Raw genomic sequence first — 121896 nt, forward strand, 5'->3', positions numbered from 1 at the left:
AATGCAACACAAAATACTCCTGTGGCAATCAGTGTTGAAACAACCATGCAATACTTTGCAGTTCCCTTCATCCAAGACTCTGCTTCTTTTAGCAGTTCTTTGTGTTCTTTGGTGAATAATTCCCCAGGAGTTAGGCCTTCAGAGTTTTTCATCTCTATGAATGATGGTCGCATTATCTTCTTCACTTCCTGCCACATCAAAACATGAATTTTAGGCTATTGACACAAAGTGAAAGAAGCTTGAACTTTATACATAGACCATAAGGGGAAGATACCTCAAACCATAATAGTTCAACCATAATCTGAAAGCTGCTCCTGAGAACAAGTCAATTCTTGTGGTGCTAATTTCGCAGCAAAATGCAATAAAGTGGATTTATCAATACTATCCACGGAAGAAACTATGAAGTCCATGCCAGGGCCTGTTTTATGTATGAGATTGAAGATGCTAGCATGCAAAATTCAATGTGAATTATACTTTGTTTCTGCTATCCTTTTCTGTCATCAAATCAGGGCATGTTTTGTGTATGAGATTGAAGATACTTGCGTGCAAAATAGCATTGTGAATTATACTTTGTTTCTGCTATCCTTTTCTGTCATCAAATCAGGGTAGGTGCTCAAAAGCTCCACTAGAAACTCAAAATTTCTAACTTCAGCGGCGTAGAATATAGCTTGGGAAGGTTCTCTTATGAGTCCCATCATGCTTGACTCGTTTGGAAGAATTTTATTCCAGATATTCCTAACAAGCTCAATAGCCAGATTCTGCCTCACATCTGGAACAATTCAATTATGTAATGAAAAAGTAAGACGATGAAAATGTCTTCTTAAAAGACCAATTCCTTAAAGTATTGATATATTTATGGCATTTGTAATATTGCTCTGTTTTTGCTTTATAATTTAAAATTTTTGAGTTTGCTATTAGCATAACATAAGAGTATTTAACCAAGAAGTCTAGAGTTTAATCCTTCCCACCTCTTAGCATAAAAGCGTGGTGTAATTGTATTGACACTTAATCCTAAAGTGTTTTCAAATGAAGGGCTAGTTAGATACTGCAATATAGCAATAGATGAACTCACAGAAAATGCCACATTGCAGCTTGATATTTTGAGTTGAATTGGCCACTGACAATCTATTCCTAGTCTTACCCTCGGATGAATACATTTATTTACGAGTTAAGCATCTTTGCTCAGTATCTTTTTTGTATCAAAGTTATGCATCAAACTATGCTTGCCATGACGAAAATAAGAATAGGCAAGAACAGAACAGTTTTCTTCTCTCAGCACCCTCCTTTCCTTCTTTCAAGTAATCAAGAATACGAGGTATTTCTACTTCAGCCCATTAAATAACATAAATGGGAAAAATATTCTAATGACTTAGTTTTCCTGATAATGTTGATTGTAGTCACTTACTGGACTTCATGATCTCTTTTTGATGTGCGGGACTGGACTCCGGCAACCAGAACTTGAAGGCTTTCGAGCTAACACATGTAAAGCTGTGCCATTGTCTCCATCCTGATTGGCCTCTTTTGGAGCAGTACCAAGGCTAAATCTGCAAAACGTTCCAATAATGCTTGAATTGCAGATTCTAATGCATAATTGTTGGTGTCTACCTGTATATGCTTCGACTTCTTTGGTTACAATTCATACAATCCTTTAGATATGTGTGACTAAGTGAGGTGCTTGTGGTTCACGCACCACAACTAGTGCAATCATACATATGATTAAGTTGGAGTACTCTAAGCATGCACTTTTGAGACAGGTGAAAATGATGATTGAAACAGTCAATTATTTGTATTTTGATCAGTCATCAATTGCAGGATGGTAATCTATTAGTTAAGCCTTTCATTCTGTCAAGTACACCCTGCATATTGAACTTTGCCAACTGAACTAAGAAACACGAGGGTCTGTGTGAAAGCTTCATGTTTCTAGAGAAATATTCTTGCCCTCCAATGCTTGCAGCAAACATGACTTGACTGGTTCACAAGCTAAATCCCTCCAAGTCTACTGTGAAAGTTAGCTTGTCATACCATTTAGAACAAGCATGAGCAAAGACTAGCTTAAGGAGTTTATAACATAATGAGAAGAGATGTTTACTTCAAGCTTGCTTGCTATGATCTCTATTTTCCCCACGACAATAGATGTCACTCCTTGTCCACCCTGCGAGTTGGCAAGAGTACATTTTTTTTATAGCATTGTTTCAGCAATCTTGGTGTTCCCAGCTGCCGCAGCAAAGCGGAAGGCAGTGTTCCCTTTGTAGTCTTGCAACTCCAAGTCATTTTCCTTCATTAGTTTCACGAACTGTTCAACCAGGTGGACATGTTTTGCTCCTGCTGCTACATAGAGAACCGTTAACCAACCCTTGGTTATGGCCGCAGTCAGAAGGGTCAAATCTTGTTCCATGATGTGCCATACTGCTTTCCAATCACCTTTCAAAGCTGCTTTACGAAGAGGTACGCAAATATTGAAGCATTTTTCTCCGGCTTCTGATGAAACAAGTAACAGCAGATTAAAAAATATATACATGTTTTAGTGGATTCAGATTTGTTAAGAATCCTTGGATTTCTTGTGCTTGAGAGTAGGAAGTTCAGTGTTGAGTCGCATGAAGTAGCTAATCTTTAATTAGAAAGTGTTGTTTTCATCATTCTTATCGACGTAACTCATGACAGAGGGACAATTATTTCAAATGACAGATATAGGTCCGTACATAGATGTTTAAGATGAAAAGGGTTTAAATGGAAACACCTGAAATGAGACAGGGTAACCTGACAATTTTGTAGGTAATATTACTATTTCATCATCTAATATATTTTATTAGACATTAATGCAGAATGTTTAGGACATGGCGCGTGAACTGTGAATACAAGAAATCAAGGAAGTAATCATAATCCCTGAAAATATGACAGCAAGTTGTCAGTTGGTCACCAGGGGTAGTTTTTAGTCATTACAATGACTCTGCAAGCCCCTCAAAAGAACTATGAAAAGTCAGAGATGTATGAGCCAAGGATCATCTCAAATTAGAACATAGGACCCTTAACAGATTCTGATCTTGTTGTCTTTGCCGACCCACATTTTGATATTATATCAACTAACGTATTGATATGGCCGTGTTTAGTGTAAAGGGCGCCTATATAGTTGTAACTTGTAAGTTCCGGAAAGATAAGTAGAGCTTGATCCATGAAGATACTTGCATATATGGGATAGAGAGATTACCCGTATCTGATAATACATGAAGGGAAGGCGTCCTAAACTGAGCTGAAGCAGCCCTTTGAGGCTGCCGATGTGATTCTGAGCTAGTTGTTGAATGTGCATCAGATGTAGCTACGTGTTTAAGTGATTCTCCTTATAGTATTGTTATTTGTCCTTTAGGTTTTCTGATAGTGATTTAGACCATGAAGTATGTGAACAGAGAAACAATTGGAATTACTACCTCTAGTCCTTAATACAAGATATTGTTTGACTTTTTTTTGGTCTTAAATATAAGACCCCAATCCACTTTGTCTCTCATATTTATTTATTTTTTCCTAAGGTAATCCTTCTAATAGTGGTAGTTCTAACCAACACACTTGATTAGTGAGGATATTTTAGAAAAGACAATACATATTTATTACAAATAACTAATTTAACTTGTTTCCTTAATATCCTCAAATCAGTCAATTAGCTCTTACAATTAGGACTGGAGGTAGTACTTTGTAACAATGAACTGTATTGCTCTTTGATCTTCTTGACAATTTTTTTGCCAAGAGCACTGAAGAAAGCAAAATATCATGAATTAAAAAATATACACTGTACAGCTTCTTGAGCCCCCCGGGGGGGATATTTCAATGTATACTACACAGATCGTCTTCTTCCTCCTACAATGTGCCAAGAATTTTCCATATGCAATCTCCAGCAAATTTGCCTCTGTGAAATTGATTGACAAGCAGACCTAAAGAAAGAAATCCTCGGAACAATGGAAAAGGTGATGTTGACTAATTCGGGAAATTATATACATGAACACAGAAGAGAATTATGAAGAAGATTAGCAGACGCTAGAGCAATCAGATCAAATAACCTGAAAGCTCAAGAGATTTGTTGTTTTCAACTTCAAATGCTTCTCACAGAATTGAAAAGGCAGAAGAAGAATTGTGAAGGTCTGCTCTGTCATTGGTAGTCTGAGTGAAATAAGAAGAGAAAACGGAAGACTAGCTTATGGTCGAGCTCGAGTCAATAGCAACATTAATTTTTAATTAAAAGTGGAAAAAAATAAATAATTGTAATAATAAAAATAAAACAAAAAGGGTACAAGATAAGGGGTGAGTGGGGGCTACATGCTGTTGCTGTGTTATTTGTTTTGTCGTCTGGAAATCTTTGCACGTGTCCAGTGGGGCCCACCTTAATCTCTTGATATTCTACGATGCGACCCTCAGTCGCAACTCTCAGCCACTGCCAGCGGCCATGGAAGTGAACATGGATACGTGCGCGTGGTTGTGATATAGAAAACACTGCGTTAATGATGGGCAGATCAAGTCTTTCGACTTCATGGATGCTGATCAACTCATTTGCCCAGCGTAATTGTTGGTTCCCCTTTGGAGCCACCAAATGGTTTATCATGTTCTTTAAAGTATCTTACTCCTAGGGTCTTACATTTAGGACCGGAAGAGTATAACAATTTGGCCCCAAAAAAAAAAAAAGTATCATATAACAAAGGATAAGAAGATAGAAAATCATATACTACTTTTGGTATTTAATATAAAAGTTAGTTTGACTTTTAATTTAGTCCTAAATATAAGAGTCTAATCCACTTTGTCTCTTATATTTATTTATTTTTTCCAAGGTAATCTTTGTGGTAAGTGCATATGTTAAATGTTTCATCAAATGTTAAGGCTAATATAATATATTTGATTAGTAAAGATATTTTAGAAAAGACAATACTTATTTATTATAGATAAATAACTTAACAAACTTTATTAATCTACTTAAATTAGTTAATTAGCTCTTATACGAAAGACTGGAGGTAGTATTTGGTTTTTCAAACTCTCATAGCTTGTGTCATTTGTATTTAATAAATAAAAATGTGACACAACATATATATATTAGAAAGTGCATTAGAAAATAAATTTCTTATAGACTTCAATCCTTATTCATTTTCTCATGTATATAAATATTGCATGTTATTATCCATGTGTCAGCAAATGTTTGGTCACTTTTGCACAATGCACTTTAAGTTGACCATAATGACTAACATTAACTTGATGCGTCATTGTAATGTACATCATGACGTATAAAGATGCGGATCAATGGGGTAAATGTGCTTCTTCAACAAAGTTTGATAGAAGATTGAATGCGTAATTTATTTTTACTTGTTTTACCAAAAATTAAACTCATCTTTAGCTTTATCATATATATAATCTATACCAAACAAGTTTAAATTCATAAACTGAGCGGTAATTGTGAAGGCCTGTAAATTAGAAGAACTTTTTTCTTTTTCTACGGGTCAATAAAAGTAGTAAAGGGGGACGGTCATTTTCAGGCCACTTGTTGCATCCCTTTATTTCAGATTTCTCTCTCTCCCTTCTCTCCTTTTGCTTATTTGTTTTATTGGTTCGGTTGGTCCAAATGATTTTCCTACGCAAAGACAAAAAGGATTAGATAGAGATCCGCTCGGTAGGGCCGTTTATAGTAACCTGCCAAGTAGGGCCATTAATTGTCAAAACAAGAGATTATATATAAGTGAGTTGACGAGAGAAGAAGGGAATATATGATGACCTGCTAATTAAGTAAGGCCATTAATTGTCAAAATAAAAGATTATATATATAATTGAGTTGAGAAGAGAGGAAGGGAATACTTTATAATATATGATGACCTGCTAATTAAGTAAGGCCATTAATTCTCAAAATAAAAGATTATATATATAATTGAGTTGAGAAGAGAGGAAGGGAATACTTTATAATATATGATGACCTGCTAATTAAGTAAGGCCATTAATTGTCAAAACAAAAGATTATATATATAATTGAGTTGAGAAGAGAGGAAGGGAAAACTTTATAATATATGATGACCTGCTAATTAAGGCCATTAATTCTCAAAATAAAAGATAAAATATAAGTGAGTTGAAAAGAGAGGAAAGGGAATTCTGTGATGACCTGCTAAGTAGGGCCACTAATCCTCAAAACATAAAGATTATGAGGTGAAAAGAGACAAAAATGGAATACTTTATAATATGACCTGCGAAGTAGGGCCATCAATTCTCTAAACAAAAAAGATTATATATAAGTGAGTTGAAAAGAGAGGAAGGGAATACTTGTTAATGTGATGATCTGCTAAAGTAGGGCCACTCTCTCAAATGCTCACATTTCTACGGGACTTTTTTTGCATGCAAAACTAGAAATACATTTGCAGACAATAAAATCAGTGTCTGCTCTTCCCCTCTCTGTCAAATCCTCTCCGTCGTCATCAGCATGCCCTTGCCTTTTCTTTCAGATCTCTCTCGCTCTCTCTATTACACGGAGGCGCCAATAAACGACACCGAGGACTCTATTTGCTACAATCTTTTGGTCACAAGCAGTTGAACCCATGTCCAAGCAATCTCATGCTTCAACAATCTGACTTTGCCTCTCTCCCTGGGCCCAACATTTGCTCCCACTCATCGTTCCTCAATTAGCTTGTGTCTAATATCTGAGTGCCTCTTCTCTGGATAAATACCTCCACTCTACTGCAACAAGCTTCAAATCAACTCTCTGTCATCTACTTGAACAAGGTTATTTCTCTATATCTATCTCAGAGATCCTCAGATTAAAGCCAAGCTCCACTATGAATTCTAAAAGCATCACTACCCAGAAGGTTCTTACGCCGCCCGCTCAGACTTAGCTCGGCTCTAACTCTCCAAGAACTGCTAATGGCACTCAAATGCCAATCACCCAGAAAGCTTTTTCCCTGGCACATACGCCGCATCCTCACACCACCACTTCTTCAAGACCTCCCACTCCAATCCCAACCCCCGTCAAGATCTTCTCGCACACACCATGATCCCTCTCATTAAGTCCATAAACTTGCCGGGTTCGTTTTCATTGACTTGAATGTTATTTTTCGATATCAGCCTCAAGTGTGTGTGTGTGTGTGTATCTGTTACCTGGCAAAAGCTTTCGCATGTTGGCTATGTTTTTAATATATAACTAAGAAGAACTCTTTTTATTTCTCGTCCGAAACTTAAATACTTTTATACAGTCTTAAAAATATTTAAAAACTCTGAACCAATCAAATTAAAAATTTAATTAAAAAAATAAATGAAACCTTAAATCATAAAGTATTTACATCTTACAATATGGAGTTTATAATGTAGCTTGGTTTGTTGTAGGTGAAGAATAACTAATATTTAGAGCTATAGTTCTTTGGAAAGAGTATTTTTTGGGTTCATAATTCTTAAATATAATTGTTTGATAAGTGTAATTTACCTAGAGGCATCACAAAATTTGAAGCACCTAATACATACACGAAGCGATGCGCTGATCCTATAATTCGTGTTTATGAACTAAGCAACTAAATATGAGTAACAAATTACGGACGGATGCTTTCACATCATATTAACTGGGCCCTGTGTGGGTGTGTCAAAAAAAGAGTCCCACATTCTTTGGAATTGTGGGGGTCTAGGTAATGAGTGATTTTGGACTACTAAATGAGCTAAGAGAAGAAGTGAGCCCGCGTGCACAACAAGCCACCAGAAACAAATCCAGCAATTTCGCCTCATTCCTTGTACACGAGTCAAATGCAGTACTAGCCCCAACAGTATTGAGATCCGCAATCTATAAAAAGGGCATGAGACTAAAGTTCAAAAGGTACCGCCATGCTCTGAGTTTTTAAGCAACTCTCTTCCTTCCCGTGGTGTTCTGCTTTACCAAGTTCTTTGATCATTCGCTGTTCTGCTCAAATTGTTCTTACAGGAAGAATTCGTTTAATCTTGAGGAGTACCGCTTCTTGCTTTGCCGGTAGTTGTAGAATAGCTTTTAAGGGTAGTATCCATAGGACATAGCTCAGACTTATCGTTTCTCTGCAAGTATTACCGTTAATAGGATTTGCATAGCATTACGATGAGCCAGAAGATTCGCTAGACTTTTGGAGAATTTATGTGTTGCCACCAACACTTTTGTCTCTCTGTTATTTTTATTTTATATTGAGGCCATGACTACGCAATCTCACAATAATCTCAGCTAAATTATGAGCTAGCGATCCATATGCATATTTAAAACCGTGGTTGAGTTATGGTTCAACCATAATTTTTGATCAGGTATAATTTTATGATATGCGCATGAAACATACATACATATACAAATACACACACATATATAACAAACAAAAGCATGAAAAATTAATAATATATAAAACGATCTGCGTTTAATAGATAGATATATATTATATTTTAAATATAAGTGGCTTAAGCATATTAATCATAATAACAAACAGTGGGCTTCAATTTTGAGTAAGTTTTTTTTGGGTGCTATTTAAAAAAAACCAATAATAAAAGTGTTAAAATAAATTGCGCCTACCATGAAGTATGATATGGCAGTTAAAATATGCTTCGTAGCGGCTATATTTAACGCTGCGGCATAAATTATTTGTATATTACTTTAACATGCAGCTTTTGTTAGTTTTTTTTCATACTATTAGTTAGTCTAAATTTAATAAAAAATTTAGCTTATAGTACAACGGAATAATTCAATCGTTAATCAAATTTAGGATTGGGGGAAAAAGATCAATGAAATATTTATCTTAACATAGAATTGCGTTTTCCTTCAACTTGGCCATGAGAACATATATTGCAATAAAATACAATACATTTTGACTAAACTAAACATGCTCCATTCATACACAGAACTAGAATTAGATAGTCTAGTAAAGTACTACCTCCGGTTCTAATTATAAGAACTAGTTAACTAATTTGAGGAGATTAAGAAAAGAAGAAGAATTAGTTATTTGTCATAAATAGGTGTTTCTTTCCTAAAATATCCTTGCCAATCAAGTATATTGGCTAACTACTATTGTTAGAAGGATTATCTTGGAAAAAAATACATAAATATTAGAGACAAAGTGGATTGGGGTCTTATATTTAGAACCAAAATAAAAGTTAAATGAGATTCTATATGAAGGACCGGAGGTAGTATATGATTATTTGGTCGGAAAAGAGACCTACAGAAGTATTTGGCATCGAGTATATTTAAGCAAAGAGGGAATTGCAGGAACAAAAACAAAGGTCTTGGTACAAATGCAAGTACTGAAATGAGCCAGGGGACTTGCTTTAGAGCATGATAATAGGTTACAAAGAAGCCACTGCTAAAAGCTATCATCTTGCAAATAGATAGTACTATTAGCCCAGATATCAACTTCAATGGCAATGACCTGAGAAAATCTTGTTCTGCATAACGTGAGATAAGGATGGATAAGAAGATTAGGATGAAATAAATGCAGATGCAAAATATCAAAAGAAGTGTGTGTTGGTGTGTTGGTGTGTCAAAAGGAGAGTCTCACATTGCTTGGGATTGTGGGAGTTCAAGTAATAAGTGATCTTAAATGAGCCAGGAGGAAAAGTGAGCTTGCATGCACAAGAAGCCACCAGAGACAAATCCAGCAACTTCGCCTCATCTCTTGTGCACGAGTCAAGTGCAATACTGGACACTTTATTAGAAATATCTATCTAAATTTTAGTTATAATTATATCTCTTCAATATTTGCAATCAAAGATTTTATTCATCTTAAATAGTCATTAAACAAGTTAATTACTACTTGAAACTGCTCATTTAATTATAAATTAATTGCTATTAATTGTGTTTAAATGTGCCCAATGGTATTAAGATTTGCAGCCTATAAAATGGGCATGAGACTGAAGTTCAAAGGGTACTGCCATGCTCTGAGCTTTCAGGCAACTCTCTTCCCTCCTTTAGTATTCTACCTTACTAAGTTCTTTTATCTTTTGCTATTTTACTCACTGTGTTCTTATAGAAAGAATTTGTTTAATCCTAAAGAGTGTTGTTTTTTACTTGGCCGATAGTTGTGAAATAGCTTTTAAAGACAATATCTATAGGATACAACTCGGATTTATCGTTTCTCTGCAGATGTTACCGTCAACAAGATTTGCATAGCATATTACAAAGGAGCTGGAAGATTCCTTAGACTTTTGGAGAATTTAGGTGCTACCGCCAAACACTTTTGTCTCTCTCTTATTTTTGTTTTATATTCGGGCCATGACCGCAGACTCTCACAATAATCTCAGCTAAATTATGAGCGAGCCAGCCGTATGCATATTTAAAACCGTGGTTAAATTATAGTTCAACCATAATTTTTGATCAGGTATAATTTTATGATATGCGCATGAAACTTACATACATATACAAATATGCACATATATGTAACAAACAAATGAAAAATTAATAATATATAAAACGATCTGCGCTTAATATATATATATATTATATTTTATACATAAGTAGCTTAAGCATATTAATCATAATAACAGACAGTTAGATTTAATTTTGAGTAAGTTTTTTTGTGTTATTTTGGAGTATTCAAAAGGAGGAAAAACCAATAATAAAAGTGTTAAAATAAATTATTTGTATATTACTTTGACATGCAGCTTTCGTGAGTTTTTTTTTCTTATACTATTAGTTAGTCTAAATTTAATAAAAACTTTGGCTTATAGTACAACAGAATAATTCAATCGTTCATCAAATTCAAGATTGGGAAAAAAGATCAATGAAATATTTATCTTAACATAGAATTGCGTTTCCCTTCAACTTGGCCATGAGAACATATATTGCAATAAAATACGATACATTTTGACCAAACTAAACATACTCTGTTCATACACAGAATTAGCGAGTCTAGTAAAGTATATGATTATTTGGTCGGAAAAGAGACCTACAGAAGTATTTGGTATAGAGTATATTTAAGCAAAAAGGGAATTGCAGGAACAAAAACAAAGGTATAGGTACAAATGCAAGTGCTGAAATGAGCCTGGGGACTTACTTTAGAGCATGATAATATGTTACAAAGAAGCCACTGCTAAAAGCTATCATCTTGCTGAAGACCGAGATAGATAGTATTATTAGCCCAGATATCAACTTTAATGGCAATGACCTGAGAAAATCTTGTTCTGCATAACGTGACATAAGGATGGATAAGAAGATTAGGATGAAATAAATGCAGATGCAGTTGACAGAGCCGAATATCTTTTCTCCAAATAGTTAGGATCTCCTCAGTCATTGTTGTTAGCACTAGGAATGGTAAATGCAGCGGAAAATACTTCTGTAACAATCATTGTTGAAAGTTGAAATAACCATGCAGGACTTCGCAATTCCCTTCATCTAAGACTGCACTTCTTTTAGCAATGCTAGAGAAAGAGCAATATCACTTTTTAATTAAAATTTAAAACAATAAATAATTGTCATATTGAAGAAAGGGCGTGAGGGTGAGGGGCGGGCGAGGGGCTAAAAAATTGTCTCAAAAGGAGGCAGCATAGTGTTGCGTACAGTCTCCCTTGTCCTTGTTGTTTGGGCCCCACCAAGCTTAATTTCCAAATATTCTGCCACGCGACAGCCGACCCTCAGTGAGCTCATAACGACTGCCAGCCGGCATAGACTTTGAGTCTTTAACAAAAATACGCGTGTCCGTGGAATGTGGGAGGAGAAAAATTGTAATATTTAGGGAAAATTGCAAATAAAGACCCTCTAATATATCAAATAGCTATCAGGGACCCTGAATTTGGAAAATAGCTTCAAAGGACCCGGTCCCAAATTGTAAATATGAAATGATGGTAGAATGTCCAAAATGCCCTCTGCTTTTCTCTCTTTCTTCTTCTCTCCAGATCATCTTCTTCCCGACCTTGCCTCCTCATTTTCCTCTCTCTCTTCGTTCTCTCTTTCCTCTCCAAGTTTCCTTCCCTCTCCTCACTCTTTTCCCAAAGTATATGGAACTCCCAATGTCTTTCGGTAGTCCTCTCCTCATTGTCATCCCCGTCACTTTCTTCTTATCTTGCTTACCTGCTCTTTCGTCAACAATGAAGCCTCTTCCATCATTCTCTCTGTTGCTGTGGAAGGAGAGGAGAGTCGGGAGTTTGAGGGAGAGTGACAGTCATTTGTAATGCTTGTAATGTTTGCTTGCAATGTGTGTGGTGATTGCTTGGTGCTGAGACAATGCCCAATAAATCTGGATTTTTATTCTTCATTTTTATTTTGATTTTCAGCTTGTGTTCGCAATTGAAAATAACGAGTTTGATAAGTTGTTGAAAATAACAAGTTGACAAGTTCTGATACCCAGTTCACGACAAGTTCAGTAATGCGAATAACAAGTTTAGCAAGGCGAATAACAACTTCTGATAAGCAATTCATAGAAATTCGAGTTTCTCTGTTAAAATGACAGCATTTTCATATTTCTTTAGCAGATGACAAGTTCTGATACACAATTCATGACAAGTTCAGTAAGGCGAATGACAAGTTTAGTAAGGCGAATGACAACTTCTGATAAGCAATTCATAGAAATTTGAGTTTCTGTGTTAAAATGACAGGTTCCCAGTAGGTTTTCATACTTTTTCCTGTTAAAATGACTGGATTTCCACATTGATTTATCAAATGACAGGTTTATAATAGAAAATGACAAGTTTTCATAAGATCTTTATGCTTTTTTTTGCTGGAATTACAATTTGCACATTTCTGACAGCAACAACTTCTGATAAATACAAAATGACAAGTTCAGAATGAAAAATGACAAGTTAAGTATAGCAAATGACAAGTTCCCACAATGTTTTCATACATTTTCATACTTTTTCTGCTAAAATTACAATTTGCACATGTCTGACAGCACCCACTTCTGATAATTGCAAACAAGCTCTAAATTGTGAAAATCAAGTATGATGATTGTATTTCGGTGGAAAAATAGATATAGATCAAGGTGTGGCATGTGAGGAACAAACGAGCCCTAAATACAGTGCTAAACGAATAAAGTTCTCGCTTTATATGTAGAATTTGATGGTTTCTTGTTCATATGATATGGCAATTTATATTTGGGATTTCATGGTTGAGGATGCACTTTTGAGTGGATATGATCATCGTAGTGCATTTGCCACTGGTGTTGATATGAGCATGCTTCTTGAGGGGCTTATGAGAGTTCTGGTGCTATAGTTTTATACATTAGGAGGAAATGAGAGGTGAAGTTGATGATGAAAGATGTTAATCAGAAGTGGTTGCTGTCAGAAATCTGAATATTGTTATTTCAGTAGAGAAATTTACATTTGTATGAAAACGTGATGGGAACTTGTCATTTTACATACTTAATTTGTCATGCGCTATTGTGGACTTGTCATTTATTGTTTATCAAAAGTGATTGCTATCAGCAATGTGCAAATTGTAATCCCACCAGAAAAAGTATGAAAATGTATGAAAACATTATGGGAATTTGTCACTTGCTATACTTAACTTGTCATTTTCCATTATGAACTTGTCATTTCGTGTTTATCAGAAGTGGGTGCTGTCAGACATGTGCAAATTGTAATTTTAGCAGAAAAAGTATGAAAATGTATGAAAACATTGTGGGAACTTGTCATTTGCTATACTTAACTTGTCATTTTTCATTCTGAACTTGTCATTTCGTATTTATCAGAAGTTGTTGCTGTCAGAAATGTGCAAATTGTAATTCCAGCAAAAAAAAACATAAAAATCTTATGAAAACTTGTCATTTTCTATTATAAACCTGTCATTTGATAAATCAATATGGAAATCCAGTCATTTTAACAGGAAAAAGTATGAAAACCTACTGGGAACCTGTCATTTTAACACAGAAACTCAAATTTCTATGAATTGCTTATCAGAAGTTGTCATTCGCCTTACTAAACTTGTCATTCGCCTTACTGAACTTGTCATGAATTGTGTATCAGAACTTGTCATCTGCTAAAGAAATCTGAAAATGCTGTCATTTTAACAGAGAAACTCGAATTTCTATGAATTGCTTATCAGAAGTTGTTATTCGCCTTGCTAAACTTGTTATTCGCATTACTGAACTTGTCGTGAACTGGGTATCAGAACTTGTCAACTTGTTATTTTCAACAACTTATCAAACTCGTTATTTTCAATTACGAACACAAGCTGAAAATCAAAATAAAATGAAGAATAAAAATCCAGATTTATTGGGCATTGTCTCAGCACCAAGCAATCACCACACACATTGCAAGCAAACATTACAAGCATTACAAATGACTGTCACTCTCCCTCAAACTCCCGACTCTCCTCTCCTTCCACAGCAACAGAGAAATGATGGAAGAGGCTTCATTGTTGACGAAAGAGCAGGTAAGCAAGATAAGAAGAAAGTGACGGGGATGACAATGAGGAGAGGACCACCGAAAGACATTGGGAGTTCCATATACTCTGGGAAAAGAGTGAGGAGAGGGAAGGAAACTTGGAGAGGAAAGAGAGAACGAAGAGAGAGAGGAAAATGAGGAGGCAAGGTCGGGAAGAAGATGATCTGGAGAGGAAGAAAGAGAGAAAAGCAGAGGGCATTTTGGACATTCTACCATCATTTCATATTTGCAATTTGGGACCGGGTCTTTTGAAGCTATTTTCCAAATTTAGGGTCCCTGATAGCTATTTTATATATTGGAGGGTCTTTATTTGCAATTTTCCCTAATATTTACCCATTTAATATTTCATTTACTTCAACGTTCATTTATTTTCTCATATATATATATATATTGGCATGTTATATATCCATATGTTAGTGAGATTTTTGTCACTTTAAGCTGACCGTAATAACCAACATAAACTTGATGCGTTATTGTATTGTACATGACGCATGAAGATGCGGATCAAACACGATTGAATTGTTCAGCTGAAAAAGGCGTAAATTAGAAGAACAATGTCGTGAATGCTTTCCTTACTTGGATGTAGTGTATATTCTTCCGGTCCTAAATATAAAACTCTTTCTATAGTATAAATTGCATTACAAAATGGGTCTTGTATTTAGGATAAAAGAAATATAATTTTTTTTGAAGGGTTGGGGGTTTATTTTCAGGCCACTTGGATCCGATCGCTTTCTTTCAGATTTCTCTCTCTCTCTCTCTGTCTCTCTATCTCATCTCCCATTTTGCTAGGTGAATGGATCGGATTTGTTTCTTTTATTGGTTTTGATTTGATGGGTCCGGTTGATTTTCTAAGGCAATGGTCGAGGCCGAAGACCAAAAAGCTTATACACGCGTGAGTTGAAAAAAGAGGACAAGGGAATAATACTTGTAAATCCCACCTGCAAGGGCCCATCTCAAAGGTTGTCCCACAATTGGACTGCTGTTGCATCCAAAACAAGTCAGGAATACGTGGCCACCGCTGGCAGACAATAAAACACTCTGACCTTCTTTGCATTTACCTTAGTTACATGAAAAGATACATTTAAGTTCAAACTGTTAATTTCATTAAAAATATTATAAAAAATACTTGTTAATTAAAAATATTGACAATGAAATTACTAGCAGAAATTAACAATGAAATAATTTTCTGCCGACAATTTTTCATTAGTAATGAGCTGTTTGTTTATAGTGATATATAAGTGAATTTTTTGTCACTTCTGCACGAATGCACTTTAAGATGACCGTATAATAACCAGCACTAACTTGATGCGTTATTGTATCGTACATGACGCATGAAGATGCGGATCAAAGGTATAAATATGTATGAACAAAGCTTGATGGAAGATTGGACGCTTAATTCACTGGTTTTACCAAAAAAATAAATTGATCTTTAATTTTTGCATATATATATTTTAGATACGAAACACAAGTGATAAAGGTGGGGGTGATCATTTTCCTTTCTTTCGGATTTTTCTCTCTCTATCTCCTCTCTCTCCTGTTGCTGGGTGTATGGATCGGACTTGTTTATTTTATTGGTTTTAGTTGATTATGTAAGGGAATGGCTGAGGCCGAAAGACGAGAGATTATATACATGAGTGAGTTGAAAAGAGAGGAAACCCGTTATTCTCAAAACAGGAAAAAGTATAATTGAGTTAGAAGAGCGAGAAAACTCGGTGGTATCATTATTATTCTCGAAACAAAAGAAAATAGAAAAAATTGTAATAAGATCTCATCTAACAAAATTAAATACAAAATTTTTTTAAAAAAATTATCAAATTAATCTGAAGTCCTGACAAACCTCATTATAAGAGATTTTATTTGTCTAATTATCAAATTATCCTTATCTTTTTTTTCTTTTAAATATGCATTGACAATTAGTTGGGAAAACAAATAGAGCCCGTTGAGTCGGCCTGTTTAGGCTCGAAAATTATGAGGGCCATGTTTAAAGTTTTCTCCCTCAAATAGAAAACAAGTCCTACAAGGTTAGCCCTACAAGGCCGAAAGCTTAAAAAAACTGGCCCTGTAGAGTCAAGGGCTAGCCTGTTTAGACCCTTTTATTATTTTTTTTATTTTTTAATTTTTATTGTGTAATTATAATATTATTAATTTTTTACATTGTTAATGATATTTCAAATATTTAGTTATTATTATTATTTTAAAATTAAATTTTACAGAATGGTTTGATTTATTTAGTTTTAGACAATAATTTGTTCAATTAAATTTTTTAAAAAATGGGTTAATATGAACTTTAATAATAATTTGATTTATATTATATGTGTTGATATTTTTAAACTATATATATTTGATAAGGGAGTATTTTTATACTTATATAACTTGTGATTCTATAATTTGAATTAGAAATTTATGAGTTTCAATAATAGTGTTTCTCATATTAAAGTAAAATAATAGCTAGACTATAAAATTTAAAAGTGAAATTCCTATAAAGAAGAAAAACTTGATATTTTTGTTACGAAAGAAAAGCATATATATATACACACACACTTATGAAGAAGAGTAATTGATTATGGTGATGATGAAGTTTCAAAATATTAATAATAATATTTATTTATTACACATTTGCACTGTAGATGAAACTTTTGGATGCTGTTATTTTGTTAATGAATGTTTTAGATGTTAATGGATATTTATATATGATGATATTTATATTTGTGACTTAATTTTATTCATATTTCTTTCTTTTATTAATAATTTCATTGGTTTATTTTCTTTTTTTTATAAAAAATGTGAGAAATATGAAAATAGCTTTTTTTAAAAAAAATGGGCCGAAAACCCATGAGCCGGCCCTGAGCCCGTTAGTTAAAGGGCTGAGCCTAGCAAATTAGAATATTTTTCTAAATTTTGGTGTTGTAGGGCCAACATTTTTAAGCCGGCTAGCCCTACAGAGTTGACCCTGTAGGGCCGGGCTCCACCTCTATTGACAACTGAAAGTGTAATCATTAACAAGTTGAGGTGTAATAATTAACAACTATCGTGGAGGATATTGACAATTTATACATTACATTTTTGTGATGTACTGAAAAAATATGTTACTAATACCTTGGTAACTAAACAAATAAAATCTCTTGTAATAAAGTCCTTCATATTAATTTAATATTTTAAGGGATTTTTTTAATTTAATCCTCTTAAATGGCACCTTATTACAATTTTTAAAAAAAAAATGCATAAAATCAATGGATGCTCTCTCTCCTCTCCTCTCTCTGTGTATCAGCATTAAATATAAGTGAGTTGCCTTTCCTTTCAGATCTCTCTCTCTCTCTCACTCTATGCACGTCGTCATCGACAGAGTCCTAGAGAAAGAAATATTATTGCCACAATCTGACTTTGCCTCTCTCGCCGTGTCTAACCCACACCCATCCTGTCATCTCCTTGAAATTTCTATATCTCATCCAAAGGGTTTCAGAGGTGATCCTCAGATTAAAGGCAAGCTCCACTATGAAGTCTGAACGCATTAATACCCAGAGGGTTCTTACGCCCCCCACTCATCACGCTCAGGTCAGCTGTAAACCTCCGGCAACTGCTAATGGCACTCAAATGCCAACCACGCAGCAGGTTTTTTCCCCAGCAAATACGCCATATCCTCTCACCACCACTTCTCCTTCAATAAGGCCTGCCACTCCGATCCCAACCCCCCGCATGATCTTCTCCAGCACACCATGATGATCCCACTCCCACCTCTCATTGAGCCCATAAACCTGTCAGCTTCGTAGTTACTCCTCCTTTTTCTTCCAATATATAAACCATAGATACCTATATATCTTTCATTGAGTTGAATAATCTTAACGTTAAGCTCCAGTTTTGCCCCAGAAGTTTTCACCTAGGACGTGATACTGCCATCTCGGCACTCCCTCCCTTTCCCATCTCTCTCCTGATGAGCTTTAACACCATCGGGTAGGAACGTTGAGAATGTTGGGAATGCATTCACAATGCAATAGAAAAAAGATTGAATGCAACAAACCATGTATCACTACTTTCACACGAGATTCTGTCTTATTATTGTATCACCGCGCAGGATCTTTTATGGAATGCTGATAAGCTCGTGCGAACAATACGTACAGTTGCAGGAGAAGGTTCAAGAGAAGAGAGGGTGCATATGGGAAATGCAGTGTATGAATAGTGGAATTCTGAAGAAGGAAGAAGAAAGTATAGTGGAGTGAGACAAAGGCCATGGGGGAAGTGGGCAGCTGAAATCAGAGATCCTTTCAAAGCTGCCGAGTCTGGCTTGGCACTTTCGACACGGCGAAGGAGACTGCCCGGGCATACCACGAAGCTACCCTGCGTTTCGGAGGCAACAAGGCTAAGCTCAATTTCGCAGAAAATGTCAGATACGGCAACCGGGGACCACGACGGCCGTGGCTTATTTGAGAGGTTCGGGTTTTGCAAGTACCCTTTTGTCCATTCCGACGTCCACTGAGGTGGTTGTTCATGCCAAATCCCTTCACCACCATCCTTCCTTGGTTCTTAGCCGGCGACATCAAGTGATTTTCAAGGCACTCGCAGTTTTCAGAGCTTCCCATGAATTTTTGCGATCAGATGGTTATGTCATCTTCAATGGCTCGTCATTTTCAGTCATCAGCGTTGTCGTCAGCTTTATCGTCGTCGTCGTCGGCTTCATCTTCTACGATGGCATCTCTAATAATATCTCATCAGGGAGGTTTGCTGACAGGGCTGCATAGTGTAGGTGCGAGAAGAATCAAGAGGCAATCCACGGTGGTTCACCCCGGTTTTTTTTGGGGGGGGGGGGTTGAGGTGGCAGTGCCTCCTGGGATGCAAGTAAGGATGAGGGCAATATTACTAAGTTTTTTTTTTGGGGGGTGCAATATTACTCCTCAAAAAATTTCTGAATACTCCTCTATGAAAATTTTTAGGAAAAAATTACTTCTCCGGTCTTTAATATAGGACCTAATTGTTAAGTTAATTTTAGTTTTAAATATAAGACCTATTTATCATATCTATCACTTTTTGCTAAATTATCCTTATAAATACTACCTCAACCATAATCAAATAGAAGAAGAAGAGAGGATATTAAGGAAGATAATTATGGTATTTTAGGAAAAATATGTCATATTTCTTATAATTAACTAACTTATCCAATTTTTTGATATAATTAAATTAGTTAAATAGGTCTTATATTAAGAACCGGAGGAGTATAATGTTATTTTTCGATATCAGTTCCAAGTATACATGCAATGCTATCTGTTACCTTGTAGAAGCTTTCGCATACTGGCTATATCTTTAACTAACACACACACACGTATTATAACTAACAAAAGGGTACTTGCAGAACCCGAACCTCTCAAGTAATGAGCATATATAATATGTGTGCTTGTGTAGAACACTAAGAAGAACTCTTGTATTTCTCGTGGAAAACTTATAAATATAATATGCAGATTGTCGCAGGGATATTGAACTGAGATGGCTTTCGTTAGGAAATGTGTGCTTGTGTTTATAATGCAATTTAAACCATTTAAAAGTTTAGATTTAAATTTTTTTTATATACAATATTTTAATGATAAATTTATTTTTCAAAAAAAGTATTAGCTGTACGATTATATTTATCTTAAATTCTATACCTATTAAAACAGAAAATTAATTAAAATTTATATTAAAAAAATTTAACTGCCCAAAATCGATGTGAATGGTCGAAACAGGGATCATGTGTTTTGCGTCTGAGCTTGATTTCCGTTGACCTATTGTCCGTGTTTAATTTGGTTCTAGAAGCAGTTTGACCAAAGAAAAATTTGGTTCTCGAAGCAGAGACAGTTGGCTCTTGGGCCCCGTATTTTGAATGTCGCCTAGTTTTCAATATCGAAACACATTATTTAAGACTTCAAGCATGACTCGGATAAACTTTACTAACTAGCCGTAAGAATACGTATTTTAGAAAGCCTTAAAAATATTTAAAAACTTTGAATAAATCAGATTAAAGTTGTAGTTATAAAAATAAATAAAACCTTAAATAATCAGGTATTTACATTTTACAATATATGAGGAATAATTAATATTTAGAGCTAATTCTTTGGAAAAAGTATTTTTAGAATTGATAATACTTGAATATAGTTGTTTGATTAGGTGTAATTTACTTTGAGGCATCACAAAGTTCGAAGCTGTCAATATGGACACGAAACATGGTGTTGAACCCATATTTGTGTTTATTCATGAACGTAACTAAACAGATGAGGAAAATAATTAAGATGACAACTTGGACGGACGCTAATTTCACATCATATTCACTGGCCCCAAAAAAAGAACAAATTTTTTTTTTTATATGTTATACTCCTCCGATCTTATATATAAACTTTACTTTTAAAAAAAATTTAGTTCAAAATATAAACTTTATTTTTTAGTTTGTATAAACATTTATTACTTTTTTATGATTCTATCCTTAATTGACTGTATTTAATGCTTCATCTCCCTTATTAATATTATCTCTATATATTCTTTTTCATTACCTTTTCATTTATTGCCTCTCTCATTTACTCTCTTAATAAATAATGGCAAATTTAAAACAAAAGTATTTCTGACCTATTTATTATTTTTAACTAATTTTAACTGCTAGTCTATTAAACGTGATTCGGTTATTTGAAGCTTATATATAGGATCGGAGGAAATACCATGTAGGTTAAGACACATCTTTTCTATTTTATTATATATAATAATTCAAAAACTCTTCAGAGAGTGGATTCTCGGAGGGCCCTACAATATATTACCTCATCTCTTAATTATAAAAACTCATTTATAGACCACAAATAAGATGTTATATAATCAACAAGTGTTGGTCCAAGTGAAAGGGATTTGAGCACTTTAAATATCATGTCCTGGGTTCAGAAATTAGTCTCTTACCGTTCAAGTAGGAGGATACTATGAGCAACAACAAAAAAATAAGGTCTTATAATTAGAATTGGAAGTATTAGGTTTTTATAATTTGGGATTGTTTTGCATGTTAAGTACTGCTTAGCTTTTAATAAATCTTTTTAATGAAACTGTGAAATTGTTTGATCCTTGGAAAGACATATGGCGGATTTAATATTTGAAGATCTAACGGAATAGTAATTATATATAGCCCCCCCCCCCAATTATTTTTGTTACAAATTAAGCTAATTAAATAGCCACTAACCACTAGCCAGCATACACATAGATATGTAACAATTTGCTTTTGCAAACTAAAAGAACCGTATATCACAATATACTTATTGACCACACCACTTATCGTGACTAAATTACATGTTAATCACCAGGGTTATGAAAAATCATGGTTAGTTCAACGGCAATTTTGTTAACCATTGATTAAGCCACATATGGTTCGGCCAGCCACGTGCGTCTAAAATAATCTTCCCCAAATCACGGGTTAGTCCCAGTTTTATATCCATATTTAGATCATAATTAATTCAGGCCACAACTACACACACTAGCACACAATAATCGCAGTTAAATTATGAGGGAGCCACTCATACGCATATTTAAAACCATTATTTTTGATCAGGTATAATTTCATGATATGCGCATGAAATTTGCATATGCAATATAAAACGATCTACGCTTAATATTTTATATATAAGTAGCTCAAGGATATTAATCATATATAATAACAAACGGTTGGCTTTGAGTAATTTTTTTTGTGTTATTTTCCAAAGGAAAAAACTAATAATAAAAGTGTCAAAATAAATTACACCTATCATGAAGTATGATATTGCAGTCACATCATGCTTTGTAGGGGCTATATTTAACGCTGAGGCATAAATTATTTTATATTACTTTAACATGTTTTGTGGGTTTTTTCATATTATTAGTCAGTCTAAATTTAATAAAAACTATAACTTATAGTACAGCAGAATAATTCAATCGTTAGTCAAGTTCAAGATTGGGGGAAAGTATCAATGAAATATATGTGTTAACATAGAATTGCCTTTTCCTTCAACTTTTTTTTTTTGGGAGAAAGTCATAAAGCCATTACTGAAATAAAAGATTATATATAAGTGAGTTGAAAAGAGAGGAAAGGGAATTCTGTGATGACCTGCTAAGTAGGGCCACTAATCCTCACAACATAAAGATTATATACAAGTGAGGGGAAAAAGAGAGGAAAGGGAATGCTTTATAATATGATCTGCATGGTAGGGCCATTAATCCTCAAAACAAAAAGATTATATATAAGTGTGAGCTTAAAAGGGAGGAAGGGAATACTTTATGATATGACCTGCTAAGTAGGGCCATTGATTCTCAACAAAAAAGATCATATATAAATGAGTTGAAAAGAGAGGAAGGGAATGCTTTATAATATGACCTGCTAAGTAGGGCCACTAATTCTCAAGACAAAACTTATATATAAATGACTTGAAAAGAGAGGAAGGGAATGCTTTATAATATGACGACCTGCTAAGTAGGGCCATTAATTCTCAAAACTAAAGATTACATATAAGCGAGTAGAAAATTAAAGAGAAGAAAGGGAATGCTTTATAATATGACCTACTAAGTAGGGCCATTAATTCTCAAAACAAAAGAAATTATATATAAACGAGTTCAAAAGAGAGGAAGGGAAGGTTAGTTCTCTCTCCTGAGTGGGAGCATTTTCTCTCTCCACGTGAGAGTTCGTTACGGCGATTATCATCGATTTCGCTTGTGAATCCTGAATCCGTCGTGTTGTGTGATAGTGAGAGACTGATCTGAGTGAACTTCGTTGCCCACTGCGACCAAGCAAAGAAAGAGTGTTTTCTCTGTTACACATTGTAACAGCGAAAAATAGTGAGGAAAGAAGTTTCGGAGGGACGAGGAGAGGTGGAGATGGAATTTGGTGAGAAGCGTCGTGATAACTGTATGAAGAAGAATCCCGATGAATTTGTGGTGGATCTTATCTGGAGAAAGAATGAAGACCATAGATTGATTGGTGGTGCTCTGGTTGGAAAGATCATGTCGGAAAAGAATTTAAATCCAGCAACTACTATCCAGATGATTTGGAAAGGATGGAATCTTTAGAAGAATGAGGACCTTGAGATAGTTGAAGTGGATCATAAGGATTTTATCTTCGAGTTCTGTAGGAGAGATGATTACGAGAGAATTCTGAGAGGTCGATCGTGGTCGATCAACGGTTTGTTACTGAACATCCAGTGCTGGGATGATGAGACGGTGTTTAGCGAAGTAGATTTTGATTTTTGTCCATTCTGGATTCAATTTCACGATCTACCTCGTGCAGCAATGGATATTGATAATGCTGTGAAATTAGGAAGTCTGATAGCTGAAGTTACAATGGTCGAGGATCCAATGACAGAAGGCCTATTGACAAGAAGTTTTTTACGTGTGAGAGTCATTGTGGATCTAAGGAAACCTTTGGTAACTGGAATGTGGGCTCCTAGAACAAAGAAGGATCCTATTTGGATCAAGGCGCGATATGAACGTCTACAGAATTTTTGTTTTGCATGCGGCAGAATTGGACATGATTTGAGATATTGTAGTTTCTCAAAAGAAAATGATGGAAACCTCTCAGCTAAGTATGGGTCCTGGTTGAGTACTCAAGCTGCTAGGAAAAATACTGATGCCATTAGAGTTCTTAAATCTGACTGGGAGGAAGCTGATGGTTACAAACAATACACTGAGAAGCAGGGGAAGGAAAGACGAAGGCTGACCGGACAATGTAATCAGATAAATGATGAAAGAGGAAAAGAGGAGGAAGTGACTCTGGAGAATAAACAGCAATGTGATAATTGTGTTCATGAATCAAAGGAATTCGAGGGGAATGCTCTGAAAGGAAAAAATTTGCTACCATCAGACATTGAACAAGAAAATTCTGAAGAAAAGAATAAGAAGGAGTCTGATGAGGGCAATCTATGTAGATCAAAAGGTAATAGAACAATTATGATCAATAGAAATAGCAACTCAGTGGATAAGGAGAATCTCTCTCCGGTTTCTATGAAGGAAGATTTTTCTAAAGCTTTGGTTGTTTTTGGAAGTATATCACCAATGGCTGAAGTCACCCTTGGACTAATGAATTTTGGTTTGAAAAGAAGGGGCAATGACATAGAAGAAAATAATAATAAAAAGAGAAGAAAGCTATGTTTTGAAAATGTGGTAGAACCACAGAACCCCATTCATGGTCATGTCAAGAAGAAGGAAGTGAAAAGAAGTATCAGGGCTGTTAAAAAAGGCATGAGACAGAAAAGAGGAAATGGAGAGTGTTCATTGCTAAATTTTGACTTTTCTTCCCAGTTGAATGTAAGGGAAGATACTCAACATCCTGTTAACGGTTCTGGTGACTGGCCACAATCAGTCACCAGAGAGCCATGATCTTCATCACTTGGAACTGCCAGGGTCTTGGTGCTTCCCTGGCAGTAAGGAATCTAAAGGAGGTTTGCACTAAATATAGACCTTCTTTAGTGTTCCTAATAGAAACAAAAAAGCATCAGAGTTACTTAAAAAGAATTAAGAAGAAGCTTGGCTTTCATAGTGAATTCTATATGGATCCTAGAGGTAGAAGTGGTGGACTGGCGGTCTGGTGGATGGATGAATTGCAAATTGATCTTATATCTGGCAGTTCAAACATTATTCATGCTAGGATCTCTTGCACAAGTGAAGATGCACCTTATTTCCTTACGCTGGTTTATGGACCCCCAAAAGAAGCGGAGAGGTCTCGGGTTTGGGACAGATTGGCGAGCTTGGCTACTTCTATAAACGGCTCCTGGTTGTGTGCTGGAGATTTCAATGAAATTCTGAATCAGAATGAGAAAATGGGGGGAAATCTTAGAGCTGTTAGAAAGATTCTAAGATTCCATAAAATGATCAGTGACCGTGAATTTATGGATTTAGAATTTAAAGGTTCAAGATTCACCTGGGCTAATGGTAGAATAGGAGTGAACAATATCAAAGAAAGAATAGACAGAGTTTTTGGAAATGGTGAAATGAGAGAAAAATTTCCAAAAGCAATGGTCTTTCACTGTGAACCTATAGGATCAGATCATCATTTATTAGTGGTGGACCTGAATTACCAACAGGAAAAAAGTCCCAGACTTTTCAGATTTGAACCTTATTGGTGTAAGCATGAGGAATATGATGGGGTGGTTTGTAGAAGCTGGAATTCTGATAAATACCAAAATTGCAGTGCTGCAGATGAAGTGGCTGCAAAACTGGTAAATTGTAGCAAGGCTTTGAGATCATGGAGCAGAAAAGCCTTTCCTAATAATAGGAAAAGAATTGAAGTTTTGATGAGGAAGCTGGAAGAATGTAATAATCAGATGTTGACTGAGGAAATTCTGATACAGAAAGAGGCTATTTCCCGTGAAATGGAAGAGGTATGGAGACTGGAAGAAAAATATTGGCATTAGAGATCTAGAATTAAACGGTTAAAAGAAGAGGATGGGAATACAAAATTCTTTCATCTCACGACTATCCAGCACAGGGCAAGAAATAAAATCCTGAGATTGAAAAATGAAAGTGGGAGATGGTTGGAGGAGGGCTCAGCTATAGCAGAAGAATTTACCAATTACTATAGAAGTCTGTTCACAGATTTTGGTGAGTGAAACTTCTCTTAGGCAATCAGCTATGTTGATTGCAAAATTACAGAAGCTGATAATATGCGCTTGATGAGAGCTGTCGCTAAAGAAGAAGTCAAGGCAGCTTGTTTCCAGATGGGAGGGAGGAAAGCCCCTGGTCCTGATGGTTTTATTGGGCAATTCTATCACTGTTCTTGGGAAACTGTAGGTGACAAGATCTTTGAATTGGTGAAAAATTGTGTTGAAAATGGTCTTCTGATTGATCTTGTGAACACCACTGATTTGGTGATGATTCCAAAGACTGATAAACCTGAAGTTGTCACTCAATATAGACCTATAAGTCTTTGTAATTATTGTTATAAATTGCTTTCAAAGGTCTTGACAAATAGAATGAAGTCTTTGATGCCGAGGATAATTTCTAAGAACCAGTGTGCTTTTGTTGAAGGAAGAATGATTCATGATAACATTGTTTTGGCACATGAGGCATTCCACTATTTGAAAAGAAAGAGGGGAGTCAATAAATTTGAGTTTGCCTTGAAAATGGATATGAGTAAAGCCTATGACAGAATTGAATGGGATTTTCTTGAGCATCTTTTGTTGAAGTTGGGTTTCGACTCAAGATAGGTTGCATGCATCATGAGTTGTGTCAGATCAGTGAGGTATTCTATTATGCTGTCTGGGAAAAGAATTGCAGAGGTGACTCCAAAAAGGGGAATAAGACAAGGTGACCCTCTCTCACCTTATCTCTTCATCTTGATTGCAGACGTGTTATCTAGTATGATTAAGAAGAATGTGGAAAGAGGCTACCTAGAAGGCATTAAGTTGAGCCACTCCTGTCTAATTCTATCACATTGTCTTTTTGCAGATGACTCTTTGTTTTTTATGAAGGCCTTACGGAAAAACTGCAGAAGGTTAAAGAAGATTTTTGCAGTATATGGAAATGCTTCTGGTCAATTAGTTAATCTGGAAAAATCTGGAATTTATTTTTCTGCAAACACTGATGAAAATAGAAGAAACCGTGTTTGTAGGTGGCTAGAAATAAAAGAAACCAGAGATCCAGGGAAATATCTTGGCCTCCCTATTATTTGGAGCAAGTCAAAGGCTGAGTCACTTGCCTTCAATCGCGAAAAGATGATAAAGAAGATACAAGGATGGAAACAGAAATACCTTACTCAAGCTGGAAAGGAAGTATTGATTAAGGTTGTAGCTAATGCGGTTCCTGTTTATCCCATGACTTGTTTCAAAATGCCTATGAAAACTTGCAAAGAGTTTGATAGGCTTATCTCTAAATTCTGGTGGGGGAAGGGCTTGGAAGAAGATGGGATCCACTGGAAAGCATGGAACATCATGACGTTGCAGAAGAAGAAAGGTGGCTTAGGATTCAGAGACTTTGCAAATTTTAATCTAGCCATGTTAGCAAAGATTGCGTGGAGATTAATTCAGAATCCTGAGGCTTTATGGGCTAAAATGCTGAAGGGTCTCTACTTTCCTCATTTTGATTTTCTAAATGCTAGCAAGGGGGGGAGAGCCTCATGGGGTTGGTCTAGCATTTTAGAAGGAAGAGCGTTTCTGAAATAGAATTTAGCATAGAGAATTGGAAATGGTAGGAAGGTGAGGGTTTAGGAGGACAGATGGGTGGGGGAATGTGCTCTGAAGTACCTTGGAGGAAATAACTCTGTTGATATGGAAATGTTGGTAAGTGACCTCATAGAAGATGGCCAGTGGAAGAAGGAACTCCTTTGTGATATGTTTAATTTTGAACTGGTCCAGAAAATATCACAAATCCCTTTATCTTCATTGGAGAGAGGGGATACTCTAGTTTGGTCAGGCAACAAGAATGGCAACTATTTTGTGAGGTCTGGATATGCTGAGTTGAAGAATGGCAAGAGTGTTTCAAGGAGAATGAGACCTAAAACTTCCTATGTGATACCGGAGGGACTTTGGAGTGAGATTTAGAAACTTAAAGTTCCTCCAAAAATTCAACATTTTATTTGGAGAGCAATACATGGTGGCCTAGCTACAGCTAAGAATTTATTCAGGAGAAAGTGTTGTAAGGACCCAATATGCAAAATTTGCGGAAGATGTGATGAAACAGTGGAGCATTGTCTTCTTCTCTGTGACTGGGTAAAGAAGGTTTGGTATGGCTCACCCATTGGAGTTATGGTGAATGAAAGGAGAATTTCCAGATTTGATAAGTGGTTTTGGCTGATACTAGGTGAAGGCAGAAAAGGCAATTATTTCCAAAAGGCTTTGCTTGCTTCTATCTGCTAGCATGTGTGGAAGAGTAGATGTAGTGTTGTCTTCCAGGATGTTGAGATAGAACTAGGAAAAACGTTGAGGAATGCTATCTCTTTAATTAATGAATTCTGGATTGCCAGAGGATGGTTGAGGGAGAACGAGTCAAATGCTGCTATGAGAACCCTGGAAAAGTGGAATGCACCTGGTGCTGGAATTATTAAGGTAAATGTAGATGGTTCTTTCATGGCTAAATCTGGAAAAGCAGGAATAGGAATAAGTTTCAGGAGCGAAAATGGCAAGGTCTTACAGGTTTTTGCTGAACAAGTACAAGCTTCTTCTGCTTTTATTTTAGAAGCTCTTGCTGTCAGGAAAGCATTGGACCTAATACGGATGTATGGCAGTGGCAAATTCCTCATTGAGACTGATTGTGAGGTCCTATTCAAGGCGGTGAAAAATGGTACCGGTGCATACTGTGAGTGGCAGTCACAAGTTGTAGTTGAAGACATAATTGCACGTTTGAGTTCTGATACAGACACTGGTTTTGATCTTATCTCTAGATCAAGAAATAAGGCTGCAGATTGGTTGGTAGTCTCAGGTTTAACGGGGGTGAGAGTTGAAGGTTGCTTTGCCCAACCTCCACCCCCTCTTACCAAACTCTTATTGGATGAGGAGTCTTGGTTTGACACTGTTTGCACTGTAGGATCAGATCAGGTTGTTGATGAGGAAGTTGGCTGACGGAATGCTGGTGCACCTGTATGTCTTGGCAGCTTAGATAGATCTGGTATTGGTTAAGGCTTTGTATCTGGTTTTCTGCTTTCTTTCTTTGGTTTTATTTTGGCTCTTGTTATTGTCTTTTTTTGGTTTCAATTTTGTGTGTTAGGTTGTATTCCTAGGCGTTTCTTGAGTGTTTTTATTTTTCAGGCCTTAAGTGGCTATTAGCGTGTGTACCTTGTTTTTTTGAGTATTAATAAAATGGACTCTTGTTTTGGTCAAAAAAAAAAAGAGAGAGGAAGGGAACACTCGTTAATATGCCCCGCTAAAGTAGGGCCCTTAATTCTCAAATCAAAAAGAATTATACGAGTGGGTTGGAAAGAGACAAAAAATGGAATACTTTATAATATGACCTGCTAAGTACTGCCATCAATTCTCAAAACCCAAAAAGATTATATATATAAGAGTTGAAAAGAGAGGCAGGGAATACCATGTTAACGCGATGATCTGCTAAAGCAGGGTCACTCGCAAATGGTCACATCTCTGTGGGGCTACTGTTGCAGGCAAAACTAGAAATACATTTGCAGACAGTAAAATCAATGTCTGCTCCCCCCCCCCCTTCAAATCCTCTCCATCATCAGCATGCCCTTGCCTTGCCTTTCCTTCTCTCTCTCTCTCTCTCTCTCTCTCTCTCTCTCTCACCCGGAGGCACCAATAAACGACACAGAGACTCTAATTGCCAGTACAATCTTTTGGTCACAAGCAGTTGAACCCATGTCCAAGCAATCTCATGCTTCAACAATCTGACTTTGCCTCTCTCCCTGGGCCCAGCATTTGCTCCCACTCGTCAGGCTTCAAAGTCTAGTCATTCTTCAATTAGCTAGTGTCGAATATCCGAGTGCCTCTTCTCTATAAATACCTCTTCTCTACTGCAACAAGCTTCAAGGCAACTCTGTTATCTACTTGAGCAAGGTTATTTCTCTATATCTCAGAGATTCTCAGTTTAAAGCCAAGCTCCACTATGAATTCTGAAAGCATCAATAACCAGAAGGTTCTTACGCCCCCCACTCAGACTCAGCTCGGCTCTAACTCTTCAAGAACTGCTAATGGCACTCAAATGCCAACCACGCAGAAGGCTTTTTCCCTGGCACATACGCCGCATCCTCACACCACCACCTTTTCAAGAACTCCCACTCCAATCCCAACCCCCCTCAAGATCTTCTCCCACACACCATGATCCCTCTCATTAAGCCCATAAACTTGTCAGGTTTGTTTTCATTATTTTTCGATATCAGTCTGAAGTATATATACGCAATGATATCTGATACCTGGCAAAAACTTTCGCATATTGGCTATATTTTTAATATATAACTGACAAGAACTCTTTTACTTCTCGTCCGAAACTTAAATCTTTTTACCTACTCCCAATCCCAACGAAAAAGCTAAGTATGACGTACAATTTCTCTCTTCTCTTTATTAGATTGTATATGCTCATCCCCGATTTCGTTTTCATGCAGATTATGGCCCGTGGAGTGCCAGAGACATTGGAGTGAGATGGCTTCGTTAGGAAGAATGTGTGTGTGTGTGTGTGTGTGTGTCTCGCTAGCAGAGATGAAACATTATGTGTTTATGCTTTGCGTCTGAACTTGATTTCCATTGATCTATTGTCCTTGTCTAATTTGGTTCTATGAACACAGAAATAATTAGCTTGTGGGCACCGTACTTTGAATATGACTTAGTTTTCAATGTTGAAACTGGAACACATTATTTAAGACTTCAAACATGCATGACTCTGAAACATAAGTAGTCTTTAAAAAAATTTAAAAACTCTGAATCAATGACATTAAAGCTTTAATTATAAAAATAAATGAAACCTTCGGAGTTTATAATGTATCTTGGTTTGTTGTAGGTGAAGAATAACTAATATTTAGAGCTATAGTTCTTTGGAACGAGTACTTTTTGGATTCATAATACTTAAATATAATTGTTTGATTAAGTGGAATTTACATTGAGGCATCACAAAATTTGAAGCAGTCAATATAGACACCAAGCGATCCGTTGATCCTATAATTCGTGTTTATGAACAAAGCAACAAAATATGAGAAGATAACAAATTACGGACGGACGCTTTACGGGCCCTTTTGTCTCTCTCTTATTTTTGTTTTATATTCAGGCCATGTTTACACACTCTCACAATAAATGCAGATGCATCTGAGGTATCGCATATCTGAAATAGTGAATTTCTCCAAATAGTTAGGATCTCCTGTATTGTTCTTGTTAGTACCGGGAATAGTGAATGCAGCAAAAAATATTCCTGCAGCAATCAGTGTTGAAAGTTAAAACAATCATGCAGGACTTTGAGAGTGTCTAGATAAAAACAAAACTATAATTTCAAAAATATTTTTACAGTATACGAGATAAATATGTGAAAGAATTTGTAAATATTTCTAAAAGTATTTCTAGGATTAGCCAAACATTTCTTTTTGTAGTTTCCTTACTCCAAGACCCTGCTTCTTTTAGCAATTCTGGAGAAATAACAAAATTCTTTTTTAGTTAAAACTGAAAACAATAAATAACTGTAATACTATCTCCAGTCCTAATTTAAAATACTAGAAAACAAAAGGGTGTAAGGTCTGAAAAGGACGCAATATGCCGTTGCGTACGGCCACCCTTGTTCTTGTAATGGGGAGATCTTTGCATGGGGCCCACCCATCTTAATTTCTAAATATTCTACTGTGCGACCCTCAGTCACAACCAGCGCCAGCCGCCATAGACTTTTTAAGTCTTTAACAAATATATGTGTCCGTAGAACGTGGGGGGAGAAACATTGCAATATTTACCCATTTGATATTTCATTTCAAACTGTATAACATTTTCGTTTAGAAAAACTAATTTGAAAGTTCTTATAGTTTGTCTTAGTTTTGAATCAAGTCCCTTTTTTTTTCTTTTTTATTGGATCCTTTAACTTTACATAGTTAGATTTGTTAGACCCTGCTGTTAATTAAACACTAACGGTGTTAAAGCTCTCATTACCTATCTCCTTCCCTGTAACCCCAAAAAGTTTCAGAACAAAACTCTCCTCCCTAATTCATTGTTCGTTCTTCGTTCATTGCTCAATATCTTCGTTCATTCCTCCTTTGTTCTGCTATTGAAGCAATTACAGTGATTATGGCTGCATCTATCCACCGGCGGCTACTTCTCATTTGTCTCATTGAAATTCTGCACCATTTTCGGCAAGCAAAGTGAACTTAGCTCGAACTCCGATCATCCTCCATCTTTATTCGACAAGTATTCATTGGTGGCGACGAGTTTCTCCAGTCAGAGATTGCTCAAAACAGTCAGAGATTGCTTGTCAAAGATGAACGACCTTCTCAGCCACAACTTCAACACTAGCTTTGCTGAATGATTTCAAACCACCGCTTTCCTGAGCTTTCAAGAAATCTAGATTAATGGGTTGATCTTAATCGAAGGCGTAGCTGAGAGAAGTACTAAATTTGTGCAGTTTTACTCCAATTTCAGAACTCAAATGAATATGAATTTATCGAGAGAAAAAAGGGCATGTCACAATTACAAGTGGAACCCAAATTCACATAGCGTAAATCAAACTAATAAAATTCTTTTCTTTTCCAGAAAACTCAAGGAGGCTACTTAAATAAGAAAACTACAGTCACCACTACCATTCCTGTTAGCTGCAGAAAATACATAAACAAAGTCAAAGAATCAAGCAAAATTTTCACCATTTGAAATCGCAACTCATCACCAAAGCAAGATGGAAAACTTCATTGGAATTTGGGCAGAGTGAGAAATCTTTGCTTCCCCGCAAGCATAGAATAAGCATGGAATACCTTGTAAAGTAGGTGAGAGAAGAAGAAAATGGCTTTGAGCTCAAGGCTTTCAGAGGAAACTAGACGAAGGTTAGCTGGAGAGAGGAAAATAATTTGCCAGAAAGTCCATTTCTTCGACGACTATATGAAGGAAGTGAATAGCGATCAGATTGTTTTATCTAAAGGAGGCAGTACGGATGCGATATTGTAGATGACCGGGGGACATGAAATGGCAGAGATTGCTTGGGGAACAGAGCATATACTATAGCACCTTACTTGAGTTCAGAATGAATCTGAAAAATTTACCATGGGGAAATTAAAAATATATATATAATAAAATTATTTAACGGCAACAGTAACACTGTCAATGTTTATTTAACAGTTTTTAATTTGAGGGACTAATGGATCTAACGATGTAAAGTTAAAGGATTCTATAAAAAGAAAAAAAAGCTTAGAGACCTAATTTAAAAGTGAAGTAAACTAGAAGGATGTCCAAATTAGTTCTCTTTTCGTTTTATAAGCTCTCATTGTCCCATAAGTAAAAAAGTTAGGCAGATAGGATTTAGGAAACCATATATATACTTGGTTTTTTTGTGTCATTTGTATTCAGGAAAACAGATATATATATGTTAAAAAATGCATTAGAAAATAAATTTCTATATATACTTCAATGTTTATTCATTTTCTCATATACATATATATGGTATACGTTATTATCCATATGTTAGTGAGTTTTTTTGTAATTTTAAGCTGACCGACATAACCAACACAAACTTGACGCGTTATTGTATTGTACTTGACGCCTGAAGATGCGGAGCAATGGGATAAATCTGTGTGAACAAATTTTGATAGCTAAATTCACTGTTTTACTTAAAAAATAAATTGATCTTTAATTTTTGCATATATATATAAATTTTAAATACCAAACAGGTTTGAGTTGTCGAGTGGTAACTGTGAAGCGTGATCTTGGATTGAAGGCCTGTAAATTAGAAAAACAACGTTGTGAAAGCTTTCCTTACTTGGATGTAGTGCATAGAATGTTTGTTTATTGGTTTTGGTTTTGAGTTGAAGGGCTCGGTTGATTTCCCAAGGCAAGGGCCCGGGCCAGCGTATATTTAAGTGAGTTGAAAAGAGAGGAAAAGGGAATAGTACTTGTAATTATGACCAGCAAGGGCCAATCTCGAAGGTTGTCCCACTATTGGACTACTGAGTAGTAATACGTGGCCACTTGTGGCAGACAATGAAAGTGACATATGCTCTCTCTCTCTGCGTGGTACAGGGAGGTGCGAAACTGCCAATAAACGACAGACTCCTCAAGAATCTAATACTACTGCACCACCCTGACTTTGCCTCGCTCGCACTTCAGGTTTTCACGGCTTCGTGCGTATTCACACACAAACACATACACACACACACAGAACATTGTAATTTTCTGCCTATTGTGTATTTCAAAGTTGAATTCTAATAATTTTTTAATTTTCTCACTAACTATTCACATAGATTGCAAAATCAAATTGTATTTCTTATCAAGTCATTATATCATTATGTAACTAGCTAGCGAAAAATCAAATTAGGATAAAACACTCTAACCTTTATATTTATCTTAATTACACGAACTTTTTTTTGAAAAAAATACGTTTAAGTTCAAACTATTAATTCTGTCAAGAATATTCTTAAAAAAATGCTTTTTAATTACAAATATTGTCAATGAAATTTTATTAGTAATGAACTGTTTTTTTTGTAGTGATATATTGGTGAATTTTTTTGTCACCTTTAAGATGACCGTAATAAGCAACATTAACTTGATGCGTTATTGTACCGTACATGACGCATAAAGATGCGAATCCAAGGAATAAATATGGGCGAACAAAGCTTGATAGAAGATTGGATGCTTAATTCACGAAACTAATTTTAGTGTTTATCGCTTTGATAAGCATTTTAAACTCATCAAATCTAAATCATTCATATCTCATTTAGATAGTTTAGAGTTTTTTTTTTAATTTAAAATAATTATTTTAGTATGTATAGAATCTAAAATAGAGATAATATTTTAATTTTCATTCTTTCAAAGAAATATTTTTTCTGTTTAAAAATAATTAATTAAAAATTTTAAATCTAAACCGTTTAAATTAAATATAAACAATCCTGATCTAATGAGCTTATGGCGCTCATCAAAATGATAACCATTGTTTTTCCCAAAAAATAAACTGATATTTAATTTTTGCATATATATATTTTTTAAATACCAAACAGGTTTGAATGTTGAGTGGTCATTGTGAAGCGTGATCTTGGATTGAAGGCCTGAAAATTAGAAGAAAAATGTGTGTGAGCATTTCATAACATAAAATCAATGTATGCTGCGCTCTCTCTCCTCTCTCTGTCATCAGCAATAGTTATAAGTGATCGCCTTTCCCTAACCTCTCTCTCTCTCTCTCTCTCTCTCTACGTCCTAAACGACATAGCCCTAAAGAAAGAAATATTATTGCCGCAATCTGACTTTGCCTCTCGCCGTGTCTAACCCACACACTTCTTGTCATCTCCTTGAAATTTCTAATATATCTCATCCGAAGGGTTTCAGAGATAATCCTCAGATTAAAGCCAAGCTCCACTATGAATTCTGAAAGCATCAATACCCAGAGGGTTCTTACGCCAGCCACCCATAACACTCAGGTCGGCTCTAACCCTCCAACAACTGCTCGTGGCACTCAAATGCCAACCACGCAGAAGGCTTTTTCCCCAGCAAATACACCACATCCTCTCACCACCACTTCTTCTTCAATAACCCCGCCACTCCAATCCCAACTCCCCGCATGATCTTCTCCCGCAAACCATGATGATCCCACCTCTCATTGAGCCCATAAACTTGTCAGCTTTGTAGTTACTCCTCCTTTTTCTTCTAATATATATACCATATATACCTATATATCCATACCCTTTTTCATTTGAGTTGAATATTGCCCGGAAGTTTTCACCTAGGACGTGATGCTGCCATCTTGGCACTCCCTCCCTTCCCCATTTCTCTCCTAATTAATGGGCTTTAATTTAACATCATCAGGTAGGAACGTTGAGAATGTTGGGAATGCATTCACAATGCAATAGAAAAAAGATTGAATGCAACAAACCAGTTATCACTTTCACACAAGATTCTGTCTTATTATCGTATCACCACGCGGGATCTTTTATAGAATGCTGATAAACTCGTGCGAATGAATACGTATTGCAGGAGAAGGTTGAAGAGAAGAGAGAGTGCAAATGGAAAATGCAGTGTATGAATAGTGGAGTTCTGAAGAAGGAAGAAGAAAGTATAGTGGAGTGAGACAAAGGCCACGGGGGAAGTGGGCAGCTGAAATCAGAGATCCTTTCAAAGCTGCCCGAGTCTGGCTTGGCACTTTAGCCACGGCGGAGGCGGCTGCCCGGGCATACCACGAAGCTACCCTGCGTTTCGGAGGCAACAAGGCTAAGCTCAATTTCCCAGAAAATGTCAGATACGGCAACCTGCGACCACGACAGCCGTGGCTTATTTGAGAGGTTCGGGTTTTGCAAGTACCCTTTTGTCCATTCCGACGTCCACTGAGGTGATTGTTCGTGCGAAATCCCTTCACCACCATCCTTCCTGGGTTCTTAGCCGGCGACATCAAGTGATTTTCAAGGCACTCGCAGTTTTCAGAGCTTCCCATGAATTTTTGCGATCAGATGGTTATGTCATCTTCAATGGCTCGTCATTTTCAGTCATCAGCGTTGCCTTCAGCTTTATCATCGTCGTCGTCGGCTTCATCTTCTACGATGGCATCTCTAATAATATCTCAGCAAGGAGGTTTGCTGACAGGGCTGCATAGTGCGGGTGCGAGAAGAATAATCAAGAGGCAATCCACGGTGGTTCACCAGGAAGAGAGAGGGGCTGGTGAGGTGGCAGTACCACTTGGGATGCAAGTAAGGATGAGAGGAATATTACTAAACCTTTTTTAGGAGGTTCAACATTACTCCTCATCTGAATACTCCTGCGTGAAAATTTTTAGGAATAAACTATATCTTAACCCATAATGTTATTTTTCGATATCAGTTTCAAGTATCCATGCAATGATATCTATTACCCGGTAAAAGCTTTCGCATACTGGCTATATTTTTAATATGTGTGTGCGTGTGTGTTATAACTACCAAAAGGGTACTTGCAGAACCCGAACCTCTCAAGTAATGAGCCTATATAATGTGTATAACACAGAAGAACTCTTGTATTTCTCGTGCAAAACTTAAATCCATACGAAAAAGCTAAATATGAAGTACAATCTCTCTTCTCTTTATTAGGTTGTATGCTCATCCCCGATTTCGTTTCGAGGCAGATTGTCGCAGGGATATTGAAGTGAGACGGCTTTCGTTAAGAAATGTGTGCTTGTATGTATAATGCACTTTAAACCATTCAGAGATTTAGATTTTAAACTTTTTATATAAATTTGTTTAATGATAAATTTATTTTTTTGAAAAAATTATTAGCCGTAAGATTATATTTATCTTAAATTCTACACCTATTAAAACAGAAAATTAATTAAAATGTATAAAAAAAATTTAACCATCCAAAATCGATGTGAATGGTCGAAACGGGGGATCATGTGTTTTGCGTCTGAGCTTGATTTCCGTTGATCTGTTGTCCTTGTTTAATTTGGTTCTAGAAGCAGTTTGACTCTAGAAAAAAATTTGGCTCTAGAAGCAGAGACAATTGGCTCTGGGGCCCCGTATTTTGAATATCGCCTTGTTTTCAATGGCGAAACACATTATTTAAGACTTCAGACATGACTCGGATAAAATTAAATAACTAGCCTTAAGAATACGTATTTTAGAAAGTCTTAAAAATATTTTAAAACTCTGAATAAATCAAATTAAAGTTGTCGTTATAAAAATAAATGAAACCTTAAATCATAAGGTATTTACATTTTACAATATATGAGGAATAATTAATATTTAGAGCTAATTCTTTGGAAAAAGTATTTTTCGAATTTATAATACGTGATTAGGTGTAATTTACTTTGAGGCATCACAGAGTTTGAAGCTGTCAATATGGACACGAAACATCGTGTTGATCCCATACTTTGTGTTTATGCATGAACGTAACTAAAAAGATGAGGAAAATAAGATGACAAATTGGACGGACGCTAATTTCACATCATATTCACTGGGGCCCTTCCCCGGCCCCCCAAAAAAAAAAAAATTCTTATATGTTATACTCCTTCTGATCTATATGTAAACCTTACTTTTTTTATAAAAAAAATTTTGGTCCAAAATATAAACTTTATTTTTTTAGTTTGTATGAATATTTATTACTTTTTCTATGATTTTATTCTTAGTTAACTGTATTTAGTGCTCCATCCCTCTTATTAATATTATATCTATATATTCTTTTTTATTACCTTTTCATTTATTGCCTCTCTCATTTATTCTCTTAATAAATAAGGGCAAATTTGAAACAAAAGTATTTCTGACCTATTTATTATTTTTAACTAATTCTAACTGCTAGTCTGTTAAACCTGATTCGGTTGTTTGAAGCTTATATATAGGATCGAAGGAAGTACCATGTGGTTAAGACAAATCTTTTCTATTTTATTGTATATAATAATTCAAAAACTCTCAAGAGTGGATTCTCCGAAGGCCCAACAATATACTACACCTTCTTTTAATTATAAGAACTTGTTTATAGACTACAAACAAGATTTTATATAACCAACAAATGTTGATCCAAATGAAAGGGACTTGGGCACCTTAAACATCATGTTCTGGGTTCAGAGATTAGTCTCTTACCGTTCGGGTAGGAGGATACTCTGAGCAATTAAAAAAAAACAAAGTCTTACAATTAGGATTGAAGTATTGTTGTCAAACCCACGAGTTGACTCTCTAAGTTTAACGTTTTTACATTTTTAGCCAACAAAATCGTGTCAATTTACTCTTAAACTCGTGATAACTGTAAACTCAGTAAAACTTACGAGTTTATTTACCGAGTTTACTGTTTTTACATTTTAAGCTTGCAAAATCATGTCAACTCGCTCTTAAACTCATGCTAAATTTTTGGATTTGATTCTGTTTAGTGACTTTATATATGAATTTTATAGAAATTTCTTTGTTGAATGTAATAAATTATGATCATTGATGGATATAATTTTAATTATTTAAATTTAAAATATATTTAAATGAAATTATTCTCATTTTTTATATATTAATTATTTGATTATATACTTTTAATACCAATTTATTAATAAAAGTAAACTTTTACGAGTTTACGATTCGAGTTTACAATCCGAGTTTATCTCATTCTCATAAGTTTGTTTAAACTCGTGAGTTTGACGACTGGAGGCAGTAGGTTTTTAGAATTTGGGATTGTTTTGCATGTTAAGTACTGCTTAACTTTTAATAAATTATTTTTAATGAAACTGTGAAACTGTTTGATCGGGAAGACATATGGTGGATTTAATATTTGAAGATCTAACGGAATAGTAATTATATATAGGTCCCCCCAATTATTTTTGTTACAAATTAAGCTAATTAAATAGCCACTAACCACTAACCACTAACCAGCATACGCATAGATATGTAACAATTTGCTTTTGCAAACTAAATGAATCGTATATCTCAAAATACTTACTGACCACACCACTTATTGATAAAATCGTGACTAAATTATTTGTTAATTAATCATCAGTGTTAGGAAAAACCATGGTCAGCTCAGCGGCAATTTAGTTAACCTTTGATCAAACCACATGGTTCAGCCAACCACGTGCGTCTAAAATAATCTTCCCCAAATCAAGGGTTAGTCACAGTTTTATATCCATATTTAGATCATAATTAATTCAGGCCACAACTACACACACACGCACACAATAATCGCAATTAAATTATGAGCGAGCCACTCATACGCATATTTAAAACTATAATTTTTGATCAGGTATAATTTCATGATATGCGCATGAAATATGCATATACAATATAAAGCGATCTACGCTTAATATTTTATATATGAGTAGCTCAAGGATATTAATCATCTATAATAACAAACGGTTGGCTTTGAGCAAGTGTTTTTGTGTTATTTTTCCAGAGGGAAAAACTAATAATAAAAGTGTCAAAAAAAATTACACCGATCATGAAGTATGATGCTGCAGTCACACCATGCTTTGTAGGGGCTATATTTAACGCTGAGGAATAAATTATTTTTATACTCCCTTGATCCTTAATATTACCTCCGGTCCTTAATATAAAATCCTGTTTGACTTTTTGTTTGGTCCTAATTATAAGACCCCAATCCATTTTGTCTCTCATATTTATGTATTTTTTCCAAGATAGTCCTTCTAATAATGATAATTCTAGCCAATACACTTAATTAGTAAGGATATTTTAGGAATGACAATACTTATTTATTACAAATAACTAACTTAACTTACTTCCTTAATCTCCTCAAATAAGTCAACTGGGTCTTATAATTAGGACCGGAGGTAGTATAAGACTTATTTAACTAATTTGATTAGATTAAGGAAGTTAGGTAAGTTAGTTAATTATAATAAATATGACATGTTTTTCTTCTTAAAACACTATAGCCATCTTTTTTAATATCCATCTTCACTCTTCTACTTCGTTAAGTTGAAGAAGTATCCACAAAGACAATTTAGAAAAAATTAATAAATATGAGAAATGAATCTTATATTTAGGAACAAAATTAACTCTATAATTAGGTCTTATATTAAGGACCGAAGGAGTATTACTTTAACATGTTTTGTGAGTTTTTTCATATTATTAGTCAGTCTAAATTTAATAAAAACTATACCTTATAGTACAGCAGAATAATTCAATCGAGTCAAGTTCAAGATTGGGGAAAGGATCAATGAAATATGTGTGCTAACATAGAATTGCATCTTCCTTCAACTTGGCCATAAGCACATCCTATTATTGTAATAAAATACAATACATTTTGACCCAACTAAACGTACTCTATTCATATACAGAATTACAGAGTCTAGTACAGTATATGATTATTTGGTCGGAAAAGAGACCTGAAGAAGTATTTGGTATAGAGTATATCTAAGCAAAGAGGGAATTGCAGGAACAAAAACAAAGGTATTGGTACAAATGCAAGTGCTGAAATGAGCCAGGGGACCCACTTTGGACCATGATAATATGTTACAAAGAAGGCACTGCTAAAAGCTACCATCATGCAGATGATGGAGATGAACAGTGCTATTAGCCCAGATATTAACTTCGATGGCAGTGACTTGAGAAAATCTTGTTCTGCATAACGTGAGATAAGGATAGACAAGAAGATTAGGATGGAGGTTGAGGATGAAATAAATGCAGATGCATCTGACACAGCAAATATCTGAAATGGTAGCTTCTTCAAATAGTTAGGATCTCCTGTGTCATTGTTGTTAGCACCAGGAATGGTGAATGCAGCAGAAAATACTCCCGTAGCAATTAGTGTTGAAACAACCATGCAAGACTTTGCAGTTCCCTTCATCCAAGACTCTGCTTCTTTTAGCAGTTTTTTGTGCTCTTTGGTGAATAATTCTCTAGGAGTTAGGCCTTCAGAGTTTTTCATCTCCATGAATGATGGCCGCAATATCTTCTTCACTTCCTGCCACATTAGAACATGAATTTGTTATGGAACTAACAGCCTCTCAGCTTCATGAAATCATACATACACAAACCATAAGGGGAAGATACCTCAAACCATAATAGCTCAACCATCATCTGAAAAGCTGCTCCTGAGAACAAGTCAAGTCGGTTTTGCGGTGCTAGTTTTGCAGCAAAATGCAATAAATTGCATTTATCAGTAACATCCACAGAAGAAACTATAGAGTCCATGTTTGGACCTGTTTCATGTATGAGGTTGAAGACACTAGCATGACGATACAAAACAGCGATGTGAATTATACTTCGGTTTCTGCTATCCTTTTCCGAAATCAAATCAGGGTAGCTGCTAAAAAGCTCTACTAGAAACTCAAAATTTCCAACTTCAGCGGCATTGAATATAATTTGTGAAGGTTCTCTTATGAGTCTCATCATGCTCGACTCATCTAGAAGAAGAACTTCATTCCAAATATTCCTAACAAGCTCAATTGCGAGGTTCTGCTTTACACCTGAAACAATTTAGTTATGTAATGAAGAAGTAAGACAAGGGGGGGAAGGAAAAAAAAGGTCTTAAAAAATCAATTCCACACAGTATAACATATTTATAGCATTTGTAATATTGCTGTGTTTTTAACCAAGCAGTCTAGAGTTTAGTCCTTCCCAGCTAGCATAAATGTGTGGTGTAAATGCATCGACACTTAATCCTAAAGTGCATTCAAATGAACGAAAAGTTAGATATTGCAATATAGCTATAGATGACCTTACAGAAAAACAGCCACATCGCAACTTGGTGTTTTGATTTTTCAGTTGAATTTGTCCTTGACAGTCTATTCCTAGTCTTACCCTTGGATGAATACATTTATTTATGAGTCAAGCATCTTTGCTTTGTATTACCCGTTCTTAATATAAGGGTTAGTTTGACTTTTAACTTGATCCCAAATATAAGACCTCAATCTATTTTGTCTATCATGTGTATCCTTTTTTTCTTAAAGTAGTCCATATAATAGTTGCACATCTTAAAGATTCCATTAAATGAAAATTCTAGTCAATACATATGATTAGTAAGGGTATTATAAAGAAGACAACACCTATTTATTACAAATAACTAACTTAACTAATTTTCTTAATTTATTCAAATTAGTCAACTACTTTTTATATTAAGGGTCGGAGGTAGCATCTTCCTTGGGTCAATAGTTATGTATAGGATGATTGGAGTACTTTCGCTTTTAAAATTAGATTCAGCCTATGCCTGCCATAATGAAAATAAGAATAACCAAGCACAGAACCGTTTTCTTCTTGAGAATCTTTAAAGCAAGAACTGATGGTAGCTTCTTTCACCATCCTGCTTTCCTTCTTTCAAGTAATCAGGAATATTAAGTATTTCTTCTTCTGCCCAATAAATAACATAAATGGACAAAATAATCTAATTACTTAGTTTTCCTGATAGTGTTGATTGTAGTCACTTACTGGACTTCATGATCTGTTTTTGATGTGCGGGACTCTGGCAACCAGAACTTGAAGGCTTTCGAGCTAGCATATGCAAAGCTGTGCCATCTTCTCCATCCTGAGCTAAAGCTAGCTCTGGCCTCTTTTGTAGCAGTACCAAGGCTAAATCTGCAAGACGTTCCAATAATGCTTGAATTGCAAATTCTAATACATAATTGTTGGTGTCTACTTGTATATGCTTCAACTTCTTTGTTGACAATTCGTACATTGCTTTAGAGATGTGTAACTAAGTGAGGTACTTGTAGTTCACACACTACATCAAGCGGAATCACACACATGACTAATTTTGAGTGCTCTCACCATGCAATTTTAAGAAAGGTGAAAATCATAAATGAAACAGTCAATTATTTGTGTTTTGATCATTCATCCATTGCTCGATGGTTATATATTGGTTGAACCTTTCATTCTGTAAAGTCCACCCTATACTACCTCCGGTCCTTAATATAAGAGCTAGTTTAACTCAATTCTAAATATAAGACCTAAATCCACTTTGTTTCTTATATCTATCTTTTTTTTTTAAAGTAGTTCTTATAGTAGTTGCACATGTTAAAAATTCTATCAAATGGTAGTTTTAGCTAATACACATAATTAGTAAGGATATTCTAGGAAAGACAATACTTATTTATTATAAATAACTAAACATTTTTTTTTAATCTACTCAAATTAATTAACTAGCTCTTCTATTAAGAACCGGAAGTAGTATGTTGAATTTTACCAACTAAATTAAGGGACATGAGTATGGGCCCTCCAATGCTTGTGGTAAACATGACTTGAATGATCCAAAGCCTTAAATCCCTCTAAGTTTACTGTGAAAGCTAGCTTGGCAGACCAATTAACGCAGGCATGAGCAAAGACTATTTCTATCATCTCTATTTTCCCCCAAGATCTTATCCCCCAAGATCTTCTGATCAGGAGCAAATAACAATGATATGTTTATCAACTTTAAAGCTCAAATAAACTATTTTGCCTCTCACCCTATACTGATTGACAGCTTGGGGACCTTATACTTACCATAGATTCCAGAGTTGAGACAAATGAAGAACAGTAGTTTCCAATCCCAGTCGTCAAATATTTCATAACTTTTAGGATATAGATACGATGCCATTTCACATTTCCCTTGTAAAACAGCCATGACGACAGGAGTCACTCCTTGTCCACCCCTGATATTTGGCAAGAATACATTTTTTTGTAGCATTATTTCAGCAATCTTGATGTTCCCAGATGCAGCAGCAAAGCAGAAGGCTGTGTTCCCTTTTTGGTCTTGTAATTCCAAGTCATTCCGCTCCATTAATTTCACCAACTCTTCAACCAAGTGGACATGGTTTGCTCCTGCTGCGACATGAAGAACCGTTAACCAACCCTTGGTTATGGCCGCAGTCAGAAGGGTCAAATCTTGTTCTATGATGTGCCATACTGCTTTCCAATCACCTTTCAATGCTGCTTTACGAAGAGGTACACAAATTTTGAAGTATTTTTCTCTGGCTTCTTCTGAAACAAGTAACAGATTAAAAAAAAAAAAAAATTTAGTGGATTCAGATTTGTTTAGAATCCTTGGATTTCTTGTGCTTGAGAGTAGGAAGTTCAGTGTTGAGTCACATGAAGCAGCTAATCTGTAATTAGAAAGTGTTGTTTTCATCATTCTTGCTGGTATAACTCATGACAGACGAAAGATTCTTTCAAATGACAGGTATTGGTTGCTACGTAGAGGTTTAACATGAAAAAAGTTTAAATCGAAACACCTGAAGTCAGTAACCTGAAAAGTCAGAGATGTATGAGCCAAATATCATCTGAAATTAGAACATAGGACCCTTTACAAATTCTGAACTTGTGTCTTTGCAGATCCAAACTTTGATATTACACCAACTAATATATTGATACGGCCGAGTTTATTGTCAAGGACGCTTACATAGTTTTAACTTGTAGTTCTGGAAAAAGGAAAATAGAGCTTGATCCATGAAGAAACTTGCATGTGAATCATCATATATAGGATAGAGATATTACCTGTATCTGATAATAGATCAAGGGAAGGCGTCCTAAACTGAGCTGAAACAACCCTTTGAAGCCGCTGATGTGGTTCTGAACTTGTTGAATGTGCATCAGATGTAGCCATTTCTCCTTGTAAAGCAAACACAAATTTGATTAAGTACTTTTATAGACATAACAAATCATTCTCCTCTTGTAGTTTTGTTATTTGTACCTCAAATACTCTGATAGTGATTTAATTAGACCGTGAAGTATGTGAACAGAGAAACAAATGAAATAACTTAGCAACAGTGAGTAGTAGTGCTCTTTGACCTTGTTGGCAATAAATATGATGAAAAAGTGCTTTTGCCAAAATCACTGTACTGAAGAGAGCAAAATATCATGCATTCAAAAGCATATACACTGCACAGCTTCTTGAGCATTTTTTTTCCTGCTGCTATTTAAATATACACTATGCCGGTTTTCTTCGTCCTGTAATAAACTAAGAATTTTCCATATTTAAGAACTTTTCTTTACCTCGAGACTTGAACTGAAATCTGGACTTTTGTTTCTCCAGCAAATATGCCTCTGAAAGTGATGAACAAGCAGATCTAAAGTAATGAATCTTTTGGAAAAAGGAAAAAGTGATGCTGACTAATTAGGAAAATATACACGAACAGAGTAAAAAGTTATGAAGAAAATTGACAGATACCAGAGCAAATGAGATCAAGTAACCTGAAAGCTCAAGAGATTTGCTAGAATTAACTCATGGGGTCGATGTTGTTCCCAACTACTACTGTTTCTCAGACTGTAAGAGGCAGAAGAAATGTGAAGGTCTGCTCTCTGTCATAGTCCAAATGAGAAGAGTTAAAAGAAGACAGAAGACTCCGGTCAAAAAAAAAAAAAGAAGACAGAAGACCAGTGTTTGGTCAAGTCAATGGCAATATTATTTTTTAATTAAAGGAAAAATCGCAGAAAGAAATTTTAAAAATTAAAAAAATTACATACAAGACCCGTTCACAAAATTGTTATTATTTGTTTATCAATTATTGTCAAAATCTATACTAATTTTATAATGAACCCCTATTTATAATTTTGGGGAAATCACAAATAAAGACTCTCGAATTAGCAAAATCATTCTATGGTCACCTAAATATGTTAAATTACTATGAGGGACCCGGTCTCAAATTGTAATTATGAAATCATGGCTAAATTACCAAAATACCCCTCTTTAATTTTTTTTTTTTTAAAAAAAAGCCACTGCCTCACCGGAATCCGGCCACCAGCGCCGGAGCTCCGGCCACTTCCGGCCACTGTCGACGACCGGCCACCGGAGCTCTGGCACCGGCGGCCGCTTCCGGCGGTCTTCCTTTTTTTTTTTTTTAAACTGTTTTTTTTTTTAAATTGAGGGGAAGTGAGGTTGGGGGATTTGATCCCCTAACCTAATGCTTCCCAAAATAAGGAATGACCATTGAGCCAACAAATTTTTGTTAACATTATGATGCAAAAAAAAATATAAGTTAACTCATTTACTCTTGTTCCAGGTGATAATAACAATACATTTGGAAATAACAAGTTCTGATTGTAAAATAACACGTCTAGAATAAAAATTTAACAATATGTTTTTTATAACAATAAATTTTATTGCAGGTAATAACAACAATACATTTAAAATAACAAGTTCTGATTATAAAATAACAAGTTTGGGATTAAAATTTAATAACACGTTTTTTTATAACAATACACTTTGTTTCAAGTGATAACAACAATACATTTAAAAATAACAAGTTCTGATTATAAGATAATAAGTCTAGGATTAAAATTTAACAACACGTTTTTTTATAACAATTAATTATTTTATACTTTTAAAAAATAAATTATTTATAACATAAAAAATATTTTTAATATATTTATTTCTCTAAAAAAATACTTTTTAATCTGTATATCTATACAACTCATTATAAATCAAACTACTTCTTATAAATTATAAAGTATTTATAATAAGGCATTTTTGATTTATTAATCATAGTATAAATTTTATATTATTTCATTCTTTAAATATTAAAAATAGTTTTTATATTTAAAGGATAAAATAGTATTTTTAATTATAAATTAGAGATAAATTTCATTTATAAATTTAAGCAGTCAAAAAGTATTTTTAATCCACAATAAATTGTACTATTTATAATTTATAAGAAGTAGTTTGATTTATAATAAGTTGTATAGATATATAGATTAAAAATTTTTTTAAAAAAAATTAAAAAAGTGTGTTGCCATTTTCCCTAAATTTTATTTATAAATTTGAACAATAAAAAAGTATTTTTAATCTATAAAAAATTATACTTCAAGTTCTGATTATAATTGGAGATAAAAATTATTTTTTTAGCAAATTAAATAGATTACAAGTACTTTTTATAAGTTATAAATAATTATTTTCCAAAAGTATAAAATAATTAATTGTTATAAAAAAAAGGTGCTGTTGAATTTTAATTCCAGACTTGTTATTTTATAATCAGAACTTGTTATTTCCAAATGTATTGTTGTTATCACTTAAAACAAAGTGTGTTGTTATAAAAAAACATGTTGTTAAATTTTAATCCCAAACTTATTATCTTATAATTAGAACTTGTTATTTTTAAATGTATTGTTGTTATCACTTGAAATAAAGTGTGTTGTTATAAAAAAAAACGTGTTGTTAAATTTTAATTCCAAACTTGTTATTTTATAATCAGAACTTGTTATTTTTAAATGTATTGTTGTTATTGCCTGCAACAAAATTTATTGTTATAAAAAAAACATATTGTTAAATTTTTATTCCAGACGTGTTATTTTACGATCAGAACTTGTTATTTCCAAATGTATTGTTGTTATCACCTGGAACAAGAGTAAATGAATTAACTTTTTTTTTTTTTGCATCATAATGTTAACAAAAATTTGTTGGCTCAATGGTCATTTCTTATTTTGGGAAGCATTAGGTTGGGGGATCAAATCCCCCCAACCTCACTTCCCCTCAATTTAAAAAAAAAAATAGTTTCAAAAAAAAAACAAAGGAAGACCGCCGGAAGTGGTCGCCGGCGCCAGAGCTCCGGCGTCCTACCGCCGACAGTGGCCGGAAGCGGCCGCCGGTGGCCGGATTCCGGTGAGGCAGTGGCTTTCTTTTTTAAAAAAAAAAATTAAAGAGGGGTATTTTGGTAATTTGGCCATGATTTCATAATTACAATTTGAGACCGGGTCCCTCATAGTAATTTAGCATATTCAGGTGACCATATAGTGATTTTGCTAATTCGAGGGTCTTTATTTGTGATTTCCCCTATAATTTTTCTATTTTTTATTTTTTTTAAATTTTTTTCTTAATTAAAAGTGAAAACAATAAATAATTTTAATTAATAAAAATAAAACACAAAGGTGGAAGGGTTAGCGGTGAGTGGGGCTAAAAAATTATCCGAAAAGGAAGCAACATCCCGCTGCTGTCCCGCTGGTTCTTGATGTTTGGAAATCTAGTTTCCACGTGTCCACTGGGCCCACTTAATTTCTGACATCCATTATCTCGCACCATGAAACAAGAAAATTACAATAAAGCCCCAACCAAGAGAATTAAATATAAAAAAGTCATTTAAAATTATCAAATTATTTTGAAGTTCTAAAAAAACATATTACAAAATATTTTATCTGTTTAATTATTAAATTATTTTTATTATTTTTTTAAATTTTGTATTGACAACTGAAAAAGCAGTCATTAACAACTTAAGGTGTAACGATTAACAACTATCGTGACAATTAGTGACAATACATTTTCTATCAATAGTTGTCATGATAGTTATTAATCGTTACACCTTAAATTGTTAATAGCTATTCTTTTAGTTGTTAATGTAAAATTAAAAAAAAAAAGACAATTTGATAATTTAACAAATGGAATCGCTTACAATAACGTCATTTAGGACTTCAAAATAATTTGATGATTTTAAGAGATTTTTTTTATATTTAATTCTCTTGAGTGGAGACTGATTGCAATTTTATCATGGAATACTCCTGTTTTTTTTTTTTTGGTTTGGATCTACCGTTGCCCCTTGCGCCTTAAACAAATATTATTTTTAATATAAAAATTAATTTGATATTTAATTTGATTTTAAATATAAGATTTTGATCTATTTTATTTTTAATATTTATTTATTTTTCTTTCAAGTAATACCTATAGTAGTTGTATATGTTAAGGAATTATTATTAATAGGTAATTCAAATATACATAATTAATAAAAGTGTCATAATAAAAATAAAATCTATTTATTACAAATAACTAATTTTTTTAATTTCTTCAAATTAATTAACTAAATATTATATTAAGAACTGAATGTAGTATGTGTGTTGGTGGAACCTCATAGTGGAGAAAATTGTGATATTTATCCATCATCTTTAATATTCATTTAATTTTTCATTAATAATATATAATCTCAAATAATGATTTTATAGCTCATATAGTTTAGTGACACATATGCTTCTTGTAAATAAGAAGTTGCAAGTTCGATTTTACTTATCATCTCATATTATTAATGTCCACCCCTCTAATTCAAGAAAATATTGTATAGCTCTCATTTTCCCAGAAATAAATATATACGCATGCGTGAGTGTGTGTATTTCTTTTTTTGGCCTGAAAGTGAGTGTGCGCATTCAAAGATAGCCAGATAAAAAGAAAACATGAATGAATACATATTGATGACATTTAGACTTCACAGACTTTCTAATACAGATGCATTATTGCTGCATATCCTAATTTATTTTACCCCAACACCACAATTATATAATCCAGCAAACAAAAAACAAAACACAACATGAAACTATAGCATAGTTCAAAATTACCACACGACCAAGATTTGGAGGTGAGGGGAGGAAGACGGAAGGATTTTAATCTTTTTTTTTTTATTTGGTAACACACAAATTTTAGGAGGGTCTGCCCTCTCCTCCTTAACCTTCCCTTCAAAATTGGGAGGATTTGAAGGAAAATGGTAATATTTTGCCATGTTATGACTATTATACTTATATTTTGTCATGTGATGACCATTATGCTTGCATCTTAAATAAAACAAGGGTGAAATTGTCTATGTTAAAATATTTTTCCCTCCCCTCTCCCCATAAATCAAACAAGGTAATATTAAAACTCTTCCCCTCCCCTCTTTTTTTATAAATTCAAATAAGGTAATATTAAAATCCTTCCACTCTCCTCCCCTCCCCTTTCCTCTATTAAAATCCCTCTCTTCCCTTTCTTCTCGTTGAGCCAAACAGACCCTAAAAAGAGTATATTTGGTATGAGAGATTTGGAAGGGAGGGGAGGGAGGGGAAGGATTTAATCATTTCTTCTTGTTTGACAACACACACAATTTTAGGAGGGGAGGGAAAATTTCTCCTCCCCTCCCCTCCTCAACCTCCCCTCTAAAATTGAGAAGATTTGGAGGGAAAGATAATATTTTGTCATGTTGTAACTATTATACCCATATTTTGTCATATGATGACTATTATGCCTATATTTTAAATAAAATAAGGACGAAGTTATCCATGTCAAAATATTTTTCTCTCCTCTCTTCTCATGAATCAAACAAGGTAATATTAAAACTCCTCCCCTCCCCTCCTTTTTTATAAATGCAAACAAGGTAATATTAAAATCCTTCTACTCTCCTCCCCTCTCCTTTTCTTTATTAAATCCCTCTCTTCTCCTTCTTCTTGCTTGACAATACACAAATTTTAGTTATAAATTATATTGGGCATTGACGTGCGTAAGAGTAATGAAAAATCACATACGAACTTACCATCTAATGCATTATGGATGGATCTCATTTCAACCACTCGTTTCAAACATAAATTCACTTTTTCGTTGTTATGTTTGGCTAGGATATGTATTCTATTGATTCGTGTGCTTGATGGACACAATAAAATAATCCAACAATATACCAAGCGATTCTTGTTATGTGACTTTTAAGTATGTAATACGAATTTAAACTCACATGAATCAATGCATGGATATATTTGCACTCTTCATTTTTTGTCTCGATAAAGTTAAAAAAAAATCATTTCCTATTTATTTTTACTCTTTATATAAAATATAAATTTAATTTCATAATTTATTGATAACATACCAGATCAATACTATGTAACTATCATCTCATTACATTAGTTGTTATTACATTCTGTTATATTCCCTTTTTTTTTTTAATCCGAACGAGTACTCATGAGTTCCTTGAGCCAATGAAAATTTCAAAATCAAAGCTCCATTGGGTCATTATAAAGTTATTAGACCGTTTAGAATAGCTTATAAATAGTTTTTTAATTATAATTTAGAAAATATGAGATAAGTATGTGAAAAAAATTTTGTTTCAACTTACATAAAATATATTCATAAATGCTTTTCATCGAGATCACGAACAAAGCCATCATCCTTGAACCAAAGCTCCTTTGGGCTTGCCTATGCTGTTCAATTCGATATATGGTATGTTATCCATATCTTTGTGCAAAATATATCAAATGTAAGGTGCTTTAGGTAACTGTTATCTAATAGGATTATGTTAAGTGAAAGGGGCTAACCTGTACAACCCGGTGAATTAAAGTTTAATTCCAAAAAATGTGCCCATCTTAGCAAGAAAAATGTTTTTTTTTGGGGGGTGTTTAGCTCACCGGCACAAGAAAAGGGGGCTTTAGTTTACTCTAATTATAGATACAGATAATATAAATTTCTTGTTACAGCTTTTTTTTAACCAAAATTTTCTTGTTATAGGTCATTCCTTTAAAATTAATATTATTTGAAATGATGCTGACTAATTAGGAAAATATACAGAAACAGAGCAGAAGGTTATGAAGAAAACTGAAAGATACCAGGGCAAAATGAGATCAAATAACCTGAAAGCTGAAGAGATGTGCATGAAGTAACTCACGGGGTTGATGTTGTTGGTTCCAACTTCAAATGCTTCTCGGACTGTAAGAGGCAGAAGAAATGTGAAGGTATGCTGTGTCTGTCACAGGTGGGTAGTCTATATGAGAAGAGTAAGGGGAAGACTGGCATTTGGTCAGGTCAATGGCAATATTATTTTTCAATTAAAAGCGAAAACAATAAATAATTTTAGTAAATAATTAAAAAAAAAAAGAAGTGGTGTCAGCCTGTAAGGTCAGGGGTGGGTGAGGGGCTGAAAAATTGTCCCAAAAGGACGCAATATGATATTGCTGTCTGGCTTGTTTTTATCGTTTGGAAATCTAGCAGCGAATGTTGTCTTTCCACGTGTCCCCTGGGGCCCACTTAATGTTTGATATCTATTACACCTATACCACGGGGCACTCAATTGAAAGCGGTCTTTTCCTTTTTTTTGGGGTTGCATCCACGATCTTGTAGGGTTGGTAATACAAGCCAACCGCGGGTTACAGGTTAACCCGTGGCGGGTTAGGCTGAAAAGGTTCGTTTGAAGAAAAGCCAACCCTAACCTGTCAAGGTAGGTTGGTGGGTTAACCCGTCAACCTGTCAACACTTATTTATTTATTTTTTAAAATTTTTTTTTTACTTTTTATTTTTTTCTTATATAATATTTAAAAATAATAATAAAATTTTTGTTTTTTTTCTTGAAATATTTGATTAAAAGTACCAATAAATTATATAGTATTTTTTATATTTTTTAGATAGGATATACTATATAATAATATAATTATAATAATAAAAAAATAAAAAAAATAAATGCAGGTGTATAATTTGGTTTTAAATATAAGATTTCATTTTATTTTGTTTTCAGTATTTATTCATTTATTCTCTAAGTAATCCTTATACTGATTGCATATGTTAAGGAGTTATTATAATAGATAATTCAAACACACATAATTAATAAGGGTGTTTTGAAAAAGATAACATCTATTTACTACAAATAATTAGCTTTCTTAATCTCTCCAAATTAATTAACTAAATCTTATATTAAAAATCATAGTCGTATGTGTGTGTGGAACGTGGTAGCAGAAGAAATTGTGACAATTATCCATCTTTAATATTCATTTAATTTTTCATTAATAATATATAACTCTCAAACGATGATTTTATAGCTCATACAGTTTAGTGACGCATTTGCTTCTTGTATATAAGAAGTTGCGGGTTCTAATTCAAGAAAATAATGTATAACCCTCATTTTCCCAGAAATATACGTGTGTATGTATGTGTGTGTGAGTGTGTGCATTCAAAGACAGGCAGATAAAAAGAAACCATATATGAATACATGGATAACATTTGGACTTCATAGACTTTCTAATACAGATGCATTAGTTCTACATATCCTAATTTGTTTGCCCCAACACCACAATTATATAATCAAGCAAACAAAAAAGTAAACAACGCGAAACAATAGGATAGTTCAAAATTACCAACATGACCGCAAATTTTTAAGGCTTATCAATTATGGGTCTGTTTAGAATAGTTTATAAATAGCTTTTCAATCATGATTTATAAAATACGAGATAAACATGTTATAAGAATTTTATCTCGACTTACGTAAAACGTGTTTTCAATCGTGATGATAAACATGACTATATTGGGCATTGGCGTGTGTTAGAGTAATAAAAGTCAAACACAAACTTGCCATCTAATGCATTATGGATGGATCTCATTTCAACCAATCAATTTCAAACATAAATTTATTTTTTTCCTTGTTATGTTTGGTTAGGGTAATCTATAATCTTCGTGTATTCTATCGATTCATGTGTTTGATGGTCACAATAAAATAATCCAACAATATGCCAAGTGATTCTTGTTATGTAACTTTGAGTATGTAATATGAATTTAAAATCACATGAATCAATGCATGGATATATTTGTACTTCCCATTTTTTTATCTTGATAAAGTTTAAAAAATAAGTTCGCATTATATTTTTTACTCTTTAGATAAAATATAAATTTAATTCATAATTTATTGATAACATACCAGATCAATACTATGTAACTATCATCTCTCATACATTAGTTTGTCATTACATTCTGTTATATTCCCTTTTATTTATTTTTTAATCCAAACGAGTACTAATGAGTTTCTTGAGCCAATGAAAAATTCAAAATCAAAGCTCTACTGGGTCATTATGAAGTTATTAGACCGATTGAAATAACTTATAAATAATTTTTTAATTATAATTTACAAATATAAGATAAGTTATAATGAAAAAATTTTGTTTCAAATTTTTATAAATATATTCATAAATGTTTTTTCACCGAGATCCCAAGCAAAGCCATAATCCTTGAACCAAGGTGCTTTAGGTAACTGTCAACTGATAGGATTATGCTACGTGAAAGGGCTAACCCCCTATAACACGGTAAATTAAAGTTCAATCCTAAAAAATGTGCCCTTCTGTAGGATACCTATGCCTACCAAGAAAAAGCTTTTTCCCCCCAGGGGGTGTTTAGCTTGCTGGCACAAGAAAAGGGGGCTTTAGCTTATTCTAATTATAGATACAATAATATAAATTTCTTGTTATTCTCTTCTAATCTTTAATATAAAATCTAATTATTGAATTGATTTTAATCTTAAATAAAGATTTACTTTTTATATTTATCGATTTTTTTTCTTAATTTTCTTATGAATATTTCTCAACCATAATCAAATAAAGAGAGAGGGATATTAAGAAAAATGCTTATAGTATTTTAGAAAAATATATCAAATTTCTTATAATTAACTAACTTATCTAACTTTCTTAATTTAATCAAATTATTTAAATAGGTCTTATATTAAGGATTGGAGGAGTAACTTTTTTTTTTAACCAAAATTTTCTTGTTATAGGTCATTCCTTTAAAATTAAGGGAAAATTAGGGATAAATCCCCTATTGAAAATTTAATTGGCAAATGAGATTTAAAAATTTTGTGCAACTTAACTTCCTTTGTGTGCAATGTATCTTCCTTTGTGTGCAATAATTTTCCTTTGTGCAATGTGTAACTCAATTTCCCTTTATGCAAATAAAATTCTCTTATGTGTAAGTCATCTTTCCTATGTGCAAATTAATTCTTTATATCCAAAAAAGGTTCTGTGCAAACTATCTTCTTTTTGTGTAACTTATCATCCTTTGTGTGCAACTAATATTCCCTTGTGCAATCAATCATTTTAGGTTTCATTTGTTAATTAAATTTTTAGTAAGGAATTTATCCCTATTTTTTCTTAAAATTAATATTATTTGGAATAATGAAGTGAAGTTAGGAGAGAGGAACAAAAAAAAAAACTGTAAATGACTTTTATCTCTTTTCTACACACTACACAAAATGACATCCCACCACATTTTTTCTTTGAAGAAAAGGCAAAATGATTACCATTATAGTAAAATTAACAGTCTACATCACATCTTTAGTTACCTGTAAAAAAGTCACCGAGAAACGGTGAAAAAACAGGAGCTGTTTAAGCCTTCCACATTTTATCTGAATTTTAACTAATAACTACAAGTAATCCTAACCCATATTATATGATTGAAAACAGATTAGCTCTTAAAAATAAGTCATTAATTATCAATTAGGATAGATTAATACATATGTTATGCTTATCGTTATTATTAAATACTCCTCCGGTCCTAATTATAAGACCCAATTGACTTATTTGAGGAGATTAAGGAAGTAAGTTAAGTTGGTTATTTATAATAAATAAGTGTTGTCATTCCTAAAATATCCTTGCTAATTAAGTATATTGGCTAAAACTATCATTATTAGAATGATTATCTTGGAAAAAAATGCATAAATATAAGAGACAAAATGGATTGGGTCTTATAATTAGGACCAAATAAAAAGTCAAATTGGATCTTATAATAAGGACCGGAGGAGTAGTTGATAGTTGATGTTTTTACATTTCAGAATGATTAGATGAATGAATTAAATTAATTGATTTTTTTGACCAGCCAAGTTAATTGATTAATTAATTGGATGGATAGTCTAGTTATATCAACAAAATTATTTTTTCTTAACCATATAATATGCGAAGTTAGATTTTCATAATCATCATTAATCCAGTACTCGCCTAGTTCTGCCAATCTACGCCTCCAATGGCTTCTGCTATTCCATTTCCATGAGCTACAGACACATACACCGAAGGGGAGAGGTGTTTCTCTTCGCTCCCTGACATTATCCAATTGCGCCCTGTGGTGGATCGACCATACGACTATACCAGCAGGCCACCCAACCCTCCTTTCTTCATTGTTCTTCTTTCTTCGCGCGATCGCGGGTTTCGCAATGGCGCGAAAATCGGCTCTGAAGCGAACCCTCGTTACGTTCTTCGTCGCTTTGGTCACTTTTGCCTTTTTCAGCACCTTCTTCAACCCCACCAACGTTGCCAATTCCTCCGCCAAAATCGATGACACCGCCTTCTCGTCTAATTCAGCTAAAACTGCTTCCGTCGTGCTCAGGGAGAGCAATCATCGCTCTGGGAATTTGCCTGTCAAAGTCTACGTCTATGATCTTCCCACCAGGTTCACCTATGGAGTCATCGAGCAACATTCCTTGGCGCGTGGTGGTAGACATGTCGATGATGTGACCACTCTCAAGTACCCAGGACATCAGCACATGTCGGAGTGGTACCTTTACTCTGATCTCATGCGGCCCCAGTCCGCGCGTGCTGCTTCGCCTGTTGTTAGGGTATTGGATCCCGAGGAGGCAGACCTTTTCTTTGTGCCGTTCTTTTCTTCTCTGAGTTTGATTGTGAACCCGATTCGCCCCCCCGGTACGACGGACTCTGAGAAGCCTGTTTATAGTGACGAGCAGAATCAGGAGGTGCTGGTGGAGTGGCTGGAGGAGCAGGAGTATTGGAAAAGGAATGATGGGAGAGACCATGTGTTTGTTGCTTCAGATCCGAATGCGCTGTACCGGGTGGTCGATAGGGTAAAGAACAGTGTGTTGCTTGTGTCGGATTTTGGGCGTCTGCGACCGGACCAGGGATCCATTATTAAGGACGTCGTAATACCATACTCTCACCGAATCAGAGTTTATGACGGTGATGTTGGTCTCGACAATCGCAAGACGTTGTTGTTCTTCATGGGCAACAGATATCGCAAGGAGGTAATAAATAATGTTTAGTTTTACATCTACATGTGATGCTCATAAATTTGGTAGTTATAATTCATGCTATTTTGAGCTTACTTTTATTATGGATTTTTGCTTTTTGGATGAGGTTTAGTTTGTGTCCGATTGATATAGTACATGTCAGAAATGAATGATCCTCTGTTGATATTAGATTGGATTGGTGGGTGGTTATTCTTCAGAAGATGTGCGAGCGAGTAAGCTAATGGGAAAGCGTAGATGAGATTCAGATTTTGAAAGGAAATTGATTGATGCTTTCAACATCGTGGATGTTGAAATGTTTCCATTACATGTGCTTTGCATGGACACAAAAAAAGAAAAAAAATGTTTTGAATATATAAGAAAGGAACAAAATTCGTTGCACTAGACATGGATCCATATATGATTGCCAATCATTCAATATTTTGCTATGAGGTTTGGATTGTGATCATTACTTAACTCCTGCCGTCTCTTTCTCGGATGAGCATAAGAACTTTGGTCTAGCCTTCCATAAATGTTGGCAGAGCTAGTGCCACCTGCAATGTTAAACCTTATTCATTTTTAATTTTTTTATTTAAAAAAGCACCTTGATTTGGATTCTTTTCATTGAAGATAACTGCTGTAAGCACTCTTCACCACTAGAAGCTTGCATTCATGCAGTTTCTCCATAATTTTCTATGATGAGGCCTTTTCCCTTTCAGAGTTTCTTTTCTCTTCATAGTCAATTTTGCCAAAGCAATCAGCAATCATCATATTATAGGGTGGGGCCATTGAGAGAGTCGAAAGAGTCTGTTGATATATTAAGCTTGTTGATTGAAAATTATCTATGTCAAGAGGCTACTATAATAACTTACGAGCTTTAATTGAGCTTCAACTTCCTTACACTGGTTTTGGTCATAGAAAAGTTCTCCTCTCCTTTGGTCTTTATTTTCAGAAACACTATCATTTTCTCCAGGGATTCTGAAACTGAGTTTTCTTTTTCCTACTGTCGTGCAAACCATGGACCATCATTCCGCACCTTCATTTGCCTTTTTTTTTTTTTTTTTTTTTCATTTGCCTAAATTGCAAGTAAAATACAAAAAATAAAAAGCAAGGAAGTATAGTGCCTTGGTGCAGGAACTCTCTTGGGACAATTTCTTCCTGGAACTGATTTCCTTATATTCCAATCTCTTTGACAGGGAGGCAAAATTCGTGATACACTCTTTCAAATTCTTGAAAAAGAAAAGGATGTAATAATAAAGCATGGAGCACAGTCCAGGGAGAGTAGACGCGCAGCTTCACAAGGAATGCATACATCGAAGTTCTGTTTACATCCTGCTGGAGATACTCCATCAGCTTGCCGACTCTTTGATGCTATTGTTAGCTTGTGCGTTCCAGTGATTGTTAGTGATAGTATTGAATTGCCATTTGAAGACACTATAGACTACAGAAAAATTGCAATATTCGTAGAATCTACTGCTGCTATAAAGCCTGGATACTTGGTGTCAGCGTTGAGAGCGGTATCTCCAGATAGGATCCTTGAATATCAGAAAGAACTAAAAGAGGTTAGTAATGGTGGGATGAAAATTTTTTTGCATTGTACATGTGTTTAATGTGCATTACGACATGATGAGTTACGTTTTCGACCAAACTGAATTGTGATAAGGAATGAGAACCAGTTTCTCTTGCTCATTGGCCCCTGTTATTAATCATGGAACACGTGGTTTGAACTATATACTCTGATTGCATTTTTTTCCCTTATTCTAAGTGCATGGCAATTGTCTAGTCTGTTTTAGATCCAAGTGTGTTGGAATTTGTGACCATTTAATCAGCATTCAATCTGAATTACAAATAGATTAATTGAGTTTTAATTAAAACTTGGGTGAGCCGTTTACGATAGTGAAAATCTCATTTTTCATGATTATGCATTTTTGTTTCAATTTTTTAGTCTTTGTTTCCTCACTTGCATGGCTAATACAGGAGCCAATCTTGTTTGCTTCAAATTGAGTTATGTTTCTCCCCTCTTCCCCCCCCCCCCCCAAAAAAAAGATGACAAGATATTGACATGTTATATCTCGTTGCAGGTGAAGCGATACTTTCAATATGCGGAATCAGATGGAACAGTTAATGAAATCTGGAGACAGGTTTCAAGGAAGCTACCCTTGATCAAACTGATGATTAACCGTGAGAAAAGGCTGGTCAGAAAGGATTCTGACTGCTCTTGTGTGTGTACAAACCGGACTGCAGTTAGTACTCTATAGCGGCTCTTTGGTGAGTGTATGTTTTATTTTCACTCTTGGAGGGCTATCTCACTAGTCAAGGGACGAGTTCACCATATTCCAAGATTCCTGGCACGTTTTGTGGTAGATGCCACCATACAAATATAAATTTTCATAAGACACGATTTGATAACTTGGTTGTACCTTTATTTGTACAGGATAGAATATACAGCAATTTGACTATTCTTTTAATTCTTTGAAAGGTTCCCGTTTCTTTATTTACCTCTAGTTCTGTCAAGATGGATTTGTTGCCATGGCTCACTCATGAAATGTCTAGGTTAGATTTGTCACCATGACCTCACTTCTATTTTATTGTTACATTCTTGATATTTTTTGTTTATATTAGTAGGTACATAATTTAAATTTAAAGTCTTTAAATACTCGAAGTCTTGCTACCTGCCGTAGAAGCTTTCGGATCCAATTCACTTCCAAATTCCTATTAATCTAACCTTAAACAGAAATCTTCAATATTTTTGCGTCAACGGAGATTTTTGCATTTCAATGTATCGCGCGAGGATTCTTAAACGAAACGCATCATTTTCTATAACTAAATGTGACGTGAGATCGCTGAGACACTTGAAAAAAAAAAAAAAAGACCAAATCGGCTAACAAGTCTCCACATCCCAGAAGTTGGAGCAAAATAGTCGTAATTAGCTTGATGAGCCAATCATTTTATATGGGTGTTCGTTTCAACATGCGGATAATTTTATACTCTCATGTCACATGCATTCATTACTTCTTTTAACGGGCAGGAGCTTTGTAATCTAACATCTTCCTAATATTTGCAATAAGATAATCATAGCAAAAGAAATTCATCATCCTGCTTAAATAAGCCCTTGTCGAATTAACCACAGAACTAAGATCAATGGCCCCATGTAGCTAGATGGTTTACATTATGTCTGTAATAAAGACAGCTCTCATGCAGAAGCAATCATTATCCATGTGAGGTTATCAGAGGAGGAGCTGTTAGGCCGGGCTGTTATTGTGACATGGGACGATGATAACAATAATAGAAAAGGAGATTTAAGTTTCAAATTCTAACAGCCATTGCTTTTCAATCTTCAACCTGGTGGCCATTTCATCTGTCTCCCACCTAATACATGCAAGTGCAGATGATACACAGATTGACCTGCTCATAATAAAAGAGAGAGAAGGAGGATGAATGGGATTGGCAGCAAAAATGGCTCATTAAGCAACTGAAACTAAACCCACACAGAAATGAGCTTACAGGCACTGGGACCGTTGTTGATGACCACACGAAATCCATCAACAATACCTTCCTTCTCAGCCACTATTTTTGCAGCATACAGAAGCTGACCTAGTATCTCCTCATGTCTAGGATCAGCCTGCAAAGATGCTACATATCCAATTAAAATCGCCACACACACATGCACACACACAGTAACACGCACATCTTTCGAGTTTATGGATCCCTGAATTTATGAACAATCAGTGAAGTTTAGAAAGCGGATTTTATATTAATCACACAGTCCGTCGCTGCTATGATGGTAATCATTTGAAATGCATACTAAATAACGATTGAAAATCTCACCAATTCCATGCTTATGAAGAAAAAATTGAAATCTATAGAAAACAACAAACAAGAATTGGAAAAACATATCAATCAAACAGGAAGAGAGTCACATATCCTACAAACCACGGTATATGAAGCCAACTTTCTGCCCCTTGAATCAAACAAAAGCAATTACCTTTCTTTTCTTTACTCTTACTACTTATCCTCTTGGACAGGAAGGAAACACGTAGTTTCTCTTTTGTTTCCTGTTACTTCCTTTCTCCAATCATTGCCTACAAATCTTCCTACAGCAGAAATTTGAGAAAACAGCAGCTAAACCTCATTTTACAAGATACACTGCCTATAGCGGTCACTACTTGGAAGGTTAACCCCCCCCCCCCAAAAAAAAAAAAACACAAAAGAGAAAAAAAGCACAGCACAAACATATCATACAAAATTTTCTTCCACGTACAAAAAAACAATATGCAAAGGGTGACTTATTACCTTCCCAAGCTGCGTCAGTCCATCTCTAAATTTTGGAATGACCAAAACATGAACTGGTGCCTGGGGATTAATGTCCCGAAATGCTAGGACCTTTTCATCTTCATACACAATGCTTGAAGGGATTTCCTTATGTATGATCTTGTCAAATCTGATAGATAAAAGGGTTACCAGATTGAACACCAGGAAAAGAAAGAACAAAAATAAAACAATCAGACAATTAAGCAATTATGTTACTATACTTGTTCTTTCATACAGGATACATGGCTGTCCTGATGTCTAAAATATTATCATTGATTTAATGAAAATACCATTATGTACAAATTACGTTAAGATCAAGGAAGACATTGGTCATCCTTTATCCCAAAAGGCATTTCGAAGAATCATATCGTTTTTTTTTTTTGGTTAATAAAGACTCGTATCATATTTACCAGAGCCTGAATGGCCATACCCAGCTACAATTCATTTCCGAGTGAAATCCTGTGAAAGATATTCAAAATCCTTTCAATACATTTTCCAAAACTCAGTCTAAAACATTCTTTCCGAGGGACAGAGAAGTTCAACAATGTTGATAATTTTGGCTGATTTCTACTATGAAATCACACGGAGATACTTTATATTTTATGTTTCATCACAGTAATTCACTTCTCTGTGACAAGGAAAATGACTGAGCTATAAATGTTGAAACCCCAACATTTAAATATTTGCAAAACTTGCCAGCTCAATTATGATAAACTTGGGAAGTCCAAAATAAAATATTCCAGAGTGATAAGCAAGCAGTGTGTTAAAGACTGAGAGTCAGAATGGCTGTACATTGTTGGGGCTCCACTATCAGCATCGAGAGCAGCTGCTTTCGCTGCAGTCTCTTCATTATTTGTGGCACCAGTACTGAAAGGCAATCTGTACTATAGGTCAGTTGCTAAAGTTATTCAGAGACGAGACAAAAAACATTCTGAAAAGGACAAAGTTAAGATACAACTTCTAGGTGCTTTCTATTAAGTTCTCCCACATAAATATAACTAGTATATATTCTTTTACATCTTCTCTCACATGATTGTCTTCCACAAAACTCCCTTGACATGTGATGTTATCTTTAGAAAACCTAATAATGAGTGCCAAAAGAAACCTTACCTAATCATAGTTCTTTTGAAATCCAGCATGCAGTATTTGGCACCAGAAACAGGTTCAGGTTGTCCACAATGTTTAAAAAAGAAGAAGAAGAAGAAGTCTTGTATACTAAAAGGTAAAACTAAATATCATGCTTTTCACTAAAGATAACAATGGTAATAAACTCAAAAAACTACCAAGGTACACAATACTTGAAAATTTCCTACGGATATCAAATTTAATAAGCGGGCTCACTTGATTAGTCCAAGGTAAATAGATTGGTACATAAAATTGCACTCTATCTGAATCTATTATGTCTGCGCACCATTACAAGTACACTACTATCATCTTGATAATTGATGTATTTTAGCTACAACCACATTCCTCGGATTTATTTTCATAATTTCTCCCTAACAGGAATTTTATTCGTCTTGTCATGATAGCTTAGGCAATGAGCTGAGTCAAAGTAAATTTATACACCGAATACTCTGACTACAAAATGATTGGTACAATAACATCAGTTCTCTTTCGCTTTCTTTCTCCAAGAACACTCCCTGTATTTCCTTATTGTGTTCCTATCTTTAACCTCAATAATGCTAGAACTTTTGAATGCTTTCCTCATTAAATTATGATGCAGTAGTTAGCACCTTGGTAAGAATTGTCACTTGCATTCTTAAAGAACAAATGATATGCAAAATTAAAACATAATCTTTTTAATAGTACGACGATATTTTTAAATCTTTACTAAAGTCAAAACCCTTCGTTCCCGTTACACTTCGGAGATTAGATTTCTTCCAGAAAAGAAAAATGATTTTTTTAACTCTTTGACTACTACTAATGCAAGTTATCGATCCTCTTAACTGTCATTTTTCTCCATAATAACCTATTTGAAACCTGAATTTCGCAGAACCTTCTATTGTAATCTGCTTCATTCCATCCATTATTCATCTATCTCTCTGCAATTTCCCTCATTTTGCCAGCTTCGCAATCCGTAAAAACTTAAAACAGCAAAACGCTAATTATACGGAGCTAACGATTTATTTCTAGCGCAAAATATGCAAACGAAGCTAAGTAGAGAAGGAAGAGATGAAAGTAACACCTGCGAGATTGGATAGGAAGAATAAACTTGGAGAAATTGTGGTTTGCCGCTTTCACGAAAGGCACGAAAAGTCTTGGTGATATCAATGCCGAGGAGTTCCTGACAAGTATGCGAAGCCAGACTCAATATCACATAAACAATCCGGCAATGAAGAATTTGTATTGTACCTAATCAGTGAGAAAGGAATTGTCGCAGCCATAGCTCCCAATGAAGCAGAGCTGATATCACCTCATTTTTTTGGGAAAATTTCTAGCGAGGGAAATATATTGAGGACTTACCTACTGCGGACGGGTACTTCCAGAGAATGTAAAATCTCTCATCTGCACCGTTGAAGTTGGTGGGCCATGTCACTGTCGTGATTAACATATCTTGTGGTTCTAAAATTGCATTTCGTTTTCCGATTTGCTCGTTAAAAAAACATAAAGAAAAGAAGATTCTCCAACAGAACAGGAAAAAATGGCGAATTTTGTTCTTCAGGTTCCAAGTCGGTTGAGGAACTTCCCAGTCTTTTCTTCGTCCAACGGTACTTGCTATGATCTCTTATTTCTATCAATGAGAAATAGTTTCTCCTTCTTTTTCCTATTAATCTGTAATTATTAAATTATAATATTCCTCAGTTAATTGATAACTATTATTTGGTTTATATGGATTAGGGGCTTCTCCTACTGCTTCTGGAACGGGAAGTGGTGGTGCTGCAGGACCAGTGATTCTGGAGCTTCCTCTAGAGAAGATAAGGAGGCCATTAATGAGGACAAGGGCAAATGATCCTGACAAAGTGAAAGAACTTATGGATAGTATTAGCGAAATTGGACTTCAAGTTCCTGTAAGCACTTGTTTCCCCTGTTAAATTTTCTTCTATTTCTTGTTCCCTTTGGGGCTTTGTGTAATTGGGTTTTCTCTGTTTGGTTTCTGGGAAAATGCTTTGAGGGAAGTTCATAGAGGGAATTCTGATGGATGGTTTGTTTGAGCAAGGATTGTCACTGCAAGTTGGTCTCTAGCAATATACAAAGAGGGAACTTTGTTGAGTTTATTGTTGGTGCAACGATTTTCACTGCAAGTTGCTAAACTCATCACTATTATTTGTTTGAATTCTCACCGAGGAACCGCTTTTGTTAGACAACTTCTGTGGTAAAGATGATTTGCTTTCGGTTTTCCCACTGGTTGGTTTCTCGGAAAATGATTTTTGTGGGAATACTGCGTGAATTATGACGGGTTTCTTGTTGAAGCAAGCGTTTCCGCTGCAAGTTAATCTCCAGCGTTAGAGAGTTCGTTTCTATGATTTATTCTGAGTTTAATATGTTTTGCACCGCCAGGTGAAAATAAGATTATCAGCTTTAGGTTTCCCCTTAAGTTGGTTTCTAAGAAAAAAATTACCGAGGGGTTAAGATGAATTATGCTGAATTTGTTGGAGCGAGAATTTTTAGTGCAAGTTGATCTCCAACAAGTTTACGGTTGGTATGAATCTTTAAAATTTATAAGAAAAATCTACTCACTTTTTTACACTAAGCAGCAATATTCAAGCTTTCTAATGAGCATAGAGTGAAGCTTTTTCTGGCAAAGTTGTTCCCTGAAAACTTCAAGCTTTGCTTCCAATGGCAAACATCTTTCGTATGTTGTTTTTTCATAAAGAAATATGAATTACTCAGGTGTGGAATTTCTATTAACTATAAGAACTTGATGTCATTGGGTATTTCCCAAATGAAAGTCCGTGTTTTGTTGCATTGTTAAGTGTGGTTTGATGCAACTTGGTATGTATAATCGTATCATCCTCCTAAGTCATATTCAGTGCATGCCTTTTTTTCTCCAATCACTTGTAAGGGATATAAGATGTGTAACTAATTATAGGAAATGTTTAGTTTAGCTGCAAGCTGGATTTTTGTGTTCATGTAACACTAGTGTTTCCTCTTGTTTGGGCTAAATGTAATTTTGATTCATCAAAATATCACGGACAGAGCTACTAAGTTATCTGACTTTTATTGATCCAGATTGATGTTCTCGAGGTTGATGGAGTCTATTATGGTATGTACAAAATCTTGTAATTTATGAACTTCCCTTGCATGGTATAAAGTATCACCATTTAGCCATTTTTTATTGTGATATTCAACAGTAACAGAACCCACACATTAGAACACAATCACAAGTTCAACCATTTACTGTGCATCATAGCTTCAACACATTTTCATTCGCAACACAATCAGGTTGCTCTGGTCTCTGAAGAGTGTGTAGATTTACTATTATTCTTCTTAAACGGACAAAATTGATGGTTAAAACTACTATATACTATAGCTCAAGGGTAAATCATGATTAGTTTAGGTATATGAGAAAGGAGTTATGTCAGAAATCAGGAAATTGAGAGAATGTTGAAAGATCTTGCGTGGTGGTCTCAGTCAAAGATTGATATATACTTCTGTTTGATTTGCAGGCTTCTCTGGCTGCCACCGCTTTGAGGCTCACCAGCGCCTCGGGCTTCCAACCATCCGGTGCAAAGTTCGCCGCGGTACAAAGGAGACTCTAAGGTTTGTCATTTTGTTTTAGTGAACTCTAAACAAAAGCTTGGTGAGGTAAATTTGCCATCTCTGCTGATAAAGGATTTGGTTTATCATCATGCAGGCATCATTTGCGCTAGCATCATATGGTCATGAAAATATATTTAGGCATGTCACAAGTATATCTTAGCAGAATCCTTCTATAAGGGAGTTCAGTTCTCAATCTGTCAAAGAATTTCTTAGCTGCTTCCTGTGGTTCCCATCCATTACTTGACAGTCTTCTGTGTGTTGTTGACCATGGAATATGAGTCAATGGAATCTGACTATAATATATGAAGATGCCAATGTTTCATGCCCAGAAGAGTAGAGGAGACAGACCTGAAAGCTCAGAAAGAAGGAAAGGATAGTGCACTCTTTGACAGTGATCTATGAAAGATTCATTTATATCTTCTGTATAAATTTTTAGCTATGGCTTTATGTTTATATCTGGTAAGTGTAATAATCTCCATATTTGGTCTTAATTATAAGAGTTAGTTGACTAATTTGAGGAGATTAAGAAAATAAATTAAGTTAGTTATCTGTAATAAATATATGTTGTCTTTCTTAAAATATCCTTGCTAATCAAGTATATTAGTTAGAACTACTATTATTAGAAAGATTTTCTTGTGAAAAAATGCATAACTATGAGAAACAAAACAGATTAGGATCAAAATAAAAGTCAAACGAGGTTTTATATTAAAGACCGGAAGTAGTATATACAGTAGGGCACCTAACTACGGGAAAAAAAAAAGTTTGGAGGAGAAAGAAAATGTTTAAATTCTTGATGAAAATTAAAAAAAATGGAAATAAATTTTAACGTGATAGTTATGAAATGTTACGTAACTCATTTTGAAAGAATAAAGGTCTCGTTGCCAAACTCTCTAATTTTCCTGCTTAATTAAAGCTTTTAAATTATTTGTAACTGTTATTCCTTTTTTCAAATAATAAAGAAGAATACATTTCAATTTCAAATTTATGATAAAAGTTCGGGTGTATTCTCCATGGTGTGTCATTTTCTTTATTATTTGTTACACCGTGTTATTTGCCACAATGCCAATAAAAATTTTCAATTTTTAGTTCACTCACGGCATCAATAATTTATTTTTGTAAAATAAAGTAACACATAATTATTCATCTATATATATTGATTGATACATAATGTAAAATTTATCAGGAGTAACATAATTAAAAATTATAAAAAGTACCACAAATATATAATTTACATTGAAAGATTAAATTACAAGTTTAATTCAATTTTAATTAAAGTGAAAAAATATAAAAGTTTATACGAGTTTATAAAATGATAAAATAATACCAAATTCAGACTGCAATTTAATTATGGATTATTATTTTTAGACTTTTTGCCCTTTTCTTCCTTTCGTCTGGGTAAGTAAATCAACACAAAGTCAGGCCCAAAAAAAAAAAAAAAAAACAACAACAACAACAAAAGTACAGAAGCCGGCGAACTGAAACGCAACGAAACCGAGCAGAACCCTGGTTTCGGGGTTTAAGCCTGAAGGAGCCTCTTCTCCGATCAGTGTTTCTTCACCACAGCAATGGAGGGAGTGTCCTACGCTCGCATGCCCAGAGTCAAAATTAGAGAGCTCAAGGATGACTATGTCAAGTTTGAGCTCCGAGACACCGACGCTAGCATCGCCAACGCCCTCCGCCGCGTCATGATTGCCGAGGTGCCCACAGTCGCCATTGACCTAGTTGAGATCGAGGTCAACTCCTCGGTCCTCAACGACGAGTTCATCGCCCACCGCCTTGGTCTTATCCCCCTCACCAGTGACCGTGCCATGGCTATGCGCTTCTCGCGTGACTGCGATGCCTGCGACGGTGACGGCCAGTGTGAATTCTGCTCCGTCGAGTTCCACCTCAGGGTCAAGTGCATGACCGACGAAACCCTAGATGTCACCAGCAAGGACCTCTATAGCTCCGACCACACTGTGGTTCCTGTAGATTTCAGTGACCCTGCTGGTATGGAGGCTTCTGAGAACAGGTAATTCTCCAATGTGATTTCTTTCTTAATGGGAGGGAAAGCGAAAAAGAAAAATAATGCTCTTGACTTTCAAATCCGAAAACGGGGAATATAAATTAGTTGTTTTTATATATTTTCCTGTTTATCTAAGTTATGTCATTTTCAGAACTTAATTCATACTTGACCTGGCGAGCGTTTGTTTGTATGTTCAATGGACTTTTTCCGCTTAATGACATGCTCGAGTTGTATTTAGGGGGATTATAATTGTGAAGTTGCGTCGAGGGCAGGAACTGAGGCTGAGAGCAATAGCTAGGAAAGGAATTGGCAAAGATCATGCGAAATGGTCACCAGCCGCCACTGTAACTTTCATGTACGAGCCAGAAATTCATATAAATGAAGATCTCATGGAGACATTGACGCTTGATGAGAAAAGAGAATGGGTTGATAGTTGTCCTACCCGTGTGTTTGATATTGATCCTGTAACGCAACAGGTTGGTTTCTATTTGCTTATGCTAGTTATGCACTTTATACACTTTTCAGTGATTTCGCCACCGGTGCTAGTTCCTTCCATTTGGCCTTCCACTTATACTCTAGAATTTTGTGGGTGTGAACATTTAACCCTCCCTAGATTCTAGGTTTGGTGCTGAAATGATGGTTTGATGCACTGTAGTTCTGTATTTCACTATTTCTCTTTGGATCTAACCTTGCATGGACATGTTGCACTGCACTGTTCATGACTATAAGTTTATGATCATACTATGTGATCTGTAACCTTCTCCTCTTCCTGTTTGGCTTTCTGGGTTACAGTAGACAAGAAAGTACAATTGAGGGTACCTCTTGATGTCCTTTTTCTGGCTCTTCTTTGGTTTTTGTTTTTTTATGATGTGTAGTCCTTGTAGTTTGTAAAGATTGCTGGCAGTTGGTTTTCAAGTTTGGGTTTCAGTTGCTTTATGGCAGTGATCCTTAGTTTAAGCTCACAGAAACATAAAGACGGCACATGCCACAATAAAGATACACCTGGTTTCCAGAGTTTGGTGAATCTCTGAAGATATTTGTTTTGGTAACAACCTGCAGTTACTTCGGTTGGATCCAAATTGCTGAGGTGGTTATGGTTGCCAGAAATGTGATTAAATGTGGAGAAACATGGCTGATGCAGATTCCAATCATAGGCATGATGCAGTAGTGTGAAATTTTTCTTCTTTAAGATAGAGCTAACGATTTCATGAGTTTTAGGCTCTACAGAAGTGTCAAATGTTATAATTTGAGGAAGTTGTATGGCGATTCATGAAACAGCCTCTGATATTTGTTAAAATTGATATTATCCTGAGCTGAGGCGCATTTTCTTGAGAAGATACTCTTACTCAGTTCTTTCTTGCTGAATCAAATCTGAGTTTCGGAAATTGATATATCTGATTTGAAAGCTCAAAAGCTTCTGAAATTGGTGTATTCAGAGAAGACAACCCAAGTCTTTTCAATAGGCACTATCTGTGACTTGTGTTTATATATTTGAGTTACTCCGCATCATCTACCTTTTATAGGTGAGATCTACATGAGAACCTCTGATTGTCCCTAGTCAATTTAATGAATTTATCATAGCTAACTTGTTACCATCTACCAGGTTATGGTGGCTGATCCTGAGGCATATACTTACGATGATGAGGTGATCAAGAAAGCTGAAGCTATGGGCAAGCCTGGGCTTGTGGAAATCAATGCAAGGCAAGATTCCTTCATATTCGCTGTGGAATCTACGGGTGCAATCAAAGCTTCTCAGTTGTTATTGAATGCCATTGACGTTCTTAGGCAGAAGCTAGATGCAGTCAGGCTCTCAGACGACAATGTGGAAACTCTTGAACAGTTTGGTGAATTAAGTGCACATTTGTGAGGAGGTTGATCGGGAACAAAGGGACATAGATAGGAACAAATTAATGGTCAAAGTCAATCGTAACTAGATATATAAACATGTTATTGAATATGTTAATGCCTGTTTTATGATCAGTCTGATTAACTGATGTCTCGTGGATCGTCCTGCCCAAGAATTTCTGTTTGTTGATATTGTTCGGCCTAGAACTTGTTTTGTGGACCATGTATTGAAGTGAATAGCTGCAGCTTGTGCTGCCTTCCCTGAAATGCTAATTATCTTTCGAAGACAAAGTTACCGCTTTCACGTCTGAATCACTGGTTCTGTTTGAAAGATTGTGGCTGGCATATGGCGCCCCATAATTTTTCTTCTTCTGGCCGACGCCCTATTGAAATGAAATATCTTGTTCTTATGAGAAACGGGTGAGATTAGTATATATTACTAATATAATATTTCAAAATTCGACCTCAACTGGATTTTTCCGTTAGCTGTCTCATTTGCCAGAGTTGGGACAATGTTATAAATACGTGGAAATATGGGTATACGTTTTCTTTAGTTGTACAATATTTCATTATTAATATATATGCGTATGTATTGTTTAATTACGTAGTCACCAAATATAAGGTGCATTAAGACACATAATGAATTTAAATTCTATTAAATCCAACTAAAAATTATTTGTTGAATCAAGCGAATAATATTTAAAAATGAAATAACACCTTATTCCATATAAAGTTTGTATTTACTTGGGAAAAAAAAAAACGAGAAATATGCACTGTATTTTATTTCTTCCAAATTGTACGTCGACACATTTCAGAGGAAAATATTGAAGGTGAAAGAACTCGCATGGTAACAACAACCTAGTTTCAAACAACGAAACAACTCAGTTTCTCTGTCGCGTGGATGGACTAACAACAATTTTACATTCATTTCAAACCATTTATCTGATTAGAAAGCTACAAATCACTGTACTAATTAATTATGTTCTTAGTAGTAAATATGTTTTTCATAATAATAACATTTATAATTGGACCTTTGACCCATTGGTCGACGCCGCTGACTATGTAGAGATCTTAGTACCCCGTTCTTTGGTAGGACCACTATTACAAAGCAATACTGATGATATAGACATAAACTTGTATTGAACTACTCAGGCTACAAGAGGAATCGAAAGCGAAGTGCAATATACATTTTGCCAAAATTTGAGGGGAACCTGGAAATTAGCTAAGCTAGGGTGATGAATACCTGATCACTAGCAGCAGCTCTAATAACTTACTAGCCCTTTTTCTGTTGAGCGTTTTCCTCATCTTCCCTACTTGTATGCTAGAGGACCAGATCTAGATACAGCAAACCTCGGTAGGGGACTTGGTCCTGTGCTGCCAGAAGTTGAGCCCTCCACAAATTTCGCTCGATTTCGGCTTGAACTGTAATCCAGAGGACCTGAACGACGAACATTCCTGTGCTTGTTATCCACGCTCTTTGAGCCACCACTATCAGCTTCATAAAAGTGGTGCTCATGGCTGTGTGATGAAGATCCTTTGAAATAACCTGAATCATTGCTACCATACTGTGGTGTGGAGTCCCCACGAGGCTGCCGTATTACAGGAGACGCATGCGCTAGCAATATTGCAGGTGAGTGCCGTGGTGAAGAGCTCAATATTGCCAATGGAGCGGATGGAGTATCTGCATAGTATTGGCTGTATAAAGATCGGAGAATGGCATAGGGGACATGGGCTTCAAGTGAACTTCGCGGAAGGTATGGTGAGATTTCACAAAGTTGGTCAAGGAATATAAGCTGTGCTACCAGATGAGATCTGATAAAATAAATAAATAAAAAAACTCAGCATGAACCATGAAACAGTAAATGTTTCAGATAAACAGAGCACTTGTACCAAAGAAAGTCAACTGCAATCTATTGCAGCCATGCGTGCCTGTACATTCAAACGGACATATATTTGGTTCAACCACATGTTTTCTAATAGTCTGTATATATACTTACCTATTTGTTTCACTCCAAGAATCTAGAATAATCTCTGCAGAGCATTTCACAAATAACTGCATTGCGGACTTAATGCTTGCTTCAGCCGACATGTGGCTTGAATACTCAGGATCCATTGCCTCACTAGCATGTCCATTAGATAAAGACTGTCTCTGCTGATATTCACGTTCCAATCTAACAAATTCACTTCCTGCAAACACTGCAGAAATGCACCTGCCCAATATTCACTAAATTGGTAAGGAGAGTGAGACAGGACAAATGAGACAATGAGATATATGACAATCAAATCCTCTAAAAATTTTACCACACACTGATTCTCATTTCAGTTTCTAAAAGTTCAATCAACAAAATGAAACACTAAGACACTCTCAGTCCAAGCTGATAAAATTAACCAATGGCATTCGAATAGATAATAAGCATGCAAATACAAAATACAAATCATCATAGAAGCTTTAAACTCTACTCTTTTTACATTATAGCTATGAAAAATTATAATTCATTAGACCTGTGATACAATGCTAACCTTGCCAAGCAATGGATGTTGTTACTAAAACCCTCTGTGTCCACGTTGAATGCAGTAGTGGTCCAAATATTAGATGTCATGAATGTGGCAAATAAGTAGGGTAACAAGCTCCAGGAGCCATCATTCGCACCACCAACTTCTTCTAAAATTGATCTTACCCACTGTGAATCATGATCACTTACCACACCTTGAGTATTTGCCACTCTTCTCATTCTCCTGATCTCCCCCTTTTCAGGTATTTCATCAGGTAGATGCTTAACGATCCCAGCTAGAAGTGAATGTATCAGAGGAGCCCCTTCTTCAAGTATGGCACCAGCAGCCTCGGCTAGCAACCGATCAAATGCCAGAGCTAGGCCAGCCTGAATACAAAAACTAACTACAGTTTCCAGATCAACTATTTGTTTTATAGAAGCTTCTCTTTCAAATCTATCCCCAGAAAGGAGGCTGGCTGCAACTGTTTCCAATACATCGCGATTTGATCTTAATGATGTATCAATGCAATTTAAAAGTGCAGCAGTGTGTTCTTTCAGCATTCTGTCCAGCCTGTCAACTCCATAGCCACCAAATATACGTACAAAAGACTGCAATTCCCTGAGATCTGTAACTGAGTCTGCAAAATATCCACCAACAGGCCTTGTACTCTTAAAGCATTTATGAATTGGTACAAACAATATCCCAGCACCTGACACATCTTTGATTATGTTATCTATATACCAATTGCACACAGACTCTGTAGCCAATCCAGTATGTTGCTCTGCCGGCTTGTCAAACAAATGCAGCGAAGAAACAGGTCCACAAAAGGCTTCTGAAAGTAAAACTTCCCGAATGCCCTGGGTAAGATCCATGCTGATGTGTTGCTCTGCAAGATGCACAATGCTAACATGTCTTCGAATCAGGGACTCCAGAACAGAAGGCCGTTGAAGGTCATTATCAGTTTTCAATACTCCAAGCAATCTTCTCCTGAAGTTCCCAAGGATGCATTCTCTCATGTACTGCATGAATAGCTAAGCGTTAAAATAATAATACAAGGATCTATAGATTTACTAGTTCTAAACGTGTATTATGTAGGAATGGAAGTGGATGGATGCTAAACTTGTATTAATAATTCATTACATTAACATTTAGTCAATATTTGACCATAATATCAAGCTAAATACAATATAATTTATACTTCTTATAATAACACTCCAAAAGTCCTCAATTGCTCAAAACTAGCACTGATCAATAATTGCTTTCCACCAAGACAGCCTCTAGACTGTTTGCCTCAGCAACATTCTAAACTAAACCACAGAAAGTGATGGAGAAGAAGAAGATGCATTCCTAACCTCTCTTAGAACAAAGACGTGGTTCAATACACAAATAGGTTCCATGTCATTTAAAACAGAGCATAAGTTAGTCAGCCTCTGCATTGCAGCTTCTAGCCTGTTATCAAAGAAAAAGGAGAAAAAAGGCACTAGTTAGTTCCAGAAAATTTTGATTGTGTGGCTTGGCACACATGTACGGAGGAGATAACAAGAACATACATTTTGATAGAACTGTTGTTTTCAGGAAAGCTCTCGTGGCCAGGTAAAGCAAAACCAGCTGCTCCTTTAGGAGATTTATATGAAGGAATAGAAACTCTAGATGCATAATTCAGATAAGAAGCTGCTTGCTCAGGAAGAAGCTGATCCAGATATAACAGTAAGTTTTTAGTTTTGTGCTGTGGGACTAACTTGTTAAAGTAATCATAACTTTTACCTGATTCTCCAGTGCCCCAAATCCTCCCTCGGAGTCCAAAATGTTTATTAATCCTTCCAATCCTCCCATGATGGATTCAATCAAGGACTCAACATAAAGCACAGCATCCCTACCAATTTTTGTTACCTGATCGAACAAAATAAATTAAGTAACGACCCATATTGGAAACACTTCCAATCATCATGCATGCAGCTTTTTGTTTTGACGAATCAGAGGATGGCAAAGGAATGATTTCAGGACATAATGATTAATTTGAACTTGAGAATCCATTTCATAAAAAGTCAGTGCCATTCTTTATATTGTGGAACTCTGATGAGTGAAATTGGAAACAACAGAATTCAAAGTAGCTTAATATAGAAGAACTTAGAGTCTACTCACTATAAATGAAGATAAAGAAATATCTCTCAGGGCCTAAAAGTTGCATGAAGCCAGTCAAAAATGTTAAACATCTCCTTCAGCAGATCCAAAAGTATAATGAACCCTTAACCTTTCATGTAACATCAGCATTTCATGGAAGGAAAATTATAAAAGCATTATCCATTTCGTTAAATAAATGGAAAAATGCCATAGAATTTGAATATCTGGACCATCACATCTTGATTTCACTAAAATTGAGCATTGAAACGAGGCTATAGTGTGATATACAGTGATTCGTTTCAGACTCATGATCGAAACTTGATAAGTTAATAGTCCAACTGCAGGGGAGGAACTGGTTATATGCTTCTACCTCTTCTGGAACAATGGGAGAAGCACACTCTGGGAAACTGCTAGCAATCCCAAGCCACGCGCAGCAATGCTGAGGTCGTCCTTCTGGACCAAACATGGTGTTCCGAAATACCTAATTTAAGAATATAGCTCATGCAATTAGTAAGTCAAGTTGGAATTTTAGGATGAAAGGAAAATGTGAGTCCATATCTAAACCAAAGGTTTAATGCTACGGTAGAAAACTAGTCCCTGTTTTCTTCTTTTTTGTTTGTTTGTGGGGAGGGAAGGGGGGCACTCACAGCTGTGAGATGTTGGTGATAGAAATACAGCTTCCTAAGACTACCATGCTTTGAGAGAAGTGATTCCAGTTCATCTACACATCTGCATCAAAAGAAAACTGCAGTATTATTACCATGTCTTTAAGGTTTACTTTCCTTTTACATAGTTTTCAACAGAATGAGAATGTTTAGTTTTGGTAATTATGGCATCGATTCCCCATTTACTACTTAAGCCCAGACCCCCAACACTACATCAAGAAAACGGACAAAATAGAAAAGGGAAAATAACTTATTAGACCAAATTAACTGTTCATTCTAGATTGGCTGTGAAAGAACGAAAAAGAAATTTTGGATTTAAGGTCTAAAAAATAAAATATCATATAGCAAAAAGAAAGTTTAATAAAGTAATTTATCCAGTTATTCTAGATTGGAAGTAAAACACCACAGTACATGCTATACTTTGTGAGAGTATTAGACTGGTGGATAAGGTGACAAGGCGACAATGAAATGTGCTTTTGCTTAGGAGCATAGAGCTCTTGGTTGAAGGGGAATGAAAGAATTTTGTAGCTGAACACTCAATCTTTTGTGGGATTGCCCTGTTGTCTTCTTTATGGGCTTTGGCTCTACAGGGAGTTTCCTTCTCTAATATGCAGGGGGTTTGGGTTGCTTTCTCTAAACTTATTGTTTTCTTTCTTTTTGACGTTCATCTAGAATATCCCAGCATTAAAGTCAATAGTTAATATGAATTTGTTGCTGCTGGGGTGCCATGGAGACTGGAAGATTATTGATTAATGCAGCCTATTGAAAGAATTCATTAGAGCAGCAATGTAAACAAAAACATCGTGGTGAAAACCTGGACCAATTATATGCAGCATTTCCCTCTGACAATAAGCCTTCTTTCCCTGTGGAAACCGTTGCTTTCTCCAAGTGTCTAATATTTATAGATGACCGTGAAGAAGTCACTATCATTAAAATAGATAGCCAATCCTTTCGAAATTCCTGATAGAAGTATTGGAAGAATTATCTGAGCAAAATGTTCTTATAAACAAAAGTTTTATAGGCAAATGCTACAAAGACAATGCTCAAACATTCAAGGACAGATAAATATTCAAAAATGAGAATCCCATTATGCAAAAGGTTCTTATCCCTTGATTGCCTCCGGTGTTTTGTTCCTGGGTTTTGCATCGGAGTCTTTCATTGGCCTATATGAGCAAGAGTTAAGTAGCATTGATATCTTCTTAACCTCAACAGTTCTTTTCTAATTTCCTGTGATTCTCTTATTTCTGTTCAAGATTCTTTTTCCATAAAAATTAAATAAATAAAATAGCTATCATGAACATATTAACACAATTTAATGTCCGCATAGCATGACTTCTACAAGTTTAGCCCTCCTGCTGTAACAATTAGTTTCCTTACACGGTGTATATTGATCAAACTTATTATTCCATGCTAACAACTTTGTGCTATTAATTAGCTCAATAGTAACTTTATTCATATCAGATTACAGATAAAAACTGTATATCCAGAAATGGAATGTGTTATACATACCGATAGATCACAAGTAACAGCAGATATATTTTCACCCTGTGGTTTTGGTATATTTTCAAGGTGGAGAACAATTTTCTGCAGAAGACCCTTTAAATTAGCGTCTATGTCAAGGGCTACCATTCCAGGAGTTCCAAGTAAAAACCGGATTCGCCCACCACAAGATGAGAGATATGACAATGAATAACCCCGAATTGCTGCAATCAAATGTTACAACCAGCAACTTTTAACATCCAGTTTAAAGAAAATCAAATATCAGGAGGAAAAAAAAAACTATGATATTAACACACAAGGTACAACAAGCATCCAATTTAACATGAGTCAAAATTTGAAAGCCTGATAAATAATAATGTCAGACTCTGGAAATTATTTCCAAAATTTCTTCATCTGTTCTTTGTTTCCCAACACCAATATTAGAGATTCACACAAATTTGTAACATCCTTATATAGGTCAGTTTTGATAATCTACTAACTTGGAAAAAGAAGAGACATATAAATTAGAAAGAAAAATTCCTCTCAGCCATATTGTAGAATTTCTAATAAACATCAAATATAGGTCCATAAGTAATAAACACAACAGAACCATAATCTCCTCATACGATCCTTGCAATTTTCTTTTCTCTTCCCGCATAAGGAAAAAGTCAATTCTCTGAGGAAAAAATTAGCACTCTCGTGAGGATAAGATGCGTCTTCAATAATCATATTCAAAAGAGTCATTGACATTGCATTAAAGCCTCTAACCAAGTAATAACAAGTTCATTTCTTGCCGACCATTCTTCTCATTAAAACAAGATTTAGCACAAGGAATTATAGAACTATGCTTTGCCCACAATTCAAGCCAAAGACCAAGCATGCTTTCATGTGAGAGAATAGGTTAAGGGTTATAATAAATATTTAGCTTTATGTTATCAGCTTAACCTTTCGAGTAAAATGGTCTTTGACATGCATCACAGAGATTTGTTTGAGCAGATTGATTCTAATCTGAGTGTAATGAGATGATATTATATCTAGGAGCATCAACTTCAAATAAGTTGGATGTTAAGAAATAAAAAACCAAATAGTTGGTAATCCTTACATTTTGGATACGTTTTATCCACTAATCTTGCAAAATACGACGGAAGTCAACTGCTTGCTAAATGATATGAAATCAATGAGCATAACCAGTTTGATGCTGACTTTTAACCCAAAGTGATTATGACTGATACAAATAACCAGACAACACTGTTTTAACTTTAAATCATTAGAATGAAAGCATTTTGCACTAACGGTTATAATAAAAGCCAATAAAAGTTTAAGAAGTCTTAAAAGTCAGACGTATGCATTTTTTCTCCATATACTCCTTGAAACAAGTACTTCTACATTCTTGGGCAATAATTGTAGCAATAAAATATCATTTTCATGCTCTTCAAAAGAAATTGGCACACACACATATATATATAAACTTAATCCAACCTGCAATATATTTCCGCACTAAGCAACATAGACGGTCCATTCCGTCTAATAGAAATCCAATGGTTGGATCATTTGGGTCCTGTAAACACAACCATAAAAGTCAGTCAAGTCAACAATCATATTAACAGATTCAAACTATATACAGTGCAGAAAATAAATCTCATGTAGTAACAGACTAGAAAAGATATTTACTATGTCCACTGGAACCACCCGAGAGGTTTTAGACCTTGATGATGCAATTCCAACGTGTTGGAAATACCAGATCACTTCACATTGAGCTAAAGCCAAGGCAGAAAACACCATCTGTGTGAAATATTAAATCATTAGAGAAAACACATCAAATAATTTTAAAAACAGGTGAAAACTACTAACAAAAAGAAACAGCAGGTTAGAGCATAGAGAGCTACCTACAAGTCTCCTAGCAGAGAATAGAGAATAGAGAGCGACCTACAAGTCTCCTAGCAGAGACACTGAGAACAGTGATCCATCCAATTCCATCACAAATCAGAAATATTGCCTTACTTATATGGATACAGAAGTGATTAACATTCACTGGTCAAAGCACTCAACTTTGAGGATCAAAGATGTACTTAATTCTATCTTCGATTATGATATTCTTGTGCAAGGATCCTTGGTGAATTTCAAGAACTTTGACATTTTCGTTTCTTTGTTACCTTAAAATTCAATAGCATCATTATACTACAAATAGTAGTATTATCAGAAAATTGCAAACAGAAAGCACAAATATTCTCAAAACCAGCACATAAGCAGTGATGCAGTAAATCTAATATATTTGAACACAAGTTTTTAGTCTCTTATAATTGCACTTATATACAAATAAAAACAATCTCAAGTTTGCTTCAATTTCAGATACATTTTTGCTTCATACTTAAAAAGTGAAAAGAAAAAAAAAGAGAAAATACCTGAATGTTAGGGGCCAATAGACTTGGTTGGTCCGTGAAAAATAATACCATTCTCCCAATCTCTTGTTTCAGTAGTATTCTCCTTTCACGATGTATGGCATCACAAGATAATATCGCTTGATCATGCACTTCACTGAATAATAGTCACTTTTAGTCTTATAATATGCAACAGTAACAGTATTGTTAACAATTTTATCAAAAGATAAAAGAAAGATGATACATTGTTTGAAGAGAAAAGAAGCATATTAGAATTGAGAAAGAGGTGCACCAAAATAGACAAAATGAGAAGTCAAGTAAAAGAAACATGCAGGTAGTTAGTAGTCTCAGAGTATTCCAGCTTATCTGGCTGTTACGACTGCCTGATTGCCATTGTAACTTACTTCCAACAACTCTCACCCTTAACTTTCTTTTTTGAGTTTTTTTCTTCCTTTTTATCTTTTAGTTAATGTATTTAAACTAGTCAGCTCTTATGTTTTAGCCCCCCCCCCCCCACAAAAAAAAAGTCATCTCTATGCCGATTTTAAGGGATTCCAATGGCAAGCTTGCTATCATGATCTCTATACATGTTTCCTCTCAACAAAATTTCTGTGAAAATAACAATGGCCAACACCATAAAAAGACTAAAAGAAACCACTCACACCCAGCCCTGTAAAACAGCGTGCCACGGGCAAAGCATCTTACGCATCCACCATCACAATAAGAGTGCAATGCAGGAAACTCCCTATCCTAAACGAAAAACTATAAGCACCAAGAAAATTCTTTGCACTTCCCAAGTCAAAAGATTCTTTGCCCCACTGATGCCATTGACCCCCAATTTCAGCTAGGGGCATGTTAAATTTCATAGTTGAAAGATGACAATATTTAAACATGGACTTTGGAACATACCTTATCATTTTCTCCACCTGCTTTGCGACATTATACTCCAGATCTGCCTCCTTTTGTTTTGTGCGCCCAGATTTTGCCATCTTCTTAGATTCTAATATTCGAGGTAGAACATACAACTGGTAATCCTCATGCAGAAGTATGTACTGTGTGTGAACAATTACAAAATCATTAACCACAGCAGGTCAGTGACACCGTAGTGTAGATATTAGATAAAATTTACCTCATCCCTGAAGAGCGTGAGAACCAAATTTTCCTTCAGTACAACCTGGAATTCCATGATAATGAGCAAAACGGATTTAGGAAAGAAACTCAGCATATATGATAGTCAACATATCTAAAATATGAAGTCTTGTTTATTCCACTTTATCAGTAAAAGACTTATACAGATGAGTGTCATGAAAAATTGAAACAAAAGAACATATCATGCTGGGTATCTCTGGTTAGACATGAATTAGGATCAGAGTACCAAAAAAAAAAAAAAGTCAGGCTGCTGATTTTTTGCCTTGAAAACGGGCAGTAGATGTAAACAATCTCATTCCCAGTATCACTCAAGCACTCATATTAACACGTAGTATGTCACATTTACAACAGACAATAAAACCAAGGCCAGTTGATCCATAAAATTCTTGACAAGCACCGCCTTTTGATGCCACGTCCGTTGAAGAAGCACCCACCTCAATTTTACGTATTAAGAAATTAAATAAACATTTTGCTTATCCCTTTTACGTAGAGCTCAGAACATCAAGTTGCATGGGCTGCTTGATGGGAGACAAAAGTTGGGTGAATCTCCCATCTCAATAGCTGACTTTTGGCAGAAGGTCCACAATATCCCTTCAGTGACTATCATTAATCATCTGAGCTAGTGATCAATGGCTTTGTAAAAGGCTACCCGAGATTCTTTGGAGAATTTTGATTTGTGGAAGATCAAGTGAAGTGTTGAAGAGTGTAACCCTTAGGACATTGACTTTTCAATCCAAGGATGGCCAGTCAATAGGAATCAAGATTAACATGGGAAACTGATGGAAATTTGGATGCTTTTATATAGTATATGACACAACAGGACTGGTTACAAATCTCGGACTCAGTGGTAAGCGAATGAAACACCCCAAAATTAACTAATCCCCTTGATACAGCCATGAATGCACCAGGAAAATAACTCAGACCAAAGAAAATAGCTGCAGGTGCACTAGGTCCATAAGAAGCTTAAATCTCACACAGTGTAGTATGAAATACTAGACAAAGTACTTAGCTAAGATGGTTCTCCCCACCTCAATGGGCAGTTTTTGAGGAAGAATTTCCACCCTAGTTGGGTGCCTAATCATAAATTGACCGGCCCCTCTTTTATATCTTTATCCATAGTCAAACTTGATATAATTAAAGGGACAAATATCTAAACAAATTAAGACTATAAAAGAACATGCTATCCAAAGCTCACAAGTAAGGAAGGTTTCTAGTACAGGTCTCAAGTTCCAATAACTATATCAGTAAAACTTGTAGGCAGACGCATTGAGTACAATCCATATGGTTAGTCTCAATGGAGGCTTGTAATACAAGTAAAAGAATGCAATTACTTAAGCATGAACTGTACCAAGGCAATATCAATGCTTGTGACACGAAGCAGCTCATCAGGGCAGACAAGATAACCAAATAAAACCCATTCTTGATAAGCAGTTACATTGGCCAGATCTTGAGCTCTCTACACGAGGGAGAATTAGCTTAGTAATAGCCAAAAAAATAGTCAATTTGAAGGACTCAAGTTTGACCAGAAAAATTATACTTACCATGGGATGAGCAGAATTTGTGAGTATGTCTGGATACCGAGGATGATATGGACTTAAAAACCCCTCATTCCTAAGTTTCCTTGTATCTGTTGATAGAAATATAATAGGACCCACAGCCTCTAATACCTGGACAAAAAAATATATCCAGAATGTATTCCCAAGTTGGTAAATATAGTCATCTTCTAGAAGATGGAAAATAATTTTTACCAAAAAAAAAAAAATTATCATCTTGTTTGTATTACACCTAAGATTGTGTCTCATTGCTCAATCTTGTGTCAATAGAAACAATAAAGTCGGTATCATCAGTTTTAAAAGTGCCTTCCAGCTTATTTGTCTTGTCTCTTAATTTCCTTTTCAGCTTCTCCTATCTCTTTTCTCTTGATAGCACAATTACCTATTGTCAGAATATAACAAGCAACCAAAAAAACAGCAAACAGGGAAGCTGACAAGAAGCTGAATCTCATTGCCCAAAGTAAATTAGATCATTCAAAGACAAGAAGAAGGTAGCATAACCATCATCTTCATCATATGAATTTGGCAGTTGATAAATAAAATAAAAATATATGAAAGGATGAGAATAACCTCTCCAATACGAGGGCTCACAAAATTTAAGTCCTCCTGTAAGCCTTTCAATGGTGGATCATAAGAGTCAATAAATTGAACCAAGCTGTAATGCAGTTAAAGAATATATATTAAAATGTAAGAAATGGATATAATTACATAAAACAATAATAATAATAACCTACCCATGATAAAAATCACAATCCCGCTCATTTCTTGACATTGCATGCAGAAGGTTATAGACCTGAAGCAACATCTTCCTTGGTATCTGCTTGAAAGCATTGGTTTGTCAAAATCCACATTTGAAATTAATCACAGAATTAAAAACCAGGAAAAAAAAAAAATAGTTTCTCATAATTGAAAAGAAATGTAAATTAAGGAGCAATCAAACAGGAAACAACTTGCCTTCTCAGAGAATAGGTTAACCCGCGCGAAGGAACAAAAGAGATCCATAAACGCATGTAGTATAAGAGAGTTCTGATGGGGCTGAAAGAAACTGTGCCTAGTTATTTGAGATATGCAGAAAAATAAATAGAAGTAGTACTGTGCTCATAAGTCACAATCATTTCAAATGCTGTGACCTCAAGCGAAAGAATAGGCATTTTACTCCAAATTTTCCCCATGCACGAGTGCTTTGTACAAACTTAACATAGAGAACAATCATCAGTAGAAATAACTAGCATTAAATGTTGATTTCCTCTTGCTTCAACTAATAAGCAAGAATTTAATTACACCAAAGCCCTTACGTTGAAGAAAGATAAATGAGTATGCATGAAAAGATATATACATATAAGCACCTTTTGTATATGATAAAGAACCCGCAGTTTGATCAACAGCCTTTGTATCATCATATATCATGTCCTTCACTTATTTGTAAGACAATGGAATAATCATTCTGAGATTCAAAACATGTGTGGGACTTGAACGGGCAAGTTACATTAAAGATACGGACAATATGGTGAAGAAACTAAATGATACACAAACAATCAAACAAATGGAAGAAGGTATCTAAGAGCTGATAGAAATGCTTGGGATGTTATGAGGAATAATTCAAAGAAAGGAGCAAACACAATCTTGAGTTTTCTTTATTCTTCCTTTTCTTTTCATTTGTTGCATTTTGTGATTAGAAAATTTGTCATTACTATTTTACTACATCTATGCAGAATGTATCTGTTAACGATGTAAATCATTTCACTACAATGAACAGCTCCAGTAGAGCTGGTTACAGAATGACAGGCAGCTGGTTAGTTCACTCTGCTCTATTTCGTATCTGATATGGCTTGTGACAAAGATGTTGGACAGAAAAACGCATAAATTCCTTATATCATAACTTATACACTTTATAGCATTTCATATGAAGCTTTATATATAAACTGACATCAACCATTGCATCATCAAATAGAAAACACCCTCAAATTGTTAAACACGAGTTAATTTAAAATGCTAAGAAAGAAATAAGATACAGACTCACCAATAACGTGATCACTGTGCTGCTTAGATCCAATATAAGTCGGAGAGCTTGTTCACGAAACACCATTAAGTCCAGAAGTAGCTGATACACATAAGAATCTTTGTCAAGTGACAGCATGAAACATAAAATTAAATTGAAAATTTTAAGGCGTGGATAATATGGCAACCCAAACAATCTACAAGTTCAAGCAGAGAAAAAATTAAACCCACGGAGGGAAAGTATTCTCTCTGGGGAAAAAAAATCAGTAAATAAAAGTAACAAAAGAGCTCACCTGCACCCATTGTTCAAGGCTTTGTAAATGAAGTTCCGCATGATCTTGCATTGAATCCCAAGTTTGCTTATCTATCTGCATTCACTCCTCAGATGATGAAATTCATGATGGCCTAAATTAATTGAAAACAAAATTGAAAATATATTAAACATCATTTCTTACTCGTTCAAGTTGCAATTTGCTGAAGTGTTCTGGAAATTTCTTAGAAAGCAACACACATATTCTAGGATGGTTGGGGAATACTCCAGCTTTCCAAAATCCTTCCGAAAATACATGATTGATGGGATCTGGATAATCTAAAATCTGATTTAACCTATACATTTTAGCCATAAGTCCTTCAGCAACTTCAGTGAGTTGGACTACCCACTGCATGTTCAAACCCCTATGGGATTGGGATCCCGCAGTGCTATGAGCCTGCCCATCACTGAAGAAGCTCCTTGAACTGCCAGAAGATAGTGGAGATGCCATTTCTGCACCAAGGTAGTCTGTCCATCTAGATGGGCCCTCTCTTGATCTTACAGCAGTCGGTGACAGTGATGAATCGTGGTTTGATGAGTGGTGTCTTGATTTAGCCATTGACTAATCAATCAGTCTACTAAAATCTCCTGCACGCCAAGCGGCTGAGGAATCAATTTGTGTACAATCACACCAACTGATCTCCAAAGCTTCTCTATAACAATTTTATTATTTTGAAGTCCAAGTTCAATTTGGTTGAAAAAAACCTTCCTAAAACAAACCTCGATTTTTTTACTTTTTGCCCCTTGAGACGCGAATAAATAACTCCTTCCTGCTTTATTATCTTCGAAGTTCACTGGAAACTCCACAATTTTCAATGAAGAATACCGGGAAAAACAAACAATACTTAGCACGAACCAAATTAAAGAGTTCTAGGCAACAATTATCAAGCAAAGCCCTCTGTAAAAGGCAGATAGAACTAAACCCGATTCTATTTTCCTTCCCCTCTCTTCTTTTCCTCTAACAACAGTGATCAGCAGCAGAAAACCCAACAGAACAGAAAATCCAGATTTTGCCAAATTAGAATAAGCAAATCAACAGAAATGAGACAAATGCCAAGCAAAAAAACCGAGCACCACAGCTCCCACCAAATACTGGTGCGCAAAACATAAGACACAGCCTCAATGGAACCAAAAATTCTGCCCCCAATAAAGTAACTTCCCTTTCCCCACAATTTCCCGAAAACTCAGAGTGTAAGATGGACAAGGAGAGCAAGAGTTAGTGCTCACACTGCCAAAAAGAACTCAGTGTTGAATGAGAGAACGCGTGGACACTACACGAGTGCATTACACCATAGACGCAGAGCTTCCCAGATCTGAGAGAGGATGCTCCTTCGACTGGGAGAGAGGTTAGAGAGGGGGTAGTTAGTCTAGAGCAAGTGCAGGAGCTGGATTTTCCTTGCAGGAATATTTTTGCAGGCTTTAGTTTTAAAAAATGTAAAAACGATTAAAAAAACATAAATTAATGAAATTTACAGATCAGACTCGGCCGTTTTCCTTCTCTCTTTCTCCTCCTTTCTTTGTTTGAGGTGGCTATTTTGGGAACGACGGACACGACGTGCGCGCACTGAGTCTTCTCGCTTTCTTATAGATACATCCCAGCTAATTTTGTCAGAAATGTTTGTTTCAACTAATTAAAGAGCCTTTTTTTTCCACACAAAAATTAATTAATATAACTATTTGTAACGTTTTCACTTTGTTAATGTCCAATATATGCATGCAGTTTCTAAAACTTCCTGTATAAAATATTCCCTCCAATGGCTAACTGGGCAAGTAATCTATAGAGATAATAAAATTTAGTTAAATTAGTTATATCTGTTATCATAAAATCTTTTGAACTAATTTAGATAAATTAAAAAAAATAATTAAATCAGTTATTTGTTAAGAATATAGTTATTTTTTTAAAATATCTTTTTAAATCATTTTTATTAAAACAATTCATTTATATATAAAAATTTTGACGTGTGCAATCAATTGAAACAATTTGAAAAAAATAAATTAATGTTTTATATTTAGAATCAAATTTAACTCTCAATTACCTTTGATATTAGGAATATGTTAATTTTCTTAAAATATCCTCTTTGATATTTTGTGTTGGAATTAATCCTTGATAGAAACTATGTATAGTTTAAAAAATTATAAATTATTATCAAAATAAACTTTCTAATTAACTCTTACATTTAATATCGAAATATATTATATTGCCAATGAGCATGATGGTTATAAAAGAAAGAGAGAGAAAGTAATCACCATGATTTGGTATTTTACAGTACTAGGTGTACATACACGTACATATCCTAGGATTGAATCTTAAACAAATACACAGAGAGTCTCGTTTTTCTTTTTTCGGCGGTTGGATGCAGCAAATGTGTAGTAATTACTACCTCAGTCTTAAATATAAGAATTAGTTGATTAGTTTAAGCAGATTAAGAAAATAAGTTAAGTTAGTTATTTGTAATAAATAAACGTTGTCTTTTTTAAAATATCATTGCTAATCAAATTTATTGGCTAGAACTACTATTATTAGAAGGATTATTTTAGACAAAAATAGATAAATATGAAAAACAAAATGAATTGAGACTTTGTATTTAGAATCAAAATAAAATTCAAATAAAGTCTTATATTAAAAACAGGTATTACTAATTAATTGGTACAAGAAAGGAAAAGATGGTAAGATGAAGTGGGTGGTGGGGACCATTATTAATTATGAAATGTTAATAAAAGTAATATAATTATGGAACATTAGCTAATTAATTAATATACTTAGTCTAGTACTCTATAGTGTAATAGGTGGTTCATGTTATTATTTAACTTTTGAAACCCACCCTCAGAGCTGCGTATCTTGCAAGCATTTCTCTCACTTAGTGGCCAGCATACTTATTCCTTACATCAAGCCACCATCATTTCATTTCTTCTTCTTTTCATTTTCCTTCTTTTTTTAAATTTCAATCCATAATTATCAATCAAGAAATAATCACTTCCTTTTCCACTGTACTGGATTGTTAACCCAGAAGTTGAAAAAAAGCAATTTGTGTGGAAATCTGGGGGAAAAAAGCATGCACGTGTTTTGAATAACAACAAGGCCTTCCAAGACTCTTGGTTAGGAAAGCAAGACTAAGGATTAGTTTGGTTTATAGTACCTCTGACCCTAATTATAAGAACTAGTTGACTAATTTGAAGAGATTAAGAAAACAAGTTAAATTAGTTATTTGTAATAAATAGGTGTTGTCTTTCCTAAAATATCTTTGTTAATCAAGTGTGTTGGCTAAAACTATCATTATTAGAATGATTATCTTAGGAAAAAATACATAAATATTAGAGACAAAATGAATTGAAATCTTATATTTAAGACCAAAATAAAAGTTAAATGAGATCTTATATTAAGAACGAGAGGTAGTGTGTGTGTGTGTAGTGATGGGTCACTATCTCAACCAAAAGGTAGGGGTGATTATAAAGATACAAATTAAGAACAAAAAAGGGGTTTAGATTCTGAACCAAACAGAGATTATCATTATCATAATCTTGCTCAGGTTAGTGCACCTTACCACACACATTAACAACCTCAGTGAGCATTCATTGGTAGTTGTTCAGATTCTTATCTCTCTTCTTCATTTAACCTACTACAAACTTTATTAAAATATAATTATATGGTATTATATATAAAAAAATTATTGTCAAAGGAATTATTTTAAGGTGAATGAGGAGCAAGATATAAAAATGAGATTATTAGAATTCAAATTTTCATGCAGTCTTAAAAAAAAAAAGAGTTCTTTAAAATATGAGTAGTTTCTAAATTTACTTCTTGTAAACAATTCTCTCAATCCGTTTCGCTTATTTTGAATTGGTCTAAATTAGGTAATCTTAAATCGATGGGTGATGGTTTGAGAGGGTTTGTTTTTTCCTTTCAGCCTTTCAGGTAATGACTAAAACTTAGGAGAGAAGTTAGATGAGTTATCTAAATTTGAAGAAAAGTGTTTCTGCAAAACCAAGATTAAAATCTTTTTTGTTTGTGTCAGAATATGTCAATTTTATAAACCAAGTCAAGGCCTATTGACAGATTCAATGAGTGTCTGATTCGTTACTCCAAAGCCATAAGCCTTTCATCTCTATTCTTTACTCTTCTCACAACATCTTGACTGTCTGCAATTAATGTCTACTTGTGAGACTGAAATATGAGAAAGTGGTCCTTTAAAGATCTTAATGAAACTGAAAGGACTAGATAAATATAGTAACTTTCAATCCATTATATTGTTCAATGCTGCAACCTGAAAGGACCACAAAAATTTTTCCAAAAGAAAAAAAAAATGATCCTGTTCGGTTATGGAGGAAGTTTGGTAACGAAAGAATGTAGAATAGGAGAAAACCAAATGTTTGTTTGGCATATTGTAATTGGAAACAAATTTGTTTTTTCTTAACATCATGTTCATTTTTATTCAATGATTTTATTATATTTTATTTTTAAAATAGGATAATTATTTTCAATCTACATTATTTTCTCTTAATTTCATTCTGTGGATCAAAGAATACCTGAATAACTTATAACTCTCACAAGCACCAAATCCAAAATCTAAGTTCAATATTTACCATCTGGTAATACACAGTCAATAAACAATCATTTCATCATTTATGGAGAAAACATAAATATATATCCCCCCCCCCCAAAAAAAAAAAAACTCTTGAGGAAAAAGAACAGCACTAAATTGCCGTTGTCAAGTTCTTCATGCCATTTCACCAGGTATGAGCTTCACAACAATTTAAATAAATTTCTTTTAAGTAGCAGCTACTAAGTTTCCTTATTAAAATTTTATAAAATGTGGGTATCTTTCAACAGATCATCGCATGACCATCTCTCCAAATGAGGGTTGTGTCAAGTGTCATGCTTCTATTGGAGAATCTGATAGCAAACACTTACAGCTTCAGACTCTTCCTTTCATCATGAAGTCTGGAAGAATCAGCAACCTCTGGCTCTCCATTATTGCAAAAATCAACCTCATTGCTTCATGAGGATGAAGTATGAACCAGGCCAGGGGCATTCTCAAGGTTTGAACCTTGAATCAGGCAAGGGCAATACATGCACAAAGAAGACTTTGCTTTGTCTTGTTCTTCTTCAAGGGGTTATCCCAGGGACTAGGGGCACAGGTGGTTTGGGTGTCTTTGTTTTGTCCACCATTACAGCTTGAGTTGTTAGAATCACACCAGCAACTGAAACTGCAATTTGAAGAGCGCATCTTGTGACTCGACAAGGATCTGCTATTCCGGCGTTTAAAAGATCTCCGTATTCACCTGTCATTGCATTATAACCTGTTCGCCAATCACAAGTTCTTGTCTTCTGGACAACAATGTCTCCATCGGCTCCAGCATTAGTAGCAATTGATTTCGCAGGTTCAACAAGCGACTGCAATTTGACATAAGCAACTTGTTACGTAAAACAAAATGCATTTGTCACCAGTTCAAGAGGGAATGCAATTTTTCACAGAATTGATCCTCATCATGGAAGAGATAGAGAAAAAGATGGGTGAAAAGAAAAAAGAAATCACCATGTTTAATTGAAATTAAGCACGAAAGGTGAAATAATTTGCCAACAATAATTTCTGAAAGAACAAATGGTCAAATTAGGTCGGAAATGCAAGAGCCCCATGCCCTAAGTTTTCCTAGAATCTAGGTAGAGCATCGCTGCAATGTCTTTTCAGCAATGGCAATGTTGTGTTTCTAAGATAATGCATTTCAAAACTGTACTAGATTTCCGCAACCCCCTTTCTTAGATTGAAAAAAGTCATACTTTATATGGAAATCAGTTCAGAAAAATTTTATTGAGTATGTTCATGAAAGAGGAGATTTACATAAGAAAGATAGAATAGAAAGTAAGAAGAGACTAAAGCAGGACCATACCTTAGCAACAATATCAGCACCAATTTGCTCATCAAGATCTTCCATAGAGTTTTTAATTGTTGGTATCAGTTCTGCCAAGTGAACATAAGCAGCTCCACCACCAGGGACAATCCCCTCAGCTATGGCAGCAAATGTTGCATTCTTTGCATCCTCAATTCTAAGTTTTCGATCTTCAAGTTCCACCTCAGTGTGTGCACCTACCTACATGACAAGGCACATCATGATCAAAATCTAAAGGTTTCCAAAGGCAAAGGGCAAGATCATGCTAACAGCATTTGGCAACGGAGATGGTAATATTCAATTTGACTTGTGCCAAATAGTCTCTTATTAGATAAAAGAAGAAAATTTATATTAGATAAGAGAAAGATAATGCAGACAGCAAACGTCAATAACATTGGATAACTTGGATAGGATTGTGTTTTTGGCTTCAATTTAATGGTTTACTCGGAGAGTAAGCAGCTTCGTTTTTTAGTTGAGCCACTTTGGCTTGCTATGTTCTTTTCCTCTACTTCTCAAGAGGAATCACACGAGGAATAGTGATCATGGCTAAGAGGAACCAAGAATTCAAATTATCCAGCTAACTGAGTTCACTTGGCCACATTGATCATTCCCTACTTCCAGTTACAAGACGGTGGCAATACATGGAGCATACCCAAGTAGGAATATTTAACATCATAAAGTTACGGTAATTAAATAAACCAGGGACAATTAAAGCTATACTAGCAAAATATGGCGCTTAGGTCATCATTACACAAGCAATCCCTTGCATCTTTATCACTCTGCATACCTTAATAACAGCTATGCCTCCAGAGAGCTTTGCAGCTCTCTCCGCGAGCTTTCTTGACAGGTATGCATTGTCTGTTTCATTAAGATCCTTCTTAATCTGTAAAACTCTAGCCTGAATTTCTGCTTTCATGATAGGATCAGCAATAATAGTTGTTGTATTACTGGTTACTGTCACTTTCTGTGCAATGCCAAGCTGATCTGATGTTGCACCTTCAAGTGACAGACCCAATTCTCCAGAAAGAAAATCAGCACCTGCGATCTTAACATGATGTAAGACAAGTCTTGACTTCAGTGCTGATAAGATAAAACTGGTTTTAAAAACATTTTAGTGGCTTGACCAGATATGCAAGATTTTTCAAAACTGACTGTAGCAATACTTAGCTATTCAGAATCTAAACAAATCAAGAAATGCAAAAGTCAAATCCTGGGACACAAATGCTTCAAAAGATCGCCGTTGGCATTCCAAAAGGAAAAAAGTTATACTACAATTTAGCCTAATTTTAAAATCTTTCCACTAAAACATTTTCCATTAACCTCTTATGTGTTTTTGTTAAGGCAGTTTAACAAAAGAATTTCAAATCAGACTAAAATGCGTCTTCAAAAATGGAGGAAAACCATGTACAATGTTAAACAAAATTTAGAAGAGGTCTGAATAATTTGCTTAACCAATTATGAGCCCTTCATAACAACTTAAGCTATGGGGAAGAAAAAGATTCTTGGCCATGACAAACCAAGCAAATAATTGCCGTGTAGGTTAAAACCTGCAACAAGAAGTTGGCATAGATTCACATTAATCAAGCAGTATGTTATCAGATGCTCTAGAACCGCACCTGTCATCAGTGCAATATCTTGTAACAAAGCTTTCTTCCCATCTCCAAATCCTGGACATTTGACGACTGCAACTCTTAGTAATCCCTGCAGTTTGTTTACCACCAATGTTTCCAATACTTGTTTTGTGATGTCCTCTGCAATAATCAGAAGTGGGGCACTCAGTTGCATAGCCTTTTCCAGCAATGGAATAATTTCTTTGACAGTTGAAATCCTCTGATCAGTTACCAAGACTTTTGCACGGTCAAACTCCACAATACCCTTCTCCTGGCTTGTAATGAAGTGAGGAGACATGTAACCCTTGTCAAACTGCAAAGAAAGAACTAACAACATCAATTTAAAGCACAAAAACAACAATCATTCAGATCACCACAAAGCTTACTTCTATGCCTTGCCACCTTGATGGGGAGGGGGGGCACATAAGCAAAAAGCTTACATGGCAAATTCAAAGATTTTACCCAATTCAAGAAAACATTCCTTACGTTTTTGGTCCAAACAAATTTCAACTGTGAGCTAGAAGCAAAAGAACAGAAGCTCAAGTTGCTAAATTCTAATGATAATATGCAAAAAGCGACAATAGGATATTATATGCTAAAATAACTTTAAGATCTTCATGGGTGAGGAATGGGAGCTTAGGATATGGCCTAGCATATGGCAGTATAGAGAATATGTTAAGCAAGGAGAGAAGGGCTATGTGAACATGGGAAAGACAGAGGCAGACGATAATATTTGAACCCAAATCCTAAGCAGAATCTTAGAAAGCATATAAACTAGGGTTTCAATACCTTCATCCCTTCTTCAATTATCACAAAAGTTTCAGATGACAGGGATGACTCAATAGAAATCACTCCGTCAGAACCAATCTTCTCTATAGCTTCGGCGATCAAGTTACCAATGTCCTCATCATTTCCTGCAGAAATTGAAGCCACGGCTGCCAAAAAGAAAAAAAAAGAAATTTCAATACTTCATTATGGGGCAATCTTATCACTTTAATCAAACTCAGATGTACCTTTAACATGATCCTTTCCTTCCACAGGCACACTTCTCTCCTTCAAAAACTTAATCAGACCTTTTATAGTCTTTTCCATCCCCTTTTTCAATGAAATGGGGTTAGCGCCAAATGCAACTGCTAATAGTCCAGATTTAATCATAGCTCGAGCCAAAATAATTGCAGTGCTAGTGCCATCTCCAGCCAAATCATTCATTTTACTAGCAACCTACAAGCAAGATAATTAAATGTATAGTTAACATCTCCAGCCAAATCATTCATCAGTATGAACTAAGGTAAAACCTAACGATTATGATCAACCTCTTGAATTAGCATGGCACCTGCATTCTCTATTGCGTCCGAAAGCTCTATGGACCGAGCAATTGTAACACCATCATTAATTACTTTCAGATTCCCAGATTCAGAAAGAATCACATTCCGTCCTACATGATTGAGTAAAACTCGTTAAAAATGATTCAGTTGCATGAACACTCATTTAAAAATGAATCAAAATCAGGCAAGAGACCTTATGCCTCTTTTAAGTATTGTGACACCTACTATTATTTGTTTCTGAATAATGGATTCCAGAAAATCTAATCAAGTTAGTCCTTTATGGTAGCTTTCTGCACCACTAAGAATTGAACTCAAATTTGCCCAACTCCCACCCCAAAAGAGGGATGGGCTGCATATGCATCCAGCACTGTTGAAACGATATAACTGACGCGAGTAAAACAAAATCACAGCACTTAAATCACAACAAGAGCACCCGGGACTGTTCATAATTGCTATAAAATCTATCAGATAATGAAATTCAAGGATAAAGCAATATTACAAATATTACGAATGCCCCTCTGTAGAACTGTACAAATGAGTACCAACAGCTAGTAAAACATTTTCAACTTCATAAGCCTTTCATTTCTTTCTTCCATTCGTGAAAAAGGAAGAGTACCACGTGAAATCACAAATTTAAAGTAATCAATAAAAATTTCAAAAACAGGAGCACGTCTTAGGTATAAACACACACCTCTGGGTCCTACAGTGAGAGACACAGCGTCGGCAAGCTTATCAATCCCTGATTGTAGAGCCTCTCTGCACTCTTTATCGAAAGATATCTTTTTGGGGCCTGCCCTGACCACAAAGCTCTTAACAATGCATGGTTTTATAGAAACGCCATATGCCCTTTGCTTCCAAAAACAAGGCTGCGACAATATCAAATTATGGATGTCATGATAGACAGACATAAAGGCAGGGCACACCTCACGCAAGAACTAGAAGCAAGCCAGAGAGATACTTACAGCAAAGAAGACCTTCTGAGGGGAAAACAGAGAGGATGTAGAAAATGAGAAAGACATTGTTACAGTTTTTATTGAGTTGATAGAGTTACTTGAGCTTGGATTCTCATGGAAGTCTGACTTTTGTCACAGAGGGTAGTGAAGTTTTCTTCCTTCCCTCGTACCCGGTCTGTCAGAATACACTTCCCACTTCCAGCGCAATCTCAAAGCTCCTTCCGCCAGCCGACGACTTTAGAGTTAAAATTAAAATTAAACAATAAGCAAGCTATAATGTTGATATTCATCTCATACTTTTGCATAGGTTCGGCTTCAATGATCTCCCGCAATATGAATGACAAATAGGATTTAGGATCATCATAGCCCTTATAAGCTCGGTCCATTAAGACTTGGGGGGAGTCTGGCATGTGTTTTTCCCTTTTTTTAATATTAAATAAATTTAATTTCTTAAAAATATAGCATTAAAATTCTTGGTATGAGTTTGTAGTGTAATTTTATAATGTTAGAGTAATGTTTTTGAAAAATAAAGTTTATTTATTTTTTGTCATTATATTTTTTAATTTTATACATCATGACAAAAATTTAAATTTGAATCGTTAGATTTTAGAATAGTTTGCATTGAGTTGGTATTTTTATTTATCTTTTAAAGAGATGTAATATGGAATTTTAATATTATAGTTTATACTTTGTGTTTTTTATATGTCGTGTTTGCATTTACTAATTTTGTATTTTAAAAAAGATATTAAAAACAACAAAGCGCATGCTTATGGGCCTGACTCTGAGCATGGATAATATGGGCTTAGCCCATCAGGATCGGATCAGCTCATTTCCCAACTCTGGAAAATGGATCGTATTAATTAATGAAGATAAATAACTTTAATATACCCTTATGAGCACTTTTGTTTTTTTGGACGTCACCGTGTTTAAATAAAAACAAAATCATAGTTTTAAAAATGTCTTTACCATATACTAAGTATATATGTAAAGGAATTTGTCTCTATTTATAGAAAAAATGGTTTTAAAAAATGATTTTGGGCTACCCAACCACCTCCTAAAAACTGATATATAGTAAAATATAAACTAGAATCACTTCTTCGAGGATTTGAATTCTCTCAATTGACGCCCAATGTCTCGAGGCATTTTCTTGGGCATGAATAGCAGTCATTCACGATAAAGTAACCTACTAAAAATCTGTCAAAAAAAAAAAACTAAAAATCGGGATGCCACTTCAACTTTTGGTAATACGTATTTTCTTTTTTAATTGGTGATAAGATTTCCCAAACTGTCAATTGGAATGCTCGGAGAAAAAGTGAAAATTATTATTCCACCGAATTTGAAGCTCTCACGAAACCAGAAAAAAGAGCAAGCAAAAGCACATGGGGGAAAGGAGGGGGAAAAAGAAGCGATATTGAGGATTCCCAAATTAATACGTTCTACTTTCTTGGATGCACAGTCCTGAAAGATCCTTAGAAGATTATCATCAATGCTTGGAATCTTCTTCTTCACAGAACTTGGAGTACTGATCTGAATCCATCAGCTTGTTGAGTTCACCATTGTCACTCATTTCAACTTTAATTATCCATCCGTTTTCGTAAGGGCTTGAGTTGACCTAAAAAAACAAAGAAAAGTAAGACCAACAAAAACACTAGGGGTTGAGAACAAATTCATTGTCATATCTTTCGGAAACAGGCATATTGTGCGATTATTTCACAGTAGTAACACAAAATTGGTTTTCTCTTCCTCTATGAGAAATTGAGTCAATTTGTCTATAAATTTGAATCAATGGTTTGCAGATAAGCGAAGAGGATTTCAAACATATTTGAAACTAGAATAAATACCATCACCTCATCAAAAGGACTTTGGAATCTATACACACTCCCTTAGTTTCAATTTATAAATACTAGAACATCTTTTGAAATACACATACATATATAGAACCTTCCACTAAAACCCCTTCTAGCTTTAAAGTATTCCACTAGCTTATCTTATTTTAAGCTTCTTTATGCATTAAAATGGCCCTTGGCAGAATTGTCCCGCTGCCATGAATCCTATTTGGAATTTGAAGGAGAAGAAAATGTGATGCATTAGATATAAACACCCAACAACTAATTGATTATGTTTTGATTTAAAAAGAGTGCATGCATTAGATTCTTATGAGAAAACCCGGCAACAAACGTCTTTTCAAAAACCACAACTTGGTTTTGTTATACTAATTATGTTAGTGAATGGGAAGTTTCTGTATAAAAAGAAACAACTCAGTGCAGGTTGTAAAAAGTTCATTTAAGTGGATGTAATCTGCTTTAATTAATCGGCTAAGAAATAGAAATTCTGTTTTTCAATTAAATATTTAACAAGGTAAAGAGACTAACCAGAGCAGGAGAGCTTTCCAGCTTCTCATTAATTTCAACGACTTTTCCTGAAACAGGAGAATTAACATCGCTAGTAGCCTTAACGCTTTCAACTGCACCAAAACTTTGTCCCTGGGTTACAGATGCTCCCACTTCTGGTAGTTCAACATAAACAACATCACCCAAATGATCTTGGGCATGATCAGTTATGCCAACAGTTGCAGAATGTCCATCAACCTTTACCCACTCATGGGAATCAAGATACTTCAAATCTTTCAGAACTGCAGCAATAACAAATGTGACGGTAAGCACAAGAAGCTGATAGGTCTTTCACTAAAGAGAGTGATAGACTTTATTCAATGTCCACAACATTGTCATTTTTGCTCCCTCTTTCTCTGTGCCTATATGGCTCTTCTTTCAAAAGCTTAGTTTATCAACGTTCTGCCCAGTCAATCCGGAGTAGACATCTCAATTAGTAAGAGAGATAATATCTCTGCATGTCAATTTAGATTTGATCCCTTTGGAAGCAGCTGAGAGTAATATCCTGAATGTAATATAGAAAGAAAAAAAGCCTTCCGCAAGAAGGGGTACTCATGTGATAAACTGCCCCTTTGTTGGAGGGAGGAAGGGATCATAAATTATAAATTAATTAAAAAAAAAAAAAAAACAGAAGGCATTACAACGTAGCAATTATACAAGATTTACATGTGATGGGCAACCAGAATATTCAAAGTAAAAGGAAGAGATCATAGCACCGGAAAGAAATGCACCACCTAAATTAGTAGAAATCATATAAAACCCATCTCCCCGAGATGACAGAAATGAATAAATAAATAACAGAATAAAAACGCCATTCATGATAATTGTCCAAACTCTTCCTTTCATACGACCGATGGAAAGCATATTCAATAAAAAGGTAGATTACCTCAAGTCTTAAATAGTCCATTATCTGGCATGGCAGTGTAATGATTGGGCTTCGATGAAATACATTTCTTGATAGAATATATTCCATCTAAATATAGATTTTATTGTAATACAAGTTAGCTTTTTGTGTTTTGAAAATAGGGAGAGAAAAAAGAGAGAAATAATAGACAGGAGGATAAGATAGCCTCCAAAGAGAAGAAAGCAAATTAGGAAAATACCAAATTATGAACTACAAGAGAACAAAAGTCATAAGGCGCAGATGCTAATTCTGACAGTTTGCTAAGCCTAAAATTAACGTTGATACCTGCATAACTGTAGTAACACAACCAGCCTTTATTTTGGGTCTTTTAACATTTAGTTTCTTGTGTCACTATCCTTTTCGTCCTCAACTCGTCACTCTCTTCCTTCTATCACAATCAATACAAGCTAAACATAAACAAGACCCACCATGTGCAGCCACAATCCATTGACTACCGTTTGTACTCATCGTAAATTACACAATACGCATTTCGGCCAAAAAAAGAAATAAAGCACTACCAACAACAACGCTCTAGAGAGCCGAACAATCTAAATTCCGCATTTAGATTTTTTTTTTTTTTAAATCAAGTACGTCAATAATACTACAGCTTAACACCGGCAGAATAAAATTTTTCGCAAGTTATGGTTTGATGGTAAAACTAATAGTTAAACCTAAGATTGGAATTGCTAATGATGGTGAACTTTCTTAATCCCACCCGCAATTCTCTATTCTTGTTCCCCAGTCAGTTCCCAACATCAGAGCACGTTAAAAAACGACAAAACATGACTGAATAAAGTTCGAACAGTTGCTATCGCAGCCAAGAAAGTCCGCCTGCGCGTGAATCTGACCCAGATCGCTCTATTCAGGGATGAAACACAGCACAAGTGGTGAGTGTCATAAAAAATCACAATGAGAAACGGAGACAGGAGAACACACCGATCATAGAACCTCCCAAAATTTACAGTGATGATCAGAGGGTACGCATCGGTGCGTGCTTATGAATGTTAAATAGCAAGAAGCATAGATCAAGCAGATTTAGTAACACATGGATCAAGATCAATAATCGAAGCATGCACAAACACTTTACAAGTGATCAATGAAAACAAATGAAGATGAAGTGAGGGAGGCAGATGGAAGGAAGAAAAAGGATAAGTTACCAGTAGCGAAGCCTCTGTGACAGACAGAGACTCTGAGGTAGGAAGCAGCTCTTGAAGCCCACAGAAGTCGGGAAGCCATTTCGCTCTGCCAAGTGAAAGTCTGAAACTGTACTCTCGTCACAAGCGCCTTGTCGAAAATTGTAGGGTTGGTGAAAAATAAAACAGTTCTTTCCTTCTTTTTTTTTTTTGGGGGGGGAGTGGTGTTCGGTGAGGGCCAACCTCTGCCTCCTGTTTTTTTTTTTTTTGGCTCCTACAGAAAAACTTCAAAACTTGCAAAAAAATAATTATGATATGGATAACAATAATAATAAAAAATTGTAAAAAATATTCAAATTAAAATATATTATATGAAGGCATTATCATGTTCTAAAAATAATCAGTATACCATGCAAAGCTATAATTTTATTTGCTGAATTTATAAGGATGATAGAGAGCTCGGATTTTGATAGACAAAATATATAGAGAGGGTCTTAGGGTGAGCAAAAATTTGAAGACAATTTTCAATAATTGGGAAAAAAATAAAACGGAATGGGTGAAAGGTGGAGGGTCCATTTTGGGGAACAAAAGGAGAACAAAAGTTGGCGAGTGGGGCCTGCCAGATCATGATGGGCGGACACCCGCGTCTTCGTCCGCTCCAATTTGCCCCCACATTACCCGGTTCACAACCACTTTCAGATTTCAAATGAAGAGTGACCTTTCATTTAATTGGTTTCAGGATGTAATCTTTTTTCTTTTTACTGGAAAAGTGATATTTCATTTAACTGGTTTGAGTGAGTTTTTTGTTTTTTTCATTCTTCACCCAATAAAAAAAATCATATATCTATCGTTAAACTTACAATCCTAAATCTAAGAAAAACTTGAAAGAGGTACTTAGTCCCATCAAACTAGAAAGCTCTAATAGTTTAAACATATAATCCTTTGTTCTTAATATAAGACCTATTTAACTAATTTGATTAGATTAAAGAAGTTAGATATGTTAGTTAATTATAAAAAATATGACACATTTTTTCTAAAACATCATAATCATCTTTCTTAATACCTATTCTTCTTCTTCTACTTGATTATGGTTGATAGAGTATCATAGGGGTAAATTAGAAAAAACTGATAAATATGATAAATGAGTCTTATATTTAAGACTAAAACTAACTCAACAATTAGATCCTATATTAAGAACCGGAAGAATATTTTTTAATTGGAAGGAGAAACCATCTTACTCTGATTATGTGGTTTTTTGATATTATGTTTTGTAAACAACTTTTTTTTTTTTGCAAGAAAACAACATATCTTATTATAAACTTTATATTCTATGCATTTATAAATAGATAATTATATTGATATGTCATGTTATAGCCTAACTTATATCAAGCACTTGCTGTAAAAACTTTTTTAAATATGAGATTGTAATTTTAAATTTTTTATGAAATATATAATGAATGTGTGAGTTATGTTTAAAAAATAATTACTCTTCTAATCCTACTAGAGAGATAGACTTTTTTATATGAATATATAATTTTATTTTCATTTATAACTGAGTTAACTTTGTTCTCAAAGATAAGAAGAATTTTATTTCACTTGTATGAAAACATTTTTCCCAAGTGCTTTTTCAGTTTTCCAAAGAAAAAAATTTATATCAAGTTTCTCATATCAATTATGTTAATTGTCAAATTTTCTAATCACACATAGTAATGTTTTCTTTCTTATTTCATATAAATTTATAATTAAGTATTATTAAATGCTAATATTTTAAAAATAGGAAACATAATTATGTATGATTAGAAATTTTGACATAATAAATATCAGTAACTCAATGTGAGTGTTTTTTTTCCCCTCCAGATTCCCTCTTGTCATTTACATTTTTACCTGATGATTATGATTTTTCCTCAGCTTTATGAGAAATCAAAAAATCGGAGGACTATAAATTCCACCCTCGCCATTCCCTGCTCAACATGAAGAAAAGACCTCATAATATGATGAACTGATCCATTGGAAGCGGTGCACCCCACAATACCTGAACTGGATTTCCTCCAAAAGTAAGATGCAGACAAAAAAAAAAAAAAACGGACAAAAGGGAAAGAAATAAAATCCATGTAGCTATTGAATTGTGGCAGGGCAGCTGCTTAAGAGTTGACTTGTTTATTGCTACCAAGTTCTGCTTCTTACTGGCCAGTTCCTCCATTGGTGTGCTGATCCAGGTACTGACAAACCATATTATCTCCTTCTGCGATCGGCTAAGCTTCTGCCATGTTTTCTGCCTTTTTTCCTTTGGATTTTACTTCATATGTACTTCTAATCTTCGTTGGACAGTTCCGCGTGTGGTTCCCTTCTCATCCTTAGGAAGAAGATGGAGTTTTATTTTATACAGCATGAGAGGGTTAAATTGGTCACTATCTAAATGAAAAATCCTCCAAACTGCAAAAGTAATGACATTTTGCCTCCGTTGGTTTTCTGGATGACGCTCTCCATTCGCTGGTCTCCTTTTCTCGGTATTGATTAACAGGTGTTTGACATATTTCCTCTGTGAAAAGGATTTTATTTGAAGGGGATAACCGGTCGATCACTAGGCACATGTGGCATTCATATTATTGCATTTTCTTTTTCCTTCTATGATCCATTCAAATATGAGTTTTCTTCCTTTTGAAAGGAAAGATCTCACGTCCTTCACAGGAACGCGCGCGCGCGCCCCCCCCCCCTACACACCGAACCTATGTTTGCTTATGCTTTGTATCTGTTTTTCCCATGCAGCTTCTATAATCTCTACTTCTTGTTTTTTAAGTTGTGGGTAAGAGGTAGGCAAATGGAACATCGTGGCGCAGAGGCAGTAATAATTGGGGGCATGGTGTTGGATATTCATGCCACCCCTTCTATGCCTGCAAACCCAAGGACTACCACTCCTGGCAGGGTTAGTTACGTATTCCTCTCGTCAAAGAATTTACTCACTGCTCACTATTGTATGAGCATTACTCTTCCTTTGTTCTTTATTCTCTCCGCGCGATTGTTATTTGTATGTACACAATTTCAAAGGTTTAAATGTGGTCATGAAGATATGCAATCCTCTTAAATGAAAGTGTTCCATTTCTTGTCTATTAGAAAGATATGAACTCATGATTCAGTGGTTATTTTCAAGTCAATTATGCTAATGAAGATGATGGAATATCAGATTTCATAGCTAATCGAGGATTTAGTTTCTCTTATTTTCACTTTGTTCATGATCTCTTTTTCAACCTAATCTAATAGAGAATTTTCAGGTCCGTTATGTCCTGGGAGGCGTAGCAAGGAATGTGGCAGAATGCATGTCAAAGCTAGGAGCAAAGCCATACATGATTAGTGCTATAGGGCTTGACATGGCAGGCATATGTTTTATCATTGAACTTTCATTTTTCATTGCCACTAAAATCTATAGGATTTACTACATCTACAGGCTCAACTCGAATTGGCCATGAACACAAGTTGTATATTTTTAGACGTGTAAACTAATTTGTTTGTTTGACAAAAAAAAACTTAATTTATTTGAACCTGAAACACACACACGTCCCAGCATTTCATTGAAGGAAAAATAATTTTTCTTTTCTTTTTAATTTTTTAAAACTAGGAAATCTTTTGTTGGAACAGTGGAAGTCTGCTGGACTCTCTATAGAAGGTGAGATCTCTTGTCTCCATGACCATTTATCATATAGATATGTTAATAACCATGTGCATGGTAATACTGTTCCCTTTTTCTCTAGTTTTCCTGTAATCTTCCCTTGGAAGCTGGCCAACTTTCTCTTTTCTTTGGGTTTGTTGGAAAAAAATAATTTTAAAAAGCATATTAATGATTTATTATTTTACATGTTGAATTTGAGGTAGGTATTTTGAAGAACAGTAACATTGAGACTCCCGTTGTTTGCAATATATTTGATGCTAATGGTGAAGTGGCAGCGGGTTGCTAGTGTGGAAGCTATTGTAAGTTTTTTTTTTTTCTTCCCACGTCTTATGCTATCAAGTATCTTCCAAACTTGTCAAAACCCGAAGATTTTCCTTAATATGCTTGTAAAATGACAATAGTTATACTAAAAAGAGCAGGAAAAAGAAAGCCTATAAAGTCTACTTGTTACAGGACAAATATTTGACGCCAGACTGGATCTTGCACTTCGAGAGCACCATACGTCCGGCTCCATTGTTGTTCGTTGATGCGAATCTGAATTTTCCTTCTCTACAAGCGTCTAGCAAAAGTACATAACATGATGCTATACCACTAATTCTCTTCTTGTCTGCCTCTCTGGTTTGGTGAATTATAAATGCTGATGCTACTTCATCTCTTTGCATAAATATTGGCATTCCTCAGTAGCAGCGGATTCAGGGTGTCCTGTCTGGTTTGAGCCAGTGTCAGTCACCAAATCCAAAAGAATTACTTCAATTGTCAAGCATGTGAGTGCTAAGCTTTATACAATGTTTATTTTCTCTTCAACATTTCTTGAAATGGTTTGGTCGAAAGAATTTTTGAAGATTCAAGGAGTGTAATAGTCATAAATAATTTTTGTAGTGTCAACAGCCATCGTTTTCATTGTCCAGATTATCATTACGTGATATGCAGTGATTTCGAATCTCGGTAGAATCCACTCAAAATATGTTTGGGACTCTATATTGTGTGGCATACTTGATTAAGTTTATTAGCATAATTACTTTAAAATTTTCAATTATGTCTTATAATAATAATTTGCTTTATCAAATTGCTTCTCTGAGACGTGTAGACATTTTCTATAGGTGACTTATACTTCTCCTAATGAAGATGAACTCATTGCCATGGCAAATGCTTTATTGGGTGCTGATGTGTTTTCTCCTCTTGAAGCCAATCATAACCTGTCAACAGTATCTTTGTTTCATATGCTGAAACCAGCAATCTGGGTTCTGCTAGAGAAAGGCATTAAAGTGGTTGTTTTGACCCTTGGCTCACAAGGGTTGATCTTATGCAGTAAAGGAGGGCCCAAACACATTAAAAGTCCTCTGAATAAAACCACACAAAGTGGGTCTGGTGAAAAGTTATACAAGACCATCATGCAGAAGTGTCCACCAAATTCGTGTTTTGATGTCTCAGAGCCCAATAGAAGCTCTCGTCTTTCTGCTGTTCATTTTCCTTCACTTCCTGCATCAGTAGTGAGGCTTACTGGTGCGGGTGATTGTTTAGTTGGTGGAACACTCGCATCACTTTGTGCGGGATTAGATATTATGCAGAGTATTTCTGTAGGCATTGCGGTTGCTAAAGCTGCTGTTGAGGTTGAGGCTAACGTCCCTTCTGTTATCAGTCTGGCTGCTATAGCACGTAAGGTTTCAAACTATGTATTTTATTTATAACCAAATTCATATGAATGCCTCAAGTAATTCTGTTTTATATATTCATAAATTGTTTTCCTCATGCAGATGATGCCAAAACTGCATACTCTGGCGCCAAAGTTCTCTTCCACCAGTCGATGCTGTAAATTCTGAACGAGGACCTTGTGTTAGTTCAATGGTAATTCGGGAGCTCAGGAACAATGAGGAAGCTTTAAACTAATCAAATCGTGCCTTGAAGCCAGGATATGTCTTGAATGGAGGAGACGAGGAAGAAGAAAGATTCTCTTACAGGGCCCAACCAGAAGAGAGACTTGAAGCCTGCTAGATTGCTATGGCACGGTGGAGAATGGGCATCTGCACGAGAATTTTGTGAAGAACTTATCATGTCCACCTGCTTCCTTCCCAAGTGAAAGGTTTGGACCATATGAAGAGAACAGGATTTTTGAGCCTTCTGCTGATAGGAATTTGTAAGAATAATGTGACCTTAGACTGGTCAGGTAGAACTATGGTCCATGCAAGACTGAAAAATGGACACCTGAAGTTGGATTTCCATTGTGCTTACGATACAGGAACGTACTGCTTGATTTGCGGCACACCTTGTAATTTTGCTCTTTTCCTTTATTTTACTTTCAGAGTACCAGCACTAACCACAAAAGCACGGGATAGCTAGTCCTTTTCTTTTAAAACGGTAGCTACTGGCTAGTCCTTTTTCTTGATCTCTTTTTTATAATAAAACATCAAACTTTATTAAAAAGTAAAAAATCACACACATTAAAAAAAGCTAAGGGACGCTTAGATCACAAATGACTAGATAAGTGCAATACCAAGCTGTTCTCCAACAACTGTCACCCTTTTGGGGGCTTTGGCGCTGCTTTCTGGTGCGATATACTACAAAGGTAAAATAATCCGTCTGATATGATTATAACTCGAAATAAGTTGATGAAGGAGGAAAAAAGACCATTGAATAGATCATACCCCCAAAAATACTAATTTATTTTTCTAATGTAAAATGATTAAAAAAAATAATCATTTATAATTTTATTATCAATGAATCTGATAAAATTGTATCAAATTGTTACTTTTTGAAAAAACTTTCACAATTTTTATAAATTAATAATTAATTGTTAGTGATTCCTTTTTATGTATGTTTGTGCATATTATAATTTTATTAAGATATTTGATAATATAAATATAAACTTAATATATTAATAAATCTATGATATATTGTCAAATTATACTATATTTTATTTTTGACTTCGGAATTAAGAAACTACAACACAAAACGCATGATTTCCTTTAATATGTACCTCCATATATATATATATATGTATGTATATATAATTTTCCAGTTTTTAATATATGACCTAATTTGAGAATTGATGTTGATTATATATGTAAGACTTATTTCACATGTTTGTCAATTTTTCTCCAAATTTAATAATATTAATATTCTCTCAACAATAATCAAGTAGGAAAGGGAGGAATAGAATTAAGGAAGATGAATAGGGTGATTTAGAAAAAATATATCATATTAACTAATTCAACGAATATATTTAATCTACTCAAATTAGTTAATTACGTATCAAACTGGTGAAGTATTTTGGTACATTATATATATATATATTTGGCAAAATTATCATTTTCTTATGATAGATGGCTTAAGAAATAGAGCACGAGAAACAGGTTAACTTGTCTTTTACGAGCTAGCTTGCCATGTGCTCATATTTTAGCGGGGCAGCGTAAGTTAATCCGTCAAAAAAGGTCAAATTTCTAGACTCAATTATTAGTATACTGTAAAATCATTTTTAAAAAATTAATCTAAACATCCTAAGAGTAAAAGAGGGGCAAAACACTAACTTGACATGTATTAGAATAATGTTGTGATCATGACTAGATTTCTGAAGATTGTGAATCCTATTTTAGAGGAGAAACTGCAAAAGTAAACAAGATCAAGTGAGGAGGAAGACGGAGAGGATGATAGCATATAAGCATGTATTCATGACTAGCGTGGTTGTAATAGATAAACTTGTCTTTGTTTGGCATGCAAACTTGTTTTTGTTTTAAACAGTAAATAAACCTATTTTACGGCCACATGTTAACTTGGCATGTTTTACAAAATAGACTCGTTTTACTTAAAACTTGTTAATTTTGAGTAAGGAGACCGACTAACAACAAGATAGAATCTAACCAAAAAAAAAGTTTTTCACAACGTGACAAACCAAGATTTGAATATTTATTGAGAGGTATCTATATTTAATGCACAATATCTTAAGTTAAACTTATTTTTCTAACTCCACTGAAGAGAATAAAATGTAAAGGAATCCATTTTAAGTTTTAACTAAGTTTATTTTATACAGAAATTAGAAACTATTAACATTTGTCAGAGAAATGAGAGTTCTTACCATTTAAGCTATTTGTTTTGTATTGACAATTATTTTTGATAAGTCTTCCCGCATATATTTCATTTTTTTAAAAATAAATGATACATTTCTTCACGTTAACATATGATTTCAAAGACGGGTAGCATTTCTCGTAATATATATATATATATATATATATAATACATAATAATTTGTTATAACTTATAAATAGGAAAATCCCACAAATTTTTTTTGAAATCACTAAATCCCACATAAGAAATTTTTACAAAAATGTGTTGTTATTTGCAAAGTGTTGTTATTAAACTTAATTTGAAATTTAGTATTTTTAAATTTTTGTGGGATTTTTCCTTTATAAGTTTGTATAAATCATATATTACCAACAAGCAAAGGATTCGTTTCTCATTGTCAAAAAAGGATTCGTTTCCAAACAAATGTATTTAATATAAAATAATAATGATAATAAATAACACATAACTCAAAGTTTAAAATATTATCTTCCCAGAAAAGAGAACAAGAGATTTCTATCGCTAACATCTTATGTTTTGTTAGTAAAAGAATTTTAAATTCAATTGAGCTTTTAAGGGTACATTTGGTATGAGAGAAATTGAAGGAAGTGAAGGGAAAATTTTAGTAAGCTTGATTTAGAAAATTAAAAAAGTGGGGTTAAAAACTTTTAATTAATTCTTATTACACTTTTATATTATATCTTACTTGGCTAAAATTTTAAAACCCTACTTTTTCAATATTCTAATCAAGCTCATAAAAATTTTTCATTGCCTTCCTTTCCCTCCATTTCCTCTGCCCTAAAGGCCTCTTTGGTTTAAGTAGAGGGTAGGAAAGGGAGGGAAGGGTGGGATAAGAGAGGGTAGAGATTTTTATTCTACCTTATTTGGTTTGATTTCAAAAAAAAAAGATATTTAATAATCTCTTGTTTGGTTTAAGAGAGGAAGGAAGGGGAGGAATAGTAATAATCAATTTACTCTTTTACCCTAACATATTAGTTTATATTTTTATTTATATATTATATAAATTCATTTGCATGTTATTTCAAATTATATAATTCAATAAATATTTAATCTTATCATACTAATATGTGTATTTAAAAATTAGTAAAGTAATTTTTTATTTTAATAAATATAATAATTTAATTTAATTAATCAAATTAATAAATTTTATATGCTCCAAAAAAATGAAATTTTTGTTCTTTTTCTATTATTTTTTCCCAACTTTAAAATATATTTTAATTAATATCATAATATATTTGTAAAAATTAATTCATTTTGTAATAATATAATTTTTTTATTGTGATATTTTCTATTTTAAATTAATTTTTATTATAATATATTTTTAATTATTATAATATTTATTTTTTTAATTTTTTCTTATGATAATATATTTTTATTTAAAATAAACCTTATAATAATATATTTTATAAGTATTAATGAAATATCACAAAAACATGAGAACAAAATGGCCTAATATTTTGGTTTCCCTAAAAAAAAACAAATTTAAGGGAAGCCAAAATGGGGTATGGGAGGGAGTTTCCCCCTTCAAAATTTCTAACCAAATAGGTAGATGAGCTTATTTTTCCTCTCTCCATTCTTCCCTCCAACCAAACACACAGTGAGGATATTAGGCATGCTATTGCAATTTAGCATGAGTTGATGGGATGGTTCTAATTTTTTCTAGGAAAATAAATAAAGGTATTTATCTCAATGATGGCAAGCCAATGATAATATCAAGTTTATGCACAATACACAGAGGAACTTTGGATAGTTAAAGCTGGCCGAAAAAGAATTTTAGATAATTTAGCCTAAAAGTGTGAGAAAAAAGAGAAAATTACAATTAAAGACTCTAAAATTTAAAAAATATAGATAGAGACTCATAACAACTTCACTAATTTTTGACTATAATAATATGTTATGAAGTTGTCAAAACCTAAACCCATACTCACAGTAAAATTGTCATAGGTCTTTATTTGTATTTTTCAAATTTCAGGATCTGTGTTTGTGATTTTCCCAAAAAAAACCAGGAATTTTCAAAACGCCAAGTAAAAAGTGCGAACATCCACGTCGCAGTCGCATTCACAGAAAATCTATTTCTCTCTCTATAATCGCAACGCTCTCGGCTCTCCCTCGGAAACCATCTCAGCCCAAGGCGGGTTTCTGCTTCAAGCCCTCTTCGTCTTCAACACTCCGCTTCGCATTATCGGACTAGCCCTGAAATCTCCTGCACCATCGGTTTAGTATTTTTCTCTCCTAACTCTTTTTTCTGTGTTTTCTTTTTTCTTTCCACATTACAGGTTGTTCAAGTAACTGATGGTTTTCCCCCTATGTTTCTGGATCGATTTTAATCGTGTTTAGTTTTTGTTCATTGCCTGATCGTTTCGTTTGATGATTCTGCTTATTGCGTTCGGTTATTTTCGCGGTTTCTACTATCTCCAGTCGGAAAGTTCCAGAAGAATAAATTATTTTTTAAAAATACTTTTATTAATCGGCGTAATGTTTTAGTGGTTGTTAGTGATTAAGTTGAACCTTCAGTAGTCTTTTTTTCCTTGTCTGATGTTTAAGAAAACTTTAAATTTAGTGTATTTTAACGACACTCACCGAAAACAGAACGGACACTGATTTTTATATTTTAGTAGTTGTATTATGGTTTTATAAACCATTATCCGCCATTTCACTCGTATCCTAGGGGGAAATTTGCTGTCTAGTGTTCTTGCGTTTGAGAAACTGAAAATTCTCTGTGATTCTACTTCTCTTTAAATGTGAAATTATGGGCAGTTTTCCTTTTGAGGGAAGATCAGAAACTGAATGTGTATCGACACTTGTTGAATTTTAAGTTCATTTCTAATTAAATTTGACCTTTAAACTGTTCAATGTTGTAATGGAATGAAGTGCAAAATGGGAAGATTGTAAAATTGAAACTGGAGTTAAGTGCAAAATTAATATTAATATTGTTTTGTTAAATAGCAAAGGAAAAAATGCAAATCATGGAGCCTATTATATGTTTTTTCCCCACTGTAACAGTATATTATAGAGAAGATATTCCGTATCCATGGAGTCTTATGGTAAGCACAAATATGCTGCTGGAAGAGATCCGGATTTTGGTGCAATTTTTATGACAAGTAGGGCAACACTGCGAGAATGTTTCCAAAGAAGATTGTTTGGCCTCCCATCTAGTCAGATGCCATTTGTAAAACAGGTTAAAGCAGGAATGCTTTTATTTCTGTTTGACTATGATAACAGAGAGCTGTATGGTGTATATAAGTCATCTAGTGATGGTGCCATGAATATTGTGCCTAGTGCATTCAGTTCATCAGGGAGGCAATTTCCTGCTCAGGTAATAATCTTCATATGTCATTTATCGAGCTGCAATAAGAGGGAATGATTCACTTTTGAATTTGAGGGGAAGATTCAATGCTTGATCAGTATGTTGATCTTGATTTAGTTTTGATCTTTTGGTACAGGTTGAATTTAGTCCAATTTGGGACTGTAAGCCACTCAAAGAAAGTAAATTTCGGGATGCAATCAGAGAAAATTACTTTTCAGCAAAAAAGTTCCACATGGGGCTATCGGAAAAACAGGTCTAGCCTTTTACATAATTAGATTGTTTTGAAATAATTGTTTTTAATATATATGTCATCATTTTTTTAAAGTTGTTGTGTAGGTTCATAGACTTCTAGATTTGTTTAGCAAGAGAAAGCTTCCTGGGAGACAAGTGAAACCTGATCATTATCCTGTGGGTAAAGTTGGAAGATCCGTTGGCGGTCGCATGCATGCAGAAATAGTTAAAAATGAGCAAGATGTAGTTGCTAGCACTTTACCATTGACAATGCATAATTACAAAAGAGATTCATTCCATTACACTGGAGAAGTTGATGATGAAGAACATTCTATAAGCATGCAGCTCAGGCCAGCTATTTCAGGTGGTCTATCTGGAAACTTTCCTGGTGCAGCCACAGTTCATGATGATATGTTACATGTGAGTGAGAGGCTATTGAGTGACCACAAAACAACACATGGTCAGAGATTTTTGGATGATACTTCTAGTTTACATAATTCCAATGTCAGTTCGTTTTTCTTTTCAAGTAATCCTGTGTTAGATCCTGATTCTCTGGTTCAAAATCAACTCGTGGCAACTTCTGCTATGCCTCACCTGATCCACGCACCCATCTCAGACAAATTTTGCGTAGCACAAGGAAATTTAAGTTCCAAGAGCATCCTTCTCTATGATCCTGATGCCCCTGCTTCTAATACTAGGCAGCCATCATCTGTTAGGATTAGTATTAATGATAGTTCTAAGCCAATGGGAGTAAGTGCTTCTCCATCAAACAATTATAGAAGAAATATCATGTGTTCTCTGGATGATCAGCTATCTTACGCTCATGCAGAGCTGAAAGACGCAAACCAATCTCAAGGTTGCAGTTATGGCCTTAATAACCCTGTTTCATTTGAAAGTAACTTAACTAGCATGACCTTATGTGCAGCTCAGAATTCTGAACGGCTTGCAACTAAACCTGTTGAATATGAAGATTTTGACAGCTCTCCTTTTAAGTCATCATCGGGTCTCTTCCCTCATTTGGGTATTGGAAACAGTGGCTGGAGTTCTGAGCCATATGCTTCCTTGTGTGACAAGTACAATACACATTCAAGCAATGATTATTGCCCCATGGCATTGCAAGAAAACCTGGGTCATGATGAAATGACATTGCAGAAGAACAGTGAAACATTTTCTGCTATGCCTTGGGGAAATGAGGGTCATTCTCAAAGCCAATATGATGATCCATTATTAAATGAACATGATCATGATTTTGAATGTTATGTAAATTCTGGAAGTCCTTATTCTGGTTATAAGAACAAAACTAGTGTATTTTCTCGGTTATGTTTTGTGCATCCTTTTAACAACAAAAAATATGGAAGCAATCACAGCCACAGGGGATATGATGTCTCCTTGGATTCGGTGGATGAAGTAATGGACATGGTTCGACAGAGTCGCAACCATCGGGGGATCAAAAGAAAGATTAACCCATGGGTTAAGGTCGACAAAGCTGAAAGTATGGGGGATAGAAAAATCAGAAGCTCAGGGTCATCAAAAGCTTCCTCTGGGAACAGCTTGGATGATACGAGTATGGGTGTCATGATTGCAGCAGGTGACAGTGAAATTAATCAAATAGATGAAGGTACACGTTTTGTGGATTTCAAGCGCCGCAGTCAGGTACGGAGGAATAATGAAATTCAGATTAGAGGCTCTGATGAGAATGTAAGGAGTGATGACTTACGGACTGTGCAGCAAAAGAAAAGAAGGTTGATCCGTCCAAATTTTAGTAAGGGCCCAACTCCTGGTGACAAGAAGGACATCAGTCTTGGTTCTTCTCAAAATTTACAAGCATCTTTGTCACTTCAAAATTTGGAGCCCAAGGGTGATAGTAAAAGCTGTGAGGTTGTGATTCGAACTGAGGAAAACCTCAAAATAGATTGTAAAGAGCTGAATTTGGTTTCTCAAAAACATTTTAGAGACACAAGTGATCAGGCTAGGGGTGTGAACTCTGAAGAAGGAAACCAAAGAGAAGGGCAGTCACTACATAAGACAGGATTAAATGACGGGTCAGACGGTCCAGAGCATATACACATCCATCATGCTTCCTCTTCAGCCTTTTGTGAAGGCAGGGGTTTTCATGACAAGGAAGGTTCATGCGTCAAGGATGACATAAAACCTATATTTTCAGACACCGAATTACGACATTCAATTTGTCAACCACACAACAAAGAAAAAGTCATAGGTGCTAGCGGATACATTAACACTGGAGAAGGAACTTTACTAGATGGCCAGCAGCTCCTTCCTCCTGAAGTTGAAGGTGTACCTGAATTTGAAAAGAACTCTGATAATGAACCTGCTTCAAATTTGACTTGTGAAAAGAGCAACTGTAATATTGAGAAGGGCTCAAATATGAAACATGAATCCCAAGAAGCCAGTGGAGTAGCAGACAGTTCTGATGGCAAGCAGCTCCTTCCTACTGAAGTTGAAGATGCACCTGAATATGAAAAGAACTCTAATAATGAAGGTGTGTCAAATTTGACTTGCAAAAAGAGGAACTCTAATGTTGAGAAGGGCTCAAATATGAATCATGAATCCCAAGAAGCCAGTGGCGTAGCAGAAAGTTCAGATGGCAAGCAGCTTCTTTCTGAAGTTGAAGAGGTACCTGAATCTGAAAAGAACTTTGTTAATGAGAATGCTTCAAATTTGACCTATGAAAAGAGGAATTCTAATATTGAGAAGGGCTCAAGTATGAATCGTGCATCCCAAGAAACCAGTGGTGTAGCAGAATGTTCAGAACTATGCAAAGATGGTTTTGAAAATAAGAAAGGCGCATCTTTCCATGTCTAAGAACGTTGACATGCCTCCCTGTTACTTTGGAGAAGCTGCTATTGGGGGATAGAATGTTGGACTTCAGTAATAGCGTTTAACTTTAGTGGGAATTAGCGTCGATGTGGGCAGGCAGGTTAGGGAAAGAAAGAAGAATAATTTTTGTTTTGGGAGCTTTCTTCTGTCCCAAGAATTTACGGTGCGTGATGGAGGCATTGCCTGCAAACACGATATACCTTTGGAAAGAGGGGGAATGGTCGATTGGTTTAGGTTGGTCTTCCTTTTTTCTTTTTTTCTTTTTTTGTTGGGGGGGTTGGTTGATGTAAATGCGCACTGTCAAAGTCACTTGGAAATGGGGTTTGCATTGCATGTGAATACTATCTTGTCTAGGACATTCCATGGAAGGTTAATTCATGGCGGTTGTTTCCCACTTCTGAATTGGTTGTCTGTTATGACTGTAGATTCGGCGAGCTAACTGTGCTTATCGAACAGAATCTATACTGTGAAGAATGCGATACAAAGTTATAAAGTAGTGACTTCTCTGGTATTAGTATTTTTAATTTCTTTTACGCTACTGTAGTTAGCTATCATTTTTCTGATTGAAAGTTATTTTGGTAAATTCAAATTCTAAGGCAACCTCTTAAACATGATAAATTAAATATTCATGACGGGAGGTGTGTTGAATTTTCCAAGCTAAGAATGACAGTCTGCACTATCAAGCACCTTCATTTATCAGAAAAGAAAGAAAGAAAAAGAGAACCAGCTGTGGCCTTTATTCGCCACTCGATTGAAATTGCCGCAATTTCTTTTTTGCTTTTACTCTGCTAGCATTAATTGCGGCAATTTCACCAGGCACAATTGGGGATCAACATAAAGGGTTAAATATTAACTTACACCCAGCGGTTTGGCAGGAACGCATTTTGTTAACAAGCGTAGAAGACTTTACTTCACTAATTTCACTGGTGGTGAAAATGCCTTTGAAAATTTGGCAAGAACGCATACAAAGTGTAACTATGAAAAACACAAATTTATTTTTAACTAAAAATAAATAAGTCCTATTAATCTACCACCAACTTTTATTTTTAACAACCCTCCTTGGTTTTTATATTTTGGTCAATAAATTGGACTTATAGTATGGATATAAAAATATATATTTATTATCAATTTTTTCAATTTAAAAAGATATTTATGTTTTTAATAATTATATGGAATTTTAGACAAATAAATTGTGTTGTTCTAATTTTCTCAAAAAAATTATGTTATTGTAAATTTTATGTTGATATTAAAATAATTTATAATTTATAATTATAATAATGTAATAATTATATATTTCGGCTTAGAGAAGAAGACGGGTTTCGCCGAAAAGGCGCTCACTGTCTCGGCCACGACGAGATGAGCTGGCACAACAGCATTACCGGCCGCGCATGCAGCTGCTCCTTCCTCCTTCCTTCTTCGCCCTCAAGACTTCACAGTCAAATTTACTCAACTCTTCAATATTCACAGACCCTCCCTTTGGTCACAGTTCAACAATGCTCAGATTCCTCCGATCCCGTCGACGCTTCCCTTACGGATCCTGCCTCTGTATCGCCGTCTCTTCCCTCCTTCTTCTTCTTTTCTTTGTCTCTCTCCTTTACTCTCGCCTCTCCCGTTCTCTCCCTCACCCCCACATCCTCCACACTCCCTTTCTTGAAGACGAATACGACTCTTGGAGCGGAAAAATCGATGACGTGATCAATGAGATTGATATTATTGATGTGGACCAGGACCAACATCAACAGCAAAAAGAGCCAGCGGATTTAGAAGACGAGTATTCAGGGTCTGATAGGCTGATCAAGGATTCTGGGTATTTCTTTGATCACGTAAGTGGGTGTATAAGGAGGGCTTTTAAGAAGCGCACGATAGAGGAATGGGATGATAATGGTGCTGGATTTCTTGCGGGATCCCGGATGGAGGAGGATCGGAGTAAGGCTGCCTTTGCTTCCGATGATACGCCGGTGGACGAGGACGTGAGGAGGAAAGCAGCACAGGTGACCGGAATTGAGGACGCACTGTTGCTGAAATTGGGAAGGAGAGTCTCGCCCCTAAGAGAAGGATGGGGTGATTGGTTCCAGAAAAAGGGCGAGTTTTTGAAGAAGAATAAGATGTTCAAGTCCAATTGGGCTGTTCTAGACCCCATGAGCAATCTGATGCTGCAAGATCCAGATGAATTCAGCTTGGCCAGGTTTACAGAGGGTGACCGAAATTCACTTAAGTGGTGGATGAATGAATTTAATAAAACCCCATTTCTCGGTCAGAAGACTTCGGCCAGATCCAAGGAGACCCGTGATTCAGGCTTGCAAGAATATGATGATGAGGTTATAAATTATAATTCTACTGCTTGCAAATGTAAGGCTACGAGTAATAGAGAGTCAACGAGTGAGACTAAAGGAATAGAGCGTGGAACTTTAAATGACAATGAGAGAAATGGAGCAGATAATGTATTTTCTTTCAAGAGTGACGGACAGTCAAGAAGTGAGGTTAAAGGTGCCGAACGTTGGAATTTAAATGAAAATGCAGGTGATGGTTCTACTGAAAAAGACATGAATTATGGTAGCCAGGAGCATCTAGGCAGTGAGGAAAAAGCCATTGGCAAACTGGGTCGCTCAAGTGGCTCTAAGGATGTCGCCTCTGAGATTCAGAGGAGGCCTGAGTTTCTTAATCATATATACGCAGATGGTAAGAGATGGGGATACTATCCTGGGTTGCCTCCACATTTAGCATTTTCAGAATTTATGGATGCCTTTTTCAGGATGGGAAAATGTGATATGAGGGTGTTTATGGTGTGGAATTCACCACCTTGGATGTATGGTGTTCGGCATCAACGTGGGCTTGAGAGTTTACTCTACCACCATCGAGACGCCTGTGTGGTGGTGTTCTCAGAGACAATTGAGCTTGACTTCTTTAAAGATAACTTTGTAAATGATGGGTACTTATCTTCCTCCCCCTTCCTCCTTTTACTTTTGGACCAATTTTTCTGTTTAGATTATGTATTCTCAGCTAAAGCATTATTTTTTTCAGCTATAAAGTTGCTGTTGCCATGCCAAATCTTGATGAACTGCTGAAGGATACTCCAACCCACATTTTTGCTTCCATCTGGTTTGAATGGAGAAAGATAAATTTCTATTCAACTCATTACAGTGAACTTATCCGTCTTGCAGCTCTGTACAAGTAAACTTGCTTCCACTGGTTATATGTTCATTTTCTTTGGCAGTTTGCGCCCTTAAACACTTCCATTTTTCGCCACAATGAATGTTCGACATATTTGCTTGTGATCGGGAGTCTAAAATTCCTAAATGCCACATGAGACGTGTTGTGAAATTATTTCATTGTTTCCAAAACATATGTGTCTCCTTTTGACCTTTTCCTCTACCCCATGAACCAAGACATGGACGTTAAACTATCAATTATCTAAGGGGTATGGTCGTTCATTCAATGAAACCATGCATCAGAACATCTGATATAGGTCTTATGTTACTTCGAAATTTCTGCTGAACATAAGTTTATTCTAATGAAGACATAGACATCCGAATTAAAACGATCTTCTTGCTGCCTGCAGATTCTAATCAGTGATGATGATTTTAAAGAAAAAAAAGGTGTCTGTATGCTGCTACAAGACTTTCCAGTTAAAGTTGGTAGAATTTGTCAGTAGTTAAGTGATTTTCTGAGTTAGTCAACATGCTGATGGTGTATGCCTCAACCCTGTTGTGTATTAATTGGATTAGGCTGCGGACTTGCTACGTGTGTTTTATTCTTGTGAAAATTATATCTGTGTATTACAGCAATGACGTCGAGTTTTGTTTGCTCAGGTACGGTGGGACCTATCTAGACTCAGATATCATTGTTTTAAAACCAATCTCTTCCCTTAACAATTCTGTTGGTATGGAGGATCACATTGCTGGAAGTGCTTTGAATGGTGCTGTGATGGCATTTAGAAGGCACAGGTATCGATAGCTTGATGTCCTAATTATATTATGCCAGGGAGAAGTTACATTATGTCACCATTTTTTGGGTTAAAACTTGAAAGAATGCAATTTTATTAGAACAAAGGAAAGGAAATATAACTTGGAAGAGGATATGGTATTCTCCAAAACGAACAAAAAGGAAAATGAAAATATAAAACTGAAAGGATTGCAGTACGATGGATTCCAACCATGTCACTGAAACCCCGGTTGTTATATTTTCCTTACACAGCATTGATCCTTATTAGTGAGAATCATTGAAGCATCTTCTATGACTCCCAGTGCCACCAAATTGACAATGAATTAAAAAGCAGACATTGGGATACAGCTAAAGTGTATTATCAATGAATGTGCATTTTTTCCCTGACAATAGTGCCGGAATTGGAAGCAAGTTGACAAGTGGCATTCGAAAGTATTAAGATGGAAGAAAGCCCATAATGCTTTAGATATTTGTTCCAGATTACAAAATGAAAGGGCAAAGTCAAATAAAACCCTGTTGGTAACAAACCAAAAAATAAAAAGTGCCTTCCTTTCTTCCATTAAATTGCAAACCACTTACGGGACATTTAGGACCTTTAAAGAGATATCAACATCAACTACTTTACTGGATTTGTCCATCAAGAAAATTCCCTCCGTCCATTGAACAATCGAATCTTACAGGAAGTTTGGTTTTTAATATCAGATTATTCAGATTCCAATTACATTGGCTTTTAGATGTGGTGCCAACAATGGGATACCAATGCCTTAAATTTGGTATCCAGGCATGAAATTTTTTCACAACTCCAGAGTTAGACAAAGTTAGGTAATTGCATTTTATACAAAGATCAGCTTGCTGAAGCTGGGAAATATTTGGTCTTCGTACATTAGCAAAAATTCGAGGTTGATATGAAATTCAAATCCTTAATATTTGAAACTCTGATTACTGAGAAAATGAGATGGAAGCAACTTGCAAAGATGCAGAAATTTGAATAGCAAAGTAATAAATTTGACCATGTTGTGCTTAAGGAATTACAAGGAGACACTTTAAATGTTATGTATTGGCAGCCCTTTGGTGGTTTATATTGACGATAGAAGATTAATGCAATTGATTATTCGGAATTTTCCTTGGCTTCTTATTTCAATGCAGTCTCTTCATAAAGGAGTGCTTGAGAGAGTTCTATTTAACGTATGATGATACCAGCTTGAGATGGAATGGTGCTGAACTTTTGACAAGGGTTGCAGGAAATTTTTTGAAAGGCAGGAATAAATATGTTAAGCAGATGGAGTTGAAAGAGGAGCCCTCGTATATTTTCTTCCCGATTAGTTCTCAGAACATCACAAGGTAACATGACATTCTCCTTCAACTAAGAGTGCATTCTGGCATAGGAATGATTAGGAGATATTTGATCACACATTCTTCAGTGTTGGCACCAACACTTATTTGCAGATTTCAATGGTATTGCCTTGCCCTTAATTTTATTAAATTTGTTGCATTTATCGTCATGTGTGCCTTAATTTAATTTATCTGTAAACAGATACTTTATAGCTCCGACATCAGAGACAGAAAAGGCTCAGCAAGATGCTCTGTTCAGAAAAATTTTGCACCAGTCATTCACTTTTCATTTCTGGAACTGCTTCACATCTGCTCTGGTCCCAGAACCAGAAAGCCTCGCGAGTAGGCTTATCAACTATTACTGTATCCGATGCTCGGAATTGCTATAAATTTCACCAAATAACGACTACGTCCTGATCTTGGTCCAAGTCATGGTAACTCATACATCATTAGCTAGGAAATCTCCGAATTTTTCACTAACAAGCAAGAATTATAATCCTTGTGGCCATATTACTGGTCTTAGTCTTGTAGTTAAGAAGTCGGGGCCGGTCCTCGTTCGTACACACTTGTACAGTTTTGTTGTGATGAAACACAAAGGGAGACTCTCAAACCGAGAAAGCTAAAATTTACAATTTTATTGAAGAGCATGCATCAAAGATGCATCATGGTTGGTTTATGATTTACCCGTATAGTGGAACTGTGACATGTATAACATGTAACTGTACATATTAGTACTCAATAGCATGAACGAAGCAAGATTTTGATGGTCATTTGCAGAGACTTTGGAACCCTTTCTCTCTATCTCCCTCCCTTTGTGAGATTATCAATGCATGTTGCTTTCTGGAAATCAAAATGCATTATAACAACTTCCTTCATTTGGGTTAATGCCTGTACTTTTTACCCTCGGGAAGTGACAGGGAGAGAGGGAAAGTTGATGTGAGAGCAGGCAATTGATGTAGGAGAATTAACCCTCTTAAATATCCCAACAAATAATTCATACTATATGTATTTTAATCTTTATCTTTCAGTAATCACTTGGAGAATCTAAGCTTAAATAGCAATACTTATATTACCTCACTTGTTTTCTTTCTTGGTCTTAACATTTGATCAGCCCTTTCTCAAATCGTTGATCATTAATTTTAAAAAACCTACCCACTATAATACTATACTTGAGATTTGACATTTCACACCAGCTTGATCTCTATGAATAATACATCTTTATTATTGGCTCAACTAGAAAATCTGGACTGCTATTAAAAATGATTTGGGTTTGACATACACAATATGATATGCATATGCGAAACAAACTGATGCGTCGTTCATTGTACTTGCAAGTGCTGTTTTGGGGCGTGAAAATGAATTTAGGCTGCTGTTAACAGTCCTCACTAGTCAGCATCAGTGCTTGTTGTATGCCACAAACTGAACAAATGAGTCAATGGAGCCATAAAAGAGTTGAAATGTTTGACTCGCTTTTATTTATCAGTAGTTCAACGATATCTTGAACAGTCACACCCATTAGTAGTCCAGAAACGTAATAAATAATAATAATAAGATAAAATCATACGTTTGATCTTTTAACTTAATACAAAATTTTAGTTTAGTCTCTTAAATTTAAAAAAATATACTTTTAGTCTTTTAATTCTAAAATTATTAGACTTAAATGATTATTTTTTATAACAATTATGGTTGTTTTAAAAATTCAACTAAAAATGTTAGTATTTGAAAATATTTTATATATAGGTATCCTTTTATCTCTTGAATTTAAAAAATATATTTTTAGTCTTTTAACTTATGTTAGAGACATTGCCGGGCACTAAATGTGAGCATATCTTCCATCAAGGATTTGAACCATGTTGTGACATGAGTTTATAGAAAACTTCATTCTCAATTCTAAGCCCAATGAGATATAGTTATCAAATTTGAACTGCTGATTAGTTCCTTTTTTTTTTTAATTTGATCAAGGGTTTCTTTTTTTGAGGCTTAGAGCGCAAAAGATTTTTGTTTCTCTCAATAAATGCATTTTTTAGAATTTTGAACTTATGCTCTCCTTCTCATGGCTGCCTACCACCTCAATCAGCAGCTTGTTAGTAAAAAATGAACTGCTAATTAATTCTAGTCTTGGGAAGTTCTACCTTTCTTATCCAAGTTTCCTCTTGCCTTTGTATTTAAATGTGAACACATCTTCCAGTAAGAATTTGTACCATGTTGTGACTTGTGAGAGACTAGCTTTGTGCTAGACCCATAACTTGTGAGAGTGGACCATCACAATGTAATGGAGGGGGCTTCTAAGTCCAACATGAGTTTATAGAAATTTCATTCTCATTTCTAAGCCCAAGGAGATATAGTTATTAAATTTGAACTATTAATTAGTTCTTTTTTCATTTGATCAAGGGTTTTTTTTTTAATTGAGGTTTAGAGTGCAAAGGGTTTTTGCTTCTTTCAATAAGTACACTTTTCAAAATTTGAACCTGTGTTCTCATTTTCATGAGGTGAAACTGCTTGTCACATCAATCAATAGCTTGCTGGTTAAAAATGAACTGTTAATTAGTTCTTGTCTTGGGAAGTTCTTGCTTTCTCATCTGAGTTTTGGCTTGCCTTTGTATCTTAAAAAACAATTATAAATGATTTTATCATCATATCTTCCATTTTCTCATGACCAACCATACTAATGTCAAAAGTATTCAAAAATTGAATTTTTTTTCCCATTTTTAGATGGAACTATTTTTTTTAATTGTGTTGGGACATTTTGGCATACTTAGAGTGATCTTTTGCAACCTCATACATGTTGTTAATCTTTTTAAATGTTATAAGTACTCTTATCAAATAATATAATCATATAAAGATTCTAATTCTTGCAACTGCTGACTCTCCAAATCTTATTGATTTAAAATCTATTTTGAATATATTTGATTGGAGAGTCATAAGAGCAAAAGTAAAAATATTTTCCTTTTTACTCAAAAAAAATTTCATGATTGAATCTTACAATTTCTTCACTTACAAATGCTTATTATTGCTAGGTGCAAATAAACATATGAACATTATAAGCAAGTAAGAAAGAGTTAATGAGTAAGAAAGTCAAGTTGGGAAGACCAATTAATGCCAAGACATACGTGCGAGGTGCTACGATACTCTATTTTAAGGAAAGAAAGCAATGTTATTGGTGCCATGACACCAAAGCAGAAGTGCCACTGTGCTTTGTGCAAAGAAAATACAATGCTTCTGGTACCTCGACATTATGATAAGAGTACCACAGCACCTTGACAAAACTCAAAACACAAATTCATTTTTCTGACATAAAAAACTCAAAGGATATGATTTTTAGCATTTTGGACGCCGTGTTTGATTGAGAAACAAAGAGAGCAACTGAAAACACATTTTTGGAACAAAGTGGAGTTAGGTTTTGGGATTATTAAAGATCTTAGAACTTGAGATTCGAAGATCGAAAAGATTCAAGCTTCTTTTGTTGGTTTTTCTGAACTTCTTTTCCTTTTCCTTCTTACTCTTTGATATGGACAAGGGGATTCTATATATTTCTTGTTTTTTTCCCTCAATTATGAGTAGCTAAAAACCACTTGTTCTAGGATTATTTTGAACTTTTATATGAATTGAAACTCATTTATTCCTCTGTTTTAGCATTTATTGAATTTATGTGTTGAATTTATTTTGGGCTTAATGCTCCTTAGTGATTGGCTACCACTCTAAATGTTTCATTTATCTTAATTTGACTTGAGAAAGCTAATTGGGATGTAGAACTTAAATATATTTGTACTTGACGTGAAATTTAATAGTTGAATGGAGAGTTTATTGGTAACATAAAAATATAGTTACTAACCTAATGTTGGAGGGTTTATTGGTAACATAGAAATATACTTACTAACCTAATGTTGTCAAATTAAGGTTAATACTTCAAATGATCTTTATTAAATGTTACAAGAGATAGAACATTTTATGGACAATTAAAATTTAGTTTTGACTTTAGAAAGTTTAATCAAATAATTTAGAACTGCTAACAGACACATAATGACACATAATGTCATTTAAATGTCAGTTGAGAGGGATTTAGCTAGGTTTCATGAGATACAAAGGGGAGAAATAATCATAAGTTCCAATTGTTTTGAAATCAAATTTGTAATTTTAGTTATTTTATCATTTTGGAACAACTAAATTTTAAGTTACAATTTTTTTAAATGATTTCATTCAACTTAGTTAAGAACACAAGTGCTATAATTAACTGATTTTTGTTTTAATTCTTATGGAAATGATACTTTTATACTATTTGCAACCCATGTGCTTGTAGTTTGCGCTTCACAATGAACAGTACATATCACAATATTCTTAAAAAAATATTTTGTTTGATGTTAAAAAATTATTCACAGAGATCAAATTCAAAAAGTATTTATTCTTAAAAACTATCTTGAGTGTTTGGATGGAAACAAAACTATAGTTTTAAAAGTGATTTTACTGTATACAAAATAAATATGTGGACGAGTTTGTTTCGATTTGCGAAAAAATGCTTCTGAGAAGGACTTTTACAGCTTCCCCTTGGATGAAACCAAACCATGGTTTGGAGAATAGCTTTTGGAGAATAGATTTTGTGAAAAAGTG

The 121896-nt window shown here is 34.9% G+C and overlaps 13 protein-coding genes across 16 annotated transcripts; 7 read left to right on the forward strand and 6 right to left on the reverse strand.

Moving 5' to 3' along the window:
* Positions 1 to 24638: 24638 nt before the first annotated feature.
* Positions 24639 to 27422, forward strand: LOC114718183 (uncharacterized). The gene is made up of 3 exons (XM_028903434.1): positions 24639 to 25643; positions 25884 to 26190; positions 26710 to 27422. The coding sequence occupies exons 1-3, from the start codon at positions 24639 to 24641 to the stop codon at positions 27420 to 27422; spliced, it is 2025 nt and encodes a 674-aa protein (XP_028759267.1).
* Positions 27423 to 40487: 13065 nt separating this feature from the next.
* On the reverse strand, positions 40488 to 41721 carry LOC114718190 (ankyrin repeat-containing protein ITN1-like). Its single transcript, XM_028903443.1, has 2 exons — positions 41309 to 41721; positions 40488 to 41219 (listed from the first exon to the last, which is right to left on the reverse strand). Exons 1-2 carry the CDS (start codon positions 41648 to 41650, stop codon positions 40605 to 40607), a joined length of 957 nt encoding a protein of 318 aa, XP_028759276.1. The 5' UTR covers positions 41651 to 41721; the 3' UTR covers positions 40488 to 40604.
* Positions 41722 to 42311: 590 nt separating this feature from the next.
* LOC114718192 (ankyrin repeat-containing protein ITN1-like) lies at positions 42312 to 45338 on the reverse strand. Its single transcript, XM_028903444.1, has 4 exons — positions 45221 to 45338; positions 44723 to 44836; positions 43733 to 44209; positions 42312 to 42829 (listed from the first exon to the last, which is right to left on the reverse strand). Exons 2-4 carry the CDS (start codon positions 44829 to 44831, stop codon positions 42675 to 42677), a joined length of 741 nt encoding a protein of 246 aa, XP_028759277.1. The 5' UTR covers positions 44832 to 44836; positions 45221 to 45338; the 3' UTR covers positions 42312 to 42674.
* Positions 45339 to 55707: 10369 nt separating this feature from the next.
* On the forward strand, positions 55708 to 59192 carry LOC114718213 (probable arabinosyltransferase ARAD1). Its single transcript, XM_028903470.1, has 3 exons — positions 55708 to 56712; positions 57891 to 58256; positions 58776 to 59192. The coding sequence occupies exons 1-3, from the start codon at positions 55891 to 55893 to the stop codon at positions 58950 to 58952; spliced, it is 1365 nt and encodes a 454-aa protein (XP_028759303.1). The 5' UTR covers positions 55708 to 55890; the 3' UTR covers positions 58953 to 59192.
* A 577-nt stretch (positions 59193 to 59769) lies between these two features.
* On the reverse strand, positions 59770 to 63444 carry LOC114718216 (14 kDa zinc-binding protein). Its single transcript, XM_028903472.1, has 6 exons — positions 63358 to 63444; positions 63191 to 63289; positions 61798 to 61884; positions 60988 to 61135; positions 60199 to 60316; positions 59770 to 60099 (listed from the first exon to the last, which is right to left on the reverse strand). The coding sequence occupies exons 1-6, from the start codon at positions 63387 to 63389 to the stop codon at positions 60032 to 60034; spliced, it is 552 nt and encodes a 183-aa protein (XP_028759305.1). The 5' UTR covers positions 63390 to 63444; the 3' UTR covers positions 59770 to 60031.
* Positions 63445 to 63506: 62 nt separating this feature from the next.
* Positions 63507 to 66169, forward strand: LOC114718217 (sulfiredoxin, chloroplastic/mitochondrial). Of its 2 annotated transcripts, XM_028903473.1 has the most exons (5): positions 63534 to 63713; positions 63844 to 64013; positions 65176 to 65209; positions 65613 to 65706; positions 65801 to 66169. In XM_028903473.1, exons 1-5 carry the CDS (start codon positions 63647 to 63649, stop codon positions 65814 to 65816), a joined length of 381 nt encoding a protein of 126 aa, XP_028759306.1. In that variant the 5' UTR covers positions 63534 to 63646; the 3' UTR covers positions 65817 to 66169. The 2 variants fall into 2 exon arrangements, with proteins under 2 accessions (XP_028759307.1, XP_028759306.1); XM_028903474.1 differs by lacking the exon at positions 65176 to 65209 and having other exon boundaries at positions 63507 to 63713.
* A 1023-nt stretch (positions 66170 to 67192) lies between these two features.
* LOC114718214 (DNA-directed RNA polymerases II, IV and V subunit 3) lies at positions 67193 to 69868 on the forward strand. The gene is made up of 3 exons (XM_028903471.1): positions 67193 to 67717; positions 67950 to 68187; positions 69315 to 69868. Exons 1-3 carry the CDS (start codon positions 67272 to 67274, stop codon positions 69576 to 69578), a joined length of 948 nt encoding a protein of 315 aa, XP_028759304.1. The 5' UTR covers positions 67193 to 67271; the 3' UTR covers positions 69579 to 69868.
* A 688-nt stretch (positions 69869 to 70556) lies between these two features.
* Positions 70557 to 84872, reverse strand: LOC114718211 (protein NAP1). The gene is made up of 24 exons (XM_028903468.1): positions 84423 to 84872; positions 83848 to 84290; positions 83686 to 83760; positions 83415 to 83495; positions 82349 to 82429; positions 82129 to 82211; positions 81965 to 82049; positions 81383 to 81508; positions 81190 to 81297; positions 79822 to 79866; positions 79602 to 79744; positions 78717 to 78849; positions 77986 to 78096; positions 77794 to 77872; positions 76345 to 76538; positions 75650 to 75795; positions 74818 to 74899; positions 74541 to 74651; positions 73814 to 73939; positions 73600 to 73739; positions 73402 to 73498; positions 72077 to 73068; positions 71554 to 71766; positions 70557 to 71368 (listed from the first exon to the last, which is right to left on the reverse strand). The coding sequence occupies exons 2-24, from the start codon at positions 84259 to 84261 to the stop codon at positions 70867 to 70869; spliced, it is 4167 nt and encodes a 1388-aa protein (XP_028759301.1). The 5' UTR covers positions 84262 to 84290; positions 84423 to 84872; the 3' UTR covers positions 70557 to 70866.
* Positions 84873 to 88499: 3627 nt separating this feature from the next.
* Positions 88500 to 92610, reverse strand: LOC114718212 (chaperonin 60 subunit alpha 2, chloroplastic). Its single transcript, XM_028903469.1, has 7 exons — positions 92532 to 92610; positions 92212 to 92419; positions 91988 to 92133; positions 91205 to 91511; positions 90376 to 90626; positions 89589 to 89789; positions 88500 to 89094 (listed from the first exon to the last, which is right to left on the reverse strand). Exons 1-7 carry the CDS (start codon positions 92535 to 92537, stop codon positions 88807 to 88809), a joined length of 1407 nt encoding a protein of 468 aa, XP_028759302.1. The 5' UTR covers positions 92538 to 92610; the 3' UTR covers positions 88500 to 88806.
* Positions 92611 to 94706: 2096 nt separating this feature from the next.
* LOC114718204 (glycine cleavage system H protein 2, mitochondrial-like) lies at positions 94707 to 98066 on the reverse strand. The gene is made up of 3 exons (XM_028903459.1): positions 97928 to 98066; positions 95849 to 96108; positions 94707 to 95088 (listed from the first exon to the last, which is right to left on the reverse strand). Exons 1-3 carry the CDS (start codon positions 98004 to 98006, stop codon positions 94960 to 94962), a joined length of 468 nt encoding a protein of 155 aa, XP_028759292.1. The 5' UTR covers positions 98007 to 98066; the 3' UTR covers positions 94707 to 94959.
* A 1873-nt stretch (positions 98067 to 99939) lies between these two features.
* Positions 99940 to 103875, forward strand: LOC114718184 (pseudouridine kinase-like; the record flags this gene model as incomplete). The annotated part of the gene is given in 10 exon segments (XM_028903436.1): positions 99940 to 100119; positions 100701 to 100826; positions 101173 to 101275; positions 101517 to 101564; positions 101771 to 101846; positions 101848 to 101866; positions 102021 to 102135; positions 102249 to 102331; positions 102668 to 103223; positions 103322 to 103875. Coding segments are annotated over 10 exon segments (1365 nt in total), but the record flags the coding sequence as incomplete, so codon positions are not given.
* A 3883-nt stretch (positions 103876 to 107758) lies between these two features.
* On the forward strand, positions 107759 to 112531 carry LOC114718219 (uncharacterized). Of its 3 annotated transcripts, none has more exons than XM_028903478.1 (4): positions 107759 to 107855; positions 108645 to 108957; positions 109085 to 109201; positions 109285 to 112531. In XM_028903478.1, exons 2-4 carry the CDS (start codon positions 108673 to 108675, stop codon positions 112000 to 112002), a joined length of 3120 nt encoding a protein of 1039 aa, XP_028759311.1. In that variant the 5' UTR covers positions 107759 to 107855; positions 108645 to 108672; the 3' UTR covers positions 112003 to 112531. The 3 variants fall into 3 exon arrangements, with proteins under 3 accessions (XP_028759311.1, XP_028759312.1, XP_028759310.1); XM_028903479.1 differs by having other exon boundaries at positions 107821 to 107860; XM_028903477.1 differs by lacking the exon at positions 107759 to 107855 and having other exon boundaries at positions 107879 to 108957.
* An 834-nt stretch (positions 112532 to 113365) lies between these two features.
* LOC114718203 (uncharacterized protein At4g19900) lies at positions 113366 to 118061 on the forward strand. The gene is made up of 5 exons (XM_028903458.1): positions 113366 to 114946; positions 115039 to 115188; positions 115827 to 115961; positions 117106 to 117300; positions 117494 to 118061. The coding sequence occupies exons 1-5, from the start codon at positions 113406 to 113408 to the stop codon at positions 117678 to 117680; spliced, it is 2208 nt and encodes a 735-aa protein (XP_028759291.1). The 5' UTR covers positions 113366 to 113405; the 3' UTR covers positions 117681 to 118061.
* The last annotated feature ends 3835 nt before the right edge of the window (positions 118062 to 121896 follow it).

Source organism: Neltuma alba, unplaced genomic scaffold, assembly GCF_004799145.2.
Source record: "Neltuma alba isolate B1F8T4 unplaced genomic scaffold, ASM479914v2 tig00011820_pilon, whole genome shotgun sequence".
NCBI classification, from domain to species: domain Eukaryota; kingdom Viridiplantae; phylum Streptophyta; class Magnoliopsida; order Fabales; family Fabaceae; genus Neltuma; species Neltuma alba.

Excerpts from the sequence above, each read along its gene's own strand:
- LOC114718183 (XM_028903434.1), top strand. The coding sequence starts at position 24,639 with ATGATCTTCATCACTTGGAACTGCCAGGGTCTTGGTGCTTCCCTGGCA. Across the intron at positions 25,644-25,883 it reads TTTCCCGTGAAATGGAAGAG|GCAATCAGCTATGTTGATTG; the intron begins GTATGGAGACTG and ends AACTTCTCTTAG. Across the intron at positions 26,191-26,709 it reads ATATAGACCTATAAGTCTTT|ATGACTCTTTGTTTTTTATG; the intron begins GTAATTATTGTT and ends GTCTTTTTGCAG.
- LOC114718190 (XM_028903443.1), bottom strand. The coding sequence starts at position 41,650 with ATGATGAGACTCATAAGAGAACCTTCACAAATTATATTCAATGCCGCT. Across the intron at positions 41,220-41,308 it reads TTGAGCTATTATGGTTTGAG|GAAGTGAAGAAGATATTGCG; the intron begins GTATCTTCCCCT and ends CTAATGTGGCAG.
- LOC114718192 (XM_028903444.1), bottom strand. The coding sequence starts at position 44,831 with ATGGCTACATCTGATGCACATTCAACAAGTTCAGAACCACATCAGCGG. Across the intron at positions 44,210-44,722 it reads TGATCTATTATCAGATACAG|AAGAAGCCAGAGAAAAATAC; the intron begins GTAATATCTCTA and ends TACTTGTTTCAG. Across the intron at positions 42,830-43,732 it reads TCTCAACTCTGGAATCTATG|ATTTAGCCTTGGTACTGCTA; the intron begins GTAAGTATAAGG and ends AACGTCTTGCAG.
- LOC114718213 (XM_028903470.1), top strand. The coding sequence starts at position 55,891 with ATGGCGCGAAAATCGGCTCTGAAGCGAACCCTCGTTACGTTCTTCGTC. Across the intron at positions 56,713-57,890 it reads GCAACAGATATCGCAAGGAG|GGAGGCAAAATTCGTGATAC; the intron begins GTAATAAATAAT and ends TCTCTTTGACAG. Across the intron at positions 58,257-58,775 it reads ATCAGAAAGAACTAAAAGAG|GTGAAGCGATACTTTCAATA; the intron begins GTTAGTAATGGT and ends ATCTCGTTGCAG.
- LOC114718216 (XM_028903472.1), bottom strand. The coding sequence starts at position 63,389 with ATGGCTGCGACAATTCCTTTCTCACTGATTAG. Across the intron at positions 60,317-60,987 it reads GACTGACGCAGCTTGGGAAG|GCTGATCCTAGACATGAGGA; the intron begins GTAATAAGTCAC and ends GCATCTTTGCAG. Across the intron at positions 60,100-60,198 it reads CAACAACGGTCCCAGTGCCT|GTCAATCTGTGTATCATCTG; the intron begins GTAAGCTCATTT and ends TATTATGAGCAG.
- LOC114718217 (XM_028903473.1), top strand. The coding sequence starts at position 63,647 with ATGGCGAATTTTGTTCTTCAGGTTCCAAGTCGGTTGAGGAACTTCCCA. Across the intron at positions 63,714-63,843 it reads AGTCTTTTCTTCGTCCAACG|GGGCTTCTCCTACTGCTTCT; the intron begins GTACTTGCTATG and ends TATATGGATTAG. Across the intron at positions 64,014-65,175 it reads AAATTGGACTTCAAGTTCCT|ATTGATGTTCTCGAGGTTGA; the intron begins GTAAGCACTTGT and ends TTATTGATCCAG.
- LOC114718214 (XM_028903471.1), top strand. The coding sequence starts at position 67,272 with ATGGAGGGAGTGTCCTACGCTCGCATGCCCAGAGTCAAAATTAGAGAG. Across the intron at positions 67,718-67,949 it reads ATGGAGGCTTCTGAGAACAG|GGGGATTATAATTGTGAAGT; the intron begins GTAATTCTCCAA and ends AGTTGTATTTAG. Across the intron at positions 68,188-69,314 it reads TTGATCCTGTAACGCAACAG|GTTATGGTGGCTGATCCTGA; the intron begins GTTGGTTTCTAT and ends ACCATCTACCAG.
- LOC114718211 (XM_028903468.1), bottom strand. The coding sequence starts at position 84,261 with ATGGCTAAATCAAGACACCACTCATCAAACCACGATTCATCACTGTCA. Across the intron at positions 82,430-83,414 it reads GCACAGTGATCACGTTATTG|CCCCATCAGAACTCTCTTAT; the intron begins GTGAGTCTGTAT and ends AGTTTCTTTCAG. Across the intron at positions 74,900-75,649 it reads GCTGCATATAATTGGTCCAG|ATGTGTAGATGAACTGGAAT; the intron begins GTTTTCACCACG and ends CTTTTGATGCAG.
- LOC114718212 (XM_028903469.1), bottom strand. Across the intron at positions 90,627-91,204 it reads AGATATTGCACTGATGACAG|GTGCTGATTTTCTTTCTGGA; the intron begins GTGCGGTTCTAG and ends TTAAGATCGCAG. Across the intron at positions 89,095-89,588 it reads GTGCTGATATTGTTGCTAAG|TCGCTTGTTGAACCTGCGAA; the intron begins GTATGGTCCTGC and ends GTCAAATTGCAG.
- LOC114718204 (XM_028903459.1), bottom strand. The coding sequence starts at position 98,006 with ATGGCTTCCCGACTTCTGTGGGCTTCAAGAGCTGCTTCCTACCTCAGA. Across the intron at positions 96,109-97,927 it reads TCACAGAGGCTTCGCTACTG|TTCTGAAAGATTTGAAGTAT; the intron begins GTAACTTATCCT and ends TTATTGCTGCAG. Across the intron at positions 95,089-95,848 it reads TGGAAAGCTCTCCTGCTCTG|GTCAACTCAAGCCCTTACGA; the intron begins GTTAGTCTCTTT and ends TTGTTTTTTTAG.
- LOC114718219 (XM_028903478.1), top strand. The coding sequence starts at position 108,673 with ATGGAGTCTTATGGTAAGCACAAATATGCTGCTGGAAGAGATCCGGAT. Across the intron at positions 108,958-109,084 it reads GGAGGCAATTTCCTGCTCAG|GTTGAATTTAGTCCAATTTG; the intron begins GTAATAATCTTC and ends CTTTTGGTACAG. Across the intron at positions 109,202-109,284 it reads TGGGGCTATCGGAAAAACAG|GTTCATAGACTTCTAGATTT; the intron begins GTCTAGCCTTTT and ends GTTGTTGTGTAG.
- LOC114718203 (XM_028903458.1), top strand. The coding sequence starts at position 113,406 with ATGCAGCTGCTCCTTCCTCCTTCCTTCTTCGCCCTCAAGACTTCACAG. Across the intron at positions 115,189-115,826 it reads CGTCTTGCAGCTCTGTACAA|GTACGGTGGGACCTATCTAG; the intron begins GTAAACTTGCTT and ends TTGTTTGCTCAG. Across the intron at positions 117,301-117,493 it reads AGTTCTCAGAACATCACAAG|ATACTTTATAGCTCCGACAT; the intron begins GTAACATGACAT and ends ATCTGTAAACAG.